Source organism: Aedes aegypti, chromosome 2, assembly GCF_002204515.2.
Source record: "Aedes aegypti strain LVP_AGWG chromosome 2, AaegL5.0 Primary Assembly, whole genome shotgun sequence".
NCBI lineage: Eukaryota > Metazoa > Arthropoda > Insecta > Diptera > Culicidae > Aedes > Aedes aegypti.
Window position 1 is genome coordinate 102502006 of NC_035108.1, and position 121896 is coordinate 102623901.

At 38.0% G+C, this 121896-nt stretch overlaps 2 protein-coding genes and 2 long non-coding RNA genes across 8 annotated transcripts; 2 read left to right on the plus strand and 2 right to left on the minus strand.

Moving 5' to 3' along the window:
- The first annotated feature begins 33870 nt into the window (after positions 1-33870).
- LOC5576086 lies at positions 33871-38108 on the plus strand. Its single transcript, XM_021841755.1, has 6 exons — positions 33871-34046; positions 34108-35079; positions 35136-35547; positions 35599-36473; positions 36535-36893; positions 37087-38108. Exons 1-5 carry the CDS (start codon positions 33972-33974, stop codon positions 36877-36879), a joined length of 2679 nt encoding a protein of 892 aa, XP_021697447.1. The 5' UTR covers positions 33871-33971; the 3' UTR covers positions 36880-36893; positions 37087-38108.
- Positions 38109-46005: 7897 nt separating this feature from the next.
- Positions 46006-121646, plus strand: LOC5567090 (probable E3 ubiquitin-protein ligase HERC4). Of its 4 annotated transcripts, none has more exons than XM_021841756.1 (9): positions 46006-46252; positions 70575-70692; positions 70752-70938; positions 86429-86822; positions 86888-87302; positions 111358-112988; positions 113075-113300; positions 113371-113484; positions 120718-121646. In XM_021841756.1, exons 2-9 carry the CDS (start codon positions 70624-70626, stop codon positions 120868-120870), a joined length of 3189 nt encoding a protein of 1062 aa, XP_021697448.1. In that variant the 5' UTR covers positions 46006-46252; positions 70575-70623; the 3' UTR covers positions 120871-121646. The 4 variants fall into 4 exon arrangements, with proteins under 4 accessions (XP_021697448.1, XP_021697450.1, XP_021697449.1 ...); XM_021841758.1 differs by having other exon boundaries at positions 70752-70923; XM_021841757.1 differs by having other exon boundaries at positions 46006-46184.
- LOC110675852 lies at positions 69585-70561 on the minus strand. Its single transcript, XR_002499850.1, has 2 exons — positions 70272-70561; positions 69585-70212 (listed from the first exon to the last, which is right to left on the minus strand). It is a non-coding gene; the product is annotated as an uncharacterized LOC110675852 (long non-coding RNA).
- Positions 104120-105385, minus strand: LOC110675851. Of its 2 annotated transcripts, none has more exons than XR_002499848.1 (3): positions 104667-105385; positions 104498-104608; positions 104120-104178 (listed from the first exon to the last, which is right to left on the minus strand). It is a non-coding gene; the product is annotated as an uncharacterized LOC110675851 (long non-coding RNA). The 2 variants fall into 2 exon arrangements; XR_002499849.1 differs by having other exon boundaries at positions 104137-104178; positions 104502-104608.
- Positions 121647-121896: the final 250 nt, after the last annotated feature.

Genomic DNA, 121896 nt, shown 5'->3' on the forward strand with positions numbered 1-121896 from the left:
GAGATATATCCCCAAACCAGATTTCATCACCAAAACTCGTACCAATTGGCTGATATGGTTGAAACAATTGAATTTCTGTTAGATATCATTGAATTCCTTAGGAAATTGCATACATTTAGGCGTGTTTCGCGTTATTCTTGAAATTTAACTATTCGTTATTTATATGAATATTACATTGTTAAGAATTTTACAAGCATATTCGGATTCAGGGAGCTCAAATTTATCATATAGAGTTGTTTTGGAAACTAACAATAATGGTATTGACAAGTGATCAATTTCACCCCGAAATGAGTTCCTCTGATTTTTTATTTTAGAGGTATTTGTTAATACTAAAATGACATTTGTTAGAAAATTTCGGTACATAAGTCAATGAGGCTCACCTTCGTACTTGTTTTCCTGCATTTAATTGCTTGACATTGTTAACATTATAGAAAACAGACTAGAAGAACAGTGAAAAATGATCAATTTCACCCGAAATTACGGTACCAATTTAGTTTGACTTTCTGTGTGTGAATTGGATTGTGAACATTCATTTCACGCCATACTACTTATACACTGAGAACAGCGTTGCGGTTGAAAATACTATATCAGAAGGTTAAATTAAATACACAACGCCACTTGATTTTTGCAGACTAAATTCGCATTTATTTCGAACGGTTTGTGTTTTCAATTTTACTATGGCACCATTCCGATAGTAAAAGTGACTATACCATGGTTAAAAACTTGCAGCAGGCCAGAATCGAACCGAGGATCTGGCGATTGTCAAGCGCGAACGCTTACCGCTCGGCTAGCGATGCGGTTGGATTGAGATGGAACAAAACGCAAATAAAAAGCGTCCATCATAGCTCAATCTTGGTTGGAATAGTAAATTTAAAAACTTGTTCATGGTTTTCATTACTGCAATGCTTGTTTCAGTGTACTCATAGCTGCCTTCCTCCATCTTCAGCAGCTTCCTGTGTCTTACATTCGCCTAATCATGCATTCGATGCACTCTACGCCTTGTATCTGTCGAAGAATCTGCGAAGCAAACAAATTGACTTGATCGGTTGAACATTGCAACTTGGCTCTCCGAAAAACTTATTCTAGCGCAATTATGAACAACAGGTACGCAAGCCCATTACATAGTGGTAGACGGTAGCCCTCGGTGGGACTCAAACGAACTGAAATATTCGCCAGTAATTTTCACACAATTTTACACATCATCCATCAACGCGCTTATCTAGTAGCGTAGCTAGGGGGGTGCGGTGGGTGCGGTCCGCACCGGGCCCCGAGCTTCTAGGGGCCCCAAAATTGCAGTACGGATATCTTATAGCATTAAAGATTCGACATAGCTTTGAGAAACTGGCAATTTGTAAGATCAAAAAAAAAGAGCATGACAAGCAGATTTGGATCTGCGATGTACAGGGGCCCCTTGATTATCCCTGACTTTTAATAGTTTAGAGATAGATTTAGAATGAGTGGGCTGAGGGCTCCGGGAGAACCGTGACTGGGGGCCCCTAAAATGTGGGGCTCACAGTCACGGTACTACCGGGGCCCTCAGCCCACCCTAAATCTATCCCACATTTTAGGGACCTCCACGAATATTTGCATTGTAAGTTATTTTCCTTGTTGTTGTTCAATCGTTAACACGAGTCTTCTAATAGCTAAACGAGGCCCTGATGTAGATACTTAAGTATGCTCAAATACCTATGTTGAAAATGTTGAGTCTAATTACGGCTTTGAATTCATAATTATTTATATTTATATAACACTTCATGAATTCTGATTTCCAATCAAATCTACCCAAGTTTGTGGGCCTCCAGAAATCTGGAACATTGGTGAAATTTTGGTGAAGTATTTTTTTACGATATTAACCATTCCCATTGTCACTCATTTTAGAAATTTGACAGATACCTTCTCAATAGTACCGTAATCCGGGGGCAAATTGATCACTATTTCACAACTTTCTATCATGTTATCCTTTGGAATTCAAATATTGTCAAATTTATTTCTGTAAAACCAGTACTTCATTGATGTCTATCAGTTAATGTAATTGATTTTTTATGAAATAAAATTTAACACGTCATAAAATAAGTTTTAATATCAAAAATTGAAAATGACACATTGGGGCGAAATTGATCACTATATAAAAAAGCTTATACAGTTGCCTCTCCACATCTCGATATCGAAGGGACCATCGAGATAGGGAGAGATCGAGACAAAGAACATCAATTTAATGAACACTAGATTGAAAATAACTCCGTTACTAGGAAAATAATAAACAAACAAACTTCATTTCGATTTTCCAAATCGTTCTGAATCACTTAAATCTGGTCTAGTGACCTTTGATAATGTTCATATCGACATATGGAGAGAAAATTGGGAACGAAAAATCAACAGGAATACATCGAGATATGGAGATATCGAGATAAGGAGGATATCGAGATATGGAGAGCGAAATCGTTTGCAGAATAAAGGGACCGAAGCAATCATCGACATAGGGAGAGATATCGAGATGTAGAACATTGAGATGTGGAGAGTCGACTGTATTAGAATGTAAAATTTCCCTATCTACTAAATTTGGGTCTCCTAAATCTAAAAATGATGTAAATATTCTTACAACTCGTGTATATTACCATTTTATTGCAAAATTAACCCCACTACCGGCAGCTTAATTTTTTACCGCAAAATAAATATTAAAATCGTTATAATTTTTTTGTTTTTCAATATTTTTGCACCATTTTTTTACAAGTTCTCAAACAACTCTTCTAGTTTTAGGATCTGTGTCGATATTAATTATTGGTGATCTGGTTTTAAAGATATTCCGATGTCCCTTGGGGACCGACATTTTCCATATAAAATGCCTTTGGCGGCCATTTTGTTTTTGATCAATTTAGCAAAAATATAAAATGTGGGTTATATAATGCCAGGTATTAAGGAGCTCTTCTGAAAAAATCATTCAAATCGGTACAGAATTCTTGGAGATATCTGAAAATTACGATATGATGTTTTTTGAAGTTTTTAAGATCTTTATTTGGCCAGCGTGGTTCCAGGAACCTAAATGGCCATTACTTAAAGACGGCTGCACCAAATTGCTTCATTTTTTCACAACATACTCTCATTAATGTATTCTTCCGAAGAGTGAATATCCGAATACGATTAAAATTCTGTAGCCTGAGAAATTAACGGGGGTTCTAGTTACGGGTCGGTCCCCCAAGGAATTTTGGAATATCTTCAAAACCAGATGACCAATGATCAATATCGACACAGATCCCAAAACTAGAAGAGTTTTTTGAGAGCTTGTAAAAAAAATGTGCAAAAATACTGAAAAACAAAAAAGTTATAACGATTTGAATTTGAATTTTGCAGTAAAAAATGAAGCTGCCGGTAGAGGGGTTAAACTTTGTAAATCTGCATAATACGCCTATATGTATGCAATTCTCCTTGAAAAAAGCTAGTTATTCAACAATAAACGGTTTTTATGACCATAACACTTTTTTGTAATGCTGTACGATTTCAAAAATGAGTTCAGCAGTTCACACTGAAGCTTACACTACATTTTTGACACTCAAAGTTTGCATGCAGGATTAGCACCAGCGAATTGTTCAGTACTGACTTTTCCAACAGTATTGCTAACACCTTCAAAAACTATGAATATTTTTATGCAAAATTGACGTAAAAAAAAGAAATAGTTTTAAATCATCATTAGACATCTGTGAACTAGAAAACATGGAATGTATGTGATGTCAACGAAGTATTAAGCATCCTTGAATGGAAATGCTATTTGGTACCGATTTAATCAAATTTACCCCAATAATCAATTTGCCCCCGGATTACGGTATATACATGAGTTAAATGCTCAAGGTGTACATTTTGTTCAAATTTAAATGTTTGAGATATTCTCAAAAGCATGAATTTTGTAGAATGAGTAAGCTTACGACTTCAGGTCGACTATTTAGGCAGATGCAAATATTAATTTTCTTTTAAATCCAAGACCACTACGGACTGAGCGAAAAAATATTAAGGGCACAAACTTGAGTAAAACAGATAAAACACAAAAAGTTAATTTTACAAATTTTGATTTATTTTTTTTTTTTTTAACATTGAATGTATATCTACATTTTTCAGATTTTTTTTTAAATCATCCAAAAATACCTACCAAAAATCATCCAAACTTATTCTCAAGTGACCTTGAATAACTCATCAGGGCATTTCTTAGAACATTTCTCCTGGTAATTTATATAAAATTATGCCATAGATTTATTTGTTTTATTTATTTCAAATATACTTTCTGAAATTTATTTGATGGTTTTTCTTCTATATATTAGAAGTTTGAATTCCTCAGATAATTGGGAATTCTTTTAGATACGTCCCTTATTTTTCCCAGGGAGCTCTTCATGGATTCATCCATTCAGGGTCGTATTTACGTTCTAACTTTAGCTTAAAATTCTAATGATTTTTAGGGTTTTCTAAAGCGTGTAGCATATTTGACCTACTGTTTTCGATTTAAGAGCTTCAGTTTCTATTTTTTTTTTCTAAAAGTTTTTGGTTTGGTATTCTTCTACACAAATCTAAACATAATCGAAATTGAAAAATAAAAAAATGCGGTGTACATATTTTTTGAATTGTACAGAATAAATAGCTTAGCTTAGCTTAGCTTAGACTGACTACACATATCAATGGTTGCTATTCCGTGATTGACCGAAGTCAGTGAAAATGCACAAAGAATCAACTAGAAGTTCGGCTGGGATTGGCCATAATCTTCTTCAGTGTGCATAATTCAGTGCCTCTATTTATACAGGGTCAATAACGGCGCCGGCCACGTCCTTGCAGTCAGGTGGGATTGGAGGAAGGAATGTTAGTATGTAACCTTTGCTATATGGAGACCGTGTTTACCTCTGCATCTCCACAAAGGTTACTGGGAGAGATGTTTGTTAATGGGGAGGATCGTTGGGTCACAGGATTCACTTTGATAAGCGATTAGACCATGATAAATTATTTGACGCGAGCTAAGGATCAAACACTACTAATCTGCTTCGCGAACCGCGCCACTAATTAATCATCCCACGCGAGCGACGCGCGACACGATTGATCCTGTTCACATCACCCGCCCCCGCAGGAGCAAGTGACGCGAGCAAAGGATCAAACACTACTCAGAATTGTACAGAATAAATACGTCGAAAATTAAGGGAATCCAACATAAATTTGATAGTTTAATTATGTTGAATTGTAATTGAAAAGAAAAAGACACTTTAGTAGATTTTGAGTTGGGTGTACCAAAATATTGTACTGTTTCCATGCTTTCCAATGGATTTTTTAAATCATTTTTCACCTACTCTACCACTCAACCTCAATCTTAAATTAGGTGTGATCGATACGAATGAGTTGAAGCAAAGTGCGCCGCTTAGTGTTTTCACACTGGATGTTACGCTTATGAAGAATCATGATTATGGCTCCAGGAACCATGATTTGTGATCCTGATATTATGACCTAAGCAATTTATGAATTTCATGATTTTTAAATCATGATTTGGGGATCAGATTTTTATCCGTGTAACTTCTGGTAATTAGAACCTTTTCTAAAACATTAAGATAATACGAGAATTCCGTGCTATATTCCCCATGTTTTATCTCGTTCTACCAATTATCACCGAAACTTTAATCAATCAAATGTACTATAGGAAATGTTTTTTTTAAAGGCCCCCACAAGACTCTGGTCCCTGGGCCCCCACATTTGTTAATCCGGCTCTATTCCTACTATGAGTTTTTCAAGTGATAAAAGCAGTAATATTCCCAGAAACTTCTAAGCGATTCTACCAGTTTCTTCTAGATTTTTGTTATACATTCTTACAAGACTTCTGTTATAAGGAGTTTCGCCAAAATAAAAAAAGAATACATACATTTCTGGAATTTTGACAGAGTTCAAGGAAAATATTTTTACTTCAGAAGATTTCCTGCATGTTATTTTCAAGGTATGTATATTTCAAAATTTTATCTCAGGATACCTCTATGAGTTTCGCTGGGAATCCTCATAAAATAATATCAATAATAACATCAAACATTTCATCTTGATTGCCTCCTAGATCTGCGTCAAAAACCACAAATAAAATACTAAAATAGAGCCGTTTCATCGCCTAATTTCCAATGAATTGAGATATTTTTCCACGAGCCTTCAAAGCGTTCGTCTAGGTATAACCGTAAGCAAACTACTAAATACCGTACATCATAACAGAAAGTTATCCAAGAATTCCTTCAAACATCCTTTAAAACATAAATTTATAGGAACTTATGCAGCAATTGCTTCATATATACCGTCGTTGGGGGTGACAGTGGGTCAAAAAGGCATATGTACGATTTGTTTGTTGAATAACTATCGCAATTTAGCTCCAATAAACTTCAAATTTGGTGTGTATATACTTTGCTGGTATATTAACAACTGTTCAAAAAATTATTGAAAAATATTTATTCACAGCGGCACTACAAGTGAATGAAAAATGACCCAATCTCACCCCATAGAGGGGGTGACATTGGGTCACTGGAATTGAAATAACTTGTTTTTGAGAATATTATTGCAAAACCATTCACAGCTGAAAAATATTGATGAAATACGATGCAAACAAGACGAAAAGATATCTAAGATGTTTCACAAGTATGATAAACCCACTTAAAAGAACGATTTTACCAAAAATTTGAAGAGCTATGAGAAAATATGTGAGACCCAACATTTATCGTCAAGTTTACATAAATATTCCTGTTTTGTTTCCCTCAAATTATCTTCAAAGTCTCATCCCCATTGCCATAAAGCCTATTCGGCTTTCCCAGAGGTGTACTGAAACAGTGATTATTGTAAACCTTCGCAAATAGTTATATTACGGTAAGACATTACTCGACCAATACATTTCAGGCAGATGTTGACGTCATAATCCCGGTATTCCAGCGATCCAACTCATTCGTACTTTCGTGAGATGTTTCTATTATGTGAAAACACTAATAAATAATTAAATAAAAAAATCCATTTGATAACATTTTACGATGGTGCTACGCACGAAACACAGTTGCTGGTTTGAGAAGTTGTCAAAATGCGTTGCATTGTTATTCAATGCACGGAATCCTCAAATAGACTTATTTGATGTTCAGAGATGCTGTATTTAGAAAGAATAAACACATCTTAATGAGGAATGAGAACACCCGACACCGTAAAATGTCAAAAAAGTGGTCTTGCAATTTCATTTACTATCGTTCTTGCTTGACCCAATCTCACCCCCATTTTCAATGTTTTAGACATCGTACCGAAAAAAATGAAATTTTTGTGGAAAAATCAATTTGATTCCGGAAAATACTTGTGAAGTGTAATGAAAGGACTTTCAACCTTCTACTAATACAACTATAGAGGTTAAAGTACATGCGTTATACTTTGCACAGGAGAAATTTAATGTTGTAAATTTTATCTAGTTTCAACATACAAGTTTATTGATATAGTAAACAAAAACTACTAATTCTAAAAATGTATATTGTGATGAATTATGTGTAATAATGTGTTCCCTAGCATACGAATGATTAATTCTAGTGATATCAGCGTTATTAGATGAAATATTTCGTAAATCATAATTTTCCGTTTTGACCCAATCTCACCCCCTAGACCCATTGTCACCCCCATCGACGGTATATTCAAAAACCACTTCCATAACATAAAAAACAGACATAACATCAAAAACTTCTTCCTGACGGACTTCCTGGCTAAGTCCTCGTATGGATTAATTTTTACTAGGAGAATATATTTTGACCTTTAAATCACGTTTTTTAATATTAAACGTTTTTGACAAAAATATGTAGGTATGTGTAAGCTAATAAGGCATATTTAGCAAACCTCTATTTGAGGGGCCCCCAAATCTATCTCCGCACCGGGCCCCCAAAACCCTAGCTACGCCACTGCGCTTATCAGTCTTGTGAGCTTCCCGGGAACCCTGTTCTCGACCACTACCATCCTCATCAGCTGCTTTATTATACTTGAACAATTGAATTGCTTTATTAATCCCGGTCAAATTGGATGCTTATTTATATATTTTATCGTCCGCGATACTGACGTATTGCCTCAACACTATTCAGTAATGCATCAAAGTACTGCTTCCACCTTTCAATTACCGTTAAGTCACCAGTCACCGTGCGGCCTCCATTCACCGTGCACATATACAAATTCCTACAGAATATTCATACAATTTTCACAATTTTTTTTTGTCAGCAAAATAAGATAAACCTGATGGAATGAAGTAATTTTTGTCACAAAGCATTTTGAAAAACCTAGTTTATGTAGTCTAAATCATGTGAAATCTGTTCGATAATTAGATGTTTCAACACTCTTAGTAGAAACGCCAAAATTCACATTTTTCATTTTAACGTTAGAGTATGAAATTTTTCAAAATTTCAACGAGTTTCCACTGTGGATATTACAAGTAAGAAATATTCCGTCGTATGAGCAATGAGATTTTATGCAAATTAGAATTTTATATTGTGTTTTAGTCGAAACCCAAATGCACGGTGAATGGACCCTTTTCAATATATAAGGTTCCTATTACCGTGCATTAGTGTACAAGGCATACAATTATTCGGTAGTATTAGATTTATTGTTATGTCTCGATTAAACTACTTCATATTTAGTTTTTGAGTGAATATGGAATGGTTTGGACAATACAGTCAAACCTCCTATAACGATTTAAATGAGAAAATAATAATTTATCCAATTTTTAAACTTTTTATGGTTTTTATTGTAAATGAAGATTTGAATACTCTTAAAAATGAGTGCGCACACTTTTTGCAACATAGTTGCTCCATCAACAGCGTTTCTTCAAGATACAAAATTAAATCATGACAAAAACACGGTAAATGGTCCCAGATAGCCGTAGCGGTAAACGCGCAGCTAGAATATCTTCGTACCTGCCACACGATATACGCATGCAAAAATGGTCATTGGCATAGTAAGCTCTCAGTTAATAACTGTGGAAGTGCTCATAAGAACACTAAGCTGAGAAGCAGGCTCTGTCCCAGTGGGGACGTAATGCCAGAAAGAAGAAGAAGAACGGTAAATAGTGCACTAGTGTGCACAGTAAATGGTGACATAGAACGGTACGCCCGCATAATCTAGAACTATATTGATACTGTATCACGTAGTGTGCACAACTATTTGCAACAATATATCAATAATTTCGTACAACATCCAAAATAACAATAAATCGACAATACCGCTAACGGTTTTTACTGTTTGGTAAACAGTAACCGGAAAAATAACAATACGGGTAATAGGCGGTTAAGTTATGTCACCATTTAAAAATAAAGATTTTCTCGAACAAAATTTTTCGTTTACATTTTGCCAAGTTGTAGATATATTATCCACTTTTTGTCCATCCTACTGTAAGTCAAACAGTACAGGAACAGTTTTACCATAAAGTTGGCCAAAGCACGAATAATGTATGTGATTTGGTTGGTTCATAGTGCTTTATGGTATTTTAACCGTATACGGTTCTGTTCTGATATATTGAAACTATATAATTATAATTATTTAATAAATTTTACGTAAAATAATGAAACAAGGAAATACGCGTAAAACAGCTCTTTTAACTATTTACTTCTGAAGTAAATAATGATTGCTCGTGTTTTCAGTTCCATTATTTTATTTTATATTTTTTTAAGCACATCTTTTCTTCCATCTATTGCATTTTTCAAAAAGGTAAATTTAAGAAATTTAACAAATATAATCTTGCTTATCTAAAATTTACCTACCAGCCTACAATCGGTTGCTAATGTTACTACTTATGTTTATTTAAAATATAAATTAATTATACAAGTCAATCAATCTGAGGAATTCAAGTAAAACACAGCAGTTGTTCTCATCTCAGACGATGGCATACGGGCACACCTATGCTGATGGCTGATTTACTGATGTCAACTCATCCGGAAGCAGGAATAACGGGGCAATTACGACATCTGTACACTGGCAACGAGTTCTGGAGGAAAAATAAAATGCATATTTTTAGAATATGCCTCTACACCGCAATATTCTTTCATGTTACTTACCAATTCTTCCTTCCATTGTTCGAATGCAGTTTCAATCTGCACTTTTTCGATGATTTCCTATAGGCACCCACATGCCCATCGAATTTACAGTTGCAGCATGTGGATTTATTTATTCCGCAGGAAAGCGACCCGGTCTCGATGACGTTCCGGCTTGTGGGGCAAAAATACTCCTGTCTGGTGTGCAGCTTTACAATATTGTTTTTATTCATTAAATTTCCACTCACTTTTCTACACTTTTCGCTTATGGGCGAAGAAAACAAACATGACAGCACAGCTAAACGGCAGAAATTTGGGAGTACACATCGCTTACGAACAAAAATTCGTTCTACTATTTGCCAAACTGTTGTTAATTGATATTATATGTTGAAATGCACATGTGTGAGTGTGTTGTGCAATACATAAAAAATAACCATTTGGCAGAATGTGAAGACACAGTATCACTATTTCTCACACTTTTTGATATTTATATCATTTTACAATATTTGGATAATATATTTTATTGTAATTGTTTGGCATTTGGTATACAAACCGTTTCTAATAGTCTGAATCTTTAGTATTTATATTGTTCAACATAAATCAGACAGTTTGTGATACAGTAACAATAACGGTTAGAAGAAATTTATTGTTGACAATGTTAGACATATTGTGATTTTCTATGCGGGCGAGGCGACATTAACATGACATTTTCAAACATAATTTTTGAGTAATTCTTTGTTTTAGATTTTTCCCTGAATTATGATATAATTGCACGCTACATAGTGGTATTCTAGTACGCTTCAAATTATTTGGAAAAGTTATATAATTTTTGGAAGTGCAAATTTTTCTTAAATGCACGGTGAATGGTAGCTTGTCACTACAGGTGTCGGCATAAACCCTCCCCAAGTAACCACAAGCATTATACCATTGCATTAATTTGGTCGAAAGTCAACATTTTTTGCATTAATAATGTTATCATGCATTTATTCAATAACTGTCAAGAAATGATGCATTTGATGAACATTGTAAATGCTTTGTAGCATTATTTTAATATAGCATTATGCTAAGCGTTTAGAGTGAATATACAGTTATGCTGTCATACAAGATTACATAACCTCATTAAACGCACTCGAATCTGTAATAAATAAGTAAGACGATCGAGCACGTTCGCACTCGCTCATTACGTTTTGTGGGATATGGAAGAATAATGAAATGAATTTCTTTCATCTCGAACCCCCATTTCATGATCTAAGGATATATGAATTCATTCAAAATTGTTGTATTTTATCTATGAGACTCTTTTATTCATAAGGAGCGAGAGGAAATGTCGATCAATTTATCTCCCCCGAAATCTGTTTAATGCGCTAGGGCTTTGGTTAAGTTCTGTTATTTCCTTTACGAGAAAGAATAATGATAAAATTATTGTTTCATTTGGTGAAGAAAGGAAATCAATCGCCGAAGAGAATTCTTTCTATTCGTAATAACTGGGCGAATAGTGATGTTAACACACACGGTGGCTTCGTTTATAAAGAACTTTTTTGCAATTCCGCATTATATGAGCCTACTTTTCATGAATATTATGGATAGTATAACGGCCTACTTTTCCTTACAAAACAAACAGTGCTGAAAAGTGCTACTTTTCAGCACTCAAAACGGTGCTGAAAAGTAGCACTTTTCAGTACTATTTTGGCGGCAGTAAATTAGTTATCGGTGGCTCTTCATACGCAATTCATCGAATTACTCTGTGGATCTCAATTACTTTGTCTACAAGACTACGATTTTATATCCATTGGGTGATCCGTATCCGTTGGTGAGCCATACCGACACGGAATCGGTTCGTCCAGTGAACGTAGAGGCGGTTGGTGAGCCAGATCAAAACTGACCGGAACTTCGTGTTCCCACACGGTATGGGTAGGAAGTTTGACGCATGGTAAATAACTGTACCTACAACACAAACGACAACTGCAAGCGGCGTTTTACCTGGTCCGTTCACGAATTAACAATCAAGATCCATTAGAGTTTGAGTGAAGTGAAAAAAAAAATGTGACTTTCATGTTTATGATCATAGATACTACTGCATCACCGCCTACCTGATTGAAAATACCGAGTCGCTGCTACGCATGGCTGTCCATGTGGATTCTCTTTTAAATTTTGTTTGTGCTCCAAGAAATAATCCAACTGAAACGGCATGTTTCGTAATTGCAAAAAATGTTGTATGCAACTCGTTGCAAAACTCGATTTTTTCAGCACTCGTCGTATTTATCCAACTCGGCAAGCCTCGTCGGATAAATGTACGACTCGTGCTGAAATGAATCATCATTTTGCAACTTGTTGCATAAATAACTATTTTCCTACCTTATTACATCAGCAGCTTTAGCACAGGACACCAACGCGCCAGGCATCCAGCACACCATCATCCTAGTTGTGGCTTCGAATCGTGATTCCAACAAAAAAAATCATTAAGCTGGTAAAGAAAACCATTGAAAGGAGGTAGTAAATGGATTCATTGTTTTGTTTATTTTTAACGCAAGCCCTAAACATACATTATTTTAAGCTAATATACATCATGAACCCTAAATATACAAACATAAATGCTTTATTAGGGCTTGTGCATTAAAACTGCTTTACTAAGTATTGCATTAATTTGGTTGTTGTGGGGCCCTTTCCCACTTCAATTATGCTTTATAAAGCTCTTAAAGGTTATGTCACTTTAAAACAAAATCTGATAGCATACTATAGAGCAGACATAAAGTATTCATATATAGCTTCGTGGTTACTTGGGTCATTTCTACTTTATACAATTTCAATACACACATACATTTCCGTCAAAAATGCCGATGTCATGAATGCCGACTGCCGAATCTTTCACCGCTAGACAAAACTGCCATTAGCTTAAATAAGAGTTGTAATTTTTGTCCTTATTAACTGATCACATCACCTACCAGGAGTGACTTCCATGCCTTTTACCTCCCTCATTTATAAATGCGCTTCCCGTGGTGATTGTAGAGATGCAGAGGTTTTCCAACTGATTGTAAGGAATTGGCCTGCGTATGTATATGTTATGCTTATCAAAGCCAGTCCAGGTAAACAGTGGAAAATCAGCTTCTGTTGAGAAGCTTTTCCAGGATTCGTTGAAAATGCCGCCAGATTTTGCGAGAAACTTGCTTATGATTATATGAGAGAATCTTGTGCATGATTCTATTCAGTTTAAGTATAGCATGAAATAAAATAGTTTAACTTACATAGTATGCTTCAGCATCAAATTAGCTTCCACTGGTCCATTTCCAGTTATTCTCCCCTGCCATTACCTTTGGTGCATTTTGGTGCAATTTGCGCGCCCGGGATCCCAATCGGGAGGTTGGCGACATCGATTTGGCTTGCGGTCGGTGAACTGAAAAATTGAACGGTATAAAAATTGAGGCGAGTGGGTTTGATTTAATGTGGTTTCGCGATGTTGGCGGTCCCGCGGGTTCCGTTTTACCGCCGATCGGGGATAATTTATGGAATGCAAGCAAAATTGACTGTTTTCAGAACTTGCTAAATTGAACGATATTAAGGTTGTCATTATTTGCAGGCGTTTTACGAATGGCATTAACTAACGGATCATTTCTCTTTTTTATTTAAGTTTGTAACGTTGCACCATGCTCGGTAAATAGGAAAACACCACAAACAACATCATACCTACTAATTAAACATCCTTCAGACATGTTGATGACGACCCCTCTCTAAAATGTGTATTTTTCAAAAGCGCATCTCCACTTGTTTATCCAAGTGCTGTTACGCTTAAAATGGCAACTTTTACATCCTTGTTTCGTGTGCTTTTACCTTGCTTCCAGGAGTTAGCCGAGTTAGCTTCTGCAATTTCCTTTCGTGGCCAAGCATCCGAAAGTGCTTCACGAAACTCGAAAGGAATAAACATGCTCTGTGTAGTATTCTGGATGAGAGTTGGTGTTGACAGCAATCCAGTAGTGAAATGGATTTCCATGAATCATATTATGGTAAAACTGTACTGACGATAGAGTAGAGTAAGGTGGATCAAAAGTTTTCCCGTATTTCACTACGGTAATCAACATTTCTAAGAAACTATAAAAGTTGAACAGATTCAATAGCACACAGAAGACCTGTAATATGTTGGCTGCAATTTTGTTGAACAAATTTATGTCAGATATTTCTCCAGATTTCTTAGGCACCAATTTATTTTTAGTTTCCATAAAAACATCTTATTATGTGGGAAGGGGGAGGGGATTAAGAAACCTCGAAATTTGTCTTGCATAGTTAATGGACTACTCCTAATGAGATTGAGTACACTCCATTTAACGTCGATGACTGTAAAACCCCGTTTTGCCGCATTTTGCCCTAGAATTTTGTATTTTACAACTGACTGTAACAGTTCAAATAATTCTTTTCTGATACAGAATCTCCTGAAGTCATCAATATAAGTGACCATTGGCATAGCTAGGATTTTTTTCCAGGAGGGGGACTGGGGGGGCTAGCAAATTTATGGTTTACCTAAGTAATGTTGCTCGCAATAATTACAATTTTTACGACTTTCGTAGTTTGCATAAATTTATTATATAATATTACACTTATATTTTAATTGTTAGTTGAACATATCATCCATTTGTTCATTAATAATTTGTTGAAGATTTTCTGGAATTACTGAGAATTTCTCCAAGAAATAGAACAAGAAATACACAACAAAAAAATTTACCACGTTTTTTTTTGCACGATTTCTTTTTACACAGCTTTCGGAATTCGCACGGTACTTTTATTTTGCATGGATTTCGAAATTAAAACGTTTTTTTTTTCTTATTTACACGGATTTTGGAATTACCACGGTTCTTTTTACACAGATTCCAGAATTTACACGGTTTTTCTTACACGGGTTCCGGAAAGAGCACGTTTTTTTTTGCGCGGGTTTTTATTACACGGCACGTATCCCCTGTGTAAAAAAAATCCTTAGTGTACTACTAAAATTGTCTTCAAAATCACCAAGAATGGATTCTTTTCACAAATTCCTCTAAGGTTTCTCTTCAGCTTCATTCAACATTTTTTTCAGATTATCTCTCAGAAATTCTTCAAATATTGCTTGAAAAAATCATAGCAAATATTATCCAGGACTTCCTGGCAAAAAAAAAACATTGGATGATTTTTCCAAGATCCTTCCTAATATTACACAAAATTTTCATAAATAATTAAAAAAGATTCAATTGGAAAAATGTTCTAGGTTATTTCTCAGAGTAGTTTTCCACAAATTTATCTGCATTTTCTTACAGAAAATACTCTGAGTATTATTTTAGAATTATAAAAAAAAATTGATTTTGATCCTCGCATTCCTTTTTTTAATTCAACTATTCCAAAGTTTTAAGCGGAATACTTTCTTTCATAAACTCTTCCGTGAAAATATTAAAAAATTACCCGATAAATTTGTTCACAAATTTCCACTGAGAATTATATTATTGTTTTCCCTGAGATGTCGTCATAGGATCATTCCAAAAAATCCACCCAAGCATTTTCCAGCGATTTTTTTACTTTGAACAGCATTATCGATTTTTCTATGGATTTTTTAAAAGAATTTTTTCAATTGATTTTCTCAAAAAATATTCACCAGAAGTGCCATCAGGCATTCTTTTAGGTTCCAAAACTACTCCATGTTTTTTTTTCTGAATGTTAAATCAAGAATTCTGCTATAATTAATATAGGGGGACATGGGGCAAGAGTGACACCCGGGGTAAAAGTGCCACCTCTAATTTCACCTAGTTCAAATCAATTTTTTGACGTTTAACGCAGGATAAGAATAAATTGAGTACGAGTTGAGGGTTGTGTAAATATTACAGTTAAAAATGTTTAGTACAAAAAAATAGAAAAGTGTCTTTAACTCACCAACGTGAAAAATGCGAAATATTATAAGAATGTAAGACTGGAAAACAAGGTTTGACTCTGAATAAATACTAAATAAATTGATTTTTTCCGCACAGTATTGATGATTTTAAATTGTTCAATATAGCTGTGAGGAATTTTTTTCGAAAAAGTCTTTTTGACATTAAGTTTTACATATATAATAACAGTATGTCTTATGGGGCAAGAGGGACACTGCAATTTTCTCATATAAAATCAAATGAACTTTTATTTTTTCTTGTTTAATATTGCATTACATCAATGTTTCCTACTAAATAAAATCAAAATAAACCATCTTGGACATTCAAAATTATTTCTGAAAATTTTTACTATTCTTGTTGCAGTCAAATAAGATGAGAACTAAATTAATTTCGTAAAATTACTTTTTAACTATAAGTCTACTATTATCCCTCCGTTTTTATCTTTACTTACTCTAGAATTTATCGTTTAGGCGGGGAAATAATAATATACAAAATTTGTGGCATTTTGCTCTGGTGGTCTTCTTGCCCCATACGAGTGGCACTCTTGCCCCGTGCCTCGTCGAAAAATGTCATAAGAAGGGACATTTTCAAAAATTTCAAATCATCATGTGTTTCTTATATTTTTGAAATCTATCGATAACATCATTTAGAACAAGAGGTGAGCTTGCTCCTACACTGGAATAATCTTCAAAATTGTGCTAATCAACCATGATTTGAACCTATATATCTTAAGGTGTCCTTCTTGCCCCCAGCCCCCCTATACAAATCTATCCACTCTCCATATTTGGCTTGAAAACTAGTCAAGAAATACCTCAATATTTTTTAAAGGGATCTTTACAAATTACTCTACAAATCACTTCATTGGCTTCTATTTTTTTTGTTTAGATTATTTAAGTTGAAAATGAATTAAAAAAAATACTGAATTCTTGTCGGTAAACTCTGGCATTCACCGTAGAATTTTCGATTTTTTTTTTTATGAGATTCCTGACGATCAGGATTACACAAAAAGGTTTGGTAGTTTTGTTTTTAAGATCAACTACAAAAAATCTTGTTCATTTTCAACGTATTTTATAATGGACAATTATTTATGTTAAATAGGATGGAATTTTTACTGAAGGTGTTTGTATATAACATCTTAGAAATTGTTTTGCATGAACTCCGTATGGCGAAGAGATTAATATCAAAACTATTTTTTTCCTAATTGCAGAAATTCCAAACAAACTTTTTTGGAGTCAATATTTTTAACTATTGTGGAAGAACTGTAGAACGTGTAAATATTGGCGGTATTCCTCAAGTACATTGCCAAAGATGTCTTATAGTAAAATTAGTTATTTCAATCTTAGAAGAAATTTTTACATTACTTTGAAAGTTCGTTGAGGAGTTCATGAGGGACTTTCAGAAATCATGAACCATACTATAATAATCCTGAAATTTTTCAAAGCTCCTTTCTTTTATTATTTTTTTTCCTTTAGATTCTTTAAAATGTCGCAAAATTGTACAAAGAATGAAATAACAGATGGATAACGAAACAAAAATAAGTGATTATCCACCATCTTTTCTCTAGATGTGAATAATTACAGGATAATTGAAATCTCTGTAATAAACTGAAATGATAAAACAAAAACAAATTTCTCAAAAAGCTCCATCAGTATCTTTTTTTAGAAATTATTCTTGAAATTAAGCAGATTTCCTTTTTTGACTTCTGGATTCCTCATAATACCGCTAAAAACCCTCTAGGAATTCTGCCTTGGAATCGCACAAGTATTCAACTCCTTAATTGGATTTTTTTGCAGAGTTGTTGAAACTATTTCAAAAGTAGTGTTTTAAGGAAGATATTTTCATATTGATTCATGAATTTCTTAATAAATCACTGCCCAGTTATTTTGTTAAATGTTTGTCTACATATTCCTCTACCGCTATGCTTATTTCGGAAACAAAAGTATGTCTGGGTGCTGTATGAATTTCCTCTGAAGTTTCGAAACCAAAAGAGATTACAAAAATACTTCTGGTAGATAATTTCTGTACAATCCGGGGATTTGAAGCAGAATTTACAGAAAAAGGAGATTTTGTGACGTAATTGATGGTGAATTTTGAAAATATTTCTGAAGGATTTTTGATGAACTACGAGAAAAAGTTTTGAATAACTTTATTGGGAAAAATAAATTTGGCAGAATTAATATTCATGGAGAAATTGCTATGGCAAAGTTTGAACTTTTGAAAGGTTAAGTATTTTTTTAGCTAAATCCGAGAATACATTTCGGGACCAACTTGAATATAAACAAATCTCACAATCATATTTGACTAATTTCTAAGAAATTTGTGGCAAACTGTATGAAGCCACTCTTCGATATTACTTTACGAATTATATTAAACAAAATTGTTTGAAACTGTAAAATGCTTCCTTGATAAAACGTAGTTTGAAGTTTAAGCAATAAATCCATTCATGCGAAATTATTAAAAAAAAATTAAGCGAAAATAAAGCAAGAACATATTGCAGGAATAAAAACAACACGGTGATGGACTAACAGAAAATCAAGAACAAAGGCAACACGTTGGTCAGTTTTCGTCTAGAAGAAGTGGCTGGTTTTCTGCTGTTTTTTTGCGGAACGTAACGATGAAGATATCAACCATTTTATCGCCATTGTGGAGAATACAAAGCGCGCCCTTGGAATAGATGATCAAATTATGAAGCTTGTAGTGATCAAACAGCTGAAAGTAAGCGCAAGAATTTGGTTGCACACAAGAGCTGATTTCATGCTGAAAACATATGAAGAAACACTAGCAGATCTTCGTGGAATGTTTGGAACAATTGTTAACGGTTTTGACCTGGGAAGGAGGCACCGATACTACACACAGAATGAGCTGTAAAATTGCAAGCAAATTCTGAACTAGAAAAACTTGTCAAGGTAGGCGTTGCGTAAATGCCCCATATTTGTTTTGCGTGTTGTCATTTTTTTCCAGCGAGTTCATGCGTGACTTATTCGAGTTAAAGAAACTATAAGCAAAGAAGCGAAATGTTCCAATTGGAATTCCAAGTTTACTGTCAATGTCATTCCAATCGAGCAGGAGACTTGTCAAACACTTTTTCACACAAGCTGAAAACGGCTCACACAAATATGTTACCGCCCACGAAAATTTTGCTTCTTCTGAAGTAGCATATTTTCTGAATACATGAGTGTCGGTTGCAATTTTCATGCTTTGCATAAAGAATGCTCTACTCATTGCATTGGTTTTCCATACATTCAGTCAATTTTTCATTCGTTACCCAAACCTGTGAAAATTCAACACATCAAACCTGTGACTCACTTTTAGCGTGGGAATCAACATTGGCAGTGCTGCGTAATAGATTTGGCATAGTTGCTAGCTGATTTATTTTGAATATGATCAGATTTCGTCTCTTTATAATTTAGACTCTTTAATTCGAGTGATTGAAAACAGTGCGCAACAGAGATATAGCAGAAGGTTAACAATGAAGTGCTTAGTGAAATATTGTGGCCGGAACAGTGAAAAGTTCCCTCAACATAAGTTTTTCCGTTTCCCTACCGAAGAATATACAAAATCTCGGTGGAAGAAGTTCTGTAAATTGAGTCCGGATGTAATTATCAAACCAAGTTCCCGAATTTGTAGCGTGAGTACTGCCTAATTAATTTCAAATTTGATATCAAGTTAACTCATTATTTGTGTGAAAAAAAAATGTTCTACAGGCTCACTTCGAAGAATCCTGTTTCAAATTGAATTTGAAAGGACAGAAGGTCAAATATGAAAAAGCTGTTCCAACCATCGATGCCTTTACTTTGGACCCTGATTCAGATGAGGAATCCATCGCAGATATTTTCAGACCACTCCCTCTCTATTCTTCCCCGGCTCTTCAGGACCATAGCTATGCGAATTTAACGACCGTAGTGCCGGATTGGATCGAATTTAGTGATGATGACTGTTCGGAAGCAAAGGAAAGTATTTCAAAACCTGGATCAAGTTCGGTTGGAAATGCGTGTAGCGAGAATTTGGAAGAATCCAGTTCAAGTATTGAAGGAAGAGCTATGGAGTATGAAACAATTGGTTTGGAAGAAGATGCCTGTTGCGATAATTCAGAAGAATTCAGGGCAGCGGAAAATAAAGTTTTAGTGCCTAATGAGAATGATTCCGATGTAGCAGATGAGAAGCAAACATCATTCAAGCTATTAAGGTAATTTCAAACTAAGTATGTACCAATTCAGTTGTCGAATATTATTATGCGTAGCTCATCTCGCGTAGACAATCGGTCCCACTGTGGACCAAAACTGGATTTTCACATCTCAAATCATTCTTATATTAGGCCTAGCAAGGCCCTAAGGTATGGCCCATTTAGAATTGGAACATACTCAAATAGGAGTAATTTGGAAATTTTTCAACAAAAAATAATTCTGTTTTAACTCAAATGTTGCATTACATATTAGCTTCAAAGGAACAAATAACAAAATAACAAAAACATATCCATCCCCTTTTACAAGAAATTGTCGGACTTTTCCGGAAATACGGTTCAATCATTGGTGCACACTTTTTCATATTTTTAACGAGTTCGTCCCATTTGGTTTACAGTTCGTCGATGTTTTGGCGACATTTCCATTCACTCTTAGCTTCCGTTTCATAATAGCCTAAAATCTCTAAATTGGACTGAATTGGGGCAATAAGGTAGGTATCACGCATCATGAGAAAATCCTTAAATTCTGAACGAAAAAAAATTCTGTGGTAAAAATGACATTTTTAGCTGACTATGCCCATTCTTGAAACTACATGATGGAAAAATATATTTGCTAGAATTGTACAATTCATTCCTTCTTCAAATTATTCTACCTTCAGAATGGCGTTTTATTAAAGTTGTCAGTATTGTAAAATCAGGAAAGAATTCTTCATTAGCTGATAGTCGTAGACCAATAAGTTTATTGTCATGTCTTCGTAAGCTTATGGAAAGAATGTCACTTAATCGTTCAGAATTATGGGCTGAAAGTAATAAAATATTTTCTTCTTCCCAATATGGTTTCAGGAAAGGTTGTAGCACTCGTGATTGCACTGATCTTCTAGCTTCACAAATTAATCTATCGTTTAATAAGAAGCAGGATATGATTTCAACTTTTCTTGATGTTTCTGGGGCTTACGATTCTGTGTTCATAGATTTACTATTTAAAAAATTGAAAAAATTCAATATTCCAAATATAATTGCCAATTTGTTATATAATTTGTTTTCTTTCAAAATTATGCATTTTTTTCATAATGGCTCTTCCAAATTGATACGATATAGCTTTTTTGGTCTTCCCCAAGGGTCTTGTTTGAGTCCATTTTTATACAATTTGTTTACCAGCGACATATCATCTGTTATTCCAAATGGATGTTATTTTTATCAATTCGCCGATGATAAAGTTATTTCTATCAGCGGCAATAATAGATAAATTATTCGTCATTTTATGCAATGTGCATTAGAGAATATTGAGATTTGGGCAAACAATAATGGTTTTACTTTTTCAGTTTCTAAAACTAAATTTATTTTATTTTCTCGTACCTAAACGTTCTATCTAATATAAATTTATATCTCAATGGTCACGAAATTGAACAGGTTGATGATTATAAATATCTAGGAATATGGTTTGATTCAAAATTATTGTGGAAAAACATATTCAATATATCCAAGACATTTGTGCAAAAAGAATAAATTACCTTAGAACCATAACAGGTACTTGGTGAGGGGCTCATCCAACTGATTTAATTACTCTTTACAAAACGACCATTAGATCTATTATTGAATATGGATGTTTTACTTTTGTAAATGCAAAACAATCGCATTTTTGTAAGCTAGAAAAAAAAATGATTAATTCAACTCACACTCAATCTATTGAGGTTTTAGCTGGGGTGATTCCAATTAAAACTCGTTTACATGAATTAACTTGTAAATTCATGTTAAATTGTTTTATTAAAAATTACCCAAAAATTGATGTTTTGAAATGTTTGAATGATATAAATCCAACTTGTAAAATTTTCGATTCATTCAAATATTGTTTTTCTTTGAATATTCTTCCTACAACAATTTCTTGATTTTACTATCATAATTTTGATATTAATGTTCATTCGTTTCATCCAATTATAGATGTATCGTTATATGAAGAATTAAAACAAATTCCTAGTAATGAGTATTTTCGTTTCGCTCCCTTATTTTTTCGGCGTAAATTTGTTGGATTAGATTCACATCAATTTTATTTTTCCGACAAATCATTAATCCAAAATGTTGCTGGTTTTGGACTTTATAATAATTATTTGGCTTATTTTTTTCAAATTACAATCTCCTTGCTCAATTTTTATAGCTGAACTAATTGCCTTGTATTTTACTTGTTCTTTGATTAAAACATGTTCTTCAAATATTTTTATTAAATGTTCAGACAGTTTAAGTAGTTTAAATGCACTCAATTCCATTCATTTCAATTCTAAAACTCATCACATTATGTTGTTGCTCAAAAAAGAATTATGTTATCAGTGCCGTAGCGTGCGGTTGGCCAGGTTGGCAACCGCCAAGGGCGCCAGCCTTCAGAGGGCGCCAAATTGCGTGATACACTTCGTATAATTTCAGGGATGTATATTTTATTTAGTCACAATTTCTTGTAAAAGAATCGTAGTAATAAATATGATAAATTGGAATAATTTCTGCTAAATGATTCGAAATTGAGAATTTTCGAAAAATAATATTTATAAAATGAACAAAACGAACACAACAAAACTGGTAGTTAAAAAGTAGGATGTTTACACAACTCGGGAAATAATCTCTGTAGAAAATATTGGACAGACTTTTCAAATTAAACAGTTCAAGAGAAAATTTCAAGCAGAATTCTTTGGAATTACTGTGTGGTGTTCTCACGGAACCATGGATCAAAGTTTCATTGAGTCTTATCGAAAATTATGATATAATTCTGAGCGTAGTTCTCACAGAATCTCGAATAGGATTGATTGTATTATTTTTAAATTAGAACATGGGTGAAAAGCAATGTGATAGGGTGTTATTTGTACCAATATTTTTTTTTCTTTTGTTTCTTCAAAGTAATATCCTGGGCCTACTGCCTTCCTTTTAAATTAAAAAATATTATTGTTAAAAAAATCTTTCAAATCTGTACAGAACATTTCACATTTTACATTTCAAGAATGTATTTATCATCTTGTTAGTAAATTCGCTATTTCATTCTATGCTGCCATTTTCAGTAAAATTTCTAATGACAAAATTTCCTTACGAATCCTCTTTTGATGTCTTTGAGTCTTTCTTGAACTTAAAACAAAACTTTCTCTCATAGTTTATACTGATTCGTTGTAATACTCTGACAAATATTTTTAAAATTATTATAGAAATTAATGCGAAAAGTATCAAATTCTTGATTATTGCAAAAAATCAAAAAATTCATTTAACATATTCTGAAGTTGCCATTACAGAGAGTAACCACATAATTCTTCAGAAATATTGGATAAATATGTTGAAACCTATTCAGATATACAAATATTATCAATGTCTTCAACATTCTCTTTAACACTTCAGTAGTCACGCTGTTGTATTTTGTGCAACACTGGTGAAAAAAAGTTGCTGCCCGTACACAACAGAAGCGGGGTGGTTTTGCCACACGCGCGATGGCTGAAAGTATGCATTTCACTGAAATATTATGAGAGGTTCAAGGCAGAAATCTAGAAGTTTCTTCAAATTCATCTCTGGTCATATGAATAGTAATTTTCATAGCAATTTATTGCAACTTTTGCAACCATTTAGACTCACCAAAAATTTCTTAATATCACAGTCGAATCTCGCATACAATTTCGCAGTGCAAATGTATACAAGCAAGGTCTTTCATAAAATAGATTATTTCAGCATTTTGACATATGACCAGTTAGCCTACCTGGTTAACAGATTTTGCTGTGCACAATTGTATGATTTGTGCGCCGTACTGTGATAATCGTTTAGTTGAATCGGGGAAAAATGTCGCAGTGACATCATGCTAAGAGGGATATCAAAATTATCACAGAAATCTTAAAATTCGTGAAAGATTCGATATTTAGAACATTTTTAGTTTAATAATCTTAAAATCTTCCGAACTATCAAACAGTTTTTATTTAGAAGAGATTTGGTCTCCATCTCGTCTTTGACGTAAACTTGTGAGAATTTCGGTAGACAAGTCGTCCTAGGCTTTCGAAAAGAATTCTTGATTTTTTTCTCAAATGTTGCACGTAAACTCGCACAATGCAAAACAATTGAGCATCGAATAAGGGGCGCTTAAATTGGGATTCGCCAAGGGCGCCATGAGACCACGCTACGGCTCTGTATGTTATTTGCATTCTCAGATCTTTATTATTAAATTTGTTTGAGCAGGAACATTCTAATATTTATGGTAATGAGCAAGCTGATACTTTAGCAAAATTAGGGGTTTGTTGTGGCAGTATGTTCAACAGACAAATTTCATCGTCTGAGTATTTTACAGATTTAAAAAAAATATTCTTTAAATGATTGGCAGCTTTCATGGGACATTAATGATAAAGGACGTTGGTGTCATTCAATTTTACCTATTGTTAGTCGATTTACTTTAATTATTTACTTTGCTGTCGGAAGAAATTTTATTTGTACATTGTCGAGACTTATATCCCATCATTATATTTGTAATAGCTATTTGTATCGTATTAATATAATTGATTCCAATTTGTGGTGTTGCTTATGAGGATATTGATCATATTATTTTTCATTGTACGCGTTTTTCTATACCTAGAATTACTTTCATTAGAAATTTGAAAATATATCATCGTTTGCTTCCTGATTCTGTTCGTGATATTTTGGGAAGTAAATTCTTACCCTCGTTGAAAATACTTTATAGATTTTCAAATGATGCTTTGTACTATGTATGATACTGCTTCTTTCTTTTTCATCTTTTCAGGCTTGAAAAAAAATATTTTTTAGGCTTGATAAAAACAATGTCATCTAAGGATGGCGTCAAGTAGTTTTCGAGTCATGGTCCTTTTTCAAGATTTTTGGCTCTGCAAAGGATAAATGCCGCATGAGCCTATAGAATTATATGTTATTATATTATTTTTGTAATGTTATTTTGAAAAGTTAAAGAGGTTTTGTGCCTTTTTGAGAACGATTTTAAAGGGAAATCACTCAAAGGGGGGTTTCCCTTTTCATTTTTTTTAGTTAAAAATAAATAAATAAATAAAATCAGTCAGTACCAACGCCTGGACGACGCTGAGGCAGCTTCAATGAGGGACCACGAGGAAGCACCTGGACGATGAGACATGCCTGGACGAGGAGGCAGAATCTCGGTAAGGTACCTCCTGGACGCCTGGACGGGAGGTGGCTCAAACGAGGTGCCCAAGAATGGAGACCAAGATGCTGAGAACGAGACTGAAGGTGCGGATGTTGGCTGATCGGAAAGGATGAGCTTGGAACTGGGAAGTCAGGAGGAGCTCGGATGACGGCGCGGTTGACCAAGATGACGATAGCCAGGAGAAGCTCGACTTCCTTTATGAAGGTTTAAAGAATAAATTTTCAATATGGGATGATAAGTTTCTTCTTACATTATACAGGTATGTTCCGTTTTTATCACGTTCCGATTTTGTCACGCTCCGATTTTGTCACGTTCCGATTTCGTCAACAAATTATTCCGTTTTTATCAACACAAATCTTTTATTATTTTTTTAAAATGCTTGGAATATAAACTCAAAACTTATTTAAAGCTATTTAAATGTTTTTCAATAGCATCAGGGTTGAATTTTCGACATTCTGTTGATGTTGATCACCGATACACGATACATGGTAGGTGTCAAATCATATACAATTCAATAAGGTTCTATTCCTTCTTATCCGCTAATCAATTACAGTTTTCAAATTTAGCATGGGCTGATGGGCGAGATTTATGCATCTTTCAACATTCGAGAGTTGCTCTGGTCACGTCCTAGCAACCAGGCTTGACAGAACTCCTCCGCGATGCAAAAATGAGACGATTCTGATGTTTTATTGAGGAGTAAAATTGCACACAACATTTTCAACACAGATCCTAAAACGATGCGAATGAGAATGCAAAAAAGTACGAGGATTTTTTTCTGGTACTCTTTCTCTCTTGTTGCTAAGGTCACATTTATCCACACTTTGAAAGAACTCTTGAGTGTCCCGCCCGAACAAAACAGCTCTCGCGGAGTTGTTATCGTACTTTTGTTGTTGAATTTTGCTCTGTTCTGCATCTTCCTCGCTGATTTTTCGAAGCCTCTCTGCTTAGTATTTTTTCAGTCTCACGCAAAGAGCTAACGGCAGCACGATGCTCTAGAGTATGTTACTGAACTCTGATGATGTATAGGAGTATAATCAAGCCTGCTAGCATCGTCTGGAATTCGTGTTGCAGAGACCTCTTCTTATTCTTATATAACATGGCATCATATAATTTTCTATGTGAATGTGATAGGCATATATCAATGAGAATGATCAGTTCTTTGTTATAAATAATGTACCTGAGAATGAACTCAACAATATTTAAGCAATGGCAAGGAACATTATCGAGTTCATTTTATTTTTGATAAGACTGTCGATCCCGTCATAATTTGTACATTATCTTCCATCTCTCAAACTCGATAACATTACACAGATTATAGCATTAGCCATTGATTAGGTCCTGTTTCAAGGGTTGGGGAAGAGGTCCAGCCAAACTTAACAATCTATTGAAATATTTGGAATCTTCATACAATAAGTTTGCATCAGGGAAGATAGAAAAGGGCTGATGGCTAACAGTTTGAGAAACTGTTGATACTGAATCGTCGCACGTCACGCACGTTCCCATCCCAAATTTGTTGGGATCCTAATTTTTTAGCGGGCTCACCTCTTCGTGGAGACCAATAGTTTAATAGAGAGCTAATACCAACTACCTTACGCTTATTCATAAACCTTAGCAAAAGAGATTCTAACCAAAAAGTTCTATTTTGGTTATGCTTGTTCTGAAATTTGTACACTTTTGTGTTCTTGATAAACCTATTCAACATCGTTTTAGCAAACAAAATAGAAGAATTTTAATTTAGGTTAGTGCTAGTCAATTCGTGATCCAACGCAGAACTAAACGGTAAAGGTGACGCTGTTCTAGAATGGCGATTAGTGCATCCCAGTCGAAGTTGGTAGTGATAGTGAAGAAAAATCACCCAATCATTCTACACAATATATTTTGACAATTAAAAGCACAAGAAACCGTAAATATTTATTTAAGCTTACAAAACTATCGCAACATATCCCCACATTTAATCACCAATCGGATGTCAAATGTGTGCAAATTGTACCTTAGTAAGATAAAAAAAAACTCTCAGTTGATAACTGTGGAAGTGTTTATATGAACAGTAAGCTGAGAAAAAGGCTCTTCCTCAGTTGGGATGTAATGTCTGTATGGAATTACATCCCAACTGAGGAAAAGCCTTTTTCTCAGATTACTGTTCTTATAAAAAGCAAAAGGATGAGCATGGACAGAAGAAAACTAAATTGCTTCGTGTCAAATCTTTCTTGAAAAAAAGACAATTATCAGCTTGAACCACTTCCTTGTAGTTATTTTTACAAATATGACGCATCTCATTATGTAAAGCACATTTATGTGATTATCGGTTTAATATTCCATTTTAAATACAATGAATATCTAACCAACAAAACTTAAACTATTAAAGATTTATCGCATTAAATAATCATATTGATTGGTTGCAGTCTGCAATCAACTTTATTTACGGTATTATACGAATGAACAAACTTAATACCAATCACAACTCCGAAACATCATGTGCATTTATATGATGAAATTGTGAATTATCCTGGCAAAACTGCAATTTTGTTTAAAAATTTGTAAAATAATTTGCCTAAAAAATTATTCCGTTTTTGTCACGGTTCCGTTTTTATCAACTGAAAATTGCCGATCGTGTTGATAAAAACGGAACATACCTGTACTACTAGCGTGTTTGGAACATTTCTCAAAATTTCTCCATAGTAATATCCATACAAACCTACACTGTCTTTGGGACACCTTTAAATCACCACCTAGAAAGCTGAAAATTTCACAGAACACTATTTTTATGGTAAGGATGGTAAGAAGCATATGGGAGATTGGATTTTCAAACATTTTAAAAATTTGAATCGCCCTAATAGGTAAACATATTGTAAGATAGAGGTAAGAGAAGGAAATTGTAATATATACCCAGACAGTGAACAAAAGAGAGGTGCTGACATGGTAGCAATATCAGTCAGTAGCCTACGGTGTGGAGCAGAAGCCTTGATTGTTTTTTGTATTTAATTATTTCATTAGATATCGCCAACGCCTTTTTTTTTAAGGCACTCCGTGCTCGTGGCCACTACTGTGCCGGGCTCAGTTGATCTTGTAGCTTCTTTACCGATACAGATCTATTTTCAACTTATCTATATCTACATCTAGTTTCACTCTCTCCTACTCATTTACTCTCACACCGAGCAGGTAGGAGAGAGCTCTGCTATTAGTGAGGCTAGCTGCCTGCGAAGAGGGTCAATTTGTCTCAGTCACCATCTGATACTGACGGAGGATGGATGTGCTCTCCAAAGCACGGTCCTTCGTGAGGCGTCTTCTGGTGGCTGGACGGATTTTTTTGTGGAGGGGCTGGGAATCGAACCCATGATCTTCCGCTTATGAAGCGAAAGCGTAACCTCAAGGCTACAGACCCCCCTGATCGCTAACGCCTTGAAGTATGGTAATTATGGAAAAGCTTGACTTTACTCTTGATTGAAGAAAAATTCAAACAAAAAACATAAGCTACAGTCACTCTATAGTTATGCATCAACTAAGGTTCATTTTTCAGAATAAAATTCGTATATAAATCATGGTGACGCTGTACAAAACAAAATAACCGCTCTGGCAGAGCAGAATAGGGTCGGTGTTCCCTTAGTGGACAGTCCCCTATAGTCGCACTAGTGGCTTTTTACGGCCGTTTAGCTATAAATCTTTTCAAAATATTTTTTTGACATGAAGGGCAGGAGCTATTAATCTAAGTACCATTGATACACAGCTTGATTTTGTTCAAAAAATGATCGAAATATTTAGTTTTGCTTAAAATTTGAGCTCCCTTGCGCCTATAGTTAACCTATTGTTCCTATAGTAGCACTACTGAGAGAAACTATTTTTTATTATACAAAATACTTGATGAAATAACAACTTTTTTTACATCAAACGAAAGCTTATGATCCACACTGTGTAGGAAAAATATAAAAGTTTTGTAAAAATACGATTTTGATAAGTATTTTGCCAACGCCGTGATGCTAGTGCTACTATAGGAACAGGAATTAGAAATAGTGCTACTATAGGCACATGTATTCCTATAGTGGCACACGCGATAATAAATACATACATTTGAGTTTTCGTAGTTTTCATATTTTTCCCGCAAAACCAAGATAAAAAGCTTTCAGATGATGTAAAAATAATGACGCTAGCGTTATTTTTCGATTTTATGCGATTTTTTGTTCTTAGCTGTGCGGCTATCGACCCTATAGTTGTTTTCGAAAAAAAAACACCTCAAAATTCATGATTTTTTCCAGACGTTGTTTATCGCACAGATAGATGTGAATCACTACACACGGAGACGGAATTCAACTCAATTTTGGGTTGTTTCAACGCAATTCCGTAGTTGAGCCCAATAACTCACCCCACTAGGTAGTTTGGCTTTGATTCTATCAGAAAAATATACTCAATTTTGGGTTGATTTAACGCAAAATTGAGTTCTTTCGTACCAAACATAAGAAAAGTTGCATTTACAAAAATTTGGCTTATTGGGCCAAAGTACCCCCATTTGGTAGATGCAGCTCTCTCTATTTTTTGACAACATTCGTGTGGGGGAAAGAGAAAACCGAGAGATTTTGGGTTGAAACTATAATCGATATACTTAATTTTGGGTAAAGTAAACTCAAAAATTTGGTAAAAATATTTCTCCGTGCAAGAAAAGGATCCTTATTACACGCAAACAAATTTTGTTGTATTATCTATTGAATCCACGGTAGAATTAAGAACTGCACCAACGATTTTCAACCGACTACAGCAATGCAGTAAATGTGACCATATCCATAGTAGCATCCACTACAAAGCATTGTATTCCAATCCATGACACCCACCGTACAACACTGTGTGGTCAGAAGTATAATACCAAACTTGTCAAATCAAGAATGTGTCTAGTCATTGATACTACAACTCTGGTTAAATAAACCGAACATATTTTCTTGTGTAGTGATGTTGACTATGTTTTGGTAGAGTTAACAGATTAATGTAGTCGGTTGAAAATCGTTGGTACAGTTCTTAATTTTACCATGGATTCAGTAGTTTGTACAATAAAATTCATTTCAGTGTATGGATCAAATCGATTCATCTCATGGATCCACGGTAAAAAATCAGCACGTTCGATTGAATAGATTGATCACTTGACTCAATTCAAAACACCAATCACCATGATTTGAAGAGTTTCAACTTTGGATTTGCGCTACTGTCTCTAAAACTAGACTCTGAAGTGAAAAGTCGTTGAATTTGAACATCATGTCTTTTGTATGAGAGCAATCATTGACAGCTCGTTGTAGAAACTAATTGTGATCAATTCAATCCGTTTTAACAAATGCGAGTTGGTGTCGAGGTAAGACACTAGACTTGCACTCCGAAGGTTGGTGATTCAAATCTGGGTCAGGCGGAAATGTTTATTTTAGCTTTTTTTTTATTTCAAATCAAAACATCCAACGTTGAATTCAAGTGCTGTTACCTTGATTTTGTCAAGATCCAACAGTAGTGCAAATCCAAGTGCAGAACTATTGATAGCATGGTGCCTATTTTTTACCGTGTCGAAACACTATGGACCGATGCACGAGTTCACTAATTTGACGTTTGAGCGGTGCTGAATTCACTAGTTTCCATGGTCACCTAAATAACACGGCACCGCTAAAACGTCAAATAGTGAACTCGTGCATTGGTCCATAACAGCAAATTATTTGAAAGGTAACCGAATGGTGTGTTTGTGAAAGCATACGTTTTGACGTTACTTTCGGAATCGTTTACTGTGATCTGCAAGAAAAATCCACAGAATGCGATTATCTAAAAATGTCTATATACCGACGCAGTGATAATAAAAATAATCAAATGTTGTAGATTTAGCTAATTTGGAATATTCACGCCCTCGAAGAACGAAAAAAAAGCCTACTTGACTTTTGACGTTGCGTTTAAATTACGTGCATATTATCTGTATTATCTGCGCGTTACCGCCGTCGCTGGATGTGGGTTAAAAATGAGTGGATTTAAAATGATTCATAACTGTGATATGGTTTTCAAAACCCCAAAGTTATGAATCAACACTTCTATGGATCTTCTTCTTTTTGGCGTTACGTCCCAACTGGGACAGAGCCTGCTTCTCAGCTTAGTGTTCTTATGAGCACTTCCACAGTTATTAACTGAGAGCTTACTATGCCAATGACCATTTTTGCATGCGTATTATTCACACAGATGAAAACCGGAATTTTTGACACGCGAAAAACGGATTTTCTCCAAATCTATGCGTCGGAGCTACGTCGGGCAAGGTGCGCTGGGTAGTCCACCAGATCCGCTGTCCAGCGCACTATGCCCGACGTTAGGTTCAACGCATAAATTTTGAGAAAAATCGATTGTCGCGTGTCGATGATTCCGGCTTCCAACTGGAATCGCGATATTTCGTGTGGCAGGTACGAAGATACTCTATGCCCTGGGAATCGAGAAAATTTCCTTTACGAAAAGATCCTCGACCAGCGGGATTCGAACCCACGACCCTCAGCATGGTCATACGAGCCTATGCATGCCATAAAACGTTTGACTTTTACTGTGCGCCCTGTTTTCAAGTTGCCGTGAGAGAGAGCGAGACAGCACCAACACAGCGCACAGTAAAAGTCATTAGAACAAAAGAATTTATGGCACGTACAGAGGCTCACTGAATAGCTGCGCGTTTACCGCTACGGCTATCTGGGGCCCCACTTCTATGGATATTGTTGACATTTTATGCCTTGCAGACAAAAATAAATTCTCAAACATACCATGACCCCACAGTTATAAATAATAAAATATCAAATAGTGTGGAGTGCAACCTATAAAATTCAATTAAACGACATGGAAAACGTAAAATTGTAATTTAAAAGCACTGATTGAATCGTTTCAAATTGGAACTTCGGTTAGTAAACTGTTTTGAGTGTAATATTTACATAGGATTACATAAAAAATAAAAATTGCCTCGGTTTCTGAAAACTATATTACGGATCAATTTTCATATTATGGATCAAATTGTGACATATTACGGATCAGTGCGCAAAATCAAGAGATTTTGAACTCAATGCATCTGTATTGCATGATTTGGTGAAAGTTAACAATGTGTCACATATTACTGCAAAAAATAGCATTGTTAGAGCTGGAAACAAGGGTAAAATGTCCTTTTTTGTGTTATACTGCATTGTAGTAACTGAGGCATGAACTGTTTTCGCTCCACACCAAGTTTTCCACCCATTTTTGTCTGCTAAAACAATTTACCAACCTTGATGTTGTATTAGTTTTATCCTTAGTGCTATTGTCTGAAAATGTCGAATCCAATGCTTAAAATGGTAGAAATCCACATTTTTTGGTAGTGATGCATAACCGTGGTAAGCAATCATTTCCTGGTCCATATTATGGATCACTAGTTAGAAGTGCTAATATTTCGGTATTTAGAATCAACAATAAAGAAAACTGTTTTCTAAAGATGAATTCACACTAAATCGAAGTGAACGAGCATGTTTTATGCTATAGCATATGAATTTTGCCACTTGTGGGAGCTTATGAATGCTGACGGCACTTCTTACAGAAAACGACCATATATTGATAGCTGTGTGGTACCAACTAAACATTTGTCAAATACACCGTTATTAAGCGGTTGAATGTTGTGCTTAACTTTACAAATGCTAGAAGACAAATAGTATAACATGGGAAAAATATGTTTTACGTCAACGTTTATGTTTTGAGCGAGTTATCCGATGTTGAACGCCAAAGTGATCCGTCACTGTGGGTGATCCGTAACTGTATGGGCATGATATTATACTTGATTGCGATGGTGTACCGTAACTCTGGTTCACGTATTTAAAATGTACTCTGCGTAATTGCAACTCCCTTTGATGAGATATTCTCCGTTTGATCCAACTCTGATCCATATCTGTGTGCTACCCATACCTTTGGGGTGACTGTATCGTCAAATTATCAAATTTCATTCATGATTAACTGAAGGCTCTAGTTCTACTTATTCTTGTAGATTTCTTCTCAAAAGGCTTCAAGAACACTCCATTAATTACTGCTTACTTCTCCCACTAACAATGCCAATGATGTATCACGTCTTTATTTCTGTGATCCAGCTGTATTCAGCGGGCTGAAAAAGCTGAAAAAGCTTCCATGTTTACGCTTAAATTCGTTTTCCCACTTCCAAAGTTGAAAATATTTCCCAGTCCGACTTCCACCGCTGCTCCCAAGTAATGCCCGTAATGGACTAGTGCGTCAACATGAACGACAACAGCAGCGATGGACGCACTGGAAATGCTCCCAGATGTGATTACGTCTAATGGAGTCGGGCGAAACAAAAACACAAATAGCAAAACTTTTCGTGGCTTCGATTTAGTTTCTAATTTCCATCATCCGTACGCCCCACGCCACGCCATGTCGCCAAGTTCACAAAGACAAGTCGACCAGAGCTCGTGCATTATTTATGAGGGAATTTAAATAATGTGAGAAAAGCATGCTCGACGCTTCTGTAGCTAGGGCAACAACCGTTAGCTTAGAAACGTGCATACATTCAGGCGCAACAGATGCTAACAACGAGGAGTGAGCACGTGCTTATGCCGGGAACGCCATCACTGAGACGACGAAATTTGGGTCAAGTTCAGGCGTTACGTTTCCAAACGACCAATTGTTTGTTTAATCAATGGATATTTTCTTTTGCGTTGTGAATTTGAATGGAAAGTCACGTCGTTTGAAATCAGGAATCAAATTTGAGTAATAACCTGAAATTAAGTGGATAAAACTGCCAAACCATGGAGGTTATGGAAGAAGGCAATCTTATGGACAGGATTCCGATCCTGCTCCAGCGAGATTTGCAGTATTACGAGGTAAAATGGACTTTTGCGTACTGTTGAAGCGATCGTTACGTAACGTTACCTATTTTCCAAGGCTAACCAAAAAGTGCTACAGGAGAATATCTGTCCCGGAGTGGTCGGCGGCAAGTTGGACTTCCCCCGGTCGGCATCCTTTGCATCGGTTAAGATAGTTGTCTGGTTGGAGGACGAGTATTTTGCTGCTTACAGGAAGAACTCGGGACTACTACATCTAAGCGATGTGCTCCAGGACCACCAGGGGAAGGAAACCGACGAAGCGGCCGGATGTGGCGGTATAGTTAAGTCTTCGGATCCGGAGAAGTTTGTACTGTTGGTGGTCAAATCGGTGGACAACCTGCTGGAACACATCCACACGCTGTCCCAGGAAGCTCTGGATCACGCTGACCTAACTGTGCTGACGGCTACTATAGGCGCCGCCGCACTGGTCAAGAATAGCCTCTTCGTATGGCTAGGCTGCGTCACCAAGAACGTCTGCCCACCCAAGGGCGACGAGAAGGGTGGGTCGCTGAAGATGAGCTACAAGCAATTCTCGGAAATGACGGAAGCCTTAGCTGAGCGGTTGCTTGATCTGCACTGTCGACTGCTGACGCTGTACATCATCCAAGACGCGGATTGTCTTCACTGGGAAAGTCAGCATCCATTCTTCGAATCGGAACGTGGTTCTTATACCATCCAGATGTGGTGGCTGTACATGCAGGGAACCAAACAGGACCTGTGGAACTCTGTTCCACCGACGATGGCTCAACGGGTGTTTGCCGGAATGCTGAATGAAACTCTCACGGTTCTAACAGTTCGCTACACGCAGACCGTGCCAAGTCGAGCACGATCTATGCTTCTGCTGGTGGACGTTTCAAATATCTTGCTCTGCGTTGGTGAGCTTCTACCGGCAATTTGCGAGAACGGTGAAGGATTCGTTGGGCTCAACATCACTAACCAAAGCAAGATCATTCGAGATATTCATTCCAAGTGTCAGGAACTGTTCTGTTGTTTGCTGCTCCGCGGTGTACCCCTCGGGGTACTCTACAAGGTAAGTTCGGCACGTCGCTCGAATAATTGAGAGCATTGCTCATCATTACTTTACAGATTACCAAGAAGGGCATAAATTCGATCGCCATGTTCAACCAACGTCAAGGACTGATCACTCCTTGGACGATCTTCGCCTTGCCGAAGCTATTCCCTACAAATCAAAATGGACACTGGGCAACTCGTTGTTCAGAGTTGCCGACCAATACGGCACTGTCATTGGAGTTGAAAGTGCTACTGGCAGCTCCTCAGGCGAACTGGTGGCTACTGCTGAAGGTTCTTTTGATGCGCGAAGCGCACCTATCTTCAATGATATTCCATCATCTGATCAAGAACTTGCCGACGTGCGATAACTACATCCCTAGCTCTAAACAACCGTCGATCAATCGCGAGAGCATGTCAAAGCAGTGCGAAGGATTCCTTTGTGGTATGGAATGTAATGACATTGTCCAATGGTCATTGGAGCAAAAAGGTGAGTAGGTCATTCCAATCATGATTCGTTAACCTGATTCGTATTCTTCAGATCCGATCGGTCAAACCAACTATCAAGTCCTGATGGGTTTGACGTACATTGTAATCATGGCCGGTAAGACGTCCGACGTCAACAAGACGCTCATCTCTGCTCTGGAGAAAAGCAAGTTAAATGACTGGGCGTGTTGCCTGGACCGACGCCAAGTTTGGAACCAGAAGCGCCCTCCATGGTTGGAGGCCATCCTTCATCTGATCTACCCAATTTTGAACCCGATCATTCACATGTTGGTCTCGGCGGTTCAAACCACAGCAAGCATCTACCAAGCCATGTCGCTGTCGTTGTCCTGCTTCTCGGAAATGTGGGACTGCATTCCGGACTGCCTCTACACGGTGGTTAGCTGCTTGACGGAAATCCTACCGGCCGAGATCAGACCTCTGGGTGATTCGGTTCTCATACAGCTACTGTACATGGCCCTCTACTCGAAATTGCTGGAAGCATCAGAGAGTGAAGCCGAAGCAGAGATGAAAGAACAAAAGGAGAACAAGGATAGCACCACTCCACCAACCCCGGCAATGGAAGGTCCGGTATCGACGATCAACATGAAACCGCGATCGGTCATATGTCAAACACTGGCCGAGGCGATCTGCTTTATCGACGAGGACAACAAACACACCGATCAGATCAACTCCCTCATCAACCAGGCTCGCGAAAGCCAACGGTCTACCAATACGCTGGACAACGACATGGAAGAGGCTGTTGGGTTGAGCTTTGCGAGCACTTCGAAGATTGACGAACTGGACGCGTTCATCCATCCTTCGCCGAGTGTTCGCTCCGAGGAGGAGTTTGACGTGGAGAACGCAGAATACATTGCTGAAATGTTGGTGAGCGACGTCCTGATGACGGGTGTTGGAAAGCTGAGCATGAAGGTGAGTATGTATGAGATTGGGACCTCGGTAATGAACGTCAAGTCGTGAACACACCCCGCAGATGATCTACCAATACATACGGAAGAACATCGAGTGGATTCTGCAGCAACTGGGGGTCAGTGACGTCCAGGTCAATCCACTGCAGCCCAGTCCGGGGCAGAACATCAAGGAAAACCAACAGAGCTTGATCGACATCATGTTCCACATCGGGAATCAGTCGTTTGATCAACTGCTGAGCGGCCAGCTAGACATCGACTACAACAGTTGGTTCCAGACGCCGATGTCGATGAGTGCGGAAAAGGCCTGGCTGCAGGTTTCGCAGCGTTGGGAGTTTCAGCCGAGCGCGAAGCTTTCCGTCCACGAAGCGCTCATGGTGTCGTTTATCACGTCACAGCTGAAACCTTGAACGGGTGGTGAAGGGTTTGATAGTTAAGGCCCAAACGCAATGATAGCGGAACGGCAACGGAAAGCGGAACCGGTTCGCCAGCATGAACTATAATTTACTTGTTGATTCAGTGTTGGCTCACTTTCATCCATTGACAGCTCAGTCGAGATGGTGTGATTCTTGCTGGCGAACCGGTTCCGCATTCCGTTGCCGTTCCGCTATCATTGCGTTTGGGCCTTTAAAGTTATTACTCACATGTTTAGAGTTACAACCCTATTACAGTGGTGGACAACCCTATTACAGTACTTTACAGTCTGCTTTAAAAACTTAAAATCTTATTGAAAATATTTTTCTTAAGTCAAAATTGTTTTGCCAATCTATTTATTAGAGATACTCGTATGTTACTACTTAAAATAATTTAATACTAAACAATTAACACAAATTTGTAGGTGACAGAGCTAAACCATTATATGAGAGTTGCCTCTTTCGTTACTGTAGTGTATACGACAGTTACCAAAGCTTAAGATTTGGAACTAATGGAGTAGCTTAACGCATCATTCAACAACCGTAAGCTGTCATGGCCACGTCCTTGCAAAAACTGAGGAATGGGAAGGTAAATGAACACTTTCTTAACAAAGATGTAGAGAACTATACTCTCATAGATGTTGGATATTTTGAAATGCTGATACGAAGGATGAGGAAATACAATACGTCTGGTAGACGTTCTGATAATTAAGTGGATAATATTTGCATATTGACTACAGATCTGAACAAACTCAGTGATCTCTTGTAATTACAGATTACATCCGATTCTGTTTTCGCACAGATTTTTTTTACACAGCCATGCTAAAAAAGTTTCCGTACATATTTTTCCGCCAAAATCTTATTTTTGAATGGAACGTGGTGTTACTTTTTTTTGCACGGTTTTTGAAATTTTGAACTGAAAACTTTTTTGCACGGTACGCATCCCCCGTGCAAAAACAGAATCGGGTGTATTATCAAAAAAAATCCTCATACTTAACTAGAGTTAAAAGCGATCCGACTAGCAGAACAACCCTGTTTAAAGTTAAATCAAAACGTATTGCAACGTGACGAGACGACCCAACAAGGATTCATGCAAGAGGTTATTTCTAATCAGTATTTCATATTAATAGCTGCAATTTTACCGCTTCCCTGTTGCTGCCACATGCTATACTCAGCTCCAAACTTCAAAGTAATTCCAATAAACTTCACAGATTAGATGCAACTCAGTAATAATTAATTTTCTTAGAAATGACAGTCCCTTATAACTCTCACCTTCCCTTTTAGGATTCATTCACTTCGTTTTTGTCACATTACCAAGAATCAGTCATTAACTATAGGATTTGCTTTATCTCAAACATAAAGAAGCCTTTGTGAATTATGCAAGACACTTGTTTGATTGAAATGCGTGGAAGCATGTAGAAAGATGTAGAAAAAAATCCAACTAGGTATCTACTACTCCGATGAAAGTTTAACCTCTCACATGACTCAACCTAACGCATAAAATGTGGTGCCCCTTTGCGATGATGACCGAGTGTGTTTGCCTTCCCGTATTTAGTCCATCCATCCGCCAAACCCGAGAGTTCAGTACCTATGCTTTGAATACTTCATTGAATGATTCTTATCGCGTTTACCTACATCCATAAACGTCCAGTCAGACTGACTCGACCGCAAAACGGAACTTAATTTTGGGAATGGAACATCGTCCTAAAGCTTCACTTCGCGGAAACGTTGCAACTTTGTTGCTGTAAAATCGACATGTTACGACGAATGAATTGAAATTGATCTAGGGTAAATGATGGCTTCGGCACCCTGAGGGTATTTTCGGCAGCACTCACTTATCGTCCTTGTTAAAATTTATCTACGGAACAAGAGTTACCTTCAAAGTACTCAATATATTCCTTGAACTATATTCTTCCAAAACCTCATCTTTCACAAATATATTATATAACATGGGTTTTATGAATGAAATAAATGCTTACGAAATTATCGTCATTCGGGAGCTGCCGAATAAAACAACACAAGAACAGCTTAAGAAAAACTCACCACTTTGAAATGTCCAAATCTCCGCTCCAATACCAATTTGTCACAAAAGCTACGCACCGATCACTCATGCACTATTACACTTTTGATTTGTCTATTAAGCACTCGAAAATACTGAATTTTTATGCTTCAAATCACAATTTAAAATTAATGCATTTTGCTTTCCTCGGCAATCACTTTTTACTACGAGAATAGGTTGCCAGAAAACCATATTCAATTGCGGTGTGTTTTTTTATTTACAATTTAAATTCATTGAAAAAATCAAACACAACTAATTAATTCATTGGAATTAGGCAACAAAACATGCATTGGTAATAATTGAGCCTTTCAATACTTTCCTTATCTGAAGATTGTAGCGCATAAACTTTAATATACTGAGAAACATATAAAATATACGTCTTTCAATAGGTTAATTAGGTTTAAATTTTGGCAACACTCCTGTTGTTCTACAGGCAATCAGAGGATGATGTATTTGTGTCAAATCATAAATGAATTGATTTGCAATGGGCCAATTCTGATTTTCTCATACACTGAGAATAATATGAATGTAAAAAAATGCCTGTAGAATTTTCAATTTTGCGTTACCTTTTAGCGATTTTTTTGCGCATAGACGCTAGGTGCGGCTTATTTTTCAAAAGTTCTCAAAACCAAACATTCGTGTGCTCTTATGAATTCAAATCATATTAGAAGAGAAACATCAAAGTTTGAGCCGAAAATATTCAGATTTAGGGGTGGCGCAAGCGCCTTGAAGGTGAATTTTCAAGTTATAAAAAATGGCCTTCAGTGAACTCACCATAACTAACCAATTCTGAAGCTTTTAGCATCATTATTTTCAAAATTAAATTTATGAAAACTTTGTAGAACATCAAATTTGTCTTAAATCGAAACAATTTTTGTTAAAAGTAGTTTTCTCGAAATTTTTCTTCATTTTACTGATAAATTCATATTTGTTTGACCATTACTTCATAAATACTCCGATTTCAAATATTCGTATGTACATGTTTTTGAAGCAAAAAATAGTTGTTTCCATACTGTGTGGTATGACATTTTTAAAAAATGGTCTTGGCTTAGTTTTGTAACAAAACTACCCAACAACATGATTTAAAAAAAATCGAATCTCTTTGGATTATTTAAGTTTTTTCGCCAAAAATTACATTTTTTTCTATAAATCTTGTGTTTAAAAAGCATTTTGTTTAATTACGAGTTAAATAGTGCATATATTTTCTAACATGAGCAAAAATATTATTGTTTCAAATTATTTAAAAAATTGTTGACAAGTCCTTTTCAAAGGTTTAACAAATGAGGAAAACCAGTTTCAGCTTTAAAAATGTTGTTTAACTGACAAAAATAAAAAAACTGGCGTTTTTTCGTTAAAAAAATCATGTTTTTGTGCAGTTTTTATTGAATAACTTGGTCAAAACATTTTTTCAGTGAAATGTGGCGCATGAAAAGTTTGAAAACAATTAAGTAAGCTTCTAAACCATGCAACAAGATTTGGAATTGGTTGAATATTCATGAAGTTATGGTCAAATAAAGATATTTTTAGTAAAATGAGGAATCATTTGGAGTAAACTATTTTTTATCTAAACTAGTTTCGATTTAACACCAAATTGATGTTCTATAAAGTTTTCATAAATTTTATTAATGATAATGGTGCTGAATGTTTCAAAATTGTTTAGAAATTACCGGAGTTATGGTGACTTCACTGAAGGCCATTTTTTATAACTTGAAAATTTACCTTCAAGACGCTTGTGTCCCCTCTAAATCTTAATATTTTTGGCTTAAACTTTGAGATTTCTCTTCTAATATGATTTGAATTCATAGGAGTACAAGAATTTTTGGTTTTGAGAGCTTTAAACATAAACATTAGTGAGATTGAATACAAAAAATATTCGATGAAATAAATGAAATGAAAACGAAATTAGGCAGCGTCCAGTTATGACAACGTTAAAATGTACAACTTTCGACCATTCCCCCCTCCGCAACGGTCTTTGCATGAAAAAAATAAATTTTGTGTTTGAGCCGCAACGTTTAAGCCTACTCCCCCTCCCCCTTGAGCGTTACGTAATTTGTGGACGACGCTTAGTCTGCATAAATTTAGTGGCGTTGTATATTCTATTAGACTCTCTGCTATTTTATTTATAACTGTAATTCTGTTCTCAGTGTAGTCTGTATTTTTCAGTATTGGCCCTTTCAACGAGTCGAACATAATGAGTGACGTTTATTTTCAGGATTTGTCAACAAATACAAAATGTTACCAATACATAAACTAGTTTTTGTGCAGTTTTGGATTGCCGAAGTGAACATTTTTATTGCCGACAATAGTAATTGCATTGCCGATAAAAGAACAAGTGCCTCGTGACTTTGGCGAGGAAAAATAGAAGATTAAGAGAATAAAATAGTGTTTTGTGTATAATAATTCATAAATGAAGTGTGCTCAAGTGTAGTTCAGGTGTCTCCTGCTAATTGTTGTGCTCTATTGTAGCGTAAAATTGCCCTCTAAAAAGTTCAGCTGCTTAGGCTGCCGACAATACGTAAGTTCCCCTATTTTATATAAACGACAAAATCAACCCACACGGTAAACATACCTAAAGTAAAAAAATCGAATAAGGCAGCAGTAGAAGTTATAGCGTATGCAACAAACATGTTTGTTTTTATTGAGAAACATTGGAAGTTTTGCGAACATGATTGATCGTTTTTCCTGCTAAGCTAGTTATATTTTACCTCACAAACAAGTTTAATATGAAGCTGCATTTATCGAGCAAAAATGCAAAACCCCGAAAACCGGAAAAATCGTGTCACCACTGTGCTCGAGTCATTTCGCATTCGGGTTTGAAAAAACGTTGGGAAGAAAAAGATTACAGTTTTGAAGAGCCGTGACATTTTTTGTTTTGAACGGTCATGGTTTGCTTTGGATTTTGATGGTCGTGTCGTGTGTGTGAATGTCGAGGTGATAAATGTTTGCTACAGTACTTTTCCCATCCCTGGTGGCGTGTGAATATTGGCGAATGATATTTACTTGTTCGATGATATTTCGCTAGGAGGGTAACACAAGCAATTTGTTTTAATGAACACGGTGCCAAAAATCAACCCAACCTTGAGTTTTTTTCTAACTCAATTCGGCTCTTCCGTGAGATAACCCAAATTTGGGAAGTTTGATCTCTCCGTGAAGATCTCGTTTTGGTCATGACTTTCCGTAAAATTGATTTTCAGAAACTATATCAATATAAAGACTCAGCCGAGAAAATAGAATGGTCCTGAAAGAAATCTTAGAAATATGATAGTTGCTTAGTGCTTTTGCATACATGAATGCGTGCAACGAGGAAAAACTTCCATTCCTTTCATGTGCAAAGGACACATTGACTGCACATACCTTTTACAGCATATACAGCAGCTTTCCATGTGTTATTTTGTCTGCATTCGAGCCATTATCTACAAATATTTCGGATATGCTAAGACACATGATTTAAAAACGACGTGAATCGAAATTGCCAAGTATAGGATTCGGCTCCCTATGTATAGCTTATTGCCAAATCGAAAATCTAAAGACACCACAAATGTTGTTCATATCTATTCAAAAGCTGTAAGTATCTTAACGTGAAACATCTCGGAATCCAAAGATGGCCGTCACAATGGCCGACTTGTGATCCTGCTCACGTTTTCAAATGCATTAATCTGGAGTTGGCAAACGTTTCTGATCTTCTTATTTTAAGCTTTCTACTAGTACACAAAGCCAAACTAAAAAGTGCACTGTTATTGATTGCTTTCTTTGTGAGATTTGGCCCTTGAAGTCTGAGTGTAATCTTAGAAGTTGGTTCTAAACTGTTTCACCTTAATTTCACTCTGGGCTACTTCAACCTATTGAAGTTATAAATCAATTTGTCAATGATGCGGCGCAAATAAGCCATTTTACGAGACGTTCGAATGATGTTTTCTGGCGGGCCGCTCATTGTTGTTGTTCAAAAAACTAGCATGATATCTGAATAGCGCTGGTCACATTTTTGTTGGCGATGACGTCCCCGTCTCTTTCAGCGCATGTTTCTACCCGGTTTACATGTATTATGTTCCTGTAGATGAAATATATCTTCCCTGCCTGCTGATTTCAATTTTACATGCGAAAATTAAAAACTTTGTTTGCATTGCCAACAGCGCCATTGTTGAATAAGCCTCTTCCAAATGTAGCGCTAGAAGAAACGTAAATAAATCGGCCCGCCAGAAACTTTCAAAGCTGGTAAACAAACGGAAACCATATGATTCGAAACGTCTCATAAAATGGCTTATAGCCATAGTGGAACATGCTTAGCTATTCAGCAGAACCATACTGAGGGTCCGTTTGGCACTAAAATTGTGACAGGGCTTTAGGACCCTATTACGCTATTATACATACTGCAAGTACAGAGTCTTTGTACAGAGAGTTGCGCGAAGAGACTTCTTTGAATGATTGTTCTTCTTCGTCTTCGAAAATATCCCCTATCTGTTGTGCTGGTCTGTCCGATAGGTAGACCATTTGACAGTTCGATAGGTAGATTTGGTTTCACTCTTCGCGCAACTCTCCATTCATAGACTCTGATATAGACCACGGTTCACTGTCAATTGACGTTCATTAGGTCCGTTAACATGTATTTGTCATCGCGGTAACTGTCGTATGTATACAGAACATGAACTCGTCCTCTTTCCCCTGTGGACGGCCGACCTGACAAGACGTGTGCTGCTACGTCGCGATGTAAGTATCGACATCGTTTGGGAAATCCTCTGCGGAATGATTATCGAAATTCCACATTATCTTTCAGAAATATCTGTGTTGCATGCAGCCAGCGAAAATATTGGCAGTTCCACATTTCTTAGTGCACATAGCTTTTAAGTAAAGTTTTGTTTATTTTTCATATAAAAGATGTTCAATAAAGTACGTTGGAGTTATGACTATGGGAACATACCTAAATTTTCAGCTTGTTGACAGAGGGGCAAGTTTATTTATGAAAATTTTTGAGAAATGCATTTTATATCGCTATTTTCATATCCCGAGTTTTACTACCTCTGAACTGTTAGGATCAATTGTCAGCACATAATTGTTCATTTTTCGACCGGTATGAGGTAGATACATGTGGACTTGATTCATGAATCTTAAGTTTGGTATCGGTCCAATACTTCGACTTTTTAACTTGATTTAAGACAATTGCGCTCCATAGTACCTGGTTGGGATTGGTTGATAAAAATTATAATCAATTATTGCATAGGATCTGAAAGTTTCTGGCCCTATTCTTACCATGAAATCCGTTCCCTTGAGGATAAATAACCAACTGCAATCTGCAAAGTCAAATTGGGCTTAGTGACAAAATATTGCTGTTATTTTTATTGCGTGGCGTGATTGAATGTAATCCGTTAAAATGATCAAGAAGGATGCGGGATAGGCGAACGAGATGCACGAAGATAGAAACGATGTGGTATAAGATGCCCTATCTATAGATCAAACCAGATCATACACTGGAATATGCGTGGTCATTTTATAGCTTGCTTGAAGATATTCTTAGAATCTGAAATATCTGGATGTGTCGCACCCCTCGGAAACTTCGATCATCGCCCGAGGCTTTCATATACTTTTTTTTAATAATAGTTCTCATGTCTTCCAAATCAGTCTCCAGGAATTTTCAAGAACGTTCTCTTGATTGAGAATGCCTTCGAAGTCCTCATTAACTTGATTTTCAATTAGACATGGGAGTCCTAAATTAAAATCATGTAAGCTTTCGAACTGCATAGTTTTTGAGCTTTTTCGTAATCAATTAGTAATCATTTGTTTTCCTCTATCAACGCCGAAATTGACTTCTGCGGTTTTTTTCAAAATATTAGATAACTTTTAAAAGGGCTTAGAGCTATGGCCAAATTGAGAAAGTTTATTTTCAAAATTTTTGTTTCTTCATTGAGAAAACCGTTTTTCAATTTTATTTTGCAGATCTTGCCATATAATTTTCATAGCAGGATCACGAGTGCGTTCTCCTCTCTTTTTCTAGACGGATCAATCGTCTATTATCGCGGATTCGAATATTACTACACATTTTGGTAGTGCAATGCCTGTTAATTCAAACAATGGAATAATTTAAAGTTTCGAGAGCATTATCAAGTTTTGTTTGCAAAGAAATGTCAACATCAAGATGGCTATCGATGTATGCTTCATAATTATTCCAGTTCACTCGTAAATAATTGAAAGTGGAGCTGATAGGTATGAGAAGTGCTTCATGGGATATATAAACTGTAACTGGAACATTATCAGAATAGTAGAAGCATTAGCCTTAGAATGCTAATGTCGCTGCTGTTCGTGTTACCAACATCTAGTTTGCCACGAACTGACAGCTTGAGTACCGGGCCTCAAAGTGTCAGATTAACTTTAAGAACCAAAACAACATCATGGTATAGAACAAACAATGGAAAACCATAATTTGAGGTAATAAAAATTGAAAACAGTTTTGTGACAACTACGCCATTAGCGTTCTACTACTAATATTTCTATTATCAGAATACAAGTCGCGCTGTGTATCATTCATCATCCATTGATTAAGTCAATATATAGAATCAAAAACAAACAAAAAATAAATTAAAAATTAAAAACGAATAAACGATCATCTTCTTTAACTTAAGAAACTGGCTACGACCCTGCACTGTGAAACCTTCGCATCACTTCACACTAAACATCACACGGAAATTCGCACCAATCGTCGGTTGTCCCAAATGCAGAACCTACTCCAGACGTAAACAAACCCGCACACTCTCGAAGTATGCAACAAAACTGCATTCGCGATGCAGTTTCATTCGGCTCTTCAATGTGTGCGAGCTGACGTTATGTCGAATCGAGCTGCGGATTTGAAAAGCGCCTAATTCATTTTCGATGGTGGCATTTTTTGTTGGATAATTTGTTAAACTCATTGTAATTTAGCTTAATTTGTTGCAGTAAAGTTCATTCTAAAATAATGTAAACCGTGCAGAATTATTCTGAATTGATGTACTTTCAAACGAACGAATAAAATTGAAATTGCGCGTGTTCAACAACACCTGTGATTTTTTAACCCGTACGCCACTACCGAATGAGACACGCGAAAACTGTCAGATCGCAGAAACTTCCACAAGCAAAATCATCACACAATCGGCTCGTTTCGTCGCTCTTCTTCTCGTGGATTTAATTGGATTTTCAGTGAAAATTTATCAATTTCGATAGAAAATACTGTAATCGGAAGTGTTTGCTAGTGAACATTTGTGCTACCTTATCTATCAATGTGAGTAAATAGATTGTTTTCTGATAAGAGGATTCCTGGATACGAAATCTCGGCGCAAACAATAACAGGTTTGTTTTGGGTCATTTTTTGCTGCTTTCGTATCTTTCGCGACCTTTCTATGATCAGAATATTCGCAGAATGATAAGTGGCAAGGCTTATCCGGTTTCACGAAAGATTCTTCTAGAACGCTTTTAATGCAATTCATTCGATTTTTACAACGAAATTATCCGATAGCAAACGTCATCCTCCTTCCCAGCTGATGGCCTCTTATTTTCTTCTCGTATTGATTTTCACTTTCAATTATCCGATCATCACAAGAAAGTTGAGACCAGGAGCTAATCGGCACTTGGATCAATTAGGAAGCGAATTTCCTCTCGTTTCGGATTAGCTAGTATCTCGCCTGAAATGACGCAATATTTTGAAGGCAATGGACGGACCGAAAACGGAAACCTCAAAAACCAGAACAAAAGGGAATGAGAGTTCTGGAAGCGAGAGCAAGATGCGTATCACAAGGCTGCACTATGCAGGGCTGGTAGCAGGTCTCTTTTTAGAGACTTGGTCTTTGTTTTAATGCTTAAAAGTCTCTGTTTTTAATGCAAAGTTCCTAAGGATCTATTTCTAACCAAAATGGTATCTAGTGACTATTATATAGTCGAAATACCAAATCAGAAATTTTGACAGGAATGACTTTGAAAATCCTCCAAATTAATATTCCAGGATTTCTTTCAGAGATTTTTCTACCAATTCAAGTTTTCCAATATGTTCCAATAGTCTGACAGCCTAGTGAATTCGTATACGGGTTGGCTCAAGAACTGCAGAATTTATTCTTCTAAGTATTATACCTTGAAATGCATTGGGAACTCCTCGAAAAATTCGACCAGTGATTTATCATTAAGTTCCTCCAGAAATTTCTCTCTTTTTCCTTTTGCAGACAAACTTTTTTTTTCCCCTTAGATTTATTTGGCTTTACTTGTAATAACACATAGCCTGCCAAGTGGTAATTCATGTATAGTACTATATATCAACATCACATGCGATAATAAAATCGGCTATTGTCTTTAAAACTTCTAAATCTTGTTCCCTAAGTATTACTTGCAAATCTGGAATTATTTGTTTTCTAATTAACATCGTCCACAATGTACGCCTTTGATTGAGGAATCTAGTGCATCCGAATATTATGTGCTCCGGATCGCAAGGTGCTTCACCACAGGAACATGAATCATCCTCAATTATCCTATTCCGTTTGAGATGGGCTGGCAAACGTGAATGATTACTGATGAGTTTAGACAGTATAACCTCCTGTCTCCGATTCAAATTACTATCTACGAACCACGGTAGTTGTGAAGTAGTAGGAAGTATGCTGTGACAGAAACGACCCATGGTTCCATCCCTCCAGTTATTCTGCCAGATATGCATTCCCTGTTGCTTCGCCGGATACTTTACATCAAAATAAGTCAGTCGATGAGGTTGTTCGACTCCACTAATGCACGCTGCTTTTGCTAATTCATCAGCCTCTTCGTTCATTATTACTCCGCTATGAGCTGGGACCCACAAAAATGATAATTCTGATCCTTCAAATTCAGCTAGACGTACTGCCTGCTTTACTTCGAACCACGCCATTGGAGTCGATGAATCTACCGATTGGGTTTGAAGACTTTTTAGGGCACTCATGCTATCGGTCATGACAACATATTTACCCATGGGAGCTTCTTTGATGAGGCGAACTGCGTCGAGTATCGCAAATAACTCAGCCATGTACACTGATATATTGTACGGTAATTTCACACTAACACAAGGTGCACCAAAATTGTTAACAACGGCATATCCTGTTCCATCTACACTTTTGGATCCATCAGTAGCACATACACTGAATCCATTGTACGATTTTACTATTTCTCTTTGAACTAGGTCATTTGCAGGAAGATCCGTAGATTGTTTCATAGCCGCCTGAATGCTGAAGTTAATAGAAAGACGTTTGCTCCTTACGGTAGAGCCAACGAGGAAACATGGTAGATTTGGAAGGGTATGATTCCATGGAAAGAATTCACGTAAACGAATAACTGCATCTCTCAGAGGAGATCTCGATGACTCTATGGCGTGTTGTGTTGCAAATTGTCTCTCCCAAGGAGCGAGACCAATCCTCTTGTTGACGAACCGCAAGATAGCTGCGTCTCGACGAATTTCAAGAGGGGATAAGCCCGCCATTACTTCCAGAGAACCTGTATGTGTAGTTTTAGTTGATCCGAGGCAAACCCGTATGCAGGCATACTGAATGCGGTCCAATGCTAAAGCATCCCTTTTTGGAATGTTTCTTAAGAACACTGCACCATATTCGAGAATTGGCCGCACGCACGATTTGTAGATTTGGAGCATGGTTTGCGGGTGCGCACCCCAGTATTGACCAGCGATACTTCTAAGGAAATTGACATAGGGCAGTGAACGTTGCTTCAGATGTGCTATATGGCGAGACCATGACAGTTTCGATGTTAGGAAGATGCCTAGTAGTTTCATCGACTCTACACAAGGTATTGTTTCTTCTCCAATATGGATTTGCGACTCTTCCTCCAAGGGTTGTTTTGAGATTACCATAACGCTGCACTTCGGAGACGATATTTCAAGCCCTAGTTTCGATAAATCATTCACCACACTATTCAATCCAGCTTGTAGATTCGCACTTGTTTCTTCTAGCTGTTTTCCGCGAACTGCAATGGTAACGTCGTCAGCATAACCCACTTTGATGACACCGCGGGGGATATTATTCATTATCCTGGTGATGAAAATGTTGAAGCAAACAGGACTCAATGGCGAACCTTGTGGAAGCCCTTTCCAGGTTGTTCGATAAATTTGTTGATGATCGTTTGTCGTAGCTACAATCACTCTCTCTCGAAATAGCCAGTAAACTGCCTTGATTACGCATTCTTCGATGTCAATCGCTCTCATTTCTGCGACCAAGCAATCGATGTCTACGTTGTCGTATGCACTTTTAATGTCAACACTACATATCAGCATATGCTCACGATTTTGTAATGCCCGGTAGGATTCCTCAACTATGATGTTGGCTGCATCAATGGTGCCTTTCCCCTTACGAAATCCGCACATTTCGAATGGGAAAAGTTGCATGTTCTCAATCCGCCATTCTACCCTTTCTTTGAGTAGCATTTCATATGTTTTACGGAAGCAGGACGCTAAAGCTATTGGACGAATCGATGAAGAAGAATTCACCTGTTGCCCCGGTTTTGGGATAGCTACGATTTGAAACAGGTTCCACTCACTAACTGTTCCCTCCTTCTCGAATGTTTCATTGTAGATTTTCAGCAAGGCTCGTAATCCAACAAACGGTAGGTGTGCAATAGCAGAATACGGTACACCATCTATGCCTGGAGCCGAATCCTTCCCGGTTTTCATGACAGACTGTAGATCACACATTGAGAAAAAGTTGCCCTCAATATGATCCTCACAAGTGCAATCTGAAAATTGCATGGGACTTTTCGGCATACTCGTAGGGGCTAATTTTTCCAGCAACTCTTCCAAAACAGGTTGGGGTATACATTCTCGTCCTCCTGGTGAAGCGCGCCCTCTGTATCGACGTGCCATCTTCCACAGCGTGTTGACTGAAGTAGTGCCATCAAGTCCGTCACAGAATTTTCGCCAACTGGCAGTTTTCTTTTCCTTAATCATTTTCCTAAACCTTAGCTCTGCCGCATTATAATCCTCAAAAGCGTCTTGTGTCAGCATCCGTTCCAAGTTTTGAAAGCTGTTCTAGTCTCCTGTTTGGCAGCAGCAAGTTCATCGTCCCAATATGGTTGCGGAATCTTCATCTTGTCAGTTCTTGGAGAGGGGTTTGGTGCGGAATGTGTCAGAGCATTCCATACCAGACGAAAGAATCGGATAGGATCCAACGACCCTGTGTATGCGGCAAGGTCGTCTTCAATCTTCTTAGCGTAAGTCTCCCAATTGATTTTTCTCCAGTTCAATTTGCTACGCCTTTGGTCCACTGTGGTTCCCAGTATTCCAAATACGATAGGGAAATGATCGCTTCCCGTGGGGTTCTCCTGGACTTCCCAGTCAAACATCAAGCTCAGTTCGGGTGAGACTATGGTGATATCAATTGCACTCCACGAATTATTTGCGTCGTAGCGAGTTGCATCACCGTTGTTAAGTACAACGAGATTTTCGCTTTCTAAAGCATCATATAAACATCGACCTCGTTGATTTTCTGTATTATTGCCCCATAGCGGGTGTTTCGCATTAAAATCCCCACCAATGACGCAAGGTTTTGGTACGGACCGAAGAAAATGAGCTAATCCGTTTTCCGAAACATTAGCTTGTGGGTGGATGTACACAGACACCACCGTGATTACTCCTAGACTAGTTCTGAGTTGGCAGGATATATGTTGAATATCGACGGGAACGTTTAGTTGGAATGCGGTGGGGTGTAGATCTTTCCGAATCGCCAGCGCAACTCCCATTGAGTTGCTCCGATGATCCTTGCGAAATATAGAATGATTGGGCAAGTTGAAGTACATAGTATTATCAAGATGTGTTTCATTCAGTAAAATTATGTTGCATTCTAATTCATTGATAAGGTTGATCAGTACCGAGCGTTTACGAAGTAAACCTCGGCAATTCCATTGAAGGCAGCGTAGTGATTCGGTATTCATTGAGTCAGCTGGTGTGGAGCATTATCATAACCTTAAAGTATCAAGGTATTTTTTGACACGGTCGTTGACCAGCTCAGTGATTCTTCCCAGAACATGCTCTCGAATTTTAGCTCTTGATTCCTGGTCTTCGGGTGCAACCTCCAAAACTTCCGCCATTACCTCCACTACCTCGTTCGATTCGATACCAGACTGAATTGATTTACAGACCCCATCCGAAATATGTACCTCGAGTTGGGGAGCTCATCGTCACAGTCAGTATCCCTCAAACGGCGCTTTGGGGGTGGAGCACTAGTGGTTGCAAGGTTATTGGTAGCCGATGCTCGAGGATCTGAGTGAACCTCCGCATGTTGAGTGTTTTGAACATTATTCTGCATAACGTTAGAATCCGCTTCCTCGGGAGCCAATGTGCAAAACCAGTCCGTACGCCCTTGGGAGTAGGTGGACTGACGTTCAGCATCCTCCTGCTTTTTAGCGATTATTTTTTGGCACCGTCGATGGTCGTTTGCCTTGTGATCACCATGACAATTGACGCATTGTGGCGTTTCTTGGCCACAATTGTGATCAGAATCAATGTTTCCTTCCAGACAGCTGGGACAGCGAATAGCACTTTTGTAGTTTTTTCTGTCGTGACCTAACCGCCAACAATTAGTGCATTGACGAGTAGGGTACACATAGGGATTAACTCCATACAGTACCTGATTTATCTCGACGTGGGACGGAATGGTTAAACCGTCGAATGTTATTATGACGGTGTACAACAGTTTTGTTGATCCATCATTCGCTTTTTTGGTTATGCGTCTCGTTTCGACTACCGCTGGGTTTCCATCCTGAATCAATTTTGCTTTGTCAAAGGCCACCGCTGTATTTAGCTCATCTGAATCAATTTCGGGCTCGATGTAAGCTACACCTAGGCACTGGATGAGGCGTTGGGGGTTGAGAATTTAATATTTTCCTGCTCCATGATCACCAGTTGGTTGGCTGCCTAACGTGAACGCATCAAAATTTTCATCTTCTTTTTTGTCATTGGTATGGAACGCACATAATCCCGGTCGAATTTTTGGATAAGCATCTTAGCGATTTTGGACGCCACGATGTTGCCATTAGAAGATTCCGCAATTACCAGGTACGGTCCAGTGTAAGCTTCGTTGTAGTTTCTAATCCGCCGCTTTGGCCGGTTGGTATCATCACCGGTGTCCGGCATTGTACCGCTCAACAGAAGAGTTGAGACAATGCAAGGGGTTGATATGAGGGATAGAAACAAAAACGATTGTTATTGACTTGCTATACAGAGCGAACGATATCGATGTGATACGTACCACAGGAAAATTTTTATCAATAAGAAATTCTGGTCCTCACTGGGATAGAGCCTGCTTCTCTGCTTAGTGTTCAATGAGCACTTCCACAGTTATTAACTGTATGCTACATGTGTTGTGCTCTATACACTGGTCCCTCCCCGAAGAAATACCGTAAGGTGGTTCCGGAGAGATGAGGGTCTGAGGCCGATGCTATTGTTGCTATTGTACACCATTTGAGCAATTCAGCGAGAATTGCTCAAGTAAAGTGTGGGGACGGACCTGGTGTAGTGGTTAGAACACTCGCCTCTCACGCCGAGGACCTGGGATCGAATCCCATCCCCGACATAGTCACTTATGACGTAAAAAGTTATAGTGACGACTTCCTTCGGAAGGGAAGTAAAGCCGTTGGTCCCGAAATGAACTAGCCCAGGGAAAAATCTCGTTAATAAAGTCAAATCAATCAATCAATCAAGTAAAGTGCATCGGCTGGTTTTAGTTACTCCCTGAGTTACAGTTGTGTTCAGAATAATAGTAGTGAAAGCCGATTATCATACAAAATGCTCAACTGGCATGCTGTAACTTTGTTTCCATATGAGCAATCGGCATGAAATTTTGGCAGTGAACTACAAATACCGGGTACCCCCGTTGGTTTGACCTCATGTAATCTGAACACTTTTTAATTTGTACCCCGCTAATTTGCACATCGTTCAGATTAAAAATGGTTCAAACGTCACTTAGCTCATGGAACGGAGTAAAGTGGAATGGAACGCTGTGGAACGGAACGCAGAATCAAAACAAAACAGTAAAAGAGGTAACCAGTTACACGTTTCTAGGATGACTAGATGTTCAAATTAAAAATGAACCCCGATGGTTTGCATGAGGTACCGTTCAAATTAACGGGAGTGTACGGTATACTCTATTTCATTATCACAAGATTTGAAAATTCTCGCACTACCGGTTAAGCACCAGGTGAAATCGCTCAAAATAATAGTAGTTTTAATAATTTAAATATCTGCTCTATTTTAAGTTTTTGAATTTTTCTTTATTCATCGTTTCAACCATTTTCTCCCAAGCTATAAATGTATAAACGAGCCAATTTAAAAAAAAAATGCTGAACAAAAATTACTCGCAGCTTAACAAAAGCACGCTCAAAATACACAGCACGAGCGTGGCTGGGTGCTGCTGGCTATGGCTTGGAGTTCGATCGCTCTTTAGCTAATTGCGCAACAATTTTCTGGCATTTCTTAGGTTCAATTGGTCGGCGTTAAGTCAGAGGGGATCAAGTACAAAACTTGGGAAAATTGGATTATTACAGTGCCTTACCGATTTTGGCAACAAGGCGTGATTTTTATGTTGCCAAATTGGGGATGTTTTTAAATTTTTAAATGTTTATGATTTTTATCATTTTTATCTCAAAAAATATCAGAAAATGCATGGCAACTTTAACGAATGATGTAAACAATGTCTGGGAGCCTTCTTTAGTTCAGCTTTTGACCCAAAAGTATAGACATTATGATTATATGTACTATCTGGAAAGCATACTTGCTGTACACAGTATAAGCGTGGTATTATTTTCAGTGGCCATTTGTAAGTGTTATAGAGCGCAAATGTGCAATTTTATAGCAAAACCATATTGAAAATATCAGATTTCGATTATCTTTCAAGTGGGATTTCCTGAACATAGAGTGCAATTTTGGTTACCACACGTCTTATGTAGTTAACAAGGTTCTAAATTGAAAAAAGTGGAAATTCTTATACATTACTATGCTAAAATCAATGTTATCACAGTTTTAATGTAAGCTCAGGACTTAATAGAAAACAAGTAGATGAAAGATATCGATCAAATATGTACAGTAAGGCCCGTAAAAAAACTACAAGCTATTTTGGATCATGTAACTTTTTCAATGTTTTTTATCGAGACCACCATGCACCCAAAAATAACGTCAATGGCGATATCTCATCAAACATTATGGTCGTTTACTGAAATTTGGGAAATACTTTGCTGAGAGTAGCAAATGCATGATCAGAAATATGGAAGGAATTTCTTGAAAAAAATAAATATATGTTAAAGAAGCATTTTGTGCTGGAATTGTTGAAGCAACATGTGGAGTAATTTTCGAATCAAATGTTGGTAAAAATTGAAATCACAAGAATACCGTGAGATTTTTTAACAATTTTTTGAAGAAACTGTAGGGTAAAAGCACCGGTTTTAGCCAGCCTAAGAGAAAATGTCAATAAAAATTAAATGGTAAGCCGTATTTACACTACAAATATGTCAAATGCAAGCTTTCAATCCATATTATGTGTGTAAAATATCAAAACTGAGCTAAAACCATTTTTTCGCTTTGAAAATCCCGTTGGTCAATATAGGCCAATGGAACCAGTTTCGACCAGAGATTTAACTTCGGTTCCCAAATTGGCCAATCGCATTGATTTTTCATGAGAGTGGCGAAATTAGGAGTGCCCTGGCCAAATTAGGTGTATGGAATTTAAAATTATAAGGAAAATCAATTGTTTTTCTTATGTTTCGAATCAATTTGGACGAGTAAATGAAGGTAGCTGTATCATATGAATGTGATCTACTGAACACAAAAGGTTTCATGCTGATTGGCTATGTGAAACGGTGTATAATCCACTATGGCTACAACTGGCGTATGGCCAAAATCGGTGCTTCTACCCTATGCGAAATCTTTTTGGCACACATGAATTTTTTTCCACCAATGTATGCTTCTAATGAAAATACGTTTGATACAATTGGGATACAATTTTCGATTTTATTTTTGCGGGATTGTAGCTTAGATTTTGCGGATTCAGTGGAAAAAAATGTAATAATCATTACTTCTTTTGTCTTCTTGCAGAATAATGTGTGAAATTTATCGTTTATTTTTTATAACAGTTTAAAAGAAAAAAAATTTTATTTGTAGAAATGCTTACAAATATCTATGGTAAGAAGTGCCGTAAACATTCGATATTTTTCGCGACGTTTGTTTTGCTTCCATGGTCAGCTGTCAAACGATTTTTCTACACTCATGCGTCACCTCACCTGCACACAGCACGGTAGAATGAATATCGAAAAACACAAAAACTCTGGGATAAATGTTGCCTCACACTATGACATTTTCATGAATCACAAATTTTGCAAAAAATTCAGAAATGTCCGACCAGAAACAACAAAAATAGTACTCTTGCTTAGTGATCCTTTATAGAGAGATAAGCGGAAGTAAAATGGAATGATTTGGCAACAGACCAGCAGTGCTGATGTTGCTCGGCGTCGAGAATAATATTGTAACACGGACATGACTTCCTCATTGCTATGAAGTGTATTTTGTTTCATTATAGATCTTTGAGCTACATATCAAAACTAATAAACAGCCGAAAAAATCAAAAACTAAAAAACGCATTGACAAAAATTCAAAAAGTAAAACGAGAGAGATAAGCGGAAGTAAAATGGAATGATTTGGCAACAGACCAGCAGTGCTGATGTTGCTCGGCGTCGAGAATAATATTGTAACACGGACATGACTTCCTCATTGCTTTGAAGTGTATTTTGTTTCATTATAGATCTTTGAGCTACATATCAAAACTAATAAACAGCCGAAAAAATCAAAAACTAAAAAACGCATTGACAAAAATTCAAAAAGTAAAACATTTCATTTTTTTGCTTCATGCAAAATTACTTTTACCGAAATAATTTCAAGCGGATTACATTACTCTTCAAGAAAAGTTCAAAACAAACATAACGCATGTTCGTTTGGCTCACACTTTGACAGGTCTCGCTGCTCGATTGGCTCACGCTTTGACAAAAATGTCAGCTTCCGCGAATCTCTCTTATAAAGGATTTCTACTCTTGCTTGTAGTGTCGATTTTGACACATCTATATAAATAGAAACGAAGGGGTGTTTGTAATGTCACCAAATGGCTTGAAAACTGATGCAAGCATTGACGTAAGTTTTCAAATGTTGCACTTGCCAAAGAATGCGACGTGATCGTGCGAGGAAAAAGTTTGGGAAGTCTCCGGAATAATTGCGAAATCGGTAGAAAACAACAATAACGAGGCCTTTCTTAGAGTCCGCGGCTACAAAGCAAAGTCATGCTGAAGAAGAAGAACATAACAATACATGACAGTAGCAATAATTTATACAGCTTGTCTGCTTTATAAGCCTTTGCGTAGTTGTGTTTGATCCTTCGACCTTGACGCTTGCTCCTGCGGGGACCGGTGATGGGGACAGGATGCAAACATGCCGCGTTCGATTAGTTCTTTTTGATCTTTCGACGTTGACGCTTGCTGGGCAGTACGTCAAGAAAGCCAGCCCGAGCAGTCGTCGGTTTTTTTTTCTCGGGTCGCGCGCCTATTTTCTCTGAGTGCTTTTATATAGCCGAGCAAACGAGTGAAGCTAAAAGTGGATTGTTGCTGCTCAAGGATGACGGATCAATTGGTGAGCTCGTTTCATGCTACTATTTCTAATCTATAAAATATGTATGACTGCACCTTTAATCACTAAAACGGTGAGACGTTAATATGATTTTTCAACAAACTTTGAGTGTGAGTGTCGACATAAACTCTGATTCATAAATTATTTATGGCTAATGTTTTTTTCAAAACTCCTTTTTTTTATCTTTATTTTTGTAATTAAAAAAAAACTTTGAATGGTTCAACACTGCAAGTGTAGACTTGCGAAAGATTCACTTTATTCAACAAACTTTTAAAGGTTTGTCACCTCAAGTGTCGGCATCATTTTTCTCTACATAGATATTGATCATATCAAATGAAAATATTATATTTACATATAAGCATGTTTATATCTCACAAATAATTATTTATCATGGTCTAATTGCTTATCAAAGTGAATCCTGTGACCCAACGATCCTCCCCATTAACAAACATCCCTCCCAGTAACCTTTGTGGAGATGCAGAGGCAAACACGGTCTCCAAATAGCAAAGGTTACACACTAACATTCCTTCCCCCAATCCCACCTGACTGCAAGGACGTGGCCGGCGCCGTTATTGACCCTGTATAAATAGAGGCACTGAATTATGCCCACTGAAGAAGATTATGGCCAATCCCAGCCGAACTTCTAGTTGATTATTTGTGCATTTTCACTGACTTCGGTCAATCACGGAATAGCAACCATTGATATGTGTAGTCAGTCTAAGCTAAGCTAAACTTGTCTGCTTTATAAGCCTTTACGTTAAACAATAACTTTCTTGTGAGTTCTAGTCATAAAGATGTTCCATATTACGTTTCCAAGCTCACTATGGTCACCAGTATTTTCATTTTGACTAATTTTTACTTTGTTTTAACTCAAAACACTGGGTTTCAGTACTTGATAAGCAATTGAAAATATTTTTCAATGTGTTGCCAAAATCGGGAAAAAAGGTTGCCAAAAACGGGTGTTGCCAAAATCGGGAAGGCACTGTATCTCATTAGATGCGAAATTACCTTTCCTCCGTTTCACTTTGATCAGATTTAAGGAATGCTGTAAACTGCGAGAGATATGTAACAAATTTACTTTGGATGATCAATAAAAATCAATAAAAGTGTGCAGTCAGAGTGGACCGAAAATGATCAGCGCGCTAAGGAATGCGAGAAAATGAAAAAAATCGACATCGAATTATTCTTCTACTTATCTATCAATAGAAATTTATAAATATTACTTAATTCGATGCATTTGATTTTGATATTTGACCATTTACCATATTTGGATGGGTGCTCAGAAATAGCAACAATTTCTGTACAGACAGAGCGGACCAAGTGTTGAAAAGCAATAAACTGATTGTTTATTGAATTTTTTGAGTCGATTTCAAAGCCCGATAGAAGTTTATGGCAGTTGTATAGTGTATGCATGGAATGCCCTAGAACCCGCTTATTGGATCAGTATATTTTGGTCGGTACTCAAGATTTTCACTTGGTCCACTCTGACTGAACACATATTTGAATATTTCTGGTCTTCAATGCCCTGACCCTGCAAAACCTTAATTTTCAAGCTATCGTAATGCCACTGATTTCGGTATTGACGATTATTGAAGAATTTATGATACTGGTATAGAAGGGTCTTGATAATCTGTTCATCTTAGAGATATCCACCCAGTTTGACCATGCAAGCATTGAATGATTGTTATTTTCCTAGAAATTGTTCAGTCAGAGTGAACCAACTCACTGAACGGTAGTCTTTAGTTCAGTCAGAGTGGACCAAGTACACATAGTTCATCAAAAAATCGTTCTATCAGAGGTTTGGATTATGATTTTTCATGATTATCATTTCACATTATATTGTTTGGAAGTAACACAAAGATGTGTAGAAATATTGAATCAAAATTTAAACGACTTCAAAAATTACAGAGCGTTAGACTTCAAACCCATTTTTCTCAAAATATGAAAAATGTCACTTGGTCCACTCTGACTTAACGCCGACCAATTGCAACATGATATCGATGGCATGTATACGAATCGTAAAATGTACCGATTTCCACAACTTTTTATAGTTATATATAAAATTATAGCATAGCACTATAAAAACAAAAAATGCTTTTGTTTTTATGTTTTGACGTAGAAGTACGTCTCTCTTCTCTATACAGGAGTGAAATTGGAATTTCAAAAACAAGAGCGTTACGTTGGCATGAAATATTTTAAACGTTTATAACTTTTCGCTGGCTTAACAAAATTTCTTGATTAGCATCTCAATCGAAAGCCAAGACATCAAAGCTTCATGTCGTTTACTTACTGAATCCCACATACCTGTCCAAATAGTTTAATAACTGTTTTAAAAGAGAACGTTGATTTCAAGCAAATCTATAAATAGGGGTGACTAGAGAAAATTTGACGTCATTTGCTTTTCACTCTCCGATTGGCTCGCATCTCAGCAGGCGACAGATCGGCTTGTTCTGACCGGGCGTGCTTCTCAGGCACAGACATCGATAGTGAAGGACGCCCCCGTTTGTCTTGCTTCGCTCAAATCGAACTGTCGAGCGAGCGAGAGAAGATGCCGTCCGAAGCTAAAGCCATCACCGCTGCCACCGCCTAGAAGAAGAAGAAGAGAAGCAGTCCACAGGAGAAATTGCGGTCGAACTGTGAACACGGTCGGGCGAGTCATTCTCGCTTTGTGGTTCACCGCTTGTTTGCGTTCACCCAGCCATCGTCATCGCCGCCGCAAATTTCATCGGCCGAGGAGCTGTTGACCCGCGCTTCAAAATTTCGACTCGTGATGAAATCATCATTGGTGGTCAAGAAGCAATCCCGTTAGGAGCAAATACCAGAAGCCCCCTGAGTTTTGTTGGTCCGAGCAGTGTTATTTATCCGTAACAACATCGAAGCTAACAAAGCCATCGGTTCTTTTCAGAGCCATCAAATTTGTGGAAAAGAGTTAAAAGAGAAATATTTCCGACTTTATTTATAACTTCTAGTATTCCTAAATCAATTTCACGGCCTCATACAAAATTTCATTTGTCGTGAATAATTTATGACTCAACCATTTGGGATTGCACTCGCGGACGCTGCTGCAGTGCCGTCGGGTGAGTGCTCAACATTTCACAACGATTGCAAAATAGAGTGGCTTTTCCAACAGCGCCTTTTATGTTCCATATTTTATGGGAACACTTTGATTAGGAAAATTATCCCATGTGACAAAATTGCGACATATTTAGAATGCTTTTGAAAAGACATTCTCATTGAACAATTGTAATAATTTTGGCACCCATGGATCAGGAATTTACCGTTATAATAAAGAAAACTATTAATTATCAATAGCTCGTATGGAATATTTAGGGAATGCCAATCATTCCAACAATTCATGTTCGACCAATTTCTCACGCAGTAGCATTCTCCGCAATTTTCAAGTAATTCCAAGCAAAACACATTATTGGCACATACCCATTTCCCAGATTGGTCGATCAGAAAGCGAAGAGCACAAAAGGGAGGAGCATCATCTGCTATTCCAATGTTATAAAACATGCTGCCTTCGTTGGATTCAGTTTCATTCCATTTCCGCTTTCGAGCTGGTAAGAGCTCCTCCGAACTTGCTTAGCGAGAAGTACCTCGCTGCTAGGAGCCTGCTGAGCTGTTAATCCAGAATCTGGTTTGTGAAATCGCTCAAGATTTCAAGATTGAGCTACGTTTCCAGATTTCAACTAAATCCCTGTGTACGCTACTCTGTTGCTGTTGTGTACCCATGAAATATTAAGCTTGTTTGTCGAATAAACAGAGAACTTATTCACATCTTCTTATTCTTCTTCTTCTTGACATTAACGTCCTCACTGGGACAGAGCCTGCTTCTCAGCTTAGTGTTCTTATGACATTTCCACAGTTATTAACTGAGAGCTTTCTTTGCCAAAGTTTCCATTTTTGCATTCGTATATCGTGTGGCAGGTACGATTATCTATGCCCAGGGAAGTCAAGAAAATTTCCATTACGAAAAGATCCTGGACCGACCGGGAATCGAACCCAGACACCTTCAGCATGGCTTTGCTTTGTAGCCGCGGACTCTAACCACTCGGCTAAGGAAGGCCCCAACTTATTTGCATGCATTTGCAACTTTTTCGATTTTCCATACAAAATGACCAACTTTGGTAAGTTAGATCTCAGTTATTTATGGAAATATTTTCGAATGAAACATTCACAGAACATCAGATGTAACTCGAATTTTAACAAATATTTTTGAAAATTTTTCCAATCACAAGTTTATAAGTAATAACGGTTTGACTAAACTGTAATTTTCGACGAAAAATTCAAAACTTTTTATCTTAAAATCTGATAGCCTTACACAAAAACTGTCTTCAGCAAACTTATTCATCTCGTCAAAATCTACAACTTTTCTGAAGATACCATGAAGCTATTCCTTCAATATGTTTAGTTATGTCAATCATAAAAAATCGTCAAAAAAATCACTTTAGTCAAACCGTTATTGCTATTCAACGTGTGATTGGAAAAATCACTCAAAAACATATGTTAAAATTTAAGTTATGTCTGATATTTTGTTAAAATTTCATTCAAATCTGTCCATAAATAACTGAGATATAGTTTATCAAAGTTGGTCATTTTGCATGAAAAATCAAAAGAGTTTCAGTTTTTATTTCTCAGCGAAGAATCACACCATCAACGAAAATAGCGCGAAAGCAATAACCAATCGCGTGCGAGTAGCGAACGGAGTGACGAAACAACCAAGCGAGAACCCCACCACTCGCCATCGGTGAACGGAGCTCGAGCAAATAAAACCACTGGTTGTTCTGCTCCCAGCTCATTCACAAATCGAACGGCATGACGAACGGATCAAGCAGCGGAGCAGCAAAGAAGAGTGCGTGAAAGCCACAGCAGTGTGCGAGTAGCGAACGGAACCAGAGAGCGAAAGCAACAACTGAAAATCATTCAGTGGACGGATTAGTAGTCAGCGCCAACCGGCGACCTGTTGGAAAGTAACGCCAGCAAAATATACACCATCCGCCTCTCCTTACCATTCATATTCTTGTACTTGATGAATTGAATGAAATGGTTTGGTTTGGCGATGGAGCAAAGAGTTATTAAGGATGATTTTACTTAACAAAGAGTTGTTGATAAATATTCCAATCAATAAGAGTTGTTTTGAAAAAGTTCCCTTTTATCAGAAATTTCTGCTTCACCAAAGAGTTGTTAATGAAATTCCTGCAGCAAAGGGTCGAGTTTCTCCCCACGAATATTTCCAGCCAGGACCAGTCATGGAGGACAATCCATCCCGAGCATCACGGCCCCCGCTTCCAAAATTCTCGAGTACGGAAATTGGAAAATTAATGCATAATGCTCATCTTGTACATCCCTTGCCAAGACATCAATTTCATATAGCCTATTTCTCAGATTAAGGAAGTGTTCCCCCATTATATGATAAATCAACGATTCTGTTAGAAATACCTTACAATGCTGAGTAGCATGATGTTATTACGGTCCGACGGCGCTGCAGTGGTAAATTCTCAAATTCATGTAATTATGTGGGGTAAATTATGTGAACCAAATTGTAGTATACCGCGATATTTAGATCATTATAGATAAATCAGTCAATATCATCCAATTAACCCTTTTATGAACGTATGTTGGCCCTGAAAAGGGCCGATTGAGCTTGGATGCTGTGACCACGAGTTTACCACGAGGCGAAATCTAGAAGCGCGGATCGGTCAACCTAGAAATCTTGAGCGATTTCACAGACCAGATGCTGGATTGGCAGCTTGAAGAATAACAGCTCAGCAGATTTCTAGCAGCGAGGTTCTTCTCGCTGAGCAAGTTCAGAGGAGCTCTTACCAGCTCGAAAGCGGAATTAGAATGAAACTGAATCCGACGAAGGAAGCATGTTTTATAACCTCAGAATAGCAGATGATGCTCCTCCCTTTTGTGCTCTTCGCTGATCAACCAATCTGGGAAATGGGTATGTGCCAATAATGTGTTGGGCTTAGAATTACTTGAAAATTGCGGAGAAAGCTAATGCGTGAGAAATTGGTCGAACATGAATTGCTGGAAGGGTTGACATTAACTAAATATTCAATACGAGATAATGATAATCAATAGTTTTCTTTATTATGACGGTAAATTTCTGATCCATGGGTGCCAAAATTATTATAATTGTTCAATGAGAATGTCTTTTCAAAAGCATTCTTAAGGTGATACAGTTTGGAATCAACTTCTAAGATTGCACTAAAACTTCAAAGCCACAAATCTCGCGAAGAAAGCATCCCACAACAGTGCACTTTTTATTTTGGCTTTGTGCACTAGCAAAAAGCTTAAAATAAGAAGATCAGGAACTTTTGCCAACTATTTCTCCAGTTTTGCGCCTTTGAAAACGTGAGTAGGGGAACAAGACGGCCATTGTGTCGGCCATCTTTGAATTTCGAGATGTTTCACCTTAATATGTCGCAATTTTGTTACATGGGATAATTTTGCTAATCAAAGTGTTCCCACAAAATATGGAACATCAAAGACGCTGTTGGAAATGCCACTCTATTTTACAATTGTTGTGAAATGTTGAGCACTCACCCCGACGGCACTGCAGCAGGGGTTTTTTTTTTATTATCGTACAAATTGGGCCGAAGGGTCTCAGATTTTCATGAAACTTTTTCCACAGGCAGGGCTCATGGATATATGAATAAAAAAATTGAGAAAAATTCAGGGTCGCCTATTTTTCCGGAAAACTCAGGTGGAAATTTTTTGTTTTCCCTTGACACTACTTACTTTGAAAAATCATAACTCAAGAACGAAGCATCGTAGAAACAAAGATTTTAGATGAAAATTTAAGCAAAAATTCTCAAAAATCAAAAAAAAATATGAACTGGAAAAAGTTTTCCACTAAATTTTCCACCGTTGGGAAAATTCGTACAGAAAAGCCGGAAAAACTATGCCCGAACCCGTGGAAAATTTTCAAAAAAATATTTTCGTGAAGGTAATTTTATAAGCTTTAATCACTGAAATTTTTGGAATGCACTTTTTTTTCGTTTTTGAGTTATGGCCAATTTTGTGAAAAATGTCCAGATGTGCCATATAAGACTTTTCTTTGAAAAATCATAACTCAAGAACGAAACATTGTAGAAACAATGTTTTTATATGAAAATTTTAGCAAATTTTCTCAAAAATCCAAAAAAAAATGTGAACTGGGATAAGTTTTCCACAAAATTTTCCACCTTTGGGAAAATTCGTAAAGAAAAGCCGGAAAAACTATGCCCGAACTCGTGGAAAATTTTCAAAAAAATATTTTCGAGAAGGTAATTTTATAAGCTTTAATCACTGAAATTTTTGGAATGCACTTTTTTTTTCGTTTTTGAGTTATGGCCAATTTTGTGAAAAATGTCCAGATGTGCCATATAAGACTTTTCTTTGAAAAATCATAACTCAAGAACAAAACATTGTAGAAACAAAGTTTTTATATGAAAATTTAAGCAAATTTTCTCAGAAATCAAAAAAAAAAAAAAGAACTGGAAAAAGTTTTCGACAAAATTTTCCATCGTTAGGGAAATTCATAAAGAAAAGCTGGAAAATCTATGCCCAAACTCGCGGAAAATTTTTATTAAAATATTTTTGAGAAGGAAACTTTATAAACTTCAATTCTAGTAACTTTTAGGATGTACTTTTTTTTGTTCCTGAGTTATGGTCAATTTTGTAAAAAATGCAAAGATTTGCCATATTCGTTTAAAAATCATGACTCAAGACTCATCATGACTTGTCGAACCGGTAATGGAGCACTTGACGCAAATTTTCATCTTTTCCGTAATCCACCGAACTCCATTCGAATGAAGCTTACTGATGAGGCCTTGGCTGATCGATCGTAGATTTGTCCTTACTGATTTGTGGCCGTCCAGTCCGAAGGGGTTACAGCATAAAGAATTGTATTCGTAATATTGAACTTTGTCCATTTCAACAGCTTCGGGAAAACTTTTTTCACTTTCCAAAAATTAATAACGAGGAATATACAGCTGATAGACAACACTTGCACTTTCTCACTGCTCTTTGTTAGTTTTTGGTAAACTTATGATTCTCAAGCCATTTCAACGCTTTAAACTTGAATTGGTAAATACCTATTTGTCATATTGTCTATCCATTTATTTAACTGTCAATTTTGTAGTTATCTAACAGGAAAAAATTGCCTACATTCTGATTGAAGAAATCTTTGTTTCTATGTAGTTTCGTTCTTAAGAAATTTTGTTTATGAACTTATAAATTTGTAAATATATGGTTCAAACAGATCATCCTAGCAATATTTGATCATGTTTAAGGAACGAAAAATGAGCGTATTGAAAAATATTGTAGGATTGGATCTTATTGATCGCTCTTTTCAAATATATTTTGTTTGAAAGCTGGAATAGCTAATAGGGTTTTCATTATTTGTTTTCATAAACAGTGAAAAATGTCCTGGGAAACTGATTCCATTTCAAAAATTTCATATTTTTGAGATAATTTAAATCCGGTTCGACAAGTCATGATGAGTCTTGAGCCATGATTTTTAAACGAAAAGGCATGTATGGCAAATCTTTGCATTTTTTACAAAATTGACCATAGATCAGGAACTAAAGAAAAGTACATCCTAAAAGTTACCAGAATTGAAGTTTATAAAGTTTCCTTCTTAAAAATATTTTATTAAAAAATTTCCGCGAGTTCGGGCATAGATTTTCCAGCATTTCTTTATGAATTTCCCCAACGGTGGAAATTTTTTTCCAGTCCATATTTTTTTTTGGCCTTCTGAGAAAATTTGCATAAATTTTCATATAAAAACTTTGTTTCTACAATGTTTCGTTCTTGAGTTATGATTTTTCAAAGAAAAGTCTTATATGACACATCTGGACATTTTTCACAAAATTGGCCATAACTCAAAAACGAAAAAAAAAAGTGCATTCCAAAAATTTCAGTGATTAAAGCTTATAAAATTACCTTCTCGAAAATATTTTTTTGAAAATTTTCCACGAGTTCGGGCATAGTTTTTCTGGCTTTTCTTTACATATTTTCCCAACGGTGGAAAATTTTGTGGAAAACTTTTTCCAGTTCATATTTTTTTTGGATTTTTGAGAAAATTTGCTTAAATTTTCATCTAAAAACTTTGTTTCTACGATGCTTCGTTCTTGAGTTATGATTTTTCAAAGTAAGTAGTGTCAAGGGAAAACAAAAAATTTCCACCTGAGTTTTCCGGAAAAATAGGCGACCCTGAATTTTTCTTAATTTTTTTTATTCATATATCCATGAGCCCTGCCTGTGGAAAAAGTTTCATGAAAATCTGAGACCCTTCGGCCCAAACCCGTACGGTAATAAAAAAAAATCCCCAGCAGCGCCCGCGAATACAGCCACAAATTGTTGAATCATAAATTATTTATGACAAATGAAATTTTGTATGAAGCCGTGAAATTGATTTAGGAATATTAGAAGTTATGAATAAAGTCGGATATATTTCTCCTTTAACTCTTTTCCACAAATTTGATGGCCTTGAAAAGGGCCGATGGCTTTGTTAGCTTTGATGCTCTTACAGATAAATAACACTGCGGGATGTTATCAGTTGATTGCCATGGTCAAAAGGGGAATCCTCAACTCAAATGTATAAATTTGAGCAAGTTATTTGCTTAAACGACGAACCGAAAGTTTCGTGACGTGGATGGCGCACAACAGTAACAGGTAGTGGATCACCGGGCTTAAGTCAAAATCTGATGATGGCGGCGATGACGATGGCTGGGTGAACGCAAACAAGCGGTGAACCACAAAGCGAGAATGACTTGCCCGACCGTGTTCACAGTTCGACTGCAAATTCTCCTGTGGACTGCTTCCTCTTCTTCTTCTTCTTCTTCTTGGCGGCGGCAGCGGTGATGACTTTGGCTTCGGACGGCATCTTCTCTCGCTCGCTCGACAGTTTGATTTGAGCGAAGCAAGACAAACGGGGAGGTCCCTCGCTATCGATGTCTGTGCCTGAGAAGCACGCCCGGTCAGAGCAAGCCTGCTGAGATGCGATCGAAGCGGAGAATTGAAAGCAACAAAAGTCTGGATGACTATGACAAAAGTCTGGATCAGCAATTGGTATATGTTGGTTTGTCGCGGGTTACTTCACTGCAAGGACTATTTTTGACAAACTCTACCAATTCTCCTCAGTTCCATCACGCCAAAGGCAGCAATTCCAAGGGTTGACTTGAGGAATGAGCTGCAGCGCTTAGGCAATCATCGATTAGTGACGCTTTGAGACGTGAAATACTGGATCATAGTGGCCCAACCTGCATATTGATGAGTATCAAGGTACAGAGCCTAAATGCTGATGCAATGGATATTGCTACAGACCAAAGTACTGGACCGATTCAATCGATTATCACGATCGAAGCACCCGAGCCATCAAACATCTAATCTACTGGAGGAGTTTGGCGAACTACAGCTGGAGTCATAAACCGATCACCCAACCAAGCAACACAAGGAAGCAACGACCAAACAAACAAATTCAATCATCTGGCATTATTCCTGGAACACCATACACTGGTTCTCGAAACCACAGAACGACAAATGGTTCTTTTCAGGACTACCAAAATGAGTCCAAAAAGAATTAACTTCTGAAAACTTCATCCGATCAATAACAACACAAAACTAGTACACTTACAAATTCATAAACATGACAAATCAAATTATTAATCATCGTAGTTCTACGTCAACCCCGCGGTAATGTAATAGACATTACCCACCCCAAATTTTTGAATTAAATTTATTTTACCTAAATGTTGTTAAAAAAAACATGAGAAGTCTGGGCTACCATTTAAATAAACAACAGTTGGTACATGCAAATCAATTTTCTTTTTCAAATTAATAAATCAATCAATGACGCGCATGACAACCAGGTCTTTCATGGTGCATCGGCTGCGGTTGCGAATCCGCATAAAGATGATTTTCCTGTCGGCTTCCGAGTTGCTGAAGCTAAAAGTGATTCGCGAACGTGTTCGGAGCTGTTCAGAGTCATATTGTGCTTTTGGAAAAAAAAAACTGCTTCCCCTCCGAGATTTATGGTTTTCAAGGGTTTTTTACTACAAACTAGTAGTTTACTGCCGATATGATGGTTATACAATTAATTTGTCTGTCAAAACCATAATAAATCACACCTTTCTCGGTTACTCGCGAGTAAACGCTCCCGAGCTTGTTGCTAGTTCTTTTGGCATGTTCTCCCGAGCAGACGGGTGCGGACTTACACCTAGCCAGTTCCCGAGTCTGTGATGTTTGATATGCGTTGGTATACACTCATGAGCTGCATCGTGATGCGAACTTTTCCAGCACTGAGCAGTACCTCGTACGTTGGATTTTCTGCTTCCCCATGTGTGATGATGACTGTTAAAATCTCCGAGGAAAACGACTGGCTCTGGAACTTGATCAACCAAGTTACAAAGCTGAGTTTTCAATCGCCACAGACTGGTACGAGTTGGATCCCATTTTGATTGACCATTGGTAACCCTTTTGAAGAGTGTTATTCATTATGGAGAGATCAACGCGATGGGTCTCTTGGACCATCAGGATTGCCAGGTGCTGTTCATTTACCAGCAACTCTAGGTCTGCAAGATTGTTACAGTAGCCGTTCATATTCCATTGTAATGCAAACACTAAACGATTACTACGGCTTGTTTTTCTGCCTCCCTTTTTAGATGCAGACCCCGTTAGAGTTTCACCTACCTCGTGCCCTGACAAGTTGTCACCTTTGCCGAAATTTTTGGATCATATAGAGGGTCGTGTGTGGTTTCCAACATCGCTGCGTCGAATAAAGGACCCATATTCGCCAGAGTTACAGAGTTTGTTGATGTGGGACTTCGAAGGTATTCGTTGTTGTAGTCTGTGGAACAGCCAAGTAGAATTGCAACTTGAGTTCCATAGCGGGAGCAATGCAAGATGTCATAGAGCTGTGCATTCATAGCCTCCAGTCCAAGTGGGGCGAAGAAAGATGTCTCCGAAACGGGGTTGTAGACAGGGGTATCGATTGTTACCATTTCAGGACTTTCCGGTTCGAATAACAGTCCGTTTGCAGTCTTCAGCAGAGCTCCACCGAGCGCAGGTCCCATTGTGGGACCCAGACTTGGCTGAGATGAAGAAGCCGCTGGCATATGCTCCCGAGTTTTCGGAATTTTAGTTGTAGCAGTTATTCTTTTTTTTTATTTTTTTTTTTTTTAAGGCACTCTGTGCTCGTGGCCACTACTGCGCCGGAATCAGTTGTTCTGTACCTTCTTTACCGATACAGATCTATTTTTAACTTATCTATATTTACATCTTCTTTCACTCTCTCCTACTCTTTTACTCTCACACCGAGCAGGTAGGAGAGAGCTCTGCTGTTAGTGAGGCTAGCTGCCTGCGAAGAGGGTCAGTTTGTCTCAGTCACCATCTGATACTGACGGAGGATGGATGTGCTTCCCAAAGCACAGTCCTCCGTGAAGCGCCTTCTGGTGGCTGGACGGGTTTTTTTGTGGAGGGGCTGGGAATCGAATCCATGACCTTCCGCTTATGAAGCGAAAGCGTAACCTCAAGGCTGCAGACCCCCCATAGCAATTATTCTTGACTGAAAAAGAGTTCGGCAGGATCATCTAGCGTTCCGCCTGGGTGGATTCTTGACTCCAACGTTGTCCATCGGGGAATTGGTCGTCCCGATCTTCACCCACTTAACGGTGGCAGGAACAGGTGCTTCAGTTTCCGTTTGCTTGCTTCCCTCGTTGTCCTTAGGGGAATAGGACGTGACCCTCTTTTGCGTCCCTCTTCCAATACTGCTGAACGACTGGTGGAATCCGAACTGTTTGAATGTCCATGCCGAATTCCGACTATCTTTCTGACTTCTTTCTGCAAATCCTGCCATATAATTTTCATAGCAGGATCGCGAGTGTGTAGAAATTGCCTTCTCCTCACGTTTTTAAGACGAATCGAGAGTTTAAGATCATCGTCTATAATCACGATTTCAATTTTGGCATTGCAATGTCCCTTGCTTTAACGAATGGAATTAGTTAAAGTGTCGAGAGCATTGTCAACATCAAGTTTTTTTTCGCAAGATGCGTATCATATGCTTCCTAATGTAACAAAGGCAACGTTTTTGTTCCATTTCAGCAGAGACAAATAGAGACATAGGACCCGGGCTCACAACGGGTACCTCTTCTAGTACTACATTTGGTCCCCGGTACCCAATTTTGACATTTGAACCTAACACCTAATTTTATATCAGCTTTGCGATGTTACTGCTCATGATAACAGCAGGGGGACATTTCCTTGTGAAAATTCAACCTTCCGGTCGTCGCGCGGTTGACCATCACCAGAAGCACCGCGCTAATGTTGTATGCAAAAAGCGAGATTTCAAACTCCCTGCCGAAGTAAAAAGGATTCGACCTGCCATCCCATTTTCTACTAGATGTTCATTGTTTTCGACCCTCCAATGTGATTTATCCAGTTATAAAAATCCATTGAAACTACAATAATGAATCTTTCATTGTTTTGGTGTATTTCTTATATATCGATAAACAGTAATATAATAAAAATTACAAACGGATCCTTGAAGTATGATGCATCAAAATGCCGAGAATAACTTCGGCGATGCTCTAGCTTTCCTTTGACTATCGTGCCGTGTTTACGACAGAACTCTTTCCAAACGGTCAATCTAAAAATAAACGGAAGATAAAGTAATGTATAAAGAAGTTTATAAATGCGTTAACTTACTTGTCGTTGTCTTCGGGAAAACGGTATAGGGAAACCACTGTATGGGATGGGATGCTGAATTTGTCCCGAGTTTTGCAACTGTCGATGCAACAGACTTCCCCCATGGCGAATCAACAATTGTTTATTTATTATCACATGGCAACGCGGATTTGAATTTCACGGGTAGCGAGATGAATTAGATTTCAGCTTTGCAAGGCAGATACAAATGTAGGTGTTGTGTTTGCTATTCTAGTACTTCATGATCCCAAAAATAAAGTCATTTCATATGGAAGTCCCACGTCTTCATTTTGTCTTTGATTTCAGTGCATTGAACGTGGCTGCAGCGTGATTCAACTCAAACCGAAGCAGCAGTATGGCGGTCTACTGCTGGGGTAATACCGTCCACGGTGAGCTGGGCTTGGGTGGCATCGAGGATGAACAGGTATCACTAATCGTACAATTTCCTTATCACACTCACCTCACTACTTTTCGCCGTTCTAGGTTCTGCTTCCCCGCGAAATGGACTGGTGTCACTCGTCCAGCGTGCAGCAGGCAGCCTGCGGAACTTCGCACACCCTTCTGCTGACCAAGGATGGGAAGCTGTTCTCCTGCGGAAACAACGATCACGGACAGCTGGGACACGACACGGACTGCCTGCCCAACAAACGGCCACGTACGTGCCGCTTTAGTATGTAATTCTTTTTGCCACACATGACACCGTGACTTTCCCCCCTTCTTTTCGTCGCTTGAACTTGCCTGCCTCTTTGTCGTAGTTGTAGAAGTTTGGTAGGTTTTTAATGATTGCTCACGTTTAGGTTTTGGCCTTCCTCCAGAAAGTCTCCCAGTTATTTCGTACATAAATTCCACCATCGATTTTTCAAGAACTAGGTGCTTGTTCTTCGATTCCATTCTTCAAGAAAATCCTTCAGGAATCCAACGCCGATTTCCGTATCAATTTCTTTATGCATTGTTGCGAAAATTTCCTGAAGGAGTCTCTCAGAAAGGTCTCCAGAGATTATTCCGGTAATTCTTTCACCGACTTCACCACTTGATCAGTGTTGTGAAAAACTCAATTTCTCATTACTCACGCTTGGGATTTTTCATGCACGAGTTGTCAATCACGCAACTCAGCAGTCAAAAAATCATGGATGAGTTGGTTTACCTTTTTGACTCATTGTCTCGTATAGGCCTTTTCATGTGACAGATCCGTCTATGCATTTGTTTACATCGGTGGAGGACCGGTGCTAACGCGAGCCTGTCATTTTCATAGAAGAACTGTCAAAGTGCTTCCCGATCAGCTGATTTGAGACGTCATATGAATAGGCCTATTACCACAGTTTACTCACACCCGACAATAATTTATTGTTAGTCTGGTAATATTATAGTAATCCTTTCTAACGTAAACAACAAGATTCGGGTTTCACGAGTTTCTGACGGGTTTTGCGACTGAATAATTTCTTACGGTTTGAGTTGATTGAGTGATTTTTGCATCAAAATCTCAAGCGTGAGATTTGCGAAGCAGATCTCTAATGTGTTTGCTCTCACGGGAGAGCGTATTGATTGAGATTTGAGTGTGAGTCTATCAACACCGCAAAAAAAAATTCAGATTGACATCCAAGAATCTGATAATTCCTCTAGGAGCTTCTACGCAAAGTTTCCAATGATTGTGTAGGCTATTTCCACAGGGATTCTTACAGAAGCTTCTCAAGGATGACGCTATGATTTCGTTCAGAGCTTCAGAGCTTCATGAAGCTCTTCCAGGATTTTTTACAGAGATTAAGTTACGATTTTTTCAGCATTTGATTCTAGTTATACTACTGCACGAGACTTCAGCATAGATTTATGTAGTGATTTATTAAGCTAATTTTCCATGGATTTCTCAAGAACTTCATTTCCACAGAGACTACAATAACTATTCCAGTAATTTCTTCAATTATTTCTATACATATTGAGATTCTGCTCCAGCTTTTCAGGTTGATCTTCCAGCGATTTCTCTAGAATATCATCCAGGACCAGTGAATAAATTGTCACCCAACACCCAACAACAAAGACATTACTTGATACTTGATGGGCTACAATCCGCTACGTTGAATCTACGCCGAATGGATAATTCTTCTCCACTGGGCTCGGTCCTGAGCCAATCGCTTCCAGTCGCCCTGAACGTTAAGTGCCCTTAAGTCCTCTTCAACAGCAAAAAGCCAACGTGTGCGCGGCCTACCACGAAGCCGACGGCCTCGTCCGGGTTCTCTACTGAATATTATTTTTGCTTGTCGTTCTTCCGGCATTCGTACCACGTGACCAGCCCAACGCAGCCTGCCGAGTTTTATGAGCTTGATAATATCCACTTCTTTATATACTTGGTACAACTCATGATTCATGCGGCGCCGCCAGATGCCATTTTCTTGTTTACCGCCGAGTATTGTTCGCAGCACTTTACGCTCAAAAACTCCAAACGCTTTCCGGTCGACCTCTTTTAACGTCCAGGATTCATGGCCGTATAGGGCAACCGGAAGGATAAGAGTCTTATATAGCGCGAATTTTGTTTTCGTCTGCAGGCTACGGGACTTAAGCTGGTTACGGAGCCCGTAAAAAGCCCTATTCGCAGCTGCAAGACGCCTTTTCACCTCGCGGGTAACATCATTATCGCAAGTCACTAAAGTACCAAGATACACAAATTCTTCCACTACTTCAAATTTTTTACCACCTAGCACCACTTCACTAAAAACGTCACGATTGGAACCACGCTGTCTACCAGCGATCATGTACTTAGTTTTGCTGGTGTTGACGGTAAGTCCAATCCTCGCTGTCTCCCTTTGAAAAGGCACGAATGCCTCTTCTACGGCTCGACGATCAATTCCGATTATATCGATATCGTCCGCAAAACCCAGGAGCATATGCGACCGGGTGACGATGGTACCGCTTCTTTGCACGCCCGCTCTCCTTATAGCTCCTTCGAGAGCAATGTTGAACAAAAGATTCGAAAGCGCATCTCCTTGCTTCAATCCATCTAAGGTTACGAAGGAGGTTGAAGTCTCATCCGCAACCCGCACACTTGATTTCGATCCATCCAACGTTGCACGAATCAGTCTAATCAGTTTCGCCGGAAAACCGTGTTCTACCATTATCTGCCATAACTCATTTCTCTTTACTGAATCGTACGCCGCCTTGAAATCAATGAACAGATGATGTGTCTGCAAGTTGTATTCCCGGAACTTATCAAGGATTTGTCGCAAGGTAAACATTTGATCCGTCGTTGATCGGCCCTCACGAAAACCAGCTTGGTATTCGCCGACGAAGGACTCCTCCAGCGGTCTCAATCTGTTGAACAGAACACGTGACATTATTTTGTACGCCGAATTGAGGAGCGTTATTCCTCGGTAATTGGCGCACTCCAATCTGTGGCCCTTCTTATACAGAGGGCAGATGAGGCCCTCCAGCCAGCTAGCAGGCAATTCTTCTTCCTCCCATATCCTTAACAGAGTACCGTGCAGCATTTCGTACAGCTGCTCACTACCGTGCTTGAAAAGTTCGGCCGGGAGCTCGTCTTTTCCAGCAGCCTTACAGTTCTTCAACTCCTTAATCGCTCTTCTAACCTCATCTAGCGTCGGGGGCTCCACAGCTTGTCCATCGTTGCTGATGATTAATCTGTTCTCAGACGCGCTCGTGTCCTCTCCATTCAACAATTGCTCGAAGTGTTCTTTCCACCTGGCAGCCACCAAGATTTTGTCTGTCAGCAAGTTACCTTCGCGGTCATTGCACATGACGGGAGACGGCGCAGTTTTTCTCCGTACGCCATTGACAGTTTCGTAAAATCTCCGCATATCGTTTTGTTCGATGCTGTTTTGCGCCTCAGTAATGGTGTCTTCTTCATACTGCCTTTTCTTTCTGCGGTGAATTCGTTTCTCGGCTGCTCTAGCTTCCTTGTACCGCTCTCTATTCTGCCGGGTACCAGACACTAACATCCGACTTCTGGCAACATTCTTCTCATCCGTCACATTCTGGCACTCCTCATCAAACCAACCGTTTCTGGGTCGTCTCTGAGCAGTATCTATCACCTCTCGCGCTGCTGTGCTCATCGCACCATGGATAGACTCCCACAGATTGTTGAGGTTGTCGCCTACGTTGTATCCTCTTATCCGGTCATCAAGCTTCTGGCGGTACTTGTCTGCTAAACCTTCTGTTGATAAGCGCTGGATATTGAAACGTAACGGTCGTTGTGTTCTTTGGTCGCTGTGTTTCAACGAGATAGTGTTCAGAGTCGATATTCGGGCCTCTAAAGGTCCACACATCGATGACATCCGAGAAATGCCGACCGTCCACCAAAACGTGGTCTATTTGGTTGCAGAGCTCGCCATTTGGGTGCATCCAGGTGTGCTTTCGGATGTCTTTGCGTGCAAAGTAGGTGCTGCTGATGGCCATCCCTCTAGCTGCAGCAAAAGTTATTAGCCTTAGGCCGTTGTCATTGGTGGCGGAGTGAAGGCTCTCCGTACCAATTATAGGGCGGAAAAAATCCTCTCTTCCGACCTGAGCGTTGGCATCCCCGATAACAACTTTTACGTCATGTTTTGGGCACTCTCCGTAGGTCTTGTCGAGACAATCATAAAACGCATCCTTCGTGTCGTCGGGTTTATCGTTTGTCGGCGCATAGATGTTGATCAGACTGTAGTTGAAGAATTTGCCCCGTATCCTCAATACGCAGATTCGTTCATTAATCGGTTTCCACCGCATAACATGCTTCATCTGCTTCCCGATCACTATGAATCCGACGCCATGCTCTGCCTTATCGCTGCCACTATGGTAGATGTTGTATTTGAAAGCTGTGTTGGCGACGGGATCCACCGCCCTGAATTCACGTTCTCCAGTTCTAGGCCATCTTACTTCCTGAATAGCAGCCACGCTCACTCCAACCTTCTGCAATTCACGAGCCAAAAGGCTCACTCGTCCGGGTTCATTTAACGTCCTGACATTCCAGGTACCGAGTTTCCAATCAAAGTCCTTATTTCGTTGCCAGGTCGGTTGCCGAAAATATTGTTCGTTATTTCTCCTTTCTCCATTTTTCGTGGTAGGTAAGAAATTCGATATGCTACCTTACCAGGGTCGCGATACCTACATCACGATGGTGGGGCTGCCACCTTAGGTGTAGCTGACGTGATACAGCATTTCATACTCAGCCGCTGGATGCCAGAACAGACGCTGTTTGAGCCGCACCTCCTTGGTGGACAGACGCTCGAGACGCACCTCCTCACTCTAGCTGATGTCAGAAGGACAACAGTGCCCAGGCTGCACTACCAGCTAAGTACGCAACCCTTAGCTGGCGGTCTTTGTCATCATTTGACCCGTGGAAGCGTGAGGTAGGGACTTGTGAGGACCAGAGCTATGTTGGACGCTCCTTCCTAGTTGTCGGCTCACCATTTCACAGCCCTACAAAGACATTATCATCTTCTATTCTTGTTGCAACAATTTTATTCCGCAACATGAGTTTATCATCACTTGAACAGAATATGACAAAGATCGATCACCACGTGCGCAGCGATTTTCTTGGCTTCGCATTGTAATTTTCGAGAACTTTCTCTGTGTTGGTAAACATTGGCACATTATTGAACAGCATGCATAAAACAAATTTGGTTTTGTGTTTAAAATAACTGATTAATCTCGAGTCGAAAAGGTTGCAACAATGTTGTGCCCTGTGATTGTCATGACAATTTTGCTTCTGATTGTATCCCTATCCGTAACAGTATGGATAAACGGGTTGTGAGCGACTTGCTTTGTTGTTTGTTTTTCGTCTCCTTTGATGAAAATTTGATGCACTGTCCAGGACATTGTTTAGTGATTTTATATTAGAGACGATTTTCAGCACTAAAATCACATCTGTATGAACATTTCGGTACATGAGCCAATGAGACTCACCGTCGTACTTATTTTCCTGCATTCAGTTGTTTGGCATTCTAGTTTTGTGAAAACAAGACATGAAAAACAATGAAAAATGATCAATTTCACCCGAAATTACGGTATTTTAGTTTCATCAGAGATTAGTTAAGTATTTCCTTCTGAATTGTGTTATCTTTCAGATAGTTTATGAAAAATTTCCGGTTGTTCCGGATTTTTATTTTTCGAATTGCCAATTTCGACTCTTAACTTTCCTTTTTAATATGAAGATGCATCGAAGCCACACCTTGAATGTACAAAAGCACAAATCTAGAGAACCAGACAACCTAACGCGCAGAAAATTTGATCGATTGATCATTCGCTGGTGGTGACCAATCGATCCAATTTTCAACACTTGGCAATGTCTGTTTCTTCAGATTTGTGCTCTTGAAAATTCGAGTTGTTTTTTCGCTTTATCTTCACCTTCGTGGGTAACCTTCCCTCTCTGACAAGGGAAGGTCACGATGGTGTTACACGGGGTTTTCAACCGGACTATTTTTGTTAGATTCTACATGTCGAAATATGAAAAACCCCAAAGCCTTTCGGGTGATGGACCAGTGGTGTAGCCAGGTGGGGCTCTAAAAGGGGCAATTTTGTACGTACATTATACCATGACCCCACAGTTATGGATCAAATAGTGTGGAGTTCAACCTATAAAATTCAATAAAATGACATGTAAAACGTAAAATTGTATTTTAAAAGCACGAATTGAATCTTTTCAAATTGGAACTTCTGTTAGTAAACTGTTTTGAGTGTAATAGTTACACAAGATTGCATAAAAATTAAAAATTGTATCGGTTTCTGAAAACCATATTGTGGATCAAATTTCATATTATGGATCAAATTGCATCTGTATTGCATAATTTGGCGAAAATTAACAATGTGTCACATATTACTGCAAAAAATAGCAGTTTTAGAGCTGAAAACAAGGGTAAAAAGCCCTTTTTTGTGATACTGCATTGTAGTAACTGAGACATGAACTGTTTTCGCTCCACACCAAGTTTTCCACCCATGTTTGTCTGCTAAAATACGAAATTGACAAACCGTGATATTTTATTAGTTTAATCCTTAGTGCTATTGTCTGAAAATGTCGTATCCAATGATTAAAATTGCAGAAATTTACATTCTTTTGAAGTGATCCATAACCGTGGTAAACAATCATTTCCTGGTCCATAGAGTAAAGTGGGGCAAAAGTTCGAGTGGGGTAAGAGTTTCTTTTTAAGATTTCTAGCTCAATTTAAAACAAATCTTATAAATGTCATGGTGGTTCGAATGCTATCAAGTAAGAGACTTTCAATCCAAATATCATAAAAATCGATTGAGATTTGGAAAAGTTATGGCTATTTGTTGTTTTTCGACGTGAATATTGTAATTTTTCGTCAAACTTTCGTTGCATTGAACCAATTGAAAATAAAATCTTTCTCAATATTTTACGTAAGGGCGTTTCTAGGCCTATCATAAGGTTGCTTTGAGGTGTATTAGTTTTTGCATAAATGCTTGAAAACAATTTTTGGCTCATAGTGGGGCAAAAGTTCGAATCAGCGGGGCAAAAGTTCGACCCATGTATAAACTCACGTAAAAATTTGCTAATTACCTAAAATCCACATATTATCTTCAAATTTAGTTAAATTTGTCTGATCGTGTGAAAATTGTCACCAAAATTTTATATTTCCACTAAGTTTTGCGAAAAACTGCTATTTTTGAGTATATTACAATTAACCCGGTTTTGGGCAATTTTTTGATGAAAATTTAGTGTGTATTTTTCGTCAAACTTAAGTTTACGGCTGGTGTAAAGTATGCCTGTCATAAAAGGATTGATATTTTGTGTTTTAGTCAGCAAACTTTTGCCCCACACTAGGTTCGAACTCTTGCCCCACCGGTGGGGCAAAAGTTCGAATAAGACAATCAATTTTGAAACTGTTACAACTAAAAATGGGTAAATATTTAGACACAAGTTTGTTCAGCAAAATTATAGCCAATATGTTGAAGGTTCACTGTATGGTATTTGTTTTGTTTTAACTGCTATTGTTTTCCTGGAAACTTTGATTATACCACTGAGGTCGAACTTTTGCCCACCTTACTCTATTATGAATCATTAGTTAGAAGTGCTAATATTCGGTATTTAGAATCAACAATCAAGAAAAATGTTTTCCAAAGATGAATTCATACTAAACCGAAGAAAACGAGCATGTTTTATGCTATAACATTTGAATTTTACCACCTGTGAGAGCTTATGAATGCTGACGGCACTTCTTACAGAAAACCACCATAATAATGAAAGCTTTGTGGTACCAACTAAACATTTGTCAAATACACCGTTATTTAGCGGTTGAATGTTGTGCTTAACATTACAAATGGTAGAAAACAAATGGTATAACATGGGAAAAATATGTTTTACGTCAACGTTTATGTTTTTGAGCGAGTTATCCGATGTTGAACGCCAAAGTGATCCGTCACTGTGGGTGATCCGTAACTGTGTGGGCATGGTATTATTAAGCTAAATTCGCATTAGCAAATATAGACAACCGATAGTAATTCGGAAAAGGTCACCGAGAAAACCATTTTCTGATGTATTTTTTCACTAGAAGCGATGATATTAGCAATATTCAAATTTCAAACTCACGTGAAATTCATGACATTTAACAGCCTTGCCTAGAAGAATTATGGATGAATCTCTGTAGGAAGGATAACTTGTAGCGATTTACCTGGAGATATCCATGGGAGAATTACTGGACGAAACTCTTGAGCAATTTCTGTAGGAATTCGTGAAACTATTTCTTGTAAAATTTCTAGATTAATGTCTGATGGAATCTCCGGAATACAGTCTGTTTCACTTTTATTTAGCCGCTTCTTTTTAATTGCTGTGGCGCATATAGTTGGCAAGAAGTTTGTAAACTCAACTGAACAGCTGAGAAATGTTTTTTCTTATTTTTTTCCCTTGAAGATTAACTCTCTAATACCCAACTCCGCCTTTAGACGGGGTACAGTTTAGGATTTCGTGTATTTTTTCGTAGCTTAAACCTTGGCTTATAACACGTATAAAAGGAAAGTGTTTTATATTGTATTTTTCAAAAATGTTTTAAAAATTGTATTTTTATATAGCCTACAAATGCCAGCGGTTCATTTAACGTGTTAAACAAAAAATCGTACCTTATATTATTTTCTACAATCAAGCTGTCACAGAAGAAGAGCATGGTGGTACTAAAGTATTCTCAAACCTGTTTTCCCGTTAGTACCGTAAAAACTTTAATTTTTGTTTTTGCCAAAAATCAGTAACCAGAAGAGATTTCAAGAAAAAAATTAAAAAGGATATGGATGTTCAAAAATAAAAATTAGAAAAATGAAGGACCAAATTCATAATTTCGTGAATAAAAATAAATCATTGTCCAAAACGTGTTCAGAAACAATTTTAGGAAACAAAAAATGATATTTAGATCGAAAATAAAAAAAAAATGCTTGGAGAATCTTTGGAGCAATCTATGGAAAAGTCTTTAAAATAATCTCTGCAATAATTCTTAGAAAAGTTCTCTGAGGAATCCTTACATAAATTCCCGGAGAAATCCCTCATCGCTAAAAGAATCCCTATAGAAATACCGCCGCAAAAATTCCTGGAATAATCCTTGGAGGAATTCTTGGCGGAGCTCCTGGCAAAACTACTGAACGAATTGCTGTATGTATTTCTGGAGCCCAATCGGAACAGGTCTAAAAAATCTAGTAGCAAACAAAAGTTCCTTATTGAGGAATATGTAACAAAACCTCTAGTGGAATCCCTGGAGAAATCGCTGTAGGGATTACGGTAGAGCTTACACACTAAGCTTTTACGGTGAATTTCACCGTAATCTCAACAGCTGAATACCGTACCCCGTTAATTTATTTTTTGCAATTTCTCATCGTAATAGGCTGTTTTTCATCACGCCAATCTGTCATGAAACGGCCTACTTTCCTGCACTGAAGTATGCAGTGCGGGAATAGTCATTACCTAACTGAATCCAGTGCTGTAATGATTCATTACGCAACGCTTTCTCATTACGCAACTGTTTTGAGTTGCGTAATGAATCATAACACAACAATTTCTCAGAAATTGTAAAATAATGGTGAATGCATTCCGATATAATTTCTGATACCCTCAAGTGGTCTCCTACGAAATTGCAAAAAATGTTGTACGTAACACGTTGCAGAACTCGATTTTTACAGCACTCGTCGTAATTATCCTACTCGGCAAGCCTCGTAGGATAAATTTACGACTCGTGCTGTAAAAATCATCATTCTGCAACTTGTTCCGTAAACTACTATTACCGAACCGTTCAGCTGTTGAGATTTCACAGGAATCCGTAAAGTAATTTAAGTGTGTAGAGTAAAGTGGGGCAAAAGTTCGAGTGGGGTAAGAGTTTCTTTTTAAGATTTCTAGCTCAATTCAAAACAAAACTTATAAATGTCATGGTGGTTCAAATGCTATTCAAGTAAGAGACTTTCACTCCAAATATCATAAAAATCGATTGAGATTTGGAAAAGTTATGGTTATTTGTTGTTTTTCGACGTGAATATTGTAATTTTTTGTCAAACTTTCGTTGCATGGAACCAATTGAAGATAAATTTTTTTTCAATATTTTATGTAACGGCGTTTCTAGGCCTATCATAAGGTTGCTTTGAGGTGTATAAGTTTTTGCATAAATGCTTGGAAACAATGTTTGGCCCATAGTGGGGCAAAAGTTCGAATCAGCGGGCAAAAGTTCGACCCATGTATAAACTCACGGAAAAAGTTGCAAATTGCCTAAAATCCACATATTATCTTCAAATTTAGCTAAATTTGTCTGATCGGGCGAAAAATGTTACCAAAAATTTACATTTCCACTTAGTTTTGTGAAAAAATGCTGTTTTTGAGTATATTACAATTAACCCGGTTTTGGGCAATTTTTTGATGAAAATTTAGTGTGTATTTTTCGGCAAACTTAAGTTCACGGCTGGTGTAAAGTATGCCTGTCATAAATGGATCGATACTTTGTGTTTTAGCCAGCGAACTTTTGCCCCACACTAGATTCGAACTCTTGCTCCACCGGTGAGGCAAAAGTTCGTTTAAGACAATCAATTTTGAAACTGTTATAACTAAAAATGGGTAATTATTTTGACACAAGTTTGTTCAGCAAAATTATAGCCGATATATCAAAGGTTCACTGTATGGTATTTGTTTATTTTAATTGCTATTGCTTTCCTGGAAACTTTGATTATACCACTAAGGTCGAACTTTTGCCCCACCTTACTCTATCTTGGAGGAATTTCTGACAAAATCCCTGGATATATCCTCGACAGAATTCATGGATAAATTTTTCTGGAGATATTTCTAGAGGAATTCTTGCAGGACTCCCTATACTGCCCCTCTTTGCACAACAGTCCCATGTTGGAAAACGACAAACTGAGAAAAAGACGATTGAAAAGTGGAAACAATTTCGCTCCATTTTGAGTCTATTTGGCCTAAAATGTGTTCAATTTCTACATATCACTGTTTGTTGAGTACACGAACAAACATAATAAATTTCTTTTGTATTTAAGTTGAACATTTGCCTTAAAATACACAAAAATCGTAGCGAGACTGTTATGAGATTATATACAACTAGTGGTCCCGGCAAACTTCGTCTTGCCATCAAGTAGGCTTTTGAAAAACGCTATGGATCGTCCCATACAAAATGACAGTTACGTTCACGCTCATTTTTTCGACTCTCCCGGTGAATATATTGGGATATTTATACACACAAACACGTCGGAACACTTAACGAACAAAACGGAAAAAATAATCATTAAAATCGGTTGACCCGTTCGGAAGCCATTTCGTGACATACAAACACCACTCCATTTTTATTTATATAGAAGATATAATATACCAATGTATTTGCATACCAGTCCCATCATGTTCATCGGCTCGTTCGACAGCTACTAAAACACTCATTGTTATTAATGCACTGGTTTTTCATTCGCTATTTATGTTCTTTGGCAGAAAAAATTTAGTTATTATAGTACAGTCAACTCTCTGTAACTCGATGTTAAGGCGACTATCGAGTTAGGGAAATATCGTGTTAAAGAACACAAAATCAGGGTAATTTTGGGTCAAGGGACCATCGAGGTATCCATGAAAACCCACATTTACTACACATTCTATAAATTGCTAATGGTTTTTATATGAAAATCTTGCTTTCGCGTTGAAAACACACTTGCACACTTATAAGCAAGTACTCCTTAAGTCAATTTTACCAGTTATCGAAAAACGCAAAAATAAGTATTAGTTCGATATTCCTAAGCCAGCAAAGAATCATTACAAAATTTAAATAAAAAAATGTAAAATGAACTTTATTTTATTTTTTGTTGCTAATTTATTTTTATTCCTCTCGTACCACCCAAATGATTACCTACGGACATAAAAGAAGATTAATATTTGTATACTGCCCATATTCGCATAACAGTCCCATGTTTATTAGAAATCCCATAGAATATGGGACTGTTATGCGAATAAGGACAGTATAAGCATCGTCTTAAATGAAAATCTGTAATGCATCGTAATTGAAAATGCATAATTATGTGTGATACCCACTAATTAAAAAATCTTTTCGTAACAACGTGAATACATGACATTTACAATGCCGTAAGCAAGTGTGTATTAGATACAGTCAAACCTCCATGAGTCGATATCTGAAGGGACCATAGACTCATGGAAACATCGAGTCATGGAACACAAATGCTTTGGAAAGCTGTTTGAGCGAATCATCATAGTTACCATGAAATTTTGTTTAAGTATGATTCCATGAGTCGATATTAAGACATAGAACATCGACTCATGGAGGTTTCACTGTATAATTGATTTCCCTTTACTTCGCTACACATTAGTGAATAGCTAGTAGTACCGAGAGACCGTATGTAGTACTGGAAGTGGTACCCATTCTGAGCCCGACCACTGTACGGACTTTAATGTGACTGTTATGCGAATATTTTCAAGATGGGACAACACAAATGGGGTTTGTTTTTGTACAAGTTAGGAACAAAGGCTACTTTTTTAGCAGTTTTTATCGATCTTCTGACGATGTTGAGTTGATTTATGCAAAAAACGCAAATCGGTCAAAAGTCGACATAGGACTGTTTTGCGATTTTGGGCAGTATAGCCAATATAGTTGTAGCGTTGGCACGCAGCTTTTCAGCAAGACCAAGCTGAGGGCATGGGTTCGAATCCCACCGGGCGAGGAACTTTTGGAAAAGTTCTCGACTTACTTGAGTACATATAGAGTATCTCCGTACCTGACACACGATGTACACATTCAAGAATGGTCAATTAGCAAAGGAAGCTCTCAGTGAATAACTGTAGAAGTGATCATCTAGGACAGGACGTGACAGCTCAACTAAGACTGCCCCGTTGTTTCTCAGTCGATAACCTTGACGATGCAAAAGCCAGTGCTACCAGTACCCTTTTTAAGCAAATCTTCTGAACAAATTTAAATATCAAGGCTAATAATTTGTTAGTTTCTTGCACGCTTCATTCATTCAATACAATAGAGGATGCTAGCTTTGAGAAAAATCAGGTTTATTATTGAAACCGACGATATTTTTAGAGGTAATTGAAACAAATACCATTATTTTGCTTTCAATTATTATTTTTTATTTATTTTAGCATTGTAGGAGCACTTGCAGTAAACTGGACATCGATTTTTTAAAGATTTGAAAAAAAAAAGATCTAATGCAAAATGTTTAAACTTTTGATGGAAACCCTAATTTATGAACTAGCAACACGGCCTTGCTAGCAACAAAGTGCCTTGTTGCAATTCAACTCAACGATGTGAAAGTAGGCCTTTGCCAAAACGACCATGGATCGATGCACGAGTTCACTAATTTGACGTTTGAGCGGTGCCGTATTCACTAGTTCCCATGGTCACATAAATAACACGGCATCGCTAAAACGTCAAATAATGAACCCGTGCATAGGTCCATTGAGGAGTGATCTTTTTTGACAGGCAATGAGCCTATGCATGCTATAAAACGTTTGACTTTTACTGTGCGCTCTGTTTTCAAGTTCATAGTGAGAGAGAGCGAGACAGCACCAACACACGGCGCACAGGAAAAGTCATACGAACAGAAGAATTTATGGCACGTACAGAGGCTCATTGGTTTCATTTTTGCACTATTACCTGACACGTCTTGTCTTAGGTTAGCATAAAAACACTGCACTGGGAAGTAGGCCTATCCCGGTTGGGACGTAACCGTAGAAACAGGGTGTTTATTTAAATCTGGATGAAAAATCGCGATTTTTGAGCGGTCACATGATTGAACTATATTATGGTCTGAACATGACCACATCACACCGGAACCGGTTCTGAAATACTCCGACCAAATTCGGCCAAATCTAATTGTTGGTCCTCTTAATGCTTTTGTGAATTGGAATGAATTGAACAATTTTAGAACGCCGCTCCTAGCTGCTGTAAGCTTTTTTTAGCTCAAAAATGTTTGTTCTCAAAAATTAGGAAAAGTAAGAAAATTTCAAATTTTTATCTCTTTACTCTATAAAATTAGAGCTCCTTTATCGATTGATCAAAAATGACCCCAATGCTCAAGGAATGTTAAATAGTTTGTGTAAAACTGCAGTGGAATAATTTTAGTTGTCATTATTACCGTTTTGATTCATATTACGGACACTTAAGGCTTCAGTGAACTTCAACTAATCGAAACATATATAAATTGAATCGTTCCCTATACAACTTTAGCCTAATCTGGCCTTGCAAACACTTGAATTTCGAATGCTGGGTGTAGATTTGGATTCCACAGCTTTAATTCACTTTAATCAACAAAAATGTTCGTCCTCTTCATGAATTTTATTCCGGACACAACCACACTTTTGCTTCATATTCCGGACACATTGATTCGAATTCCGGACAGCTCATGAAAAACACAATTAGAATAGTCGAATCATTAACTAAATGCACTAATCCGTTAGAAAGACGTCAAAACTAGTTGAACATTCTAAATTTTCATGGATTGCTATGTAACATGTTTATAAAAATCATCTTTCAAATTGGGAGCTTTTTGACGGCCCATTTTGAAACATTTCGAGTGAAATCTTTCCCATACAAAGTAGAGTATCCGGAATTTGAAGCTGTCCGGGATTCGAATCAAAACGGTACTTTTACTAGATCTTGATCCACTACGTCGATCCATCCACCTAGCACGCGGTGCTCCTCTGCGTCTTATACTCGCCGGATTCGAAGTGAAGACCGTTTTTGCGGTTTTTTTGTATTGCATTCTTAGAACATGCCCTGCCCATTGTACCCTTCCAGCCTTAGCGACTCTAGGGTCACCAAAGGGTTACGCCAGGTTGTGATACATTCTTATCAGGGATTGAATCCTGAGAAAATTGAGAAAATCTCTCACGTATCGCTCTCTGTAACTATCATAACATGCTGCACATTATGAGAGACTGTTTATCGTATACTGCTACAAGTTTGATCAGATTGGGGGGATAGTAGTGCATGATAAAACCCCTCTAAACATGCTCCAAGCCTGGGGGACACTGTTGTTATTGGAAGTTCGTGGATTGTTTATCGTGCCAGTAAAGAAAAACACCTATCCCCAACGGTAAACAAGCGAGAAAAATGGATTTTATCATCGCTCTCTCGTTGGGGCTCTCGCTCGCTGCTTCCATTTATCAGACTTGTTACACCTTGCGATACAATGACGATCGTGGACCGCAATAGATGGGATGTTTTTCTTTGCTTGCTTTGATCGTGCTTCATTCTCAAATGAGAGCGAATTCTGCAACGCCTGATTCTTATCCTTCACACACCGTTTTTTTCATATTCGGTCAGAAATATGCATGCTTACCCTCACACAAATTAATCGTAGCTGTTCAATATACTCCACTGCACTGTGACGTCACGCATCAATTTTGACAGGTACTGGTCCTGTTGTTTACAGTTTGGACTTAGTACTTTTTTCGAATCATTCTTAATTTCGTGAAAGTTTGCTGCGAGGAGAGGTCAAATCCACTGCAGATACCCACGGATCGTATTATTCTATCTTCCTCCCGTGGAAAATCGTCACCATCAGCATGCTGGTGATAGAAATGCGAAGATGAAAAAATGATGGAAAAAACGACTAAGTCCGAAACGTAAACAACAGGACCAGCAGCTGTCAAATAAGTGAGGTTAGGCTCGTCATATGCAGCGCTCTATTATACGTTTAGCTCAGAAATCGCTCATCAAGAACTTCAATTTCCCATTCCACAGAGTTCATCTCATCGCTGGAAAACTACATCGTAACGCACGTCAGCTGCGGCACCACGCATTCCCTCGCCCTGACCAACTGGGGCCAGGTGTTCAGCTGGGGATCGAACTCGATCGGTCAGCTCGGTCACGACACCGATCTGCAGACCTACACCACGCCACGGATGATCAAAACCATCGCAACGAAAACGGTGGTTCAGATCGCTTCCGGTCAGTTCCACTCGCTGGCCCTGACCAACAGCGGAGAATTGTTCTCATGGGGTGCCAACGGGTACGGCCAGCTCGGATTGGGCACGACCGGCGAGAAACTGGTCACTCCAACGCTGGTGAAATCGCTGGCCGGGATTCCGATTGCGTTCATCGCTTGCGGAGGTAATCACAGTTTCGCCGTTTCCAAGTAAGATTTTTCTGGACGATGGGTTAACGTGGGAAACGTTTGATGGTTTCTGCTTTCTGTTCCAGATCCGGTGCAATATTTGGTTGGGGTAAGAACACTTTCGGTCAGCTAGGGTTGAACGATCTCGTGTCCCGATGCTTCCCGCAGCAGTTAAAGACGTTGCGGAATCTGGGCGTTCGGTACATTAGTTGCGGAGATGATTTCTCCGCTTTCTTGACCCAGGAGGGAGGAGTGTTCACTTGTGGGGCGGGAACTTTCGGTCAGTTGGGACACGGCACGTGTAGCAATGAGATTTTGCCGAGGATGGTGTTCGAGTTGATGGGTAGTAAGATTACGCAGATTGCTTGCGGACGAAGACATACGTTGGCGTTTGTGCCTTCGAGGGGGAAAATTTACGGGTTTGGACTGGGCGGTGTCGGGCAATTGGGGGTAGGAGTTATCAGCAACTACAATACGCCTCAGATCGTACGAGGGCCTTGGGTAAGTTATAGGATTAAATTTGAGTTCCATTAGGGTTGTTCAAAAATTCGTTTTTGCTCCACACCAGTGTTGACCAGACTCATTTCCCCGAAATTCGCATTGTGAAGCCATGAACTGTTATAACTGTGCGTTGTATTCCTGAGATGGAGGGGGAGGTGGTTGGGCTTGAGTGTTGCACATGGGATCCGACAGTTTCGATCTCGGTGGGCCGCAATTCAAGTTTCGGTGAAATGATTCGCACTCACTCACTCACTCATTTCATTTCACCGAAACTTGAATTGTGGCTCTCTGGAATCAAAATTGATCGATTTTGTGTGCAGTACTCAAGCTTAACCATCTGCTTTTCTATCTTAGGAGGATAGAGCATGGTTGTAGTAGCTCGTGGCTTCGTAGTTCGGAAAATGTTATTTTCGGGGAAATGAGTCTGAACAACACTGCTCCACACCGCTCATTTGATTCTAGATCAAACAACTGAGACCGCACAAGATCGTCAAAGTTTGGATGAGAATTAGTATGGGAAAAGCAAGCAATTCATTCAATCGCTCATAGTGATTGCCGATGTGCTCTTGAGTGTTCGTTTTGGAATGATACTGTTAGATACATTCTTCAGCTACAACTCTGTCAAAGATTACTTTTAAATCGGACACTTCAGTAGGAACATGATAGGTCAGTGTAATATTGAAACGCAATCAATATGTTTTGGTTATATTAATAGTTTATTTAGATGATAAACGTGTAGCTACTTGTAAATTACGAGTGGGTTATATTGTTTCTTTCATTTTTAACTTATAAATAAGAATAACTAGCTTACCCAATATGGCTAGCCACGTTCCAACGGAATTTAGAATCTAAAACTATGTATGATCTTTCTAAGATAAGTATATATTTGAATTCCAAATTTGCAATTTCAGAAAAGAAATTTGCTTATTGATAATTGTAAAAGTACAGCTGTAGCTTCAAAGTAGAGATGGAAAAAAAACAATCCAAGCCGTTAAAAAGATCCGGATCACTCAAAAGTACGAGTGATCCGTGCCTCTTTTTTTGGAGAGAGTCAGTTTATTCCAGAGGCGCGTCCACATTCAAAACCATGGGTAGGACAAACGATAGCAAAATCTTTATGTCCAGCGAAGTTTCTCCAGTTATCCTTCCTGGCATTTTCGTATGAATTCCTTCAATAACTCATCCACTTTTACCCATGAACTACTGTTGTTCAATCAAGGTTTAATTCTGCAGTTCTTCCAAACAATTCCTCGAGTAATTTATGAGTAAAATCTTATTAGATATTTCGAAAATTTATTTAGGATTTCTCACAAGATAATACTTTTGTAATCATTCTAATAATTCCTACGACCTCTCCTAGACAATTTTCTTCAAGAATTCGTTTGATAGTTTTCAAGGAATTCCTAAAGGATAGCAGTTAGCAATTTGTTTAGGAATTCTTCCAAGATTTACTCGAGACCTTATGGGAGTTAATCAAGTGTTACTCTAGAACTCTATCAGGTTATATCAAATGTTACTTAAGGATTTATTTTTGTAATTATCTCATTTTATATAAAAAAAATCTCTTTATTTATGAAAAAAAATCCATGTCATTTTTTTTGGAAATGTCCCTGAAAAAAAAATTGGACAAATCATTTGAAGATTTGGCAAAATTTCAAAAGTTTCCTTGAAGAATTCCTGAAAAAATCCTAAAGAAATTTTAGTTTGTGAATTCTTCCAAATGTTATAGACGAGAATCTTGTAGGAATTTTTAGAAAAAAGGATGGTATAATCATTATAATCAATCCTTGACAAAATTCTGAAAGTATCTTTGGAAGAATCCCTGATGCAATCTCAGAGGCAATTTCTTTGATTATCCGTAGTAGATTTCCTGATTTCCTTAAACGAATCTTTTGGAAAGATTCCATAGCTTCCTATTAGAGTTCTTTTTGTTGTTTTGGTAACTCATTGGTTCCTTTTAGATCTCTCTTTGATTCTTGTCTAGTCTCTTTTAGGACTCTTTATTTCAGGCAAAAGGTCTCCAGAGTTCCTATTTTAGTGCAACTGAAAGGTCATCGGATGATATGTTATTTTGGTGACATCTACATTTGATTTGATATCAACTAAATTTGACTTGCATTCATAGCAATGGTGCAAACCAGATATCACCGAATCTAGAAACTTTCGGGTTAATTGTAAAACTATCAAACAAGCTGAAGTTTCATGGTATGAATCAATTTTCAACAATTCTGAAAGAATTTTTTCCAACAAGGATTCTTTCAGAAATTCTCCAAAATATAATCTTTTATATCTCTTTTAGGGGCCCAGACAGCCGTAGCGATAAACAGGCAGCTATTCAGCTAGACCATAAAAAGTCAATTGACAAAGTTTGCTCCCAGTTAATAACTGTGGAAGTACTCATAAGAACAGCTAAGAAGTATAATTTGTCCCCTTTGGGACGTAACGTACTGAAAAAAACCGAATTTCGAGTCGAGTCTAGTACACGACACTGAAGACGGCCTTACAGTTGAGGTCGAAATACGCGTATCTGTCAAAGGATACAAACTCTAGTAGAATTAAATGGTATAGTACTAAATTCGGTTTTTCATCTACTTATAGGTATTCTACTAAACAGCTCGAAGATTTATTATGAAAAATATTACTCTATTTTATGAATCATGGGAAATATGATCTAATCATTTTCTAAGAATACATAAAAATATCTTGGAGAAAATTTTACGACCATTTAGCTAAGAATATCTACAGAGTGTGCTTTGCTGAACAGATCGTTAGCAGCTTCTTCCAGGATCATCATAAGCCATTGCCAGCGGCACTACGCTAGTGCTGTGTATAACGAGCGAGCTTTCATAAGCTGCGTATACTCAATGCTAGCATCGTTTTTGGAGTAATCCACGAATTGTTTCAACGATTTTTTAGGAATTTCCTGATATTTCGTCATGCAATACAGTAATTAGTCAAGAAATACTTCTAAAAATACTGATGGCAATTTATCCATGAACATCTATATCTAGCTGAAGAAATTCTGTGGGAATAATGTTATTTCGTGTTGATTCATGGGTATGACAATCCTTTGACTGTCCTACCCAGGTATTTTTGTGCGTAGGACATGTCCTACCTGTCCTACCCACTTCCCGCGCCACTGGTTCATTCGATCAACATGAATCAGACAAAAAGTGACCTGGAAAACGAACGTACCGATTCTTTTCCCCTTTTCTCCTTCGTTCGTTTTCGGCTTTATTATAACTCTTGACACATGCCTTGCTTTGCGCGCCAGTCCACATGTGTAAGCAAAGTATTGTGCTGCTCCGTGCTCTCAGCGCTCTTAGCAAAGACAGACAAATTTGCCCCGCCCACTTGCATACAGGCAGATGTAAAGGCAGGTAGAGAGAAAATGTACTCACTCACGCTAAGCCTGCTCAACGCAGCGCATGTGTTAAAACTACACAGAATGAGGCAAACAATGCAGGACTCTCTGGCTGAGTGAGAATTCTGTGTAAGTCGCACTCATGCTATGTGTAATCGATGTGTTGGCTATTGGCTGTGCGCGGATCGATGGGAATGGAACTGTCAGTCATCTCCCGCGCGGCAGCAAACAGTTGGCCGTTTGTAAGATGGGGAGTTTTTAGGGATTTTTTCCAGCGAAAAGCCGGAAGATGGTCGCAAATGATAATGTTTTTCCACCATTTGCTTCCGCTTCGGCTATTCGAATGAAAAAATATCTGAAAAACTTTAAAATCGGAATGGAACATGGAAGCGAATTCCGCATTCCAAGCGTTCCTCCTCTGTGCGCATTTCACTCATTCGGTTTGTTTACCACCGTTTGCACAAAACTGTGTACAGCCCCCTTTGCACAGAATCTGTACTGCATGAAGAGAGGCCGATTTTGTGTACTCGGCACTCATTTCTGAGCGGATGAAGTTTAGCGTGCTTGACAATGACAATGGCAAAGCACATTAAGAGAAAAATAATCATCATCGTTTTATAAATTTCTAATACCAGTTTTTTTTTTTTTTTGCTCAAAAATGAAGCAATATTCAAGCTAATCTTCTTTGCACTGTACTTTCTATCTGTAATGCGATAATAGATTTTTATGAGGATTTCATTGAATTTGAACAAAAAAAAACTGGTTTTTCATTCTTGATGATTGCTGATGATTGAATGTTGGATTCTTGTGCCTTAACATGTTTGCTTCTGTTTTTAGGTTCGGGTGGGGGAAATCTGACAAGTAATCAGTACCTATGTCATGAGTTTCTGAGGAAGAATGTACGAAAAATGAAAAAGCGAAAGATACGAAAGGAACGACGCATGGCGCGCAACAGGGAGTGAACCGCTCTTTTTCCGCTCTCCCTTACATTGCGAGCCACAAAAGATCCGGTTTACTAACATTAGTAAGTAATTCGGATCGGATCCGTTCACCGTTCACTGAAATGCGCAGTTTCACCCGTAGAAGAGGTTTCAGGTTTCAAAGGTTTCAGAACATACTACGAGAGAAAAGAACGTTACCAAAAAAAATCAAAGAGCGTGAATGTTTTTTTTTATTAGAAACATTTTACACCATTTGGTGCATTCGTGTCTGAAAGTTCAAAAATATAACATTCAAAAAATATACATCGTAATCGCTATCATTTCTTTCTTGATCGTGTTTGATACACTTTCCATTCAGTGTCGACTTTCTGGCTGCCCTGGCTACACGATCGCTTCGGTACATTTGTGTTTATTCCACGACTGGCGTGAGGGGAGAACAGTCGTCTCACTTAGAGTGAGCGATTCCGACAGTCGAATGCAGTGAGAATGGTCACTAGGAATGAACTCGAGTGAACTCTCGCTGTATTCCGAGAGTCGGTGTATATCGACTGTGGTCGTTGTTTCGTGAGTTTTCCATCCCGACGAGAGTCGTAACGTCCTGGCCTATCGACTGGCTAAGAAATGAAGGTGAAGATGTAAGTTTCATTCAAATTATTTGAATTCAGGCATGTGCATTACCAAGTAGGTAAATCTATTGGGGTATTTGCCAAAATTTCACGCTTCCTTCTGAGGGGATGACGCGCCGCACTTCTCTTCTTTCTAGCGCTACGTCCTAAATGGGACAGAGCCTGCTTTTCAGCTTGATGTTCTTGAACACTTCGACAATTACTAAGGGTTTATTCACAAATTTCATAACGCCAAAAATAACCATTTTCGACACCCACCCCCTCGTAACGCTTTTTGTATGAACATTTTACAAATTTTGTATGAGCCGTAACAGCACGAGGACACCCACCCACCCCCTTCAGCGTTATGAAATTTGTGAATGGGCCCTAACTGAGAGCTTTCTTTGCCAATTGACCATTTTTGCATATCATATGATATCTAGAAGATATGCTATGTCCTGAGATGTCGAGAAAATTTTCTTTACCAAATGATCCTTGACCGGTGGGATTCGTACCCACGACCTTCAGTTTGATCTTGCTATCTGGTCCCCACATTTTTCTCACCCCGTTTACTTGATTCGTAAGAGAGAATAACATTGGGGATCATTCAAAAATGCCGTCCATCATTTGGGGGGTGGTGGGACGATTGGTTTATAGTGTGACATGTGTTTATATCAGGTATTGGGAAAAAGTGCAAAATAGGGGTCTGGAAGAGGATTTTGAAATATTTGAATCATTCCTTGCTCAAGGGTGGCGCGTCATTCCGTCAGAGGAAGGCCTCGTAAAATTTTGCAAGTGCCTTATGGGGAACAAATTAATCGCCGCGCGGCGTTTACTATTCAATGAATCTGACAATCAATATTTGGATGTGTTGAGTGGTTTTTATTTTGATCTCCGTGAGTGCAGCTCCAGTTATTCGTTTGATTTTAATTGTTTTGCATGTGCCATATCGTTTTATTTGTATCTTATGTTTTTAAATACCGGAGTGTTCCTGAGACGTTATTCTAGGATAACCTTTAACTAATTGGTCCAAGAATTTTGTAATTTACGGAATACGTCTAGGGATTTCCTCAAATGTTCATCAGGGAATCAATCAGAGATCATTCCAGGTGTTTCATAAGGAACTATTAAAGGTATTCTTACAGAACTCAACAAAAGTTATACCAGTATTATTCTAGTAATTCCTACAGCTTTTTCTGATTGTCTCGAAGAATCAATAAATTTCTACATTTTTGCAGCACATGAATACTGTAGCAATTTCTTTTTGGTTTTCTCATGTGATTCAACCAGGAAAGAAAGAAATGATTCGAACACATTTCTGAGATACCTTGGGGGCTGCCCGTAAACTATGTGGAAATTTTTCGTGTTCTTTTGTCCACACACAAAATTTAAAAAAAATCAAGATTTTTTCGGTGATTTATTAAGAGAAGCAACTTATCCCAAAATTATTTTATTTTGTTGATATCATTTGAAATCTGAGAAGAATCTATCTTTAAAATTGTACATTGGTTTTTCCATTATCCACTGAGATATTTCAGACTACGTTTTGACTCATTCAGACCCTCATTGAAGAATATCACATCTTCAGATAATCTCAAAGAATTTCACAAATAAATACTCTAAAGATTCTTTCAGTTTTCAGTCAGTATTTTTGCAGTTTTATGGAAAATTCCTCCAGGGATTTCTGCAAGGAAAAGAATATCCAGTAGATGATCCTTTAAAAGATTTGAGAGATATCCGGAACATATGCTGCCGAATGAAAATTGTATGCATAATATTTAATCACTGTAGATATGATCCAGTATTGCCAAGAAGAAGAAGATATGACCCTGTACAAACCCTGCAATTGTTGTTGTTAGGAATTTCTCATTGAAGCAAAAGTTAAAAAGATCCATTAAAATTTGAATTCCGCGATGTGTGTCAACATACACTTCGGAATTCCTCCACAGATTGTTTCGGAGTTTCTCTGGAGTCTAGACATTCATTCGGAGTTCCTCCAGCAATCCATCTGGGTTGCATCCAGCAATTCCTCTGGAGTTCCACTGGGAACTCCGCCGGAGTACCTCGAAGCATTCATTCAGAGTTCCTACAGGAATTTCACCGGAGCAACACCGGGAATTCCTTCGAATTTCCGTCGGGTTTTTCTACTGGGATTTTTCTCGGAATTTACTCAGGAGTTCACTTGAAGCTCCACCAGAAATTCCTCAAAAGTTTTTCCTGGAATTCGCAAGTTTTTTCTTAAATAATTCCTCCTGAGTTCCCACAGCAATTACAACGTATTTTTTCAAGGATCCCTTCAGATTTTACTACAGGAATTTCTTTAAAAGTTCCTCCAGTAATTTCTTTGTAAGTTCTTTCAAAAATTTCACTGTGAGTTCCTCCAAAAAATACTCCGGGAGTGGTTCAAGCATTCCCCCGACAGTTCCTCCGAAAATTCCTTCGGTTGTGTCTTCATAAATTGGTTTATAATTTTTCCGGTTATTTCTACGGAGCTCTGCCGGAAATACCTTCAGGAGTAGCTCTCCTTCGGATTTCCTTAAGGGGTTGTGTTAAATTTCATTATCAGGTTGGCCAGCTACACTACAGAATCTAAACTCGGAGTAGATGATGCGTCCTGTCTTGCGTGCAAGTTCCTTCTGGAATTCATTCAAGGATTACTTAGAGAATTCCCACAGCGAGCTGTCCTGCTCGATCAAACATCAATGAAAGATTACAAGAGTTCGTTGCCATGATATAAACAATGAGGCCAATAATAGTCATAAGCATTCCTTGATAGATTTACAGATGAATTGTTCATGAAAATCACCACTCTGAAAATATTTTTAAACACAATAGTAGGGATTTTTGGGATTGCACTGTTACTGTGCTATATCTACCAGTATTCTTCCAATTTTTGTAGCAACTACTTATTCCATCAGTTGATCTATCGATATCCGTTGTTCTACCGAATCCCTGAAAAAAAAAACTTAATGGAAGCACTGAAGAATTTTAGTAAAATTCTCTGCAAAACTCGGTTGTGTAGTTACTTAAAGAAATTCAAAAAAAAGGTGTATAGAAGAATTTTCTAGAATTCTGCCAGATCCTTAAAAATCTTCATAAAGAATATATTTTAGAAATCTGGGGTAATTTCCTATATAATTTTGAAAAGAGATTTGGATGAACGACTTTTCGGATGAATTTTCAGGGAAATGCCATAATACTTAATAATATCCATGTAGGAATTTCTTAGGAAATAGTCAGAGCAATTTTTAGTGGAATTCCTGGTCATATCCTTGGTTCATTCTTAGAGTGATTTTTGAATCCCTTTTTTTTTTTGTTAAATTTTATATTGTGAAAATGAGTGTTGTAAAACTATCTAAAGGCTGATTTGCTGCTGTGAAAAATTACTCGTATGAAATTGTCAAAAAAATCACCTTTCTTTGACCGCAGTATGCAGTTGAGAAAAAATGTCATTTCAAATGGGGCTCTGTAGGAAATTTCGTGACCCATTAAGTCAAAAAATTTCTTTACTTTTCTTGAGCGGAACAGCATACTTAGCTTAGGCCTAAACTATAGCTAAAGTTGGAAAATAGTTCTAAATGGTATTCCTGTCGAAATATATAAAAAAGTCAATAGAATTGTTGTAGATTTTTTTTTCAAATCTTCTTAAGAAATTTACCTTAATGTGCTTCAAATAGTTTTCCAGCATTTTCCAGGATGTTCTCATATCTCTAGGAATTAGTCCTCTAAATTTTTCGTTCAGAACTTAATAAAAAAATAAATATTATCAGGGTGGCCACCGAACCGGGAAAAACGGGAAAACCGGGAAAAAGACGGGAATTTGAATCCACCGGGAAAAAGACGGGAAAAACCGGGAATTTGAGATGGTCACCGGGAAATTCATTCTGAACGAATACCGGGTACCCCCGTTGGTTTGACCACTTTTAATTTGAACACTTTTCAATTTGAACCCCGCTAATTTGCACATCGTTCAAATTAAAAATGGTTCAAACGTCAAAAATCACATGGCACATAGAGTGAACTGTCAAGCACAGCTGATAATGAGATTGTTTACTATTCTGATGAAACCTCTAAAAACAACTAAATATGAGCATTACTGTACATAAAGGTTACAAATTTTATCAAAAAGAAGTTGCGTTAATGTAAATGTTCTCTTTGCGGAAAGTGACTCAATAGGATAACGTACAAAAAGCAAGAATTGAATCCAGCTTCGGAAGCAGTAGTATGAGAAACAGTACTTTACAATGAAAGCAGTTTGCTCTTATGAAATGGATTAATCTTGTATTTTGACTTTAATATTAATCACAGAACATCGTTAGTGGTCGCGCATACGTTTGCCTCAATCACGTTTACAGAAGCAAGTCTTTCGAATGATAGGGTAAATATTCACTTCGGCATCTCCACGATTCCCCCTGCTGAATTGAATTTAATGTGCAAAGAATAGGAGTCGGCTCCCTACATATAGTCTCTACACGAGGTCGCTTGTCTTGTTGTATTACCGTGGACCATGATCCATAGTGGCCATTACCTCACAGAGGAACAAGATTGCCATTCTAGATGTTTAGAATTTTTGCAACGTTTTTTTTTTTTCATTTACAGGTAGTAAGTACAATTAATTCGATTTTTAAGTAAATACATTGACGGGTTTTCAAAGTTTATTTGAGCATTTATTAGAATAAAAATATTACCAATAACAATTCCGACCAGGGACAGTCATAACAATATTGAATCAACATTCTCTACGCCGTTTCCACTCCAACTCGATCAGCTTGGTTTTTACATTATTCAATCTTGTGACTTCCAGTACGTCCCCTTTTTCTTCCATAAAATTGATGAGATAATCCACACTTTCGATTGCCTTGTCGTGTTTTTCACGATCTTCATTACATTCCACAATTTGAATGGCACTTTCAGTAATCGTGTCATGTTGTTCAATCTCACTTGTAGAATCATGTAAATCCGGAGAGGAATCATCACTGGAATCAGCATGACGGTTAATAATGTAATCCACGATCTCTTGATCTGTATACAGATCGCAATCTCCAGTAATTTTGCAGCCATTCAAATCATAGACACTATCATCCAGCCATTGCTTCACTTCATCGGAAGATTGATGTTCTTCTAAAGCGTTAGTAAAAGAAGCCACTAAGGCTAAAACATCAGCATCAAGAGAGTCGTCTTCGTCGCTATCCAAGATAAACTGTGGATACTCGTCGATCAACTTTTTCCATGATCCTTCAATAGTTTTGCTGGATATTTCCTCCCACGATTGGTGAAGCCAGTTGATTACTTCACGCAATGAAATTTTCTTCAGCTTCTCTTCGAAATCCAAATCGTCGTTAGTCAAAAGTAAGTGCAACATTAGCTTCTTTTTATAACGTTTCTTGACCGCATTGAGGACTCCCTGATCCATGGGTTGGCCGATTGACGTGACATTTGGAGGTAGATATACAACTTTTATCTCACCATGCTCAAGAGTATCACCACCATCGTGGTGTGCCGAACAGTTGTCAAGCAAAAGTAAAGCACGCGGTTTGCGGTTATTGATTCTTGCAAATGCTTCAACTGAAGGCACGAATTGATCAAAGAACCACTCCCTGAAAAGTACCCTGTTCATCCATGCTTTCTTCGAACTTTTGTAGTAAACTGGAAGCAACGATTTGTCCTTAGGCAGGCTCCTCGGATTTTCAGCAGTTCCCAAAAGCATCAGTGGCAACTTGTTTGATCCGTCGATGTTGCAACATGGCATGAAAGTGACGCGGGATTTTATCACTTTCCTCCCTTCCGCTATGTCTTCATCGTGCAATGTCAGCGTTCGAGATGGTAATAGTTTGAAAAACAGTCCTGACTCGTCAGCGTTATATATCTCATGTTTCTCGTATCCCTTCGACAAAATGATCTGCATTAGGTAGTCTTTGAAGGAAGTGAATGCTTCTTCATCTCCGGAAGCTTTTTAACCCGAGACAGTAAGCATGCGCAAGCCATAACGTTTACGGAACCTATCATACCACCCATTTGTAGCGGTGAACGTCACATCTTTCGAATATTTCTGCTTTTCCTGGAACATCGAGAATAGCAGCTCCGCTTTGGCTTTTACTGCGTCTGGCGTAATTGTGTGCTTTTTATTTCTCTCCTGCAGCATCCACACGAACAGAGCTTCCTCCAAATCGACAAATCTTGCTGTTTTGGTAGTGCGCCTACCAGAGACTCCGCTTTCTCTATACCGGCTTTCAGTTGTTCTGATCGAGTCCCTATTGCGGGAAATGTACAATACTGTAGACTTGCAGACGTTGAACCTACGAGCAATTTTTTCAAGGGAAGTTTTTCCTACATCCAGTTGCTCGATCACTTCCAGCTTCTGCTCCAACGTAAGTGTAACATGCTATCTTTTTTTGTTCACAGCAGTCCCTACAGTTTCCTTGTTTTCACCGGAAAGCAACCTACAATTTAAGTTGAGATGAAAATAAATCATGCACTAAATTAAAATTTATGAAATTACTTGCCTTTTCTTGCCTTTATCAGCTTCCATTATAACTTTTACAACAAACTAAATAATCAACAAGTTTATGACGACGGTGAGTTCTTTTTTTTTTCAAAACAATAACAAAGAATACGGTTCCCAGAAAACAACAATATTGGGATGTACAGGCACAGACAAACAGACGTCACACTCTGATCATTGTGCATCGACCACCTTTTTAACGGTCGATTCAAAAATATGGTAGGTGGCCGATCCGCCATCTGCAGCGCTCGCGTCGTTTCTGTTCGCATTTGACGTTTACACACTACCGCCATCTGTTGGCCTGTTGGCCAAACAAACCGATTTTAGCATTGGGCGTACATGTCCTCGTGACTATGGTTTTGATCGAGATTTGTTCTAAGTGTTACGTCTGTTTGTCTGTGGTACAGGGTTACCAGTTGTTCAAATTAAAAATGAACCCCGTTAATTTGCATGAGTTCAAATTAACGGGGGTGCACGGTATCTTCAAGCTCCTAATCTACAAACCACCAAAAATAAGTTGTAGAAAGTTGATATGGTTGATAGTATTGCCATTAGGCATCTGAAATCTTGAACAAATAATATTTAAACATTAATGATTTAATTTCTTGTACAAATAGTCTATTTTGCCATACTAAACTTCTTGTAAGATGTAAAAATTGGGCATATCTATATAAATTAAAATGGAATGGTGTTTGTATGTTGCGAATTAGCTTGAGAGCAGGTAATTGTTTTTTTTTTGCTCAAGGGCTCCAACGTGTTTATGTGGAATAACATATTTGAAAATCCTCCGAGTAAGTTGAGAAAATGGGTAACGGGAATAGAAGCAAAGAAGTGTAGAAGCAACCTAGTTTTGAGATAATCGACTTTGAAGTTTTTTTTTCAATTTTTTTTTTTTCATTTCATACTAATTGTCCAAGAACCAAAAAAAAAACAAGCCAATCTCCTATAAAATTATATTTTTTTTTCGTTTTTGGCAGAAAAATTACCTGAAAATTCCGTCGAAAAGCTTGAACAAGAATTTTTAGTATATTCGATTTAAAAACCGACCAAATTGTCCCCATTTTGCGTTTGGGTCCCTCAATGAAAAACCGGGAAAATTTTGAAAATTATACCGGGAAAACCGGGAAAAAAGCGGGAATTCCAAAATGGATATTTGGTGGCCACCCTGTATTATCTACTAGCATCCAAGGAACTTATTCAAGATTTTCGGGTAAGATTTCTGCTTGAGAAAGTCGCTTGTAAAAACTTGGTACATTTTGCCCCGCCCTTTACTTTCTAAATAATATCCTGTTTTCGATTAATTTTGTTTACGAACAAATCTCATTTCGCACAAAAAAATCTTCAGTATTATCAGTATTGAAACTAATGGATTGTTAAAATTTGCCAGAATAATAAATATTTGATTGAAAACTGCCAAAATTATAAGCTTTTCATGACAAAGGACAAATTTATACATTTTTGTGATTATTTCGAGAATTGAAACGAATATTTTTACGGTTTTTATTGTGGTGGCTATTTGAAGCAACATCTAGATACTAGATATTAAACTACTGTTTATGAGGTCAAATTCGGGGTGGCTCATATTGACCCGTATGTTCATATTGCCCCCATTGTTCCTAACTATATTGTACATGGTACACTTCCCGCACTTTTTAACGGGATGGGGTAAGTAGATCAAGTATTATTATCATATATTAGCAAACTGATGGTACGAATTTGAATATGTTTTAATATCTCCGCTTGTTGTTTTCCTTTAACTTTCTTTCATTTCTACCTTAAATTTGTCAAACTGACCAGAGACCAATTTTATAATTTCACCTAACAGTTTTTTACAGTTTCCCTGATGTAAAAAAAATCAATACAGTCATCTCTTCCTAACTCGATATTGAAGGGACCATCGAGTTAGGGTGGTATCGAGATACAGAAAACAAATTTTAAAATTTTTGAAATTATGATTATTTACTATTTTAAATTAAATGTGAAAAACAGTAAATTTTTAGTACATTTAACAACGTGACACTTTTCGCATAGTCTTCAAAAATTCAATGTTTTATCACCCTGAAATGACTTGTCAACCTTCATTTTACATTTTACTATCACTTCTTCTTCTTTCTGGCGTTACGTCCCTAGTGGGACAGAGCCTGCTTCTCAGCTTAGTGTTCTTATGAGCACTTCCACAGTTATTAACTGAGAGCTTACTATGCCAATGACCATTTTTGCATGTGTATATCGTGTGGCAGGTACGAAGATACTCTATGCCCTGGGAAGTCGAGAAAATTTCCAACCCGAAAAGATCCTCGACCGGTGGGATTCGAACCCACGACCCTCAGCTTGGTCTTGCTGAATAGCTGCGCGTTTACCGCTACGGCTATCTGGGCCCCATCACTATCACTATAATCCTAATTATCTAATTTATGAAATTTATTAAAAATTTTAGAATATTTGAAAATTTTCATGGAAATATCGAGTTAGAGAGGTATCGACTTACAGAAGGATCAAAGTGTGCTAAATTGAAGGGACCGCGCATAGGGGAAACATCGAGATACAGAATATCGAGTAAGGGAGAGCTAACTGTATTGCCAAATTCAAACAAAATGTTTGGTGGTTTATGTAAGCTGAATTGCAAAAGAGCAAAATATACCAATTCTTCAATTATTATCGTACGTTTTTTGACCTTATAAATTGTTCTAGACAGATGATACAAATATTTTTCAGTTTGTTATAAAGAGTACATGTAATTGATATTTTTAAACTACGAATGTTTTTCAAAAAAATCATGTGGCATAATTCTACAGTACTTCTGTATAGCTTATGTGTATGAAATGGATGAATTTTCTCCAAAATGTTCTTACTATGTAAAAAACCATGGTGGGGTAAGTGGGTCATTAGGCGCAAATTTTCAAGTCCTTCATACACAATATATAACAATCAGATAAATTGAAATAAATGACGATTTGAAGCATATAAGTCCCTAATTTGTTATTCACAAAAATGAATTACATTATTCACCTTATATTGAGCTAAGATGAAGTTAATTTTTGAATTTTCTGTATCCACTTACCCCACCATATTTTACATGGGGCCAGTTTGTAAAATCATAAATAATGTTTTTAATGTCATTGACACAAAGTTCTAAAAATTTCAGCTGCAGCTTCATTTCTATCTGAATTTCCCGATTGAAGCAAATTTCCCGATGGTTCAACTCCCGACTTATGAGTGGACGCCCTGTACTTTGAGAATCCCTTTTTAAAATTTTTAAGAATTTTTTGAAAAATCATTATCCCCTTTTATCCTTACAGTGAACCCTGGTTTAACATTCTAGAGATACTAAAGAGTGCTTCAAGCGAATAGTTGGCAGGTTCTTCAGGAACTTCTTTTCTGATTCCTCGAGTAAATAGGAATATTCCCGGTGACTCTTCCTGGTATCCTTCCAAAATATCCTCCAGAGATTCCCCACCAATTCTTCCATAAATTCAACCAGAAATTCCTCCAGAGTTTTTCAATGGATAAGAGAAAATTTACAAAATTTATTCCAGGAAATCCAACGCAACCTCAAGCAATTTCCACTAGGATTACTCTAAAAACTTTCCTAGGGAATATTCTACTGATTTCTCCACTAGTTACTCTAGCAGATCATTCAAAGACTCCTACAGGAGTTCTTCTAAAAAATCCTCAAGTTCATTCGTTTTTGAAAAGAAAAAAAAATCATTTTGGAATTTTTCCAGCCTACGAGAATTCTTCTCGAAGTTCCTACACCGAATTTTCCAGTTATTCTTCCAACAATTGTTGTTCATATATGCTTCTAGAAGCCTTTCACGGTTTCTACCAGAAATTGCTCCAAAAATTCGTCCAGAAATTATTGCTCGGGGATTTAAAAGTTTATCGAAATAAAAAGAGGAACATTTTTAAAATCTAAAGATATTCCTAGAGAAATCTTTGGAGTTTTTTCTGGGGTTATGCATAGGAAAATTCCAGGTTAAATTCTTGAAGGTATCTTACACAAAATTCTTCGAGTTAATCCATAGGAAGTTCGTATAAGAATTACTGAATGAAATCCTGAAGAAGTTTAAGATTTAATCTTGGGAGTAATAACTGGAAGGAACCAAAGTTAAAAATCTGAATGACTTTCTGATTAAATGCGTGGAAAAAAGAGTCAAACAGTCAAACGAGCAATAATATTTGTCATAATTCCAAATAAATCATAGATATATCGTTTTACAAATATCTTCCCTTTCAGAAAATTTACTGGACTACCTCCAAGAATAAACCTGGTAGCTCCTTCCGATATCTCTCCGGGAGTTCCTCTTGGAATCACACCGGAAATTGCTCCAAAAATTCCTTCAAGATTTCCTACACGAATTTTTAAAGGGTCCCTTCGCGGAAAATTCTCCAGAATTTCGATAAATTTCCATCAAGAAAACCTAAGTACACCAGAAATTCCTATTCCTCCGTACTGTCCATAACTGCATATTTGTCACATTCGACATTTTTTAATTTCGAGTTAATACTGTGGAACGCCACCAAATCATGAATATTTTCGACCAACTCAATAAAATCTTTGAGATTTTTCTAGGAATTTCGAAAAAAAAAAATACCAGGTTGTTTTGTCACATAGCTAAATACCGTGACATGCTCTATTATTTTCAAGTCTTTTATGTTTTATATAGTAGACCGTTTTATATACTTTGCATAAAAAATGTGATTTGAACCATTTTGAAAATTTTAACCATAGTTATAGTTGATGTTGTTAAACATATCAGTGTTCCAAATACCGTGCATCTGACCCCGACTGCTGAGTCACATTTTGAAACATCTCTCAATTGAAGAAACGAAGCGCATCAAAAATAAAACTTCTGTATCGAAGAACGTATTGAGGTTTGCATGATTGATTCGGGAAATAAAATATATATTTAACTTCGCCATTTTGGAATCAGTTATAAATATAACACGGTATTTGGAATACATAAGCAACCGTGCCCTAATACCGTGTATTGGCACCAGGCGATTACATTCTAACATTATTTTTGCTTTTTTGTGTGTGCAACTTTAGTTCAAGTTTGTCATGGCTTTCTAAATACTACTTAATGTGCTAACGTTTGTGACAATTATTTAGAAAAATAAATAATATAATATGCTAGAAATCCACATAATTCCCAAATACACGGTATTAGGGAACACACGGAATTAGAGCAGGTCACGGTATAACCGCATAACAGTCACATTGGGATTATGCATGGGCCTCATAATGAAATTTCTATCAGAATAATTTGCTGTTTATTCACCCAATATGCGATATGAACACAATTCCAGCTTAAAATAAGTATTGTCGAGCTCTTGGTAATTTTTAGAAATTTTAGTTCCTTTCCATACTAGCGTAAAATCAATACTTGGTCCATTTACTCAATGCCTACTTTTGTCGAATGTTACGAATATGCAGATGCAGTTATGGGCAGCGTAGGAGTTCCTGAAAAAATACAGAGAAGTTCTTAGAGAAATACTTGAAGGAATTCTTATAGGAATCCCGGAAGAATTTCTGGTTTACTTCGGAATTTTTGGAGGTAGTTATTAGGAATTTTTAAAGTAATTCAAAATTTATATACACCATCATTCTTGTTTACGGCGGAACCAACTTTCGATCGAATCCTATTCGTTCGTATCCACGGCCCACTTGGTTTTGCTGGCGAAAACGGGAATGCAAAACGGTTTTTGATCGAAAGAGCATTCGAACGTAAACCAGCATAGGGGTGATAGACCGTGAACTTCGTGAGAAAATGCACACGTACCTACCCGGAGGCAGATCCAGAGGACAGTTCGGTGGTATCATCACTTCCCGGTGGCTCATTCTGTTGTTTCAGCTTGCATAAGTACGGCGCGCCAATGCGATTGGTTTGTTCCTATGAATTATTAGAATATAAAATAAGTGATTTAACGGCAACAAATACAAGTATTTACCTCAAATCCACAAAGCAAATCCGAGAACAATTTTGTTTCACTTTGTTGTGGTTTCAAAGTTTGATTGTATACAAGGGACAAAATGCGATTAGGGCGAATTAGGTTTCATCTTCACCCACAACAAAACAACAATTTGAGCTTATTTGAAACTGATTTCGAAAACATGTTGCAATTAGATTTGAATCGATATGTATTAAATTACACATCGATAAATCTCTGCAAAAGATGAATGGTTTACAAGAAACCAGACTTAAACGCTCAATGTTTACAAATTTAATTTCGCCCTAATCGCAAGTGATGCAGCTTATCATGATTGACGTTTCTGCTGATGAACACATCTAAACGTGAGATTCACTTTGTCGCTCGCATAGAAATGAACTTCTCACCTCATTCGAGTCGACTCTCGGAATCGCAATCAAAAGTTCATTCGAGAGCGAAGTGACTATTCTCGACTCCTCTCACTCCAGTCGTGGAATAAGCACAATTGTCTTCTGTTGTGCCACTATTTGTCTCGGTTGACAACCGTCTCTTCCCGGTAGATTCGATTGTTTCACTCGCATGTATATCACCGCTGTTGCTGTTACCGTCGTCGTCGTTGTTGCTCTCGTCCCCGTCGTCATCGTCATTCTCACTTGAGTCATCAGCAGAATGAACCGATGGAGCGTCGCAGTTGTTGTTTTTGATTGTGCTTTCTTTGACAGAGGTAGATGGTACACGCTGCGAACTGGACTATCGAAATTTATACATTTTGCCTTATGAAAGATGGAACGATTATCGCAATACGAACGCTTTATGTATCGTTTTAGCATCACACCACACCAAGGCGTCGATAGGCGCGGGGTGTACGCACGAGCCTATCGATCGCAAGGTCCTTGGTTCGATTCTAGGTTGCCGCGAAAACTATTTTTGTTTTCAAAATTTCGGTTTCATAAGGCAAATTTATGAATTTCAACCCGATTCCTTGTGGCGAATTTTCATAAGGGGTTCCTATGTTTATCGATAGTCCATTTGCCTGAGTGTACTTGAGAATAGGATTTTGCTGTTGTGACTGGTGGTGTGCGTTGCTGTTGATTGGTATCGGCATTCGGGTAGCTAATATAGCTGCGGTGACCGTCCACGGTAACGTATGACGGCAAGGGTTTTTCTATCTTCATTCGCAAAACTCTAACACCGTTCGGGACCCCAGGGAAAAAAATCTTCCAAACGTCGTTTTGGATAGAACTTACCTTGCCGTACTGTTGCATGAAGTTGGTGATTGCCGTGTTGGACATTTGCGGCGGGAGGTCGTGGATCTTCACGACAGTATTGGGGCCATCTACGTACACCGGGACAAAATAGTCCCTTCCCTCGTAAACGAAGGAATGTTGCTTGTGTAGTCGTGGGGCCAAGCTTGCGTTATTCATTTCTATGAACACGCAGTTCTCGAGGTGGTGTAGCTGGATGCTCTTCACGTCGTTCCTCGACCTGATCAAGAACCGGACGTTTCGGTAGGATACTAAAGTCCACTACTAATGTATTTCTCCTATACGTAGACATTTTGCGTCGAACACAAAATTCTACCGCAATAGATGCAGCGAAAACTCGATAAACCGGAGCTAAGTAAAAATACGTGTTTCGCGAACGGAGAACGGTTGCCAACTGGGCGTGAATGTTGTCTAGACATTTATATAGAAGTTAAGGGGGGTCTGTAGCCTTAAAGTTACGCTTTCGCTTCATATGCGGAAGGTCATGGGTTCAATTCCCAGCCCCTCCACAAAAAAAAACCCGTCCAGCCACCAGAAGACGCCTCACGGAGGACCGTGCGTTGGGGAGCACATCCATCCTCCGCCAGTATCAGATGGTGACTGAGACAAACTGACCCTCTTCGCAGGCAGCTAGCCTCACTAACAGCAGAGCTCTCTCCTACCTGCTCGGTGTGAGAGTAAAAGAGTAGGAGAGAGTGAAAAGCAGATGTAAATATAGATAAGTTAAAAATAGATCTGTATCGGTAAAAAAGCTACAGATTCAATGATTCCGGCACAGTAGTGGCCACGAGCACGAAGTGCCTTAAAAAAAAAGAAAAAAAAATGTATATAGAAGTTCAGAAATTTGGTATAAATGGTGTCAGACATGGCTATATCATGGGATTATTCTCTTCTATGTTTTCAAATTCTGGATTCAATAAGGAATTCCATAAAAATATAATCGAATTTTTGAGGAGTTGTTCCACAATTTTTGTTGAAAAACTGTTCTAAAAATTTGTCTATACACAAAGATTTTTTTCCTATGTCTACGACATTTAATAAACCTTCAATTTATTTGAGAAATTTAGTAATTAACATTTTACCAGAAAATCTTTCTCAAAATTCTTTCTCCGGAACTCTCTAACTCTAATTTCTAGGAGATCTAACGACAGAGATTTCCTTATTTCTCTTAAAATTCTCGCATAACTTGTGATATCGCCCTAAAAGCCATTGGTAACCATTGCTGTGGGACAAAATTAAGATTCTCGCTCCAGTCCGTTTTTTTTTGGATTACATTTCGGTTCCATAACAACTGTGCAAAATTTAAGCTCGATCGGTGAAACTATATTTACGTGCCAGCCGTTCAATGTTTGTATGGGATTTACTATGGGAAAACTTACTTTTGCACAGAAAAATCGCCAGAAGTCGCCCATTGACATCTACACTGAGGCAAATGGATTATCGATAAACATAGGAACCCCTTATGAAAATTTGCCACAATGAATCGGGTTGAAATTCATAAATTTGCCTTATGAAACCGTAATTTTGAAAACAAAAATAGTTTTCGCGGCAACCTAGAATCGAACCAAGGACCTTGCGATCGATAGGCTCGTGCGTACACCCCGCGCCTATCGACGCCTTGGTGTGGTGTGATGCTAAAACGATACATAAAGCGTTCGTATTGCGATAATCGTTCCATCTTTCATAAGGCAAAATGTATGAATTTCGATAGTCCAGTTCGCAGCGTGTATAAACATTCTTAATACAGACCTCGATAGGTATTTCTACGATGAAGAATATTGCCGAAGGCCGCGAATCACTTTATTAACTACTTGTAAGATAATGAGCCTATTTATGTTGTTTTTCCATTAGAGATAGGGATTTTGACAGAGATATTTTCTTTTTTTTTCCTAAGAAAGGCATAATATATCGGGTTATCCTAGCTCATTCATTTTGACAGCTCTAAGCTGAGCTACATACGAGCAAGGGTGGTACTAGCGGCTAACAAACACTGGGGGATTTTTTTTATTTCCGTACAAAGTGGGCCGAAGGGTCTCAGATTTTCATGAAACTTTTTCCACAGGCAGGGCTCATCAATATATGAATAAAAAAAATTGAGAAAAATTCAGGGTCGCTTATTTCCCCGGAAAACTCAGTTGGATTTTTTTTTTGTTTTCCTCTGACACTACTTACTTTGAAAAATCATAACTCAAGAACGAAGCATCGTACAAAGTTTTTTTTTATGAAAATGAAAGCAAATTTTGTCAGGAATAAAAAAATATTAACTGGAAAAAGTTTTCCACAAAATTTTCCACCGTTGAGAAAATTCGTAAAGAAAAGCCGGAAAAACTATGTTCCAATTAGTGGAAAACTTTCAAGAATATTTTTTGGGAGGGTAATTTCATAAGCTTTAATCGCTGAAATTTTTGAAATGTACTTTTTTCCGTTTTTGAGTTATGGCCAATTTTGTGGAAAATGATCATATAAGCCTTTTCTTTGAAAACCCATATTTCAATCGAAGCATCGGAAAAACAAAGATTTTTTATCAGAGCATTTGCAAATTTTCTAAAACATCTGAAAAAAAAGATATGGGATTGGTTTTAATGAAGTATCCAGCTTTTTACGCTAGCTATAATCAAACAAGGGGTGATTCAATTTTGGCATATTTTGGCTACAAATTTTATAGTTACGTCTTAGCAGGCAATGATTTTATGTTGTTGATTGAACTGTCATTAATTTTCACTCGATGTTTTCGTGTTCAACTTTTTATATTGAGATAAAGCATTTTTTTATAATTTTTAATTATTTTTTATGATTTTAGGCAACCAATAATTAGGATCCATTGAAAGTTTCCTGATGTGAACGAGTTCCCCTACAATTTTTAGATGATCGGACCAATCGGACCAATGGATTGTGGAAAACATACAAATGTGAATATTGAGCGCTTTTCTACGCAAGCAAGGCACTAATTAATTGGCTATCGAGAAATTTAAGTACTAAAATTTTGCTTGAACCCGCTACAAACTGAAAGCTTTGCATGGAAATCAGCAGGTTTAATTTTCTAAGCAAGGAAAGTATTATCATTTTTTAAGGTTCATGGCAAGCAGCCGTGCGCTATGCTGTTGCGACCTTAGTCTACTTTAGCGAACGACTGAAACCCTCAGCGCCAACTTCCTCGCATTTGTGAAGGCCAAGAAAGTCCTCCCTGATCGCAATATTATTTCTATTCCCGCAAACTTCCTAGATGAATATTAAACATTATTAGTAACGATGGATGGCGCTAAATCCCACACGAAGTTACGAATAACGAATAACCTGTTGTTCGTCCCTATTCACACTAACAGTATTGCTAGTCAAAGACAAATTAAATCACTTTTCTTGATTATTAATGAACATTATCCATCCAGGCTCAGATCTAGGCTACATCAAGGCTCAGATGGTCTTTTGTGTTAATGGAGCATAATACATCACTCCTTCGATCATTGGCGAATCAATCAAATTCTGAAAGCGGGCACCTAAAATTAATACGAATAAAATATGAAACTTTTTGGAAACACTTTTTGATTTTGGTCTCCTGGAAACACGTTCGTCAACAACAACAATTTGCTCCACCACGAAGGTTGCTGTGATCCAACTATAAAAAAATTATAGTGTTGGCAAGAGATGTCAGAAAGCGGTGATTCAAATATTATGGCATGCTAGCGTAAAAAGCTGGATAAGTCGGAATGGATGATATTATTCATGAAAAATTACACCACTAAGAAAAACTGAAAAAAACTGTTTCTGCCTCAATTTTTCATCACACTGAACAGGGATTCTTTCTTTTCTATGGAACAAATAAGATTATTATTATTTGTTTTTTAATTTTATTTATTTCAAAAACGAAAAAAAAGAACATTTCAAAAATTTCAGCGATTAAAGCTTATGAAATACCCTCTCAAAATTATATTTTTGAAAGTTTTCCACTAATTGGAACATAGTTTTCCGGCTTTTTTTACGAATTTTCTCAACGGTGGAAAATTTTGTGGAAAACTGTTTCCAGTTAATATTTTTTTTTATTCCAGAGAAAATTTGCTTTCATTTTCATAAAAAAAACTTTCGTGCCTATTCTGCGCGGCGTGTGAGGTGACACGAGTCGAATGAGGTGACAATTGTCGACTCGATCCCATTTGATTAACATTAGTCGTCTCACGTCACTCGCGGTGAGAGCGACTCGTCTCGACTCACATGCCGCGCAGAATAAGCACAGGGAGCGAATCGACAACTGTTACCTCATTCGACCCGTGTCACCTCACACGCCGCGCAGAATAAGCACATATGAAAGTACACTCAAAATAATCCAAACGTCATTGTTACGTGAAAACATACGTGATTTTTTTCCATCGCACTTTTCACGTAGCTCCTACGCAAACTATAGGTAGCCCAGAATGAACGCATGAACTTTGGAAGTTCGTCCATTCCACCGTCGTTAAACGTAAGAGTTACGTGGATTTTTCGGTAGCCCTTACGAAGCGTTTCAATAGGACCTAGATGGTTTTGCATTAAATTTAACTGTAATAAAGATCAATCTTATTTCTAATAGGCTTTGGAAGAAAACTAATTCCCAATTGGAAAATGTAAACAAGCTTAAAAGATTGTGATATTTTTATTGTCAATCTGAGCATTTTGAATCCTGTTTTCTCAATTTTGTGAGTTTGATCTGTCTTGTTGTAGCCTTCGCGTGCTATAATTGATAAGAGGTTATAAATCACGTGTAAATATGAAGTAATGCAGGGATTCTTCGATATTTAAAGCATATTTACCTTGAAATCAATCTTACACAGAGATTAAAGCAGCAGCAGCTTCTGAAGTTCTTCACAAATCAAGCGGCCGCCATCTTAGGATTTGAGATGTCAAAATGAACTTAGGCACCTACGTGAATTCCACGTAAGTGCGATAGGTAACCTCAGTAAACATTACCGAGTCACTGTTTGGTGGTTATTAATGGTTTAGTGATCTTTATCTTAGTCAGGTGAAGTGGAGGTAAAATGAATTTGGAATGATCTACGTGATTTTTCACGTAGCAATGACGTTTGGATTTTTTAGAGTGTAAATGCCGATGGCTTTATTATTGAATTTTGTTTAAATATTTGTTCTAAGCTGTGCGGCTATTAGCACAGTGACTCTCACTAACTACAGAAACGTTCAATTTGAATGCGGTTTTCGACAAAGTTGCAGCTGATAATATTAACAACAAAATACAAACTCTCAAGAGCACATGTGTTTCCCCTATGATCGACTGCATAAATTGCTTACTTTTTAGTATTCCATATTCTCTGATGGCTCGGGCATTCTCAGACTATCCAAATGAGCTCAAATTTCGGAAGAACAATCACAATCTGAATTAGATTCTAATAAGCGTTGTGGAGCAAAAACGATATTTTGAATCACCGTAGTCTTCCATAGTCTTGACCGGGACAATTTTGTAGATCGATCCGGGGCCGAAAACAATCGACACTATCAGCCCGCCTCCCGCGACTCAATTGATCGTGGGAAAGATCTTCGCCGGTGGTGATCAGTGTTTCGTCTCGCTACTAGTCGACGACCCCGAAAGTATAGGTTCTGCGGATTATCGCCTATACGATCCGAACACGCAAATACTGACGATGTCGGCTGAGATCAGTAAGAAACTTTGCCATATCCAACCGGAGGAGACGATCGATATCGACTTGCTCAGCGTAATCGAAACGGTGTTCAAAAGCTTAGCTTGCTTCAACGGATCTTGGCTGTTGCCCAATGAGCAGCATCTGTGTTGCTCGTCCAGACAGCCCGGAGTCGACATGGAAGCCGCCGAGGAAACCTTCGAGAACATACGCAAAATTGAACACGATACTCTAAAACAGATGATCTGGGAGTCGATCTCAAGCGATCTGATCAGTTCGCTGGTTGCGTCCCCGGCTGACGTAGAAACGCTACGAATCTATCTCACGCTGCCAATGTATCACGAGTTTATAAATTCTAAAAACTACTCCAAACTGCACTCCCCATTCAGTTTAGCAGTTCAGAAACTTCAGAAAAATCCATTCACCATCGTCAGCCGGTGGTGGGCCAACCAATCGCTGGAATACTTCGAACGCTTGGTGGAAAACTTCAAACACGTCATTCTGTACATAATCCACTTCAAATTCCCCAAAGTGGTCGGCAGTAATGGCGAAGAGCGCCAGGAAATACGCTATGAACCGAATCTGGCTGCGATGCTGGACATTGTGGGAATTCTGTACAAAATCAATCATCTCGAGCGGAAACAAAAGCTGCCTTACGAACAATTCCACATCCACGAGATTGACGATCTGATCGACATCCGGTTGGATTACGTGCGCTGGGTGACCGACAATAACGGAACGTACTTCTCGCTGTGCAACTATCCCTTCATCTTCAACGCATCCGCCAAGATGTACTTACTGCAAACCGATCAGGGATTGCAAATGCATCAAGCCATGCAGGACGCGGCACACGCCAGTTTCCTCTCATTCCTCCGACCGGATGTCAACGTGTCGCAGTTCATCGTGCTGAACGTATCGCGGGAGAACATCGTGCAGGATACGATCCGAGAACTGGCCCAGTACTCTGCGAACGACTTGAAGAAGCCGCTCAAGATCAAATTCCACGGCGAGGAAGCCGAAGATGCCGGTGGGCTGCGGAAAGAGTTCTTCATGCTGCTGTTGAAGGACATCCTGGATCCCAAGTATGGCATGTTCAAAACGTACGAGGAATCCCGGGCCATCTGGTTCACGGAGGACTTTTTCGACAACGAAGAAACCATGTTTGCCCTGATTGGAATACTCTGCGGGTTGGCTATTTACAATTTTACGATCATCAACCTGCCGTTCCCGCTAGCGCTGTACAAAAAGCTTCTGGACGAACCGGTGGACCTGTCAGATTTGAGGGATCTCTCGCCAACGGTGGCGCAGTCGATGCAAAGCATTCTCGACTACACGGAATCAGACTTTGAGGAGGTGTTCGACTTGACGTTCTCCACGACACGGGACTTCTTCGGGGAGATGCAGACGATTGAGCTAACGCCCGGAGGAGATAAGATGCGGGTGACTCTGGATAACAAGTAAGTTCCCATCGCGTGGGTCTATCCCGTTCCAAACGGCGTTCAATTATACAATTTTAATCGCACTTTTTTTCTTTATCATCCAGGGAAGAATTCGTGCGGCTGTACATCGATTACGTGCTGAACAAATCGGTGGAGAAATCGTTCAAGCAGTTCCGGCTCGGGTTCATGAAGGTGTGCGGTGGAAACGTGCTGAAACTGTTCAAGGCTCACGAGCTGATGGCGGTGGTCATCGGCAACGAGGAGTATGATTGGCATGTGCTGGAGGAGAACGCAGAGTATAAGAATGGTTACAAATCGAGCGATCCCACGGTGAGGGTTTATTTTGAGGGAGGATTGTCTCCATTCGTGGTACATGTATTATGGTTCGATTTTCTTATAGATCCGGTGGTTCTGGGAGGTCTTCCATGAGTTGCCACTAGAGGAAAAGAAAAAGTTCTTACTGTTTTTAACGGGCTGTGATCGTATACCAATTCAAGGCATGAAAGCAATCAAGGTAAGTAAAATATAAGGTTACATTAGCAACAGTATCGGGAACACACTAAGTTTGCATCAACATTGGCAAATATTTCCATCGCAGCCATGAACTCAAGAATGGCAACGATGGCATTGGTTCCTCCCTTCGCCCTCAAAGGACGAACTAAACTGATCCCCACATAAGCAACAAAGAATGTCCTGCGGAACATTCTCATCGTTTTGCTTCCTTCGCTTTCCTCCTTTATCGGACTGAATCTTATGCACCCCACAGATGCTCAGACGGTTTGACCAACATTGACTCCGCCCCCCAGATTGATGCTCATGTTGATGCTGCTTGACGAACCAATTTGACAGTTTGTGAAACCAATTTGACGGTTGACAAATCGGTCGGCCAAAATCAAAAGAGTTTGATTTTGCTCAAACCACCGGTGGGCGGAGCCAAATGTTCGACGAACCGATCGTACCATCTGTAGGGATGTTGCACGAACACCGACGTCATCATGTCAAATTGAAGCTTCGACGTCCCATGAACTTCCGATGCAGATGGGTGGAAAGTCAAAATGCGTGAATTTACACAGCGTCGGTGCCATAGTGATCTATCAAATGCACGCTCTTGAGTTGTTTCTATATATTTCACTATCGTTTCCAACTATCTCTAACTGTTTTCTTTAGCAAATTCACCAAGGATTCTTATTCCTCAACCAATTTCTCCAGAAATATCTTCATAGAATCCATCAGCAATTTCACCTGTGGTTCAAAAAATCCATCCATGGATTGTACCTGGATCATCAGGAATTTTACCAGAAATTTCTCCAGGCAATCCTCTTTTATATCTTTAAGAATTCTTCCAAAACTCCTTCATGATTCCACCAGGTGTTCTTCCAGAAATTTAATCAACATTTTATCCAGTGATTTAACAAGAAATTCCTGTAAAAATTATTTTAAAAATTCCTTCCGAAAGTTCACCTGGAATTCCTCATGAGATTTTATCAGGAGTTCCTACAGGGATTCCATCAGTGATTCCGCTAAGAATCAGAAGTTCTTCTTTTTCTTCTTGGCGTTACGTCCTCACTGGGACAGAGCCTGCTTCTTAACTTAGAGTTCAATGGGCATATCCACAGTTTTTAACTGAGAGCTTTCTTTGCCAAAGTTTCCATTTTCGCATTCATATATCGTGTGGCAGGTATGATGGTGCTCTATGCCCAGGGAAGTCAAGGAAATTTCATTACGAAGAGATCCTGGACCGACCAGAAATTTTAAACCAGAAACCTTCAGCATGGTTTTGCTTTGCAGCCGCGGACTCTGATCGCTCGGCTAAGGTAGGCCTCTAGAATCAGGAGTTATTCTAGGGAATTAAACACGATTTCATCCAGGCATTCCATCAGCACGAAGGTTTTATTCAGCAGTTCCTTCAGGGTTTTTATCAGGACTAGCTGTAGGGATTTCATCGGAAGTTCCGCTCCGGATTCCATCGGAAGTTCCTATAGGAATTCCATCAATAATTGTTCTGGGGGTTTCATCAGATGTTCGTCTAGGGATTCCATCAGGGATTCCATCTGGAATTCCTCCAGAGATTCGATCAGTTCTTTCAGGGATTGCACCTGGAACTCAACTAGGGATTTCATCAGAAGCTTCTCCTGGAATTCTATCAGGAGATATTTCAGACATTCCACCTGGAATTACTTCATGGACTCTGTCCGTCGTTGCTCTTGGGATTTCATCAGGAGTTCTTTCCGGGATTTCAACAGAAATTCCTCCAATGATTCCATCCAGAGTTTCTTCAAGAATATCTTTACAAATTCTTCGAAGGATTTCTTCAGGAGTTCCTCCAGGGATTTCATCAGGAGCTCCTGTAGGGATTCTTTCGGGAGTACCATTAGGGCTTCTGGAGATTTCATCAGGTGTTCCTCCAGGGATTCCATCAAGAGTTCCTTCTGAAATTTCACCTGGAATTCTTCAAGAGATTAAATCAGATGTTCCTCGAGGAATCCCATCTATGTTTCTTCTAGAAATATTATCAGGAGTTCGTCTAGAGATTCTATCAGGAGTTCTATTCGGAAAATTATTAGGAATTCTTCCAGGGATTTTATCAGGAGTCTAAAAGGATTCCATCAGGAGTCTCTTCAATGAATAGGAATTCCTTCAAGAATATATATAGATAGGAGTTCTTCCAAGAATTCCATCAGGAGTTCCTATAGGGATACTATCTGGAATACCTTTAGGGCTTCCATTAGAGTTCTTCTTGGGATTGTATCAGGAGTTCCTCCAGAGTTCTTTCACAGATTCCACTTGAATTGCCTCCAAAAATTCAATCAGGATTTCCTCCAGAGATCATATCAGGAATTCCTTGAGGAATTTCATCAGGGATATCATAAGGAATTCTCCCAGGGATATCATAAGGAATTCTTCAAGGGATTCTTACAGGAGTTCCATCAGAAATTCCTCCAGGGATTCCATCAGGAGTTCCTTCAGCGATAGCAACTGGAACTTCGCCAGGGATTCCATCAGGAATACCTCTAGCAATTCCATTAGAAGTTTCTCCAGCAATTCCATCAGCAGTTCCTTCAAGGGTTTCAGGGGTTTCTCTAGAGATTCCATCACTAGTTATTCTATGAATTTCATCAGAAATTCCTCCATTGATTCCATCAGGAGCTCCTTCAACAATATATTTAGAATTTCCTCCAAGGATTTCATCAGGAGTTCCTCCAGGGATGCCATAAAGAGTTTCTTCTGAGATTTCACCCGAAATTCTTCAAGAGATTCTATCAGTAGTTCCTTTATAGATACTATCATTAGTTCCTTCAGGAAACTTATGAAGAATTCCTCCAGAAATTTCATGAGGAGTTCATCTAGAGATTTCATCGGGACTCTATCAGGAGTTCCTCCAACAATATCTTTATATTCCTCCAAGGATTCCATCAGGAGTTCCTCCAGGGACTCTATCAGGAATTCCAATAGGGATTCTTTTAGAAGTACCTTCTTCTGAGGATTTCATCAGGAGTTCCTCCAGAAATTCCACCACGAGTTCCTTCAGAGATTCCAGCTAGCATTTCTTCCGAGATTCTATTAGAACTTCCTCCAGAGTGTATATCAGGAGGTCACCTAAGAATTCCATCGTGATCTTCTAGGGATATCATAAGGAATTTCTCTAGGCATTCTATCAGGAGTTCCATCAGGAATTTTATCAGGAATTCCTCCAGGGATTTCATCAGGAGTTCCTATAGTGATTCCATAGAGAATTCTGCAAGGGATTTCATCAGGAGTTCCTCCAATAATCTCATCAGTTCCTGCAAGAATATCTTTAGGATTTCCTACAAGGGTTCCATCAGGAGTTCCTCCGAATTCCGTTAAGAATTCCTTCAGAAATCATCATTAAATTCTTCAGAAATTTTAACAGAAGTTCCCTTAGAGATTCCATCAGGAGTTCCTCTAGAGATTGTATCAGAAGTTTCTTCAGAGATTTCACCTGGATCCTCGAGGGATTGCATTAGAAGTTTCTTCTAGAGATAACATCAGGATCTCTTCTGGGAATTACATCAGCAGTTCTTCTGGAGATTTCTAGAAGAGTTCCTTCAGGGGTTTCATAAGCATTTTCTTTAGACATTCCACCTGGTATTCCTCCTGGGATTCTATCAAGAGTTTCTATAGGGATTCCATCAGGAGTATCCCTGAGACTTTCAATAGGAGTTCCCAAGGATTTCCATCAGGAGTTCTTCTAAGTATTTTATCAGGAGTTCCAATAGGGATTCAATTAGGAATTCTTACAGGGCAAAACAACAGAAGTCGTTTTTGGCATTTCATTACGAGTTCCCAAGGGATTCCATAAGGAGTTCTCCTAAGGACTTTATCAAGAGTACCTCTAGGGTTTCCATTGAGAGTTCCTTCAGAGATTCCACCTGTAATTTCTACAGGAATTCTATCAAGAGTTTCTCTAATGATTCTATCAGGAATTACTCCAGGGATAACATCACAAGTTTTTCCAAGGATTCCATCTGAAGGAGTTCTACAATAGATTCCATTGGGAATTTCTGCATGGATTCCATCGGAAGTTCCTTCACGGATTCCATTAGAAATACTCTTTATTATAAATCCTCCTGGGATTCCATCAGAAGTTCTGTCAGGGATTCTATCAGGAATTCTTCTAAAGGTTCCTTGAAGAATCCCTCTAGGGTTATTCTGAGTAAATTTATTAGGAATTCTTTTCGGAATTTATTAGGAGATACTACCCAAACTTCTAGAGAATACTTCAAGAGATTCATCCAAGAACTCTTCAAGGTAGTCCCCCTGGAATTCCTTAAGGGATTCCTCCCGGAATTATTCAAGAGATACCTCCCGAAATTTCTTAAGGAATCAATCCTCAAGGAATTCCTCCAACAAAATCTCCAACGATTCTCGAAGATTATCAGGATTTTCTCCAGGGATTTTACCAGAAATTTCTTATAAGTTCTCTGGCATTACTCAAGAGATTCCTTCCGGAATTTTTCAAAGGATTCCTCGCGGAATTCATCATGGGGTTCCTCCCGCATTTCCTTAAGGTATCAATCCCGGAAATCCTCAAGGGATTCCTCCGGATTTTTCAAGAAATTTCTCGTGGAATAACTCCAGGGATTCTTGGGGGTTTTCATGAACCCTCCAGCGATATTATCAGAAATTTATTATAATAGTTTTACCTGTAATTTGGGAATCTACCTGTATATCAATCAGTGACTCTATCAGGAATTCCTCCTGGGATTCTTCTTCTTTCTGGCGTTACGTCCCAACTGGGACAAAGCCTGCTTCTCAGCTTAGTGTTTTTATGAGCACTTCCACAGTTATTAACTGAAAGCTTACTATGCCAATGACCATTTTTGCATGTGTATATCGTGTGGCAGGTACGAAGATACTCTATGCCCTGGGAAGTCGAGAAAATTTCCAACCCGAAAAGATCCTCGACCGGTGGGATTCGAACCCACGACCCTCAGCTTGGTCTTGCTGAATAGCTGCGCGTTTACCGCTACGGCTATCTGGGCCCCTCCTCCTGGGATATAAAACAGGAATTTCTTCAGGGATTCCTCTGGGAGGTTCCTTCGTGAATGCCACCAAGATGAACTCCAATTATCCAATAACGAATTTCCTATGCGATTTGACCACAATTTCCTATAAAGATTCCACTAGTAATTCCTTCAGATAGTTCAACTGTATTTTCCCTAATTATATCACCTGTAATTTTTCGCGGGAGAAATTTTTTAAGGAATTTCACAAGGAGTTCTTCTAGCGTTATCACTGGGAACATCACCAGAGTTTCGTTAGAATTACCACCAGAAAAATCTATCAGAGTTTCGCCAGAAGTTCAACCATAAAATACTTCAAAGGTGTTACTAGGATTGTGCTTCAGGATAATCATAAATTCCTCCAGGGAGTAAACTGATATTTGAAGTAGATCTAAAAGATTTTTTTTTTCATTTCTGAAAAAAAAATCCATGGAGATATACTTTTAGAAATTCTTGCAGGTATCACCAAAGAAATCAATAGATTCATTCCTAGAGAGTTTCCTGGAGATATTCCTTAATATATTTCTGGAAGAACTTATAAAGAAATCCCTGAAGGAGTTTCTGAAAGATTCTCTAAGGTAATTCCTGGTAGAGTCCTTGGAAAAAATCCTTGAAGAAATACTGGATGGAATTGATGGATAAATTCTTTTAAGAATCCTCGGAGAAATTCATATTAGATTATTGAAGTAATTCCTGCAGAAATCCCAGGACACATGTCTCGTAGGGTCCCTTCAGAGATACGAGGAAGAATCTTTGGAGGAAACACTGGTGGAGTTTATAAAAAAAAATGATTGAAGATTTTCTCTAGAGGAATACCGAAGGATAACCTGATTACAAGTGAAAACAAATTACAAGTGGAATCTCTAAAAGTATTCCTGCTGGTCAAGTTTTGATGAATTTTTTTGCAATATTTCTCTTGAACTCTTTGGGTAGTATCTGTATAGAAATGCTTGAAGTAGCTTATGGATTCCTGGATTCCTGGAAAAACTTCAAAGCAGATTAACTAGAGGAAACGACTAAAATATTCTGGATAGAATGTTTGAAAAAAAATCCCTTGTTCATTCCCATACCAATGACTGCTCAGAATATTTCCCGAAAGAGACCTGTCATGATTTCTGAGTTTTGCCGAAATATTTCGTACGAATTTTAACTGGAACTCCTCCTAAATATTTATTTCTTCCGGTACTTAAATGTTGAAAGTTCTTCTGTTCCTTACTGCGATTATTACCAGAAAATCGCGAAGAGATTCTCCCTCACAGCCACAGCATTCGAAAAAATAATAATCACATATTCACTAGACTCTCGGCAAGTCTAAAAACATGCGAAGAAATATCGTGTTGCTAAAACCAACCTTAACAGTCGGTCAAACGGTTGTATCAACAAAAGTCGGTTTGACTAACTTGGGAGCGGAGTCAATGTTGGTCAAACCGTCTGAGCGTCTGTGGGGTGCATAAGAAGTCCATAGAGCAATCCTCTTGGAAAGAAAAAAAAATAACTCTTTACTTCAATTACAGAAAGGTATTGAAATAATTCTCTTTTTTTACTGAACACCCGTTAAATCCATTGAGAGTAGCCTGGATAGAACGATTTTGAGTGGTACTCCAGTGCTCAATTGATGCGTAAAGTACTCTAGTGAATTTGCACTCATTATCTCCGTTATTTTCTCGTGGGTGTCAATAAGCTTCGTGATGACCAACAGGCCACCTCTCATACCTCTCCTGTGATAGACATCATCAGGGATATTATTTTGCTTAGGTAGGGGAGGATGGGGCAAGATGGCCACCCTGGGCAAGATGAGCATCCCTTAAATTTGAGACTGATTGATTATTTTTATTTATCTTTATTTGAGTGGCTTGTCGCCCTTGGCGACTTCGCCACTTTTAAACGAGACTCAAAATTAAAAATTGTTTTGAATTAAAATAAAATTAAAATTGACTGATTGAATAAATGTTGAATAAATATCGTTATATGTAAACAGTTGAATTGAAGTTCATAAAACTACTATCCTTGATAAAAGTTATTACATACATATAGCGGCAGAATTGTAAACCAACTTTCAGATACCTAACCTTAAAAGATAGTTAGGATTGTGAGATTTAGCATCATGAATGTACCTCAATTTAGGTGAGCCTATTTTAATTGAGTCTTTAATACTTTTTCAAATGAGTCCGTACTTATTATCTAGGTATTTAAATATCATTCGGCTTTCCCTTTTCTTCCAGATCCACATCCAACCGACACCCGACGACAAGTTCCTGCCGGTGGCGCACACCTGTTTCAACCTGCTCGATCTACCCCAGTACAAGACGAAGGAAAAACTCAAGTACAAGCTGCTGCAAGCGATCCAGCAAACTCAGGGCTTCAGCCTGGTATAGCCAGAGCAAGACCAGACGACGTGTAAGCAAACATAACCGCCGGGTAAACTGTAAGTATGGCGCCACCTCTTGTTGAATCCTTGAACGAAACCAAATTTCGGTAGAACTAGTAACACACCTCGACTGCCAGGAAACAAGCCGTCGCCGGAACTAGTTCAATCTTTCACAAGAATAAAAACCTTTAGATATCATCATCTCTCGGATACTGCAATGAGGTGCGTGTTGCATTGAATATCCACTCGGAATAGAAAACCAGCGCAATGGTACGGTTGTCTTGAGTTGGAGACCACTGCGTTGGGAATCATTCATATACATGTTATAAGGGAGCTTTAATATGCTTTTATTGGGCAAATAGATTACATATGACTGACTGCGTTCCCGGCCTGTTTCAGAGGTCGAAAGCAAAGCAAATTTTAAATGATAACTTATAAGGTGCCGTTGTGAAGAGATGATGAATTAACCTATTTATTCCGAATTTATTGACCAGTGAAAAGGAAGCATCTTTGAAATGCATTTGTTCTGAAAAAAAAATCACCAAAATAATTATTTGAATTTTGCTTTGATAGTTATCTCGATTATTTCAACGAAATAGTTATATAAAACTGGGACGTTTCGATAGAAAGGTGTTCCCACTCGCTTAGTTTATCACATAGAACCGGTTGAATTTCTGTTGATTAGGCCAACGAATGGCTGCAGCACGAAGTGATGTAGCCGCGATGTTTGATTGTTGACTAGCGTGAAATAATAGGTTGGTAATAAATTTCTTTTTTCATATACTCAATGAAGAGAAAGTGTTCTAAAAACGTATTCGAAAGCCTTGAAGCTAACAGCTGGTTTGAGTAGTTTTTTTATACTTTCTTCAAAAATCGTGCTAGCTTGTTTTAACTCAATATCTGTACTGTGATAATTTCATGCTCTATTAGCTGCTGCAACAAATCTTTTCACTTCACGGGTAACGTCGTTGTTGCATGTGAGAAGTGTTCCAAGATATTAATTCTTATATAAATTATTAACATATAAATTCTG

Coding starts and splice junctions, on each gene's coding strand:
- LOC5576086 (XM_021841755.1), top strand. CDS start 33,972: ATGGAGGTTATGGAAGAAGGCAATCTTATGGACAGGATTCCGATCCTG. Junction 35,080..35,135: donor CCCTCGGGGTACTCTACAAG/GTAAGTTCGGCA, acceptor ATTACTTTACAG/ATTACCAAGAAGGGCATAAA. Junction 36,474..36,534: donor TTGGAAAGCTGAGCATGAAG/GTGAGTATGTAT, acceptor CACACCCCGCAG/ATGATCTACCAATACATACG.
- LOC5567090 (XM_021841756.1), top strand. CDS start 70,624: ATGGCGGTCTACTGCTGGGGTAATACCGTCCACGGTGAGCTGGGCTTG. Junction 86,823..86,887: donor CACAGTTTCGCCGTTTCCAA/GTAAGATTTTTC, acceptor TTTCTGTTCCAG/ATCCGGTGCAATATTTGGTT. Junction 113,485..120,717: donor AAGGCATGAAAGCAATCAAG/GTAAGTAAAATA, acceptor CTTTTCTTCCAG/ATCCACATCCAACCGACACC.